Source organism: Dipodomys spectabilis, unplaced genomic scaffold, assembly GCF_019054845.1.
Source record: "Dipodomys spectabilis isolate Male_0828 unplaced genomic scaffold, ASM1905484v1 ptg000073l, whole genome shotgun sequence".
Taxonomy (NCBI): Eukaryota; Metazoa; Chordata; class Mammalia; order Rodentia; family Heteromyidae; genus Dipodomys; species Dipodomys spectabilis.
In genome coordinates this window covers 4,965,693-5,081,343 of record NW_024870750.1, presented here as the reverse complement: position 1 = coordinate 5,081,343, position 115,651 = coordinate 4,965,693, and the positions used below count along the sequence as shown (strand labels likewise).

Genomic DNA, 115,651 nt, shown 5'->3' with positions numbered 1-115,651 from the left:
TAGGACAAGCACACACACACGTACACGTACACACACACACACACACCACTAGAGCTCACTCATACTTCATTATTGCAACATGCATGATAGTATTATAATTTCAAAATTTATATTATTGATAGTTAAGTCTGTCCACGTGTTCTTCAAAACACAACAAATGGCAAAATTCTAATTTTACTAGTTATGTTAGAATCTTTTATGAAATCAAAGGTGAAAGACTAATTTTAATATATATTTTTTATTGTAAAGATACCGTACAAAGGGGTTACAGTTACATGAGTAAGGTAATGAGTACATTTCCTATGGGGCATTGTTACCCCCTCCTTTGTTTTTCCCCTACCATCCCTTTCCTCCCAACCTCCCCAACTTCTCCCTCTCCATCCCCAAAGCTGTAAATACAGTTCATTTTCAATATGGTGTCTTGTACATCTCATTGTTACAATGGTTGAAAGACTTATGTTTGAAAATTTTTCAGTAGTACTTTTTTTTTTGGTAAAATCTATTTTGAATAACACTCAAGATTTTGATTCCTGTCTTCAACAAGAAACATTGCATATTGTTATTTTTAGTATTGACACATTTATATATTCAGTTTAATTATATGTAGCTTGTTAATATCTTAAATTTTAATAAAATCATAAATATTTTTCAGTATCTGTATTTTAGTTGTACTGATTTATCAAGCAATAAAAATGACTTCATATTTTGATGTATAAGTACTTAAAAAAAAATCTCATTGTTTCTACTTATCCTTCTGCTCCTTATCTGGTCAAGAAAGCCTGGGTCCTCTTTTAGTTGAGTGCTTGCAGGAAATTCAAACCATGTGGGACAATCCTGACCCCTTAGCCAGTGTAAAAACCCAAATACAGACTAGGCTCCAGTGGCTCATGCCTGTAATCCTAGCTACTCAGGAGGATGAAAACTGCTTCAGAGCCAGCCTGGGCAGGAAAGTCTGTGAGACTCTTTATCTCCAATAAACCACCAAAAAACTGGAAGTGGCGCTGTGGCTCAAGTGATAGAGCACTATCCTTGAGCTGAAGAGCTAAGGAAAAAACGCCCAGGCCCAGAGTTAAAACCCCCGAATGACAAAAAAAAAAAAAATCCATTCACCATTTTCTTGATTTCTCAAGCTATTTTCATGCCAGTTTAGGAGACCTGCTTTCCTTTCCCCTAGAAAACCTTGCTACATGAATATGAAATTATTTGGTGTGTCTGTTTTGTGCATGTCCCTTATAAGTCTGAATATACAAACCAGTTTTGGATGAGAGTCTATGCTGCTTTTTCAGAGTATCTACAGTGTATTAGAATTGTATAACATTAATCTTTTTCCAAAGGCTTTAAGAAGATTGATCTAATTGACAGGATTTCAGACATATTTAGACTTTTAAAACATTTAATAACTGGGTAAAAATGACAATTCAAGTAAAAAAGCTTTCATAACAGGTATTTTATGACCCCATGACTAAATTAATTGGTAGTTTTGATGTATCAAAGATAAGAGACTCAAGCAGGAAGCTGGTGGCTCATGCCTGTAATCTTAACTACTAAGGAGGTTGAGATCTGAGGATCACTATTTGAATCCAGTCTGTGTGAAGCTAGTCTGGGCAGGAAAGTTCATGGACTCTTACCTCCAGTTAAGCACCAGAAGACCAGACGTGGTGTTGTGGCTTAAGTGCTAGAGTTCTAGCCTTGAGCTAAAGGAGCCCAGTGATATCACCCAGGCCAAGAGTTCAAGCCCAAGATCAGAAGAAAAAAAAAAAATGAGAAAGGAGTAAAAATTGTAATTTATTGGTTATTTAAGATTTGAAATTGGTTTCAGCTTTTAGTATCCCAATAATTACATGATTTTTGTACTTTAGGATTTAAACTTACCATATATCAATAAATGAAAATATTTAAGTATCCACAGTGGCTGAGCATGGTTGTTCAGCATCTGTATTTCTAGCTACTCAGGAAGCTGAGATCAGGAAGATCACAGTTGAGACCAGCCTTGGCAAGAAGTTCCCAAAACCACAACCCACCCAATAAAATACTAAGCATGGTGATATGTGTCTGTTATGTGCTATCTGGTCTATGCCAGTCCTAGCAAAAATAGGACCCAATTTGAAAAATAATAAAAGGATAAAGTACTGGAGGCATAGCTCAGGTGGTAGAGTGCTTGCCTAGCAAGTGTAAAAGGTCCTGAGCTCAAATCCCAGCACTGTCAAAAATGAAGGTTTATGTAGGTATCTTGACAACATATAAAGGGTCTCAATGTAGTATTATACTTAGGGAACTTAGAACTAGAATGAGGGGACAAAACTTAGGAAGCGAAAGCGAAATATCCATTACAATAAAATAGTTATAATTGTTTCTATGGGAATAACTTGATCTGAGATTGACAAGACACCAGTTGCTTCAACAAATAGAAAAAGAAAGGTCATTATAAACTGGAAAGGCTTAGAAGTCACTGAACAGGAAAATTTCTAATGAAGACATTTTAAAGGTGTGCAGACCGTAAAATTCTTGACGATAAGATGGATGTGTTTTTTTGCACTTTTTTTGGCCCTGAGGAATGAATGCAGGGCCTCAACTATACTTTACCATTGAGCTACACACCTAATCCTGAGTTGATGCCTTTTCAGCTTTACAATTTTTGTTGCCAAACTTTTTTTTTTTTTTTTTGTCGGTCGTGGGGCTTGAACTCTGGGCCTGGGCGCTGTCCCTCAGCTCTTCAGCTCAAGGCGAGTGCTCTACCGCTTGAGCTACAGCGCCACTTCCGGTTTTCTAGTGGTTTATTGGAGATAGGAGTTTCACGGTCTTTCCTGCCCGGGCTGGCTTTGAACCGCGATTCTCAGCTCTCAGCCTCCTGAGTAGCTAGGATTACAGGCGTGAGCCACCAGCGCCCGGCTGTTGCCAAACTCTTAATGGCTGATGTTCAATATAATTTTATTTTTATTTTTTTTTTAATTTTTTTTTGGGTCCAGTCATGGGGCCTGAACTCTGGGCCTGGGCACTGTCCCTCAGCTCTTCAGCTCAAGGCTAGTGCTCTACCACTTGAGCCACAATGCCATTTCCGGCTTTTTTCTTTTTGCTTATGTGGTGCTGAAGAATCGAACCCAAGGCCTCAGGTATGCAAGGCAAGCGCTCTACCACTGAGCCATCTTCCCAGCCCTCAATATAATTTTATAAAATACTTCTGAATAGGATTGAGTTGGTAAACAGAGTCTTCTAGATAAGCTTTTTGGATATGAAAAAAAGACTAAGATTAAATAGACAACACAATCAGGTAAAAGAAATTCAACCACAGCTTTTGTTTTAAGAGCCAGTATTTTAAAACAGTGAGGGAACCTTCAGGGAAATGGAACATGTAGTATGCATGTGTGCTTGCATCCAGTAACCAGTGAGATTGATGTTAAATAAGAGGCCGGGATTGTAACAGTAGCAAGATTGATATCTGTATAACAGACAGTGGGCAGGAAATTCAGCCAGTAGAAATTGATGAGGTCAGGATTGTAAAAGTAGTAAGATTGACATCTGTATAGCAAGACAGTGGGCTGGAAATTCAGCCAGTAGAAATTGATGTTGCACTCAATTGCAAAGTCCACAGCAGAGATAATCAGGCTGGCAACTCAGGGTTTTTATGTTGGACTCTTGGGAAGAATTTCCTCTTTGAGAAAACTTAGATTTTCCCCTGAAAGCCTTCAGCTGACTGGATCAGGCCCACCTACATTATGGAGGTTAATTTTCTTTATGCAAAGTGTACTGATCAAATATGTCAATCAAGAACAGCATTGCAGCACTCCTTCAGTCCCAGCCTGTTAAGTGACGGAAGCTAGAGGACCACTTAAATTTCTTGAGGATGTGTGTGTGTGTGTGTGTGTGTGTGTGTGTGTGTGTGCCTATGAATGGCTTAGCCTGTTAATAACAAGACATCATAAAAACTAGATAGCGTGTAAACAGTAGGTAATTGTTTCTCATCGTCTTGGAAGTTGGAAAGTCCAAGACTGACATATTGGCAAATTTGGTGTCTGGTGAACACCAAATATTGATATATTTTTCATTTTTCATATAAAGTAAATCTCAAATTTCTTTTGGGACTTCCTTAAAATCACTTAAAACTTGCTTGTTTAATTTTCACATGTTTTGGTAGGTTTTTCAAATGTCTTTCTGTTATTTCTGTTTTAATGTCATTATGGACCAAGAAATGTTCTGGGAAGGGCAGTACTGGGGTTTGAACTCAGGAACTTGTGTTTAGTAGGCAGGCCCTCTGCCACCTGAACCATGTATCCAGCTCTTCTTTCATTCTTTCTTTCTTTTGTTAGTCATAGGACTTGAACTCAGGGCCTGGGCACTGTCCTGCCTGGGCTGGCTTTGAACTGCAATCCTCAGATCTCAGCCTCCTGAATAGCTAGGATTACAGGTATGAGCCATTGGAACCCAGACTTCTATATTTTTGACATATTTTTACTGAGTCTAGAATGTTCCATATATAAGGTGTGTTGGTTTGCTTACTTCTCTAGAAAGTATCACTCTATAGAGCATGGTGGCCTATAATCCTAGCATTCTGGGAAAGTGAGACAAGAGGATTATGGGCCACATAGCAAGACCCTGTCTCAAAAAAAAGATTAATTAGTTTTAAAAAATCACTCTGCTTTTTTTTTTTTTTTCCAGTCCTAGCTTGAACTCAGGGCCTGGGTACTGTCCCTGAGATTTTGTGCTCATGGCTAGTGCTCTTGTACTTGAGCCACATCTCTACTTCAGCTTTTTGGTGATTATTTCAAGATCAGAGACTCACAAACTTTCCTGCTTGGCCTGGCTTTGAACTTCAATTCTCAGATCTCAGCCTCCTGAGTAGCTAGGATTACAGACATGAGCCACTGGCACCCAGCTGAAATTTGTTTCAATTTTTACCTTTTTTCTTTGTATGTCTTTTTCTCTCTGTAGCTGGAATATGATATAGTTAGAGATTAGTTCAGTTGAGGGTATTTATCCTGTTTGGCAATTTTCCTGAGACTTAGTGATTGCTTAGATTTGTTGTTTAGTATGTGTTATTACTTTTGGAAAATTCTCACAAATTTGTTTCTTCAGACATTTTTTTCTATCTTCTTTGTCTTCTTTCTGAGATTCCATGTCATGGATAAAACCACAGCTCTTAGATTCATGCTTTCTCTCAACTCTTTTGATTGGTGAAGTTTATATAGACTTATCAAATTCACCCGGTTGTTCTTCTGGTGTCTTGAGTCTGATGAACGTATCAAAGGCATTTTCAATTTTTGTTATTATGTTTGTTTGTTTAGCATTACCATTTGATTGTATTTTTCTTTTGCCAATGCCAGAATTTGAACTCAAAGTCTCACCCTTGCTCAGCTTGCTTGCTTGACTGGAGTTCTGCCACTTAAACCACACTTCTAGCCCAGCTTTTTGTTAGTTATTTTGGAGATGACATCTATTAGACTTTTCTGTCTATGCAGTTCTGCAGATCTAAGCGTCTCTGAGTGGGATTACAGGTATAAACCACTGTCCCTCAGCATCTTTTTAATTCTTTATTTGCCATCTCTCTATTGGAACTATCTTCTAATCTTCAAGTTGTCTATACTTTAAATTATAACCCTTCCCTTGCCACAAAAATCATTGTGGTTTTAAATGATCAGATATGGTTTACAGTATCTGTGTGAGAAAATACTGGATGCTTACTTTCTCCCCTAAGAATATATTATTACTTCTTACTGTTTATGCTTCGTGATTTTTATTCAAAATTAGGCACATTATAAGTTAAAAGGAGATTAAAAAGTACATTTTGGGACCTCAAAATGGAGCATCTTTCTTTTTCCTAAGTCTTTAGTATGATGCGTTGACGTTATATAAATATGAGTTTAGCTGGGTAGAAGATTTGTTGTTGAAGAAGTTAGTTTCAGTGCATCACATATTTTTCTAGTGGCACCTTGTGTTAAGGATATTAGCTCATTCTTATATATATAGGTACATATATGCCTATATATACCTACATAGGTATATATGTTGTATATACCTGTATATGTATGTTATATATGCATATATATACTATATAAATGACTCAATAATTTATTTTTCTCTTTGTAGCTTATTTCCTTTAGCATAATGTCCACCAAGTTCATCCATGAGGATTTCCTTTTATTTTATTTTTTAAAAATAAGGCTGAATAATATTGGAGTGTGTGCCTAACACATTTTTTTATGTGGATAGTTGTTCAAATTGATGTTTCTGCCAGGGGATGAACACTAGAAACCAGAAATATCTACCTTAAGCATTGAAATTAAGGTAGTATTTCGAAACAATTAGACTCATGTAAGCCTAATTAAATTGGATCAAGTGAGTTCTGAAACCATAGTATCACTACCTAGAAATTACTTGATTATTGAATGTTAAGGCAGTTTTGGTATTTAACTGGCTTTACTTTTTTTCTAGTGTTCTGGTAGATTTTAAACAGTATCATTTATATCAAACAAAGTTTGGGGAATTAACTAATTCTCTGTATAGTATTGCATTGTTGTACTTAAGTATAATCAGGAAATAAGTTGTAAATCTACTGATTAGAGCAGATGAGAATATGAGATTAATATTTATAAAATAGCACTAAGCTGCCTATTATCCTACTTATTTAGAGTTATAAGTCTTTTTTGGTTAGTGGACAATATAAAGATTAGTATTTGCTCGTGTTAACTAAGTAGGCATTAAAATTTCAGAGGCCTACACATGTAGATGGTGAGAACTTTTGTGGCCAGCTTTAAATGACCAGAACACTAATAATTTTGGAATACTGTTATTACAATTTTAAAAATAAAAATTTCCTTTTTTTTGAAACAAAGTCTCATTATATAGCTATGATTGGCCTTGAATTCCTGCTTCTGATGCCTTCCTATTGCTCAGATTACAGGCATGAGCCACAACTCCTAGCAAATTTTCTGACCTTTTGAAGGAATGAATGAAGAAGTGATGTATAATTTAAAGATAGTAAACCTGGCATGTTGCTGCTTTCTCTTTGAATTTCAATTGCTGCCATAAAACTTGCCTTAGAGGCTGAATGGCTCATTTAGAAACATCTCCATTGCCTTGCTTTACATTTTGCTCTGATTTCTCCAAAGTTGACACAAGTCACATGTAATCAAATCTATGTTCCTGGTGGACAGGCTTGTCCTAATATTCTCTGACTCACACCCATGTTGTTTGTAGCTCAGCAGTTCTGCTTCTAGACAATCATTTTTGTTTTTATGATATTTTTATGATCTTGTCATAGAATTTGTTATACTGTTAGTTGAAAAAATTAAAAGCTAGACCAGACATGATAACCTAAAAAAGATTTTAAAGCCAGAATATTATGTATAATTTATATTCAACTATGTCAAGATATAAATATATAAAAAGATTGCAACATGTTAACAAAAATTTTGCTTAATGTAATAATATTACTATTCTAACCTAATTTTCATTTATTTTTATGTATCTGTGGTGCTGGGAATTCAGCCCTGGACCTTGGGCCTGGTAAGAAGTGCTTTGTCACAGAGCTACATTCTCAATTCTTTATTATTTTTGTTGTTTTTTTTTTTTTTAAATTTTATTTTATTTTATTTGAGAACATACTGTACAGAGGGGTTACAATTACATGGGCAGGATAATGCATACATTTCTTACCAAGCATTGCAGCCTCCTCCTTTGTTTACCCTTCACCTCCCTTCCCAACCTCCCCCCTCCCTCCCACCCAATCATACCCCCCCTCCCCCCCCCCCACCGACATTGTAAAGCTGGTTTTGACATGACTTTTTGTACTTCTCATTGTTGCAACAGGTCCACCTGAATCCTTAAACGACTTGTTTGTCCCCATCTCCTCCACATGTTATACTGACATCAAATATAGTGAAAGCGGGGGTTACACTGTGGGGGAGGGACATACAATTATTTTTGTTTTTAATTTTTAAAATATAAATCATGTATCAGACAAATCAGTGTTGGATTTCTTAGGTGTGATAATGACATTATTATTATTATAGTGAAAAAATGTTCCTAGTGGATAATATGTATCTGTAATTTATTTACAATGGCTTTTTAAATTTTTATTTTATTTTAAAGGTGATGTACAGAGGTGATGTACATAAGTAAGGTAATGAGTACATTTCTTTTCAAACAGTGTTACCCCTCCCTCGTTTTCTCTTGCTTTCCCTCCCCCCATTCCCCTACCTTCCCTCTCTCCCAAGCTGTAAAGTTCATTTCCAACATAGCGTCTAGTGAATATCGATGTTGCATTGGTTCATCCTTTGTCCCACTGCTTCTGTGATTCCCCTTCCCCAAATCAGATAAACATATACAAGACAAAGGGTACAGACATCAGAAACAGTGATCACAGGGAATAAACCAGAGGAATAAAAAACAAAAGACAAAAGAAACAAGTGTCAAGAGTACATTAAAAAAGAAAGAAAGAAAGAAAAAAGAAAAGAAAAAGGGGGAAACACCTTCTTGTTTCCATATCATGGAGTTCATTTTGACTAGCATCATTTTATATGGTCATATGTACATAGCTATTGGGCTATTGTGAACCTCTGCCAGGACTATCCTACGTGTATACTAATCAGTATAAATGAGAGAAGCTATGGAACCTATGTTTCTTTGGGTCTGGCTTATTTTACTTATTATGATTTTTTTCTTTGCTAACTTTAGTTTTTCCTCTTTTTATTGTAAAAAAACTACACAAAATACACAAAAAATACATAAACAAAAACTACCATATTAAACATAGTAGTTCTTTTATCTATGGTGTTTTCCATGTTTTCAGTGACCTCAAGTAAACAATCATTGAAAATATTAAATGGAAAGTTCTAGAGATAGTTAATTCATAAATGAGCTTTCAATTACACTTCCCCATTTAGAGTATAATGAAACATACACTGTCTTGTTCAGAACATGAACCAGGCTATGTCCAGTGTAGCTGAACTACATGTTCAAACTATGTTAGTAATTAGGTAGTCATCTTAGATGGATCACATTCATGTGACTTTTATTACAATATGTTGTTTAATTGTTCTATTTTATCATCACTTACTGTTGTTAATCCTTTATTATGTCTAACTTATGGATTAAGCCTCATTATAGGTACTTATGTATAGGAAAAAGCAGCATGTAAGTTAGCACTGCCCACAGTTTCAGGCATACACTAGAAGGACTTAGAATATACTTCCCAGGGATGAGAGGTATACAGCTCAGTGCCATAAGCGAACTCATAATGTTGTTCAACCCTGTCCACTAACCTTCTCCACAAGTCTTCATTTCATGAAAGTGAAACTATATACAAATTTAACAATAACTCACCCCCCTCCTTGCCCCAAGCTTCTGGGTTCCCACTGGGTTCTAAGTCCCTGCTTCAAATGGAATTACACAGTTTCAGGGCTTTTTTTTTTTTTTTCTGACTAGCTTATTTCATTTAGCTTAATGTTCCTAAGGCTGATCCATGTAATATGTCTGACTTTCTTCCATGTTAGGGCTTATTGCTATTCATGTATGTGTGTGCCACATTTGACTGATCCACCCATCTGTTGATGTGTACCACTGCAGCAGCTATTGGTTGAGATGAGGTCTTGCAACCTTTTTTTTAATTTTTTTGCCTGGATTGGCCCCCAACTAGCAAGGATTGCAGGCATGAGACAACACCATCTGGCTTTCATTTTTATTCTTCTGTTCTGCCCTTTTGATGACACAACACTATTTCAATTGTGAGTAATCAGGATTTTAAAATAACTAATAATAGTCTGCCTCTGCTGAATTAGTGTGTCTCTCCTAGTGTGTTTATTCTTGATAAGTAGAAAAATTAAAGAGATAAAATGTTACTGTCCTAGTGATAACAAATTCAAGAAACTAAGGTCCACTACATGGAAAAGATAAGCAGAGTGTAAGGCTTGAATGCTCACAGTGTTCTAGGTAATAAGCATAATACAGGCAAAGATGCTAAATCAGAAACTTAAGATTTTGAAGATCTAAAATTAAGGTGTAGCTGGAGCATAATGAATAAGGGACAGGGAAGAGGGAGAAGCAGTAGTCTCTCTTACCTGAGCTAAGCAAAAATTTGTCCTCCACAGCAACAAGAATGCCTTTTAAGAACCTGAATTCACTTATGTAAAAGCCTAGTTTTCAAAAACTAGTTATGACACAAAAAAAGGTTTAGTCCTACATTTCAGCATAATACAAGAATAACTTGTGAGTTGTGTTTCCAACAGCTTAGACAGAAACATAATTAGCTTTTCATTCTTATGAAAGCAAACAATAAAACTGGCTATCCTTTTTCTGTGTGAGTAGAGAATTAGAGGAGAGAATGTTTCTTATGTGCTTTATTAAATAAAATACCACCCATGTGCTTTCTACTTATCCTTTTAAAAATGTATCTTAATGACACCTATGCAATGTCCTTTCTGATTTTACTAAGGACTAGCACTTCTTGTACGCACCAAAATTGGTTGGTTGATGCCTCTTGTTACAACCTTTAAAATATTCTCTTGTAATTCATCTAGTAAAAAAATTAGGCTTTGTGTTCTGTAAGGACAAGGATTAAGTTCTAAACATTTACTGTCTGTGTCAAGTACAGTAAGTAAGTTTTTATTTATATATATATATATATATATATATATATATATATGTCGGTCATGGGGCCTGAACTCTGGGCCTGGGCGCTGTCCCTCAGCTCTTCAGCTCAAGGCTAATGCACTTGAGCCACAGTACCACTTCCAGCTTTTTCTGCTTATGTGGTGCTGAGGAATTGAACCCAGGGCCTCATGTATGCAAGGCAAACACTCTACCACTGAGCCACCTTCCCAGCCTCCAAATTTTAATTGTTTTTATAATCTTGGACACTTCCACTTTTCCCTCCTGACTCGAATATGTTTACTGCTGCTTCTTCAGACACAGCCTAACTTAGTAACTCATCCATAATAGATGCCCAATAACTATTCTTGGGGAAATAAATGGTATGCACTAACTAGGCTAGTCCATCAGATAAAACACTAAATCTTACACTTTTATGTTTCAACGGTCTACATTACAGTTTTATAGAAAGTAGTTCTTCATAGAGCTTTTCCTGTAATGCTAGAAGGGAGCTCTTTGAGAACAGTACTTGGTCTTTGATCTGTAAATCTTTGTGGCCTGGTGCTGTAAAGGTACCAAATTACAATACAGTGTTTTGGATACTATTGGTAAATGAATATGCAGATGATCCTTGGAAAAGTATCTTCTTTGATATTATGTAAAGTTATTTGGTGGTAGTTAAAACTGAAACATTCTTATTTTAAGAGATACTTAGTTTGACCTCAAGTATAGTTTTTCTGATTTTTTTAGTATGAAAATGCCTAGCTCTGATATTAATCATGATTGAATGATTATTTTGGGGGGGGGGAGGAAGTAAGCTTGAAAAAATTACCTATGAAAAAGAAATAGTTTGAAATTTATGCCACCCAAATTTGAAATTTATGTCAACCCAAATAATAATGATTGTCTTTTTCCCTAAATACTTTAAACAAAAGTGACTCAACATTTTAGTTGATGTAAGTAACAGACTCCTAACTCAGACAAGTTTAGGCTAAGATTTGACTTTAGGTCTGGCAAGAACTATGGGTTTTGTTTCCATTGTCTCCACTCATCGGCTTCCTCAAAAGAGGTCTTCCCTGGGTACTGGTAGCTCACTCCTGTAATCTTTGCTACTTAGGAGACTGAGATCTGAGGATTGTGGTGCAAAGCCAGCCCAGGCAGGAAAACCCATGAGACTCTGATCTCCAATTAACCATGGAAAACTGGAATTGGAGCTGTGGTTCAAAGTGATAGAGTTCTTTGCATCCAGGCTATGAGTTCAAGCCCCAGGACTGGTGCAATATTATTTTTTTCTAATTTAATAATGAGCAAGCTACTCTATTTCAAATTTTAAAAATGTGATTCTGGAGCAAGCCTTTTCTTTATATTTCAAGAATTGCATTTTTTTAAATGGAGCACAGCGATCTGAACAGAATAAGTATTACAGTGGTACACTAGTGTCTTGATTCATGATGCTTCTTAAATTTTTTCACCTACCCATAAACTCAGGTGAGTAATTTTTTGGTTTAGTTAGCCACGAGGGATTTTTTAAAAAGCATATATAAAGAGCATTCATTACTTCATTTGCATAATTTAACAGTTGTCATGTCCTATTTCTTACTTTTAAAAATTAAGACTGGTCTAGAATAAATATTTGGAGTTTGATAGGATCTTCTGTATATTTTCCTTTAATTCTTCAAGGAAAAGACACTTCAGAATTAAAATCACCTGAGGCTAGATCAATTGTAAGTACTGACATAATGTAAAACAACTACTCTTATTTCTGTTTTTTGTCATTTATTGCTGCTTGTTAGTCACAATGATTCCTTTGACAAGAGAATGCTGAAGGCTTAGCAGTTTTTTCCAGGACTTCAGATGTAGTTACCTTTTATCTAGGCTGTCAATATATAAGAGATGACATTTGATGGCTAATGTTTTTACCATATCTTTGTAAGTTAAGAAATGAAATTGGATAGAAATATACCTACTTTTCTTATGCTAATAAGAACAGATTGATAAACTACTCATGAAAAGCCTATTTTGTATTAAAAAAGATTTTAATAGCATATATTAGTAATACAAGAGGATTGAATGTGACATTTCCCCACACACAAAAAAACCTTTAATATTGTGAGGCTTCCAAGTCCAATAATACAAACACATAAAGAAAAATAGCCCCAAACCTGTCCAGATTGTTTTATAAGCAAGTAGTTTAAATGTGTTACTGCTTTTTTCTATTTAGAGTCTGCTAAGAGAACTGTTTTACGAAACTGCTTTAGAAAACTGTGGATTGACTATAACCAATGAGTTAAAAGTTTATATATATATATATATATATATATATATATATAATATTTTATAGATTAGTCAGATGCTAATAGGTAATGCCTGTAATGTTAGGTACTCAGGAGACAGAGATTTGAGGATCATGGTTCAAAGCTAGCCTAGGCAGTAATCTCCAATTAACCACAAAAAAGCCAGAAGTAGAGCTGTGGCTCAAGTGTAGAGCACAAGCTTTGAGATATATATGTATGTATGTATATATATATGTATATATATTTGTGCCTAGGCCCTGAGTTCAAGCTCCAGGTCCAGCACAAATATATATATATATATATATATACATATATATATAATATATATATATATATTTTATGATGCTAGTAATATAGACTTATATATACTATATTATATTTCATATTATATTATGTATTATATATGTGCTATATATTGTGTATTATATTTCACTGTGAAATACAGTGAAAGAATTTTTTTGACTTTTTTTATTGTGAAAATACTGTACAAAGGGGTTATAATTATATGGTCAAGATAATGAGTACATTTCTTATCAAGCATTGTAGCCTCCTCCTTTGCTTCCCCTTCCCATCCGTTCCCATCCTCCCCCCACTCCCCCTACCCAATCCTCCCCCCCCCCCAAGTTGTAAAGTTCGTTTTCAACATAACGACTTGTACATCTCATTGTTGCAATGGGTTCACCTGTATCCCTATTTAAACGATTTGTTTTTCCCCTTCCCCTCCACAAATTATACAGACATCAAATATAGTATTTCCCTATTCCTGCTTAGCGGAGGGTTTTGTTGTTATTTTGGGCAGTACTGGAATTTGAACTCAAGGCTTCATGCTTGTGAAGCAGATGCATTACTACTTGAGCTACTCTCTAAGTTTTGTTTTGTTTTTGATGAATGGATATTATATTTTTCAAATGACTTTCCTGCTTTAATTGATAGAATCATGTGATTTTTCTTTTTAGCTTGTTGATATGGTAGATTAAAATCAATTTCTCAACATTTGAACCAATTTTTGAACCAGTTTTTAATATGTGGGGTAAATCACACTTGGTTATGAAATATGATTCATTTTATACATAAAATGATTCAAACTTGCTAATGTTTTGACTGAATTTTTATGCTTAAGATCATAAAAGATATGGGTCAGTAGATCTCTTTGGTTTGGTTTTGGTACTGTCTTTGTGTTTTTTAAATTTTAATATCAGGGCAACAGGCTTATAATATTAGATTGGGTATGTTCCCTTCTATTTTCTGGAAAAGATTACACTAAAATGGTGTCAGTGCTTCAAATGGCCAGAATGCATTCAGCCTATGATGTCCTTGTTTAAAGATTCTACAATGACAAATTCCATTTTCTTAAGGGTTTTAGTACTAGTCAGCATTTTCCTTGTTTTGGTTGAATTATGGTAGTTGGGGGCAGGGGGCAGGTAAGAATTAGTTCACTTCTAAATTTTTCTTTTTCCAGAATTGGGGTTTTAATGCTGAACCTCATCCAACTGAGTCATGCTTCCAGTTGTTTAGCTTTTAGTCTGTTTTTCAAATAATGCCTTGCACTTCTGCCCAAGAGAGACCTCTGACAATGATCCTTCTACCTCTACCTCTTTAATAGCTGGGATATATCCGGCTTGTTAACTTTTTGCATGTGCTGCCCTTAAACTTCAATCCATTGATCTCTGCCTCTAGAGTAGTTGGGATTATAGATATGTATCGCCAAGTCCAGATCTTTTAAGTTTTTTTTATCCATAAGCATAAAGTTATTCATGGATATAACAGCTAATGTTACAGGTCACTTTGGCTGGATCATATTTATCTTTAGTCCAACATTATTCTCCGTATTTCTGTATGGATTCCTTTTTTTTGTACCTGTGCTGAGGCTTGGTCCTCAGCATGAGGACCTCATGCTTTCTGCTTTTGCACTCTCAGCTGGTGTTCTACCACTTGAACCATGCTTCCACTTCCAGATTTTTGCTATTAACTAACGGATGATAATAGTCTCAAGGATTAGCTTTGAACCTCATTTTTCAGATCACAGCCTTCTGAGTAACTGGGATAATAGACAAGAACCACCACTGCCCGTTTTGGATGGATGTTTTTTGGATGGATTTTTAAAAATAAGATTAACATTTATATTGAAGACTTTGAGTAAAGCAGGTTGTCTTCTATAGTATTAGTATCAGTTGAAGGCCTGAGTTGAGCAAAAAGACTAGCCTTCTCTGAGCAAAGAACACTGCAGCAATGGATGGTCAAAAGGTTTGGAGGAAACAGGAAATGGTTAGTATTCAGAAGCCAAGGGCACACTTTCCAGAAAAGGATGCAGTTAGTGTCTTACTCCTAGACCATGAGAATTTAGGATGCCTTCTCTTTCCTTCTGCAATGTACAGAAACAATGAGTAGCCCCACTTCGCTCTGGCACTCTGGATGATGAAGGTGATTCCCCATATAGGCCTGTGGTCTCTCAAGCTTCTACTCAATCCCAAGCCCAGTTCTTCTCAACTCTGGGATCTGGATTTCCACAGTAGTAGTTAAAATGATACGATATACTAAATAATGTCAGATTGGGTCATGAAGTCCACCTCATGAAATTATGTAGTCCTGTTTGAAACATCATGTGCCTTAACTGCTAAAATATCCATTCTAGGAATCCAGAGTCTGATGCCCACTTCTATATAACAACCCACTCTAAACACAATTACTTATCAAAAGAACAACATGATGTGTTCACAAAGCTGCAGTTGGGCAGGACTCTCTCAGAGACAACTGTGTCTTCTCTTTTGTAGCAGCTAGGTCAGTCTGGTAACCGGCTTGCTGTCTATGGCATGAAGGCACCAACAGGTAAGGGCTGGAACGTCGAGCATTCCTGAGGCATCTTTCCCAGTAGATTCTTACATGGTGGCTATTTATTTGTTTATTTTGTGCTCATCCTGGAGCTTGAACTCAGCACCTGGATACTATCCCTGAGCTTTTGTGCTCAAAGCTAGTGCTCTACCACTTGAGCCACAGCTCTACTTGGGTTCACTGGAGATCAGAGTCACACAGACTTTCCTGCCTAGGCTACCTTAGAACCATGATCCTCAGATCTCAGCCTTCTAAGTAGCTAGGATTATAGGAGTGAGCCACCAGTGCCTAGCTTTGGCTATTTATTTATTTTTATTTATTTAATTTATTTACTTATGTCTGGGCTGAACTCTGGGCTTGGGCACTGCCCCTGTACTCTTTAGTGAGTACTCAAGGTGAGCTCTCTACCACTTGAGCCACAGCACCACTTCTGGTTTTCTAGTGGTTTATTGGAGATAAGAGTCTCAGGGACTTTTCTTACCTAGGCTGGGTTTGAACCATGATCCTCAGATCTCAGCCTCCTGAGTAGCTAGGATTACAGGTGTGAACTACTGGTGCCCTGCGGCGGCCGTGGCTATTTATTTTTTAAAGAAGACCAGGTAAAACATGATTGGTAGTATTCCACACATAAAAAACTTGTGAAAGAAGGAAGGAAAGAATGAAAATTATGTATACTACATAGGACCATGATTTTTCTACATTACAATAGATATATCATCTTTAGTACTCTTTGTCCAACATACTGAAGAAAAACAAAAAATTTAAGTCAATATTATTTAAATGAAGATAATGCCATTTGGCACACAAGATTTTCTAAGAATTAGAAGTAATTTTTGAAAAGTTACTTAAATGTCTTTGCTGTAAAATAGCAACACTCAAACACAGGGGAAATCATGCCATATGGTTCTAAGATAGTCATATTTGGCAAGGGCAATTGAGCTGTTGATTTGGTTAGCTATCACCATTATGTATTAAAGGTGGTAGGGCCAACAGGCATATCATTCTATTTGTGACAAAGCTTTGTGAAATCTCTCAATGCTGCAGATATTGCTTTGAATTGGAATCCCACTTGCCTAATATACCTTGCTGAAGGATAAATGGTTTTCAGATATTTTAAGAATAATCTTGATGTTTTTACCCGAATCCTAGTGACTGATGTTTATATCATGAGATGAATCAAATTATAAGATATGTGGGAGTTGGGGAGAGTGGGGAGGGGAGGAGGGAAAGTGGGAGAAAAACAAGGGAGGGAGTAACACTGTTCGACAAAAAATATACTCATTGCCTTACTTAAATAATGGTTACCTCTCTGTATATCACCTTTCCAATAAAATTTAATTTAATTTAAAAAGATATATTCTTGTTTAAACACAAGGCCATTATGAAACATCCTTCCTTTTTACCTGTTAGACATAGAATCCTAGTAAGAGTAATAACAGTTTGACACAAAACAGGCACAAAATATGGAGAAAATAGCAAAACGTAAAGTTTTGGTTTTTTTAGAAGACACATTTTAATGAAAATTGGTCAGTAAGATGTGGACTCCATTGGGTTAAATAGTTACATGGGACTGTGACTGAAACTTAAAACATATCAGATTCTGAAATGTTACATGTTATCATCATCTGATTCATCTTCTTCCTTCAAAGATTCCTTAGCATATTTCTCTGCTTCTTCCTTTATGTCTTTTGGAACAATTTCATGTCTTCCTTTGGTTAATTCACCAACCCAGCTGAGCTCTAATTCAAAAGCTTTATCCTTAACTTCATCATGTACTATGTAAATTATTTTTGCAACTTCTTTAACAACATCATGGCAGGTCATTTCTTTCATCTGAAGTTTTTCTATTTCTGTCTTTGCAACTTGCCTGGCTTTGCCAATGGCACAGCCCCAATAACCATAAGAAACACCTGATGGGTCAATCATGTACGGTTGTGCACCACCATTCATACTGTAAGACCCTAACATGAAACTGCAGCCAAAAGGTCTAACAGCACTGTACAGTGTATAAGCATGTACGTACATAGCCACTCTGTCTGCAAGATGTTTTAGTGGAATGTTATAGCCAAAGTTAGATCTAAAGTTGGAAGCTTCCTCTCTTGCTATGTCTGCTAAAGAACGAGCATCTGCCAACAAACCTGCCATTCCAACATGCCGATCAACATTAAAAAGCCGTTTGTTAGAACCTTCTTCATAAAGTTTAGAAAGGACTAACTTCTCCACCCCAAAGACAACGCCATCTTTACATCTGATCCCAATAGCCGTACTACTATTTTCCACAGCTTTCATAGCATATGCAACTTGAAAAAAACTCTTCCATCAGGAGAGAAGGTAGAGGCTGACAGGGCACGCCCGGTGCGGATGGAGCTCATTTTGCGGCAGACCCATCGGGATGCGTGGGGCTCCCACGACTAAGAGGCCTGTTCCACGGCGCTGTGCACGCCAGCAACGGGAAAACGTCAAGTTTTAACTACACAAATATCCATACATTTTTGAAAAACAATGTCTGAAAAGGATTCTTATAGAAAAATGATTAATAATTAGTGTGGTTAGGTTTTTAACAAATGTAAAAGAATATTAAAATAATCCTATTAGTGTATAGCTCTCATTATGCATACTCATGTAAATTAGAACTCACTAACTGAAAGGTGAGTTTTAGCAACAAATGAAAAATACACTCTGCTGCAAAAATCATAGATAATCGGCCACCAAATATCAAAGTTTATTAATGAGCTTTATTTGATGCTAATTTTCTCTAATTAAATTAGAATAACAAAACTAATTTAAATAATGGCTCCTGACACATAAATGTAACTATTTGTTTCATTCTTTGAAAATATGCATTAGGCTGAAAAGATATATATTAAATTTTGAGCTTTTATGGTTTTTGTTTTTTTGCCAGTCCTGAGACTTGAACTCTGGGCCTGGGTGTTATCCTTGCACTTGTTTTATTCAAGGCTAGTGTTCTACCACTTGAACCACAATACCACTTCTGGCCCAGAAGTAGTAGTTTAGTGGAGATAAGAGTCTCATGGATTTTCCTGGCTGGGCTGGCTTCAAACCACAATCCTCAGATCTCAGCCTCCTGAGTAGTTAGGATAATAGGTGTGAGCCACTGGCACCTAGCTCTTTTATGCTTTTATTTTTATTTTATTTTTTTGCCAGTCCTGGAGCTTGAACTCAGGGTCTGGGCACTGTCCCTGAGCTTCTTTTTGTCTCTACCTCTTGAGCCATAGCACCACTTCTGGCCTTTTCTGTTTATGTGGTACTGAGGAATCAAACCCAGGGCTTCATGCATGCTAGGCAAACACTCTATACCTAAGCCACATTTCCAGCCTCTTTTATAATTTTTTTTTTGGTTGTGGGGCTTGAACTCTGGGCTCTTTTACAAATTTTTTTAATTTATTTTTTTAAAATCTGAAAATACTGTACAGAGGGGTTACAATTCTATGGACAAGGTAATGAGTACATTTCTTGTCAAGCATTGTTGCCTCCTTTGTTTCCCCTTCCCATCCTTTCCATCTCCCCCACTACCCCCCTCTTTTACAAATTTTTAACTAAGGTGATCACCTAAATATTAGAGAATAAGAATATTTTTAATTTAATTAAAATATTTTTAAAATCCCCTTTGTCAGGGAAGGACAATAGGTATAGAGGCTTAAAAACTACCTGTTTTAATGTTACTCCATCCTAATATGGACACAGAAAGATGATCATTGCTGAACTCACTTTACTCCATGATTTTAAGCCAATGACCAGCCAAATCTCTGCGCAGATCACTGAAAGGCTGGGAACTTAGCACATAGGAGGAGAGGTAGAATAAAATTAGAATGTTGAAAGTCAAGTTTATAAGCAATCCTTCACATTTCCTTTCACATAAGAGTTCAATTAATTCTAAAAATTGGAAAAGGAATTTGAGGTATGGCTCAAGAGATAGAGTGCTTGCTTAGCAAGTGTGAGGCTCTCTCCCAGTACGACCAAGAAAATACCAGAAAAGTGTAAATCCTAATAGAGGATGCCAGCACATCCTTTTAACTACATTTAAGTAACTAAGTCCTTCGCTTATCAATTTATTCTTCACTAGTATGATATGAACACTTACAGCTATTGTGTCAAACTCTGGGACTGTAGTAGTAGGTAATCCTTGCCCTCATTGAACTTCAGCCTCATGAGATGCTTTATCTGAGCAACTAAAAAACACAGTAGGGCCCACACCTATAATCCCAGCTACTTAGGTGCCTGCAGTCTGAGAAACTCATTTTGAAGCCAGCTCTGAGAGAGAAAAATCTTAAAGACTCTTATCTCTAACCACCAAATAAATAGATAGATAGATAGATAGATAGATAGATAGATAGATAGATAGATAGATAGATAAATTTTTTAAAAGAAACATGGTATGGAGCCTTACAAACTGACTTAAGTTTTAAAGGTATTTGGGATAAACTCTTACACAAGTATCCTAATGTGTTACAATTCCATAAGTTCAATTAAGATAGTCATTTAGCCTTTCTCAAAAGCAAGAAGAGAAACAAGTTATTATTTTACCACTCCATACTTGAATTAGCAAGGAGAATCATCACAGAGGCAGCAGAGCACAGAAATGTGCTGTGTATGCTTCATTGTATTCCTGCCATAGACTCACAGAACTATTTGGGGCAGTAAAGACAAGTGAGTTTGCATTTTCTCACTTATAAAATGGGGTAAGTTATTACCTATGAAGACTTAAGGTAGGTAAGATCAGATAGGCATGTTTGTATACATCTGCAATCCCAGCTACTCAGGAGGTAGAGGGAGGAGAATTCCGAGTTTGAGTTCAGTCTAGGCAAAGGTAAGAAGACTGAGTCTCAAAAACAAAACAGAAAACAAAACAAATAATGACTGGGGCATTGCCCAAGAGCATTTGCCTAGCAAGAAGGAGGCCCTGGTTTGAATCTCTAGTACCACTAAAAGAGATAGAGAGAGACAGAGACAGAGACAGAGAGAGACAGAGAGACAGAGAAACCGAGAGACAGAGAGAGACAGAGCAAGCATATGTGGTACTTGGCTGAGCCTTCAAAACATTGTTGTATAGTCTGTCATTGATGGTCAATAGGAAAGATAAGGAAGCAATATCCTAACATAAATCTAACGGATTGTGTGTGTGTGTGTGTGTGTAGGTTCAGATGCTCTTCACAAGAAACTGGGGCATTTAGCTTACCCTCCAACTACCTGATCTAGAAGTGTTCTAGCTGCCCTGCTGTGTTTAGTGATGATAAGGACCGGGGACTGGACCTACTTCTCCAACATTGTGCTCCCTTCACCATCAGCACATAGGAACAGATTTGCAGGCAGCACATTTTATAGACATGTATTAAAGAGTCAAAGGCAAAGAGTTAACACCTGCACAAAGGATGCAAACCAGGCCGTCACATTAAAGAGTATAAATTGATCAAATGAAAATGTAGTAAATGACATCCTAATGGTTCCTATTCTGGCTTCCTAATTCCCAGTGCGTAAGATGCTTTTATGCACCACTGAAGTAGAGCCATCACAACCTCCAACTAGCCCCAGTTAGTTTAATTACACCCTAATGCTCTCCAAATATGTCTGGCATAAAAGCCCATATAACTGCCTATCCTTAATTTAGATGGGTTGGATGGAGCGCTTTGAAAAATCCAAACTTTAGTATAACCTTGCAGTACACACAAAACATGTTTTTGCCAAAAGTATACTAAGCTATCTTTGCAATGGTAATCAGAGAGAGAATCTGCAAAACTACAGGAATTAGAGGATTGAAATCATGTGATTAAACTGTTGGGAAAACCCTTAGTGAAAGGTATTATTTAAATCTCTGTGCTATTCTTAATTACTATGGTCATGCAGTTTTGTCTTAAGACATGGAAAAATTAGGTAATTGTTTTATTATATTATCAAAATAAAATAATAGCTGGTAGGATCCCCATGTTAACTCATTTAATCCTATATGAAGCATACAAACAAAATTGCATAGCTACTATTAGTTTACTATCTTTTTTTTTGCCAGTTGTGGGGGCTGAACTCTGGGCCTGGGTGCTGTCCCTCAGCTCTTCAGCTCAAGGCTAGTGCCCTACCACTTGAGCCACAGCACCACTTCTGGCTTTTTTCTGCTTATGTGGTGCTGAGGAATGGAACCCAGGGCCTCAGGCATGCAAGGCAAGCACTCCTACCACTGAGCCAACTTCCCAGCCCCTAGTTTACTATCTTAAGGTGAGGAGACCAAAGTATAGAGATTAAATACATTACCTTAGGTCAAACAACATGTAAGTGGTATGCCTGGGATTTGAACACAGGCAGTCAGTTGGTCTCTAGGTCCGATCTTTTAACTACTAGCCCACACTACCTACGTGACTACTGAAATGCAAGTCAAGACACTGCATCAGTAAGGGTTCTTAGATCATGTCCTAGCATACAGAATGTCCAGGAAGGTCAGAGAGACAGGTTTGGAGCCATTTAGCTAGCCACAGTGTTGAAAAGTATAGCGTAGACCTGATCCCTTAAAGCCACTTTAATTCTCTCTCTGAGAACATCACAGTTAAAGCACCCACATTAGTCAAGCTGAGTGCTGGATGCTGCTACTCTAATCAGTTTTGCAGTGTTCTTGCTTTCTGGCCTCCGTAAGTCTTGCATCCAAGTCTAACCTCCCATCCTGATGCTAATCACAGAGCGTTTATTCTGCAAAAAGATATTGAAGGTAATGTATCTGTTTTGGGGAAAACAATTATACACATCTCTGAGAAAGAAAGCAGTTTTAGTCCACGTGTGTCACCACTAAGAGGAATTTAAAGTCACCAAGAACGTTTCAATTAGGCACCACTGTTGAACTATAGAACTATAGAGATAATGGAAAGCAGACTTTCCTCAAGGATGAATTTTTCATTCAGATTAGCAGGAGTAGCTCTGAAAATACTCACAGGAAGTGAGGGAATAGCTGCTGGGTCTACTTCTTTCTTTGCACTGAAGACTGGTTCACCTCCTATGACGCTAATGGGGAAAAAATAGTTTGTTGTTTGAGTGTAAAGACTAAATAATGATAAATTGGTTGCCTGAAGTGCAGTAAGGAAGAAACAAATGGATGTGTGGCATTAACAGAGTTAATTATAGATGCAGATTAAAAGGCAAGATTAAGTAGTGGAAGAAAGGCAGCGAGTCACCTTCGGCCCAGACCCGCCAAGCAGCGGTGGTCAGTCACCTAGCAACAAGTTTCCTCTCCCTGCTGCGCTCTTTAATTCAGCAAATCTGCTCAGGATGGCAGGCTGTTCTCCTGACAAAACGCATTATGTAGGAGACGGAGGGATACGAAAATCCACTGTACACAGCACTCTGCTCCCTATTGACCACTGATCCTTTCTCTCAATCCACAAAAGAAGCTCACATAATGCCCTGAAAGGAGAAGAGTCTCCACAGAGAAAACATTTGCTTGTAATTGAGATTGACTACATAATGAAAATGATGTTCTTTTTAAAATTCTGCTTGTTGAGGCCACACTTTTTGTCTCCTGGCACTCAAAACACATCCCTGCTGGGAAAAGGGGCAAACATTGTAAAAACTCAGAATTGTAATTTTTTTTTCTTTGCATTGAAAACACCCATTCTGTAACAAAATGGCCAGGTCTCTCTCCTTAGAACTTAAACAAGTGAGGAGAAGGTAAACAGGAAAAGTTCTATTCAGGATTGCTGTGACAAACATTTGCTTTACGGACAGACAATGTATGCTCATTGATTTGTACAGCAACTGGATGAAAAATTGCAGAAAATTTGATTTCTTGAAGATGCCCTCTACGAAGAGACCATACACTGGCTTGGCAAAACTCAGGCACCATTTCAAATTTTTGGACTTAAACATCCTTTAACATGTTAACCTGGCTGAGTAGTGGTAGAGACAAGGCAAAGTCCAAATACCTCATATTCTTAGTCTTGAGGGCATAATTAAAGTGACCTGTGTAGGGCTTAAGTTGATTTCCTATAAAAAAGATTATGTCAGGGTCTTTGTGAAGATCAATCTAGCATGAACACAGTTCTTTAAAAACCAGATTGTTGGATTTATTAATTTGTTAAAATAGAACTGAAATTATTCTCAGATTAGCAAGCCCTAATAGAAATTTCTAGGCTTTTATACTTCGAGGGTTTTAACTTACAAATAGTACTTTCACAAAAATAGTTCCTCACACATGAACAAAATAATATTAGAAATGCATTTGACAAATATTCACAAGTCATCTACATGTGCCAAGTGCTGTTGTAGATTACAGGGATCCAAAGGTAAAAGAAATATATCATTTTAGTGCCAAAGAGAAACACAGGAACATTACACACTTTCCAGCATGGAGTAAGTGGTCATGGGCTAGAGTTTGGCACAAGGGACTAAAGGAACACTCAGTGATATGTGGCCCAGAAGGCAGGGAAACTGGTTGGTAAATGACAGTAAATGACACTGAAACTTAACCCTATCACACATCTTATCTAGGTGAAAGAGAAATTCTTGACTGAGAGAATACTATATGACCATGAAAAGAGAAAGACCATGGTGCTTTAAGTAACTGAGTTTAATAAGGGGTGTGTGCAAAAGTAAGATCATTGTAGTCTCCTGAGCCAGGTTAAGAGCTTTCTTTTTTTTAATTTAATATTTAAAATAATGTATATTTATAGTACAAAGGAGTTTCATTGTGATAATTCCATATATATACATACATACATATATATATATATATATACATATATATATATATATATATATATATATATTACTTTGAACAAGTTCATCCTCTCAATGGTATTCCTATGTCTTCCTTCTCTCTTTCCCATTTTATCACACAATATTTGGTGGGTTTCATTATGCTGTTTTCACACACACACACACACGCACACACACACACACACACATATACACACAAATTTAGTTAGATGAGAAAGTACAGATTTTACTGAAAACTCTGATGGAAAAAGAGGACTATTGGTTTTATGAGCAGTTCAAGAAGAAAAATAATACTTCCATTTTCTGGACACAGTGACTCTTTTCTATTATGGAGGCTGCATCAAAATGACAAGGAAGAAAATAATTCAGCCATATGGACATCGTTGTTAGGCTTATTAATAAAATTGTGACAGTGTCTCAACCTGAATAAGAAGGGAAAGTAGGTCATTTTCTGGCTTGAAAAATCTTACAAAATAAAAGTTGCTATGCATTTGTGATGAAAAACACTGATATATGATTGATTATATGCACCATAACTAATTGTTTTCTGGGCAGAAAAGTGTGAGATATAGAACACAGAACAGACCCTCAAAAAGTCAGTTTATCCACCTACACAGAGACATGATTGAAGACATGTCGTGAAAGTGGGCCTATGTACTGTCGGCAGTCATGAGCACCTGTGTTATCTTTATAACCCCATTCTGTCTTCCCACACCCTGAGGGTACAGCCTTGTCAAAGCAAGACACAAGAAGACTGGCATATCAGAACCAAGAATAAACCAGTTCTAAGTGAAAACTTCATATAGCTACTAAATCATTCATTCTTATATTTGCCACATTGCTCATGACACCCAATACATGATCTAGCACAAAGTTTTCTAGGTACAACACTACTTCTCAGATGTTTATCTGTTTTTTAAAATAAGAACTCAAGAGGAGAAACATCATGGAAAATATAATAAACTTGCAATACTCAGTTTTCTAAGAACAGGCGCTGTTTTAATAGCACAATGAGCCACTGAGTCCTTCTGAGCTTACTCCTGTCTTTGCTTAAGAGGATATGTGTGTGTGCATGTAGGAGTTCTCCATTCTATTCTATTCTGTTTTATCAAAATACAATTTATGTTCTACGCTTTGGTCTTGTTCTCTTCTGAGGTCCATTGGCTAAAAAAACAATATTTTGTTTGTGAGTAAAACTATCTGGCTTTAAATATCTACTCCCTAATTAAAACTGGGATTTCTTTTGCCCCAAGTAAGATGATACTAGGAAATGAAGGCTTTGGGTGGTAATTAGATTTCAATATAGTCATGAAGGTAGAGATCTTGTGATGGGATTCCTGCCCTTATAAGAAGAAAAAGACTACAGCTCACTTCTGTGCATGTAACCCTATGTGAGGCCCAAGAAGATGGCCCTCACTAAGAACCCAGTCATACCAACTCCCTCCAGAACTGTGAGGAAAAAACACTTTGTGTGATAGTTTTTTGTGATAGTTCTGTTATAGCAACCAGACTGACTAAGAAACTCCATTCTCCTTCAACCCCTTTACCTTTAGTCTCCCAAGGCCCTGCCAACCTCTCATGTGCTTTTGCCTCTATGCATTTGCCTATTCTGGATATTTTATATAAATGGAATGATTTTTTTTTAAGCAAACAACTGGGATTTGTTTCCTGAACTGTAAGCGGGTCAGCTTTCAACCCGCATTGCAATGGGTGGTTGCTAAATTGATGTGAACGGAATCAGCAAACTTCGGTGTTCCCTTGCTCTCTGTTCCCAAAGCACTTCTAAGCAAAAGCTTCATGGTGGGGATTCTTTAGGGCTCCTTTGCCATGGTTTTCTTCTTTAACAAGTAGAATCCATTTAGAAAACAAAGCCATCATAATATTGACCCACCAAAGATCAGCTTCCAGTAAAAAAAAGTAAATTCCAAGCTGAACACGGGTGGCTCACTCCTGTAATCCTAGCTGCTCAGGAAGCTGGGATCTGAGGATTGCTGTTTGGAACCAGACTGGGTAGGAAAGTCCATGAGACTCGTATCTCCAATTAACCATTAGAAAACCAGAAGTGGCACTGTGGCTCAAGTGGTAGATTGCCAGTCTTGGGCAAAAAGCTCAGAATTAGCACCCAGGGCCCTGAGTTCAAGCCCCTGGACTCAATAAATAAATAAACAAATAAAGTTAAATTACAACTTCCAAGTGAAACTGGGCCATGCCTCAAGTGCATGAGGAGTTAAGGGTTGTAGAAATGCAGGAGTCATGAGAGCACACTTGATAATATTACAAATACTATCTTCTCACATTTATGTCTAATCAGTTAAGCCACGTTATCCATCCTCTTAGTTTTCTCACAGAAGACGATCTGACATGTAGCATTTACCATTTTCTTCTGAGAAGGTTAATAGTTCACCAGCCAAAGTTCGAACTAAATAGAATTGATCATTCCTAAAACTCCTGGTTGAAATGTGAAGGCTTTGTATTGACAGCCTAAGGGTTGTAATGAGTCTCTAGTACATTCTTAAGGCTTGTCTCTTTTGCTCTGTGAATGGGGAGAATAAAATTATAGTCTCTAGGTGTTTTCCATGGTTCTTTCACATGCAGGCTTTCCGACACCAATTAAAGAGATTATGTCATCAAGTGAAAGGAAAGCTATAACTTGTATGTTAATGCTGTGATTACTTGAGACAGGGTCATGGGACCCAATAGCATAGCAGCTGACCTTCAAAAAATTAACTGTGAGCTCAATTCCTAATTAACCTTTTTCAATACAGGAAAGTGTAATTTCAGGCCATTGGTCCCCTCCCCCGCAACCCCAACTTTTTCTTATACAATGAATGTGTCACCAAAATCAATTAGCAATTGTCAAAAGATGTTTTGCCTTCATCATGCTATCTCTGAGGATCCTTTTTTGTTACTATTCAAAACATATTCTCTGTGCTTTATAGCAAATAAAAACTGCAGGAGACCTACTTAAACCTATAGAAGTTTTAGTGTTAAATCCATATTGATGAACCGAAATGTCACCTAACATAATCATCCTTCAATATCCATGGGGGAATTGATTCTAAAATTCCTTTCCTCATAAAATCCAGAATCCATGGATGTTCAAGTACCTTATATAAAATGACATAGTATTTGTACCATTGCCTACACACATCTTCCTATAGAGTTCAAATCATCTCTAGATTACACATAATACCTAATACAATGCAAATGCTATATAAATAGTTGTCATGCTGTATAGTTTAGGAAATAAAGACAAGGAAAATCTGAACATGTTGAGTACAATTGTCCTTTTTTTCTGAGATTGGTTTGCAGATGCAAACTCTCAGATACAGAGGGCTGTATTTTGCTGCCGTATCCCAACAATTCAGAACTTCCACAGAACATATGTGTGAATATACATAAATCTTTGAAGATTACAGTAGAATCCTAACATTTCACACCACAAGGCATGAAAATTTGCTATATGATGTCTTTTTTTTTGGAGGGGGGGTCCGGTTGTGGGGCTTGAACCTGGGCCTGGGCTCTGTCCCTCAGCTCTTCAGCTCAAGGCTAGTGCTCTACCACTTGAGCCACAGTGCCACTTCCGGCTTCTTTTCTTTTTGCTTATGTGGTGCTCAGGAATCGAACCCAGGGCCTCAGGCATGCAAGGCAAGCGCTCTACCACTGAGCCACCTTCCCAGGCCATGATGTCTTTTTTATTTCAGAAATTACTCTCTTTTAAAAGGAGCTCTAATTATATTAGCTCGTATTTAGTTAGGCCTGAAGTTAATAGCTGATGGACATCACATTTCTTATATTCTCTGGTCTTTCTCACTAAACAAAAGAGCAAGTTACTTTCAACCTTGTGCTGTACAATGCTGGGAACCTTTGCTCCTGACATTCATGGTTTGCCTGTAAAGATTGTAAAGACTCTTGAATAAGTGATTTTCTATCATTTTGTAATTTCTCACTTTATATGAAAGCAGCATTTATCAAGTTTTAAGTCCAAATTAGCATTTAATACTATATAGCCTGAGAAAATCCTTCAAATCCTTTAAATACTCTGAATTTTAGATTCTATGAACTTGCTCTTTCCTTGACCGCTTTGAATCCAGACTGTAGCTAACACAAGTGAAATCATAGCTTTCCTAAAGCCATTATTCAGAAACTACCCTGGAGACAACTCTATTGAAAGATTTCCCCAGTTCTGCTCTAACAGTGCCTTCTGTTCTGCAGATACTGGACTGTGCTACACCAAATCCTGTAATATTCAAAGGAAAGAACTCACATGCATCTCCTCGCTTGTTACATCATCACAACATCCAGTTCTGAAGTGGTTGCCTGGTAGAAATAGAACAATGGGCTTTTAAATCGGGCCCCACAGAATGTTCTGAAATATACTGGCACACAGGGATTTTTTTCACCTATTTTTTTTTTTTTTTGACATCGTGAACAATGTACAGAGAGATACACTGCTGTGTTGTTTATCGGTTGTATTTCTCTTGGAGCACGCACACATTACAGGATTGAAAAGAAGAGCAAAGACTAATAGTAAGACACAATTAATGCCTTGCATAGGTACCACTCAAATCAGAAAAATGACACCCAGTTCATGGTAGAGAATACAATAGAAAACAGTTAGAGCACAGCTGGAAAAGTTGCCTGATAGCTAAGTATGCAATTGGCATTGATCTTTGGGCTTTTAGGATGCAACAGGAAAAAAGAAATTTCTCATCTCCATCTAAACAATACAGAAACACACAATATTGGGCTGGGTTTGTGGCTCAAGTTGTAGAGTTTCTGCTTAGTCATCACAAGGCCCTGATTTCAAACCAGTACTACCAGAAAACAGAGAAGTAGAAGAAAGGAAAACAGAGACAAGCAGGTAATATTGAAAAACAGAAAGTGTACACTTTTAAAACAAATTCAATGTAGTTATAACATTGTTCCTTTCCCCTCATGCCCTCTTCCCAGTACCAACAATCCTGAAGTGGATGGTTCAGTATAAAAATGTGTAGTGTATGTGTGTGTGTGTGTGTGTGCTTTTCAAGGGACAAATGAGCACAAAAGAGTTTGGTTATAAAATAGAATTTGCAGTTTCAGGGAAAGGTAAAATGACTTCTAAATTTACCATTCTCATACTTGTATCATTCCTGGTGAATTCCCTTGTACTGTTTGGTTCTCTTGAGTTCATTTGAAAAGGAATAGTGTGATGATAAGATTTGGGATGTGCTAAACGAGCCCATTCTTCTATTGTGAATTAGAGAGAGAAATTACAAGTAAACAGCTAACTTCACACTTGACATTTCCCTTTATTTGATCAGCTGAAACAAGTATCAACTTGCAAAAGATGTCATGTAATTCTAAAAGCAACAGTTTCTAATACATCTTTATTAAACCTTAGCAAGTAAGTATGTACAATATTTGTAACTTGTAACTCAAGTGCTTCTGAAATCTTTTTTTTTTTTCAGAAAAAGCAACCATCTAAAATAGATATTCACATATATACTTTCAGTCCACTTTTTGAATAATCAATTGATTTTATTGATGCCTATGAACATATGGCAGATATTGCAAATAAAAAGAATTAAGTTGAAATAAAAACATCTTTGGTTTTTAAGTGATTAGTAGTAAGTAGGTGGTATACTTACTTCTAGTGGGTTTTTTTCCTTTTCTTTCTTGTCTTTTTTTAGTGTAGGTCCTGGGTCCTGAACTCAAGCCCTTGTGCGCTGTCCCTGAGCTGTTTTGTTTTTTTTTTTCACTCCAGGCTAGCACTCTGCCACTTGAACCTTGAGCCACAGATCTACTTCTGGGTTTTTTTTTTTGGGTGGGGGGGCATTGCTTATTTGTTTTTGTTTTTGGTGATGGTTGACTGAAGATAAGAGTCTCACAGACTTTTTGCCAGAGCTGGGTTTGAACTATGATCCACAGATCTCAGCTTCCAGAGGAGCTAGGATTAGAGGCGTGAGCCGCTGGAGCCGTTCATGAATCTTATCATCTAATTCCTTTCAGTTACAAGATACTTGAGGCAGTAAAACTCTAGTAGGGGACATTGTATCATCCAGTGAAATTCATTGTAATGACATTTTTTAATGTAGTGAAATTTAATCCATAGATAAATATATGTAAATTGATGGACCGATGGAATTGGATGCACTCACGTGTGTATGTGTAACATTCATATGCATGACGGTACTTTAGATACAAACTTTTGCAAATGTTAGGATAGAAACCGCTCAGAGTCACCGCTGGTGCTTGCCAGGAATGCATGGAAATTCATGAAAGCCATTGAAATTTTAGACAAAAGGGGTTGGGAAACTGGCACTGTAAGGCAAGCTGCTATGAAGAAGAGGAAGGTGCTGGCAAGATGGAGCTTTTTGGCTCCCCTTCAGAGCACCTTAGGAGCAGAATGCAGTTTGAGCAATTCCTGTAGGTCAGCTCCACAGAGCAACAAGACTAGTTGTTAGCAAACAGGGAACTTCATAATGAATACTCAATAAAGACATTCCCAGGTTTGGACAGTGCTTCACAGTTCTCAAACCTATGCCAACCCCATCTATTGATTGCAGTGACTTAACAAGAAATTCACTCATTGAGTAGGAAGCCAGCATTTCTTTCCAACTGAGTTGTACAGAGAGAACTGAAAATGAAATTGAAAAACAAAAATTGCAACTGCTTTAGATAATTTGTGAGCTGGAGGGAAGTCACTCATGTTCTAGTTCGAATTTAGTTTGACTTAAGTCTCTGTATTAAGTAACATTACCGATGCTTTAAGGAAATTTTGAATACGGAATCTCTCTAAACTGTAAAGTTTCAGCCTTCTACTTTCAAATGACAAACCCCTGGTTGGATTTGGGAACAAGGGTTGTGGTGCCACCTGCTGGCCATTTGGAAGTAATGCTGCTCTAAACATTCAACAGGGACTCTCAGTCCTGCGTTGTGAAAAGGCTGTGCTTTTATTTTGTCTCCCCAGCATCCAGTATCTCACAGAACTGGAAGGAGCATCTGTAAACCCGTGACTGAGAGGCTGGGGCCGAGGGGGGGGGGGCGGAGGGAGGGGGAGGGGGGGAGACCGGATCCCAGTGTTACCACTGCCTAATCATCAGTACTGTTCTTCCCTCTACCCACAATCTGTGGGCCTTGTCTCTAGAACACCTGTTAATAAGACACATTTAACCTCAGATGGAAAAAATGCTTCCAAAACTATCAGGCATTTAAGAAAAATACCTTGGGCAGGATAATGGGTGGAATTAACAGCATTAGTTTCTTGCAGTCTGTCACAAAGCTTTATTCAAGTCCACAGTCTAACTAGACCAATCTAAGGTGACTAGATTACAGTACCCTAGATTATCTTTAGAAAAATGGCCAAGTATAAGTGTACACACATTTGTTTAAATATTGACATGGTTTCCTAACTTGGCAAATTCTCTTGCCTATGCCAATCTTACATCTTCAAAAACCACTTATTCCATTTAAAAGTCTCAGAGATTTCTAAATCTGCACTTTGAATAGAGAGGGGAAGTACCAGTAATCATAAAAACAAGATTGCCTTCCTGATCTTTTCTAGTTATGCCAAATAGTGTTCAACAGTATCCTTAATAGAATTCAGGGAAACCAAACTGTGATACACAAAATGTAAAAGCCAAAGCTGAATCACATTTTCACAACGACTTAAAAAAAAAATAAAGAAAAAGCAATTTCTTGATTTTCCAGCTATGGACTAATCCATTTTTCTTAAACCCAATCAAATTTCTACAATTTCCCCTTTTGAGGGACCCTGTTATTGAGATTTAATATGACTTTGCAGGCATTCACAAGAGACAGGTCAGGGAAAAAATCACATCCTGCCCAATTGCTTTATTTATTCACGTAAATATCTCTGAAAATAGATTTTTTTTTGTGCTTTGGAGCCGCAATCACATTCACAAAACAAACAATTCTGAACTTAAGTCACCCACTGAGTTTGCTGGAAGGAGACAATGTCATTCTTGTCACTTGGTTTGTCCTTTGCTTTTTAGAAAACTTTTTCTTTTCTTTTCTTTCTTCTGTCTTGTTTTAGACCACCCCTGAACCTTTTTTATGTTTCCCATTTAATCTGAGAAGGAAAGAAAAGGAGACTTGTTGCCCTTAGCAGTTTGAGGACTTTTCTCCCCAGAGAGTAAGTTAATTATTTTAACCTACTGATGAGGGTGGCCAGGGCGGTGGGCATGGAGGGAGGGGGAAACAGGTGTTCCACACACCTGCACTCTAGCCTTAATTGCTGTGAAATCTCTCAGCTCTCAAGGGCAGACTCCTTTCTTCCCAGAAGCTCGGGAGAAGGGTTCATTTGTGAAGTTCTTAACTAATCGGAGCATAAATATGCAAGCGCTTTTGAGCGAACAAATTATTTTCTTTTAAAATGGACTCCAGGTAAATTTAATTAGAAAGAGGGTGATTGACGGGTATTACCCTGAGTGTCATGATTAAATCCTACTGGTGTTCAAAGAAAAAGACAAAAGCAGGACTCGGCCAGACACTTATTTGTTTTCTTCTCACTGCAGTGAGTTCAGGTAAAGCAAATGGAGATGTGGGGATTCCGGAATCCTTCACATTGTGTGAGGTAGTCACCACAATTAAGTACCGAAAGTTTGTTTTGTTTTCAGTAGGATGCACCTTAAAAAATACCAAAATGTTATTTAATGGGGTATTTGATGTGCAGTTTAAATGCTTTCTTAACCATCATTTGTAATCATTAGGATGCTTGCCACCCTCCAGACAGACATTCTTTTGCATGCCCTGCTTCATTTAATCCTAACTCCCACCCTGGAAGGCAATTCTCATTATTAGCCTCTTCTTGTGGGCTTGTGGAAGCTGAGGCAGAAGGAAGTTAATTAACTTATCCAAGACTACCTAGTAAGTTAAGATTCAAACATGGACAACATGCTCCAGAGCCTCATTCTCTTTCATGCCGGTCTCTAGAAGTCAGAAGCTACCAATTCTCCCAACACTTGTTCTCTGGGAAGTTTTCCACTTGATAGAGATGAAGAGATAGAAGGTGGACTTTAGAACATGAGTGCTGAGCCAAAGGCTAGAGTTCTGTTGCTCAGCTTGGAGTCAAGGGAGCAACACCAGGTCACACACAGTATTCATAAGTGGTAGAGGAGGAGTCTGGAAGAGCACAGAGCTGAACGGTGTACTAGACCACCAGTAAGGAACCTTTTCTTTTCAAATGTCATTAGGCTAGGGGCATGACTCAGTAATAGAGCATGGAGTTCAAACTGCAGTACCACCAAACAAATGTTTGGCTTGATGCTGGTAGCTCATGTCTATAACCCTAGCTACTCAAGAGTTAGAGTGTTGAGGATCAAGGTTCAAAAACTAACCCAGGCAGACAAATCTGTGGGATACCTATCTCCACTTAGCATATTTCCAGAAGCAGAGGTGTGACTCCAGGGGTAGCCTAGAGCAAAAAAAAAAAAAAAAAAAGAGCCTAAACACAAAGTTCTGAGTTCAAGCATTAATACCAGCACATACAAAACAAAATTGAATTAAAACAAAATTAAATTTTAAAAAACTAGAGCAAGCTGGGCGCTGGTGGCTCACGCCTGTAATCCTAGCTACTCAGGAGGCTGAGATCTGAGGATCGCGGTTCAAAGCCAGCCCGGGCAGGAGAGACCGTGAGACTCCTATCTCCAATAAACCACCAGAAAACCGGAAGTGGCGCTGTGGCTCAAGTGGTAGAGCTGAAAAGCTCAGGGACAGCTCCCAGGCCCCATGACCTACCAAAAAGCAAAACAAAACAAACAAACAAAACTGGAGCAAATCCTCTTGTTCAAGAAATAAGTGATTTGTAGTCCAGAGAAATTAAGGAAGATCTGAGCAAACATTCGCAACAGAAGCCGCGTCGGGTGTAAGATTGTAACACAGAGACACTGCTGTGCAGATGGCGATTGCCTGCTCATCCCAGGAACCACTTTTTCCCCCTCAAGTGAGGATAAATGACACCAAGCAATTAGACCAACATTGAAAAGGCCTTGCATGGGACTAACTTCTTGTGTGTTGGTGCAAAGCACAGCTGACATGGAATTATCACATGCTACTGATGGTGATGGGAGTATTTCTCATTGGGCAGCAACGAACACATGCTCGCTTGACACAGGAAACTGGGGTCAACCCGAGCCAAATCTGTGAGTAACTATTCCAGCCATAGACAATAGAACCTCAGTTCTTGGGCGTAGAGATGTGGAAATAGGAGGATTCCTCACTAAGAACTGCTTAGAACTTCCCTCTGCTTCCTGGTGGAGATCCCACACTTGCCTTTTTACTAGGTCTGGCCTGGCGCCAATTCCCTTCTACCTGCCTATTTCCAGCCTCCTTTATGATGTATACATAGATGTATACATATATATGTATAATATGTGTATATATAATACATATCACACATATAGATGTGTGCATACGTGTATATATGTATATATGTGTATATATGGAAAATAAAAGGTGTGCAATTGCAGCCTGTCTCGTGATCTAAAATTTCCCTAGAACACACGACCCATAAGAGGTGGCAATACAGGAAACATTTCCAAGAACTTTTCAGAAAAGGGAATTTACAGAATTGGCAATACCCTCTCTGAAAGCCCAGTTGGCACAACAGACAAAATCTGCGCACAGAGAGGACTCACTCTGATAGTTCCTGGTTTCACTGTGCAAAGTCTAACCCTGGTGTTTTCTCATTTCTTTGACCAAGAGCTCTATCCCAGCAAAGAGCCAATACTAATTGCCTTGGCGTCTCTTGTAATTGTAGTACTGAATATTTGATGGTAATTTTCTCTAACCTCAGCTTTGCATACAAGCCACCTGGGGACCTTGTTAAATAAAGATTCTGCTTTAGGAGGTTTCAGGTGGGCCTAAGAGTCTACTTCTGTTTATAACAAATTCTCATGTAACTTTGATACTGCTGGTTTGTAGAACACTTGGAGTTACAGAATAGGCGAGTAAGTTCCATGGGCTGAAGAAGACAATTCAGCTCTATTTTGTATGCAAGTAAATTTACAACTTTAAGAAAGGCATTTTTACAAATAATCGTTGCACTTTAGTGTGCCAATGAGTTCTGCTATTATTGTATGCTTCTTGATATATTTGACCTGTGTTTTTCAGATAGTTGAACTGGTTGAGACAATTTGAACTACAAAAATTGATGTCTGACTTACTAGATTTATATGTCCAACCAGTTTTCTTTTGTGTGTGTGTGTACATACATATATATACAAACATATGTATATATATATTCATACACATATGTATAGATATGTAGAGATATTCTATAGTTTAGGTGTTGGAAGTGTTCAAGAGAATCAGATATACTGTACTTAAAATTGTAGTTTGATGAATGTCTAAGGAATTTGAATAAGTAATTTGAATGTATAGGAAACAGTATAACAATTTAGGGAAATGTAATGCTTTAAATATTAATTGAATATTACAGAATAAGACAAAACAACACAAATAACAGATTAAACAAAAGATTCCAATAAAAATCATAAAATATTGAGTATGGCATAAAAAGGGAATTTACAGAATTGGCAATAGGATAAAGCTGGGCACCAGTCATTCTTGCCTCTTGCCTGTAATCCTATCTACTCAAGAAGCTGAGATCTGAGATCACAGTTCAAAGCCAACCCAGACAGGAAAGTCCATGGGATTCTTCTATCCAGTTAACCACAAAAAGCCAGAAGTAGTTCAAATGGTAGAGCATTAGCCTGAGCACAAAAGCTCAGGGCCAATGCTGAGGGCAAGTTCAAGCTCCAGGAATGGAAAAAAAAAAAAAAGTAAGATAAAGTTAAACCAAAAAGTATAAAAATTTATGATTTTTAATTCTTTTTTAATGTGATGTATGGAGGGGTTACAGTTACATAAGTCCTGTAAAGAGTACATTTCTTTTTGTACAATGTCACCCCTTCCCTAGTGTGCTCCTAGTTTTTCCGTCCTGCCCCTAACCACACGTTGTATAGTTCTTTTTCAACATAGTATCTAGTGAGTACCACTGCTGCATGATTTTTAACTTTTTTTTTTTTGGTTGTGGGGCTTGAACTCTGGGCCTGGGCGCTGTCCCTCAGCTCTTCAGCTCTACCACTTGAGCCACAGCTCCACTTCCAGTTTCCTGGTGGTTAATTGGAGATAAGAGTCTCACGGACTTTCCTTGCCCCGGGTTGGCTTTGAACCGGGATTCTCAGATCTCAGCCTCCTGAGTAGCTAGGATTACAGGTGTGAGCCACTGGCACCTGGCTGACTTTTAACTCTTATGTTAGAAAAGAGGAAAAGCTGAAGGAATCTAAAAAGTAATAGTGAATTTGAATGAAGTTGTTATATGCATATGTGGCACTATCACAATCAAACACTTCACAAAGTGTATTATATGAATATTAACAGTATCACAATAAAACTTTATATAATTATTTTAGGCTAATTTAAAGAATAAAGATTGGACATTAGAAGTTAGAAAAAGCAACAGGATAAGGGGAAAAAAGAAAATAATAAAAATAAGAACATAAATGAACGCCCACCATTGGCGGCTCACGCCTGTAATCCTAGCTACTCAGGAGGCTTAGACCCAAGGATCAGGATTCAAAGCCAGCCTGGGCAGGGAAGCTTGTGAGACTCTTATCTGCAATTAATCACCAGAAAACCAAAAGTGGAGCTGTGGCCCTACGTGGTAGAGCATTAGCCTTGAGTGGCAATGCTCAGGGACAGCCCCCAGGCTGCCCTGAGTTAAAGCCCCACAATTGACCAAAAAACAACAACAAAACATAAACTAGAGAAATAGCCAAAAAGTAGAAAATGAAGAGAATCAACAAAGCTAAAATCTGCATTTGAAAAAGCTTGTAAATAACGAGGGAGTGAAAATGAGCGGATGCATAAAAGGAATGAGAAAGAAACCTGCCCACAGATGTGGCCTGGATCAGTAAGCATGACAGTAATAGTATGATAAACACTTTACAAATACATTGAAACACAGGGGAAACAAAAAGATTCTAAGCAGAACCAAAATGTAAATTGTAAAACGGACTCAAAAAGTAGAAATAAAAAACCTGAATGGTTTCTAAAAATGTTAAAAAATAGAATAGTTTAAAAAAAAAAAGTCCCCAGAGGGACTGGGAAAGCAGCTCAGTGGTAGAGCGCTTGCCTTGCATGCATGAGGCCCTGGGTTCGATTCCTCAGCACTACATAAGCAAAAAAAAGCAGGAAGTGGTGCTGTGGCTCAAGCTGAAGAGCTGAGGGACAATGCCCAGGCCCAGAGTTGAGGCCCCATGACTGACTTCCCTCCCCCCCAAAAATCCCCAGAGATCAAACACCAAATTCTGTCACTTTTCTTTTTTCTTTTCTTTTCTTTTTTTTTGGTCAATGATGGGGCTTGAACTCTGGGCCTGGGCGCTGTCCCTCAGCTCTTCAGCTCAAGGCGAGCGCTCTACCACTTGAACTACAGCGCCACTTTTGGTTTTATAGTGGTTTGTTGGTGATAGGAATCTCATGGGCTTTTTTTTTTTTTTTTTTGGCTGGTTGTGGGACCTGAACTCTAGGCCTGGGCACTGCCCCTCAGTGCTTCAGCTCAAGGCTAGTGCTCTACCACTTCAGTTAGCCACAGCACCATTTCCAGCTTTTTCTGCTTATGTGGTGCTGAGGAATTGAACCCAGGGCCTCAGGCATGCAAGGCAAGCACTCTACCACTGAGCCACCTTCCTAGCCCCTCTCATGGACTTTCTTGCCTGGGGTTGGCTTTAAACCCCAATCCTCAGATCTCAGCCTCCTTAGTAGCTAGGATTACAAGTGTGAGCCAAGGTGTTGTACAGAGGGGTTGTAATTTCATGTCAGATAATGAAAAAAAATCACTATTTTTGGATAATGTCGCTCTTCTTTCAATTTTCCGATTGGCCTTGTCCCTGCCCAAAGGTTATATAGTTCATTTTCCACATACTGAATAGCATTATTGCATTTGTTCACCCTCCCTTCTGTGACCCTGTCATTTTTAACAATTTACCAAAAATGAAAGAAAGGATGAGACACAAAGAGAACTCTCCCAAACATGCATCTAAATGAAAATTCCAGAAGGATTAGAGACCAAAGGCAATCTATGACATTCTGGGAAGATGAGTATCTTTATCACTTGATGATGGGGAACTAGTTCTTAAGATAGCAACAGCACACACTATGGAACAAAAGACTGAAAAAAATTAAGTATTTATCATAATATGTAAGTTTGAGATATTTCATTCTTCTCTAATTGACAAAAACTTAAAAGTATGACCAAACCAAGGGTTTGCAAGAGTGTAAAGGGAAAAAAAGTCTCTTATATGGGTGATGGTGGCTCAAACTGTAACCCCAGCTACTCAGGAAACTGAGTCTTGAAGGATTTGGTTTGAAGCCAGCCTTTGCAGAAATTCAAGGAACTTCATCACCAAAATAACCATAAAAAATGCATTACTGGAGGCACGGCTCAGAGCATTGTAGAACAACTAGCTATGAGCAAAAAAGCCAGCAGCAAATTCAAGGCAGTACATTGAAGCCCTAATACCCCCTCCCACACACACACACACTTAGACACTACAGACATCTATGTAAATTGTTACAATCACTTGGGGGAAACACTCTAGCCTTATCAAAAAAGTTGGCGACAAAAATATCCTGTGACCTAGCCATTAGATATATATGTAAGGGAAGATACAGAATGTATCAGAAAACATACAAAACAATCATAGCAGCAAAATTTATAATAGTAAAAACGGTGAAACTAAATGTTTATTCATATTAGAATAAATAAATTGCAATATAGTCATACGATGGAGTGGTATACAGTATTAAAAGTACACATAACAATGTAGAAAAGTATCGGGAATGGAATGTCACAGAATAGCTAAAGCATCGGCAAGCATTAGGTCCACATTCCTCTGTCTGGCAATCACATCCTTCCATAATCCATAAAGCCCATTTAATCTATCCAATCTCCTATCCTTTCCCAAAGCACATTAAGCCAGTGTGTCTACTAGGCCTGGCTTTCTCCAAAGTTCCTCTGGCAGGCTGAGATCCTTCCTCTGGCAGCCTGGACTCCATTGACATTTTTCCTGTCCCTGCAAGACACACACTCGCTCTTCTTGGTCACCATATCCCTGGCCTTCAGAGCCTACCCAGCCCTCCACCTCCACAGGAAACCTGCTGTCATAGCTCAAGGCCTCTGAACTTCTACCAAGTTTATAGCCAAGACTACAAAGTGCTATGGCGAATTGTTTCTAGGCAAATTCAGTTTAACAGATACATACTGGACTCACACTGTCTGAAGAGCTTGTGTGACGTGCTGCAAAGGGGCATAAAGACTAACTTAAAATAGTTTTCCCCAGTTCTACAGCAGGACTTGTGGCAACTGCCTAGGAATGCAGGCAGAGCTCTGTAGCTGGTGGGGGAAGGGGGAGTTGATATAAAGCAGCAAATGGTCTGGTGGTGTGGACCCCACAGACCAGAGTTTACATCCTGACTTTACCTCAGGCATTAGCAGTGTGGCCTGGTAAGACTTTACTTTCCTGTTTTAGATTGCCCACCTGTACAAAGTGTGGTGGTGCTACCCATTTCCTAGTTGTGGTGGCAATCTCGCGAGGTGACACAAGCAACATGCAAGCGTGCTAATGTAACACCTGACACAGGAAGTAAAGAAATGCCAACTCCACAGTGAAGACAAGAAGCTCGGCAGGTGCAAAGTGGCAAGGTTTGCAGGTTTAAGACCAAGCAGAGCTGATAGTCAGGGAAAGTTCCTCTGGTGTGCTCAGAAACAGTTGAGATACAAGATCCAGGTTAGGGAAGTGGTTTGAAATAGGCTGTCGAGTGAAAGAGATCTGCAAAGGGTGCGTTTAATGCTGTGGGGTGAGTATTGAGTAGGTTGACAGACAGGAAATGCTAGTACAATAAGTTGCCTTATACAGGGATTTATGATATGTAGTTATGACCAAGTCTGATGGAAAACATGTTTTTGTAAAAACCGAAAGCAAATTTAAAAACAAATGTGTGTGTATGTGAGTGTGCACGTGTGCATGTTCATCGTGGGGCTTGCTTGACCTCAGGCCCTGGGCTCTGTCCTTGAACTTTTTTTACTCAAGGTAGTGCTCTACCACTTGAGCCACAGCACCCCTTCCAGTTTTCTCTGAGTAGTTTATTGAAGATAAACTACTTGCACTCTTCTGCCCAGGCTGACCTTCAACTGTAACTCTCAGATGTCAGCCTCCTGAGTAGCTAGGATTACAGATATGAGCCACCAAGGTCCAGCCTCAATTATCTTTAAGTAGTTGTACAAAGGGATTTCAATTCCAGAGAAGGGCTTAAAAAAAAAAAAAAAAACTAATTATGGTGTGTCTATTTGTTGCTGTAGTTTAAGAAGCATATACCAACTGGGCGCCAATGCTCACACCTGTAATCCTAGCTACTCAAGAGGCTGAGATCTGAAGATCATGGTTCAAAGCCAGCCTGGAAGGGAAAGTCCGTAAGGCTCTTATCTCCAAAGAACCATCAGAAAACCGGAAGTGGTGCTGTGGCTCAAGTGGTAGGGCACTAGCCTTGAGCTGAAGAGCTGAGGGACAGCACCCAAGCCCCACAACAGAAAGAAAGAAAGAAAGAAAGAAAGAAAGAAAGAAAGAAAGAAAGAAAGAAAGAAAGAAAGAAAGAAAGAAAGAAAGAAAGAAAGAAAGAAAGAAAGAAAGAAAGAAAGAAACGTACCCCGTTATGAGACTATAGAGACACTGCAATCTGCATGCCGTCACTTGTCTGTAACAGCAAACATTTGTCTTGGCATGTTGTGAGTACTTTATGTGTCAGAATATATGCCATTCAATCATAATGATGGGAAGGAGTCAGTACCACCCTCACCTGCGTTTTATAGCAGAGACACCTGAGGCTTACACAAGGGAGTTGTGCAAGGTCACAGGGAGTCGGAGGCTCAGTTAGGGCATCCAGGGCAGGCTTGTTTCTCTGAAACTCAGACTTTACCGTGTGCTTCCCGGCCCTTCAGGTCCGGCTCATCCCACCCTCTTTCTAGGGACAGTAGGGCAGGGAAGAAAGGCGAAGGGCTGGATCTGGGACTACAGCTCCTGCTTTGCCTCTCCCGGGGCGACATCTCGCTTCTCTCTGCCTTTCACAGAGTTGGTGATTTTTGTTGCAGCTACTCTAACAGCTTTACTCTTGAGAAACCTGGTAGAATGGGAGGTGATTCATTGGAGATTTAGAGTCTCACAGACTTTCTTCCCCAGGTTGGCTTCGAACATGATCCACATATCTCAGCCTCCTGAATAGCTAGGAACACGGGCGTGAGCCACCAGCACCTGGCTATGCTAAGTACTTTTAAATGTGTTCTCATTCAATCCCCTCCTGCACTAACAAACATCTTTTTAAAAGTATGTTGTTAATGTGTCAATTTTCAAATGCGGGCACAGGCACAGATAGCAGAAATTACACAAGGCTGTGTAGGGCTGGCTCTAAAACCCAGAGAGTCTGATTCTAAACCCTACATTAAGTAATAATCCTCAAGATGCCATTGTGTTGTATTGCCCCCTGCTGGGGAAAATAAATCACAGGCCCTAACCCAAACTGCCTCACCTAGGGAAGAGCCTACCAAGAAAATTGCTCTAAAAGGATGCTTTGTATTGTCAATATTTCATGAACCTCTTTGCTTTCCTTTTGAGGAACATGAGACTTTAAGCCAATCAGAAACATCACAGGGGTAGGAGCAGCAAGGAAACACACTGAGGGGAAGAAGAAAAGCTAGAAGGGAAAGAAGGCAGAAGAAAGCATGGTCCCTAGCATCCTTGAGCCAGTGGGTTTGGATGATATAAGTGACCAAGTCCTTAGGACATTACCTCTGTGGAACCTATAACGGTGATAAATTGTGTTCTGATTCTCCATAAGGCTTCCAGCATGATCCCTGAGACAACCTCCTATGTCCATACTCACCTCCAATCCAGCAAGTGAACTTTAACTAGCCCCCTCCCTCCCCTGCCACTTCTGGGATGCCCTGAAGTTCGGTTCTAGCTTTTCATAGGGAAGTCTCATGGTGCTCATGGGGGGTGGGTCTTTGGGCAAACCCCCATACCTGTCCTTTTTCTAGTCTTTTCAGTATTTGACGTGGTATACCCAGTGCTGATCCAGTGGAAGTCCTGCTGAAAAACACTGAGTGATTGAGTTGAAAACTATAAACAAACCACTTTAACTTTTGAAGTTTCGTTCAGTGTGATTCTTGGAAGTGAAAGATAAAGGAAAGCAATATAGAACTCATGATCTCGATGGAGCTTTTCATACAAGCTTTTCCATTTTGGTTAAATTTCTAAAGAAACATCTTTGCTGACTGGAGGGTTACTGGTATGTTTCTAATGCTTGTGAGCTCGGAAGGTTTAAAGCCATAATCACTTTAAACAGATGTCACCAGTATCTGGTGACTCATTCCTATCATCCTAGCAACTCAGGAGGCTGAGATCTGAGGTTTGCAGCTCAAAGCCAGCCCTGACAGTAAAGTCTGTGAGACTCTTTCTCTAACTAACCACCAAAAAGCCAGAAGGGGAACTGTGGCTCAAGGGACTGAGTACTAGCCTTGAGTTAAAAAAAAAAAAAAAAAAGCTCAGGGACAGCACCCAGCTGCACCGCCATTACCACCACCACCAAGAACAAAAACCACACTGATATCTCTTGAACCAGAAAGTGGCTTGTTGATCAAGTTGTGTGGCAAGGTTTTCCTGAGTTGTGGAAATATGTGTGGTTTTCTTAAGCCATGTATACTATACCTCGTTTTATTTGCCACCTAGTGAGAGCTAATGGAATGGTTCTGCTTGCTTTCTTGTTTTAGTGTTCATACTGGGACTTGAACTCAGGGCCTTGAGGGCAATTGAGGCTTTTTTTGCTCCCAGCTGGCATGCTACAATTTGAGCCATACCTCCAATCCAGGATGAAGCGTCAGTGCCTGGAAACTAATGAAATGTATGATAAACAGCGTACTTCAATAGTATGAAATGGAGCTTTTCCATAAGACCAGTTGCAGTTGTCTTTTCTGCTCCCCTATAAATGAATCTTCTACTGAACTTGAATTATTCTTTACCACTTAGTTTTGTTGTATCTGTGTACCATGTGTATTATAATTAACTTCATATTTTTCATCAACTCACTTTTTCAAAATGTTTACATTATAAGTAATTTCTGTGAAATTATAGTTTGATAAACCATATTTTAAAAACCCAGTTAAGGGCTGGGAAGGTAGCTCAGTGGTGGAGCGTTTGCCTCGCATGCATGAGGCCCTGGATTCCTCAGCACCACATAAACAGAAAAAGCTGGAAGTGGCGCTGTGGCTCAAGTGGTAGAGCGCTAGCCTTGAGCTGAAGACCTCAAGGACAGCATCCAGGCCCAGAGTTCAAGCCCCACGACTGACAAAAAAACAAACAACAACAAAAAAAAACAGTTAAAATATTTGTACAGCCAGGCAGCAGTGGTTTATGCCTGTAATCCTATCTATTCAAGAGCCCACAATCTGAGGAATGAGATTTGAAGCCAGTCTGAGCGGGAAAGTCTGTAAGACTTCTTTTTTTTTTTTTTTTTTTGCCAGTTGTGGGCCCTGATCCTGGGCGCTGTCCCTCAGCTCTTCAGCTCAAGGCTAGCACTCTACTACTAGAGCCACAGTGCCACTTCCAGATTTCTCAGTTTTCTGGTGGTTTATTGGAGATAAGAGTCTCACAGACTTTCCTGCCCAGGCTGGCTTTGAACTGCGATCCTCACATCTTAGCCTCCTGAGTAGCTAGGATTACAGATGTGAACCACCAGCATCCAGCTGTGAGAATACTATCCCCAATTACCACACAAAAAGCCAGAAGTAGAACTGTGGCTCAAGTGGTAGAGTGCTAGCATTAAGCACAAAGTTCAGGGACAGTGCTCAGTGCCCAGGCCCAGAGTTCAAGTCCAGGACTAGCACCAATATAAACAAACAAATATATGTGTGTATATATATATATATATATATATATATATAGTTTTAGTGAGTTTTATTATGCTCTAATTTACTTTAATCATGTTTGCCCCCACACGGTGTCCTTTTATATTAGTTTTGGACAGTATCACTATAGCCTATAACAATGATGCAAAAGATTTAAAAGTCCGGACATTATATAGTTAGCAGAAAAATTAAAAGATTATGCAAACTTATGCTTGTAAAATGGAGGGTTATACAAGTCTGTTTGGCTGCAGCATGAGTTGTATGTGAGTTTGTGTGAATGAGAGAGCTATCGATTATATCTCATGTTTATTGCAGCCTTTCCATGATATTCTGTTACTCATGTCCACATACTCCTTAATAAATAAGTGGCAGTGAACTTGGGCAGTACGTACAATGACTTCCTGTTGCTGTAGCCAAGGCAAAGACATACACCTAGGTGCCCGTCTTTCTCCAATGTATGGGTCTGTGGATAAAGTCAGAGTTGGACTGGGAGGCAGTGGGAACGTGGAATTCCCGTCTGCACTGCCCGGAGCCCAGAGATCAGATGAAAAGTCCAGACCTCGGGCGCAACCCCACAGGGAGCAGAGGCTGTGTGATCGCTAGCGATCTTGTGAACTCTCCTCTCCTTCCTCATGCTCTTTGGCTTCCTTTTCCAGACTCAATGCTGCCACCAATATTACGATTATTCCCTAGTCTCTACCATGGGACCTGAGGGTTGTATTCAGTGATTCCTGGAGTGCGGGAGAATCCTATCTCCTCCTTAGACTAGGCAGAAGGGGAGGAAGTCTTTGTTGTGTTCCCAGTTGGAACACGGAAACTTGGCACCAGGCTAAACATTGGTTGAATTAATGAATGAACCTCAGCCTTGTCCAGTGTGCAGGGAAAAAACAAACCCACTGTCAAACAATGGAGGAGAAAGAAGATCAGGGCCCCTCACCTTCCCTAGTGCAGAGATCAGGAAAACACTAAGGTGTGGGGGGAAGAGACTTTCCCCCCTTCATCTTCAATTAGTGGTACAAAGTGGCCATTTGAGACGTTTCCCCCCTGGGATTCTGCCCTGTGGCCGCCACTAACCGCCCCGCAGGGGTAGCTGGCTGGGCCTCGGTGTCCGCCCTTCCCTTCTCGGAGGCTTTGAGGCTTGAACGCCGTATGAAGGTGTTCCCCGGGCCTCGGGACTCTCCACACCCCCCACTTCACCCCACCCCAAGCCACAGCGGGCAGCCCCCGCAGCTCCCGACGGCTCCCACGCGTCCACCTTCATCGAAACAACAGACACATTTACACGCGTATCTCTGATCACGCCTCTCCCCCCCCCCCCCCCACTGGAACCCCAGTCATCCCAACCTAGGACGCAGCCACTGGACAGACGAGCCGGCCTGCATCCACAGCTTTCACCGCAGGCCAGCACCGAGCCCAGCACCGAGCCACCACCACCTTGGTGTTTGTACAAGCTGGGGTGAGCTGGCACGCGATGGGGCTTCCGGGGCGCACAGCCCCATGCAGGCTGGGCATCCATCCTGGCAGGGTGAATTACCATCTCCCCGGGGAGCTGACAGCGGGGGGGGGGGGGGGAGGTGACCGTGACCTTGGACGGGCCTCGCCCTTCCCCCTCCCCTGGCCGGCAGGGAGGCAGCGGTGGATCAGGCGCCCCTGCTCCGAGCCCAGGGCGTGGGCGAGCGAGGCGGGGAGTGGGGGTGGGGGTCCCCGGGGAGGCAGCCTGATCCCGGGGTCCTCCCGCAGGCGGAGCCCGGAGGGGCGGCGGCGCCCACGCCCCGCAGCTCCCCGGGGCCGAGTGGCTGTCCAGGGGGATTTGTCAGTGCGCCCTAGATAGGCGCAGACAGCTGCCATCTGCTCTGTTTAGTAACGCTGCCGCCCCCCCTCCCCGGGAAGGAAGCCTGCCGCGGCCCTTCAGCCCGGAACATCCGTTTTTAATGACTCTCTCGGGCAAACGGGCTTGGCCTCGGCCCGGCGGCGGCGGCTCACCCTGCGCACCCAAACGCCCTTTCTGTGTGCCTGCGGGGCGCTCCCGGGTGCGGGGACCCCCGCCGTCCACCGTGGGCCAGGCACCCCCCCTCCCCCGCCCCCAGCAGGCGCTGGATCACGGGAAAAGGCAGGAGCTTCTCCATCCCCTGCCCTCCACCGCCCCCCACCCCCACCCCGTGGGCTCAGTGAAGAGAAAAATCTGTGATGCGTGCACCATTTTAATGCATCACATTTCACTTCTGCAAATGCGAAGTGTAAATTGGGCTAGAAGACGATTGCGAATCAGACGTCATGATTAATTTATCACCATGCTCCAGATACATCAGCTAAAATAATCTGAATTTCAAGCAAGGGCTCCTCCTGCCTTTGTGCTCGCCGGCGAACTCTTAAGGAATAGATGGAGAGGGAGAGAAGCGAAAAGGAACCAAGATGCCGCTCGTTTCTTGGATTGGCACAGCGCGAACAGAATGATAATAAAACAGCCTCAGCCTGGCTTCCTTCACTTTAAGATTGTATACGCCCACAGATGGTGATGGAGATGATGATGATGATTAGTACTAGTATTAGTATTATAGTATTATCTTTTTCTTTTTCTGGTGCTAGGGATCCAACTCAATGCCTCCAGTTTCTACCACTGAACCACATCCCCAGCCTGGCAACATTGGCAATGCCCAAAGTTCTAGATTCCCACCAGACTATAAGAATCAGCCAGGCTGTATCACTGGGAGGGCAACCTCTGGAGTAGGAGTACAGACATCACTTTTTTCTTTTCCTTTTTTTTTTTTCTTTGTGCTGGCACCAGGGCTTGAACTCAGGGCCTTGCCTCTTCTTACTTTGCTTTATTTTCACTCAAGGCTAATGCTCTATTGCTTGAGCCACACCTCCAATCTAGCTTTGGCTGGTTTAATTGGAGATAAGAGTCTCTCCTGCTTGGGATGGCTTCAAACCTGAATTCTCAGATCTCAGCCTCATGGGCAGCTGGGATTACAGGTGTGAACCATCTGTGTCCAGCTAAAGCACCACTTCTGAGACCCCTGGCAATGCCAAACCTCAGGCTCCCCCAGGGCAGATGGAATGAGTGGAAGTCTAAGGTGGTCACAAGTCTCCTTCCTCACTTTAAGGCTTGAAAAGAACTGGTCTGGCTTCTAAAATCACAAGTACCTTTCCCTAGATATCTAGGTATGTTTTTAGTAAGCAGTCTGGATGATTCTTACACGGTAAGCAGTCAGGTTTGGAGGTCACTGGTCTGTCAGGTTCAAGGCTCAGATGACTTATGCTCATGATGTCAGCCAACTTGCTTGGATCAGTTGAACTGTCTCAGAGTGTGGGATAGGTTTATCTGTTTAGTCATGCATGAGTTACAAATGCAAAGAAAGCTTATTAATTACAGTGTTTGGTTGAATGACAACACATCTAGGACTCCAATTAGGGGGGGAAACAAACCCAAAACAACAGGGAAAGGTTTTCTCTCTTTGTAGCTGATTTGTTTGCTCTGAGATGCCAGGCAGGAGAGCCCCTGCTGGCCAAACACTGATTATTTATAACAGTACCTTTCTTTCCGAAGGATTTAAATGGCTTTAATACAGATGCTCAGCACTGTTGAGGATGTGTTGTCTAAGTCTACAGTTCTCAATGAAAGAGGGACTTGGGGCAGAGGTTCAGAAGAAAGCCATAAAGGTTATTTTTTTTTTTTGACTGGTCCTGGGATTTGAACTCAGGGCCTGGGCACTGTTCCTGAGCTTCTTTTTGCTCAAGAGTTGCACTCTCCACTTGAGCCACAACACCACTTATGTATTTTTCTGAGTCGTTTATTGGAGATAAAAATCTCACAGGGGCTGGGAAGGTGGCTCAGTGGTAGAGCGCTTGCCTTGCATGCCTGAGGTCCTGGGTTCGATTCCTCAGCAACACATAAGCAAAAAGAAAAAAGCCGGAAGTGGCGCTGTGGCTCAAACCTTGAGCTGAAGAGCTGAGGGATAGCGCCGAGGTCCAGAGTTCAGGCCCCATGACCGGACCCCCTTTCCCCCCCCAAAAAAAGAATCTCACAGAGTTTTCTGCCCGGGCTGGCCTCAAACCTCAATCTTCAGATCTCAACCTCCTGAGTAGCTAGGATTACAGGCTTGAGCCACCAGCGCCCAGCCATATAGATTATTCTTAAATTTCAAAAATGGGCTGGGCACTTGTGGCTCATGTCTGTAAACCTAGCTACTTAGGAGGCTGAGATCTGAGGGTCACAGTTGAATGTCAGCCTAGGCAGATTAAGTCCACAAGACTATTATCTTCAATAAACCACCAAAAAACCTGGAAGTGAACTGTGGTTCAAGTGGTAGAGCACTAGCCTTGAGTAAAAAGAGCTCAGGGACAGTGCCCAGGCCTTGAGTTTAAGCCCTAGACAAGCACACACACACACACACACACACACACACACACACACACACACACACACGGAACCTGAAACTGTAGAGAATACAAGAAAATGCTCATCTGCCATAATACAGGGTAAAATGAACCCTGAACAGCAGCAGCAGCTTCAGATATTTTTATTTATAGAGAGAAAAGGAATATTATAATGGTAAGTCGAAGAAGAGGAAAGAATGCCCCCAGCACACATTTAAAGTGCTCACCTTGGCTGCACAGTTCAGCACCTGAGATGTTAAAACTCTCAGCACCTTTGCTGGTGAGACACAGGCTTGGCAGGTGACTCCAAGGCACCTGTGTCTCCAATTTTAATATCACTGGTATCATCTAGGGGCTTGTTAACATGCAGATTCCAAGTCAGGAAGTCTGGGATGGGGCCACTCTTTCTGCAGTTCTAAGAAACACACAGATGGTAGAGAGCAAAACTGTGGTCCCTGAAGCAGGCTGCTAGAGGAGCTTGAAATGAGACTGAAAGCTCTTCCAGGAAGAGGCCGTGATCTTATGCTCAGGCCACCTCAAGTTCCTACAGCATTATGATGTCAACATGCCGTACCATCTCATACACCAGTGAAAAGAAATCCAGATCTGGGGTATAGCTCAGGGGTAGAGAGCTTGCCTAGCCTATGCAGAGGCCCTGGGTTCAATCCTCAGCACTACAAAAGAAGAAGGAGGAGGAGGCAGACCAATGTAAGAATGATATGACAGAAAACATTTAACCATCACGTGTATCCTTGGATTGCAAAGTTCTCACAGGAGAATTCAAAGGGTAGAAATCATTCTGGGCAACATTGCCATTCTCTATTGTCATATTAGGATTTCCTCAAGATGGCTCAGCAGTAACAGAGCTGTCATAATGTGTATGTGGAGCAGATGGTCAGATTCAGGAGCAGCTGGAGAGCTGCTAGTAACATCTGGTTGAGGGCTGAGCTGCCTCAGAACCTAGGGTTTTTGTTAGCCTCTAAGAGGGCCCGGCACCTTCAGAGGCAGATACGTGCATGAATACACCCACAGAGTTGCCCTGGCTTGAAACATTCAGAGAACCAGCCAAAGTCATCAAGCCACAGTGACCCATTCTAGGCACTTGGGCAAACCTGGCTGATTATATTAAGCTGAGCATGCCCAGTAGCATTTGTGTGTACCTTCTGAACCTTTTGAATGGGTACTGTGTAATCTTGAGAGTGCCTACAAATGTGTGGCCATCTTTCCTTCTGGAACTGTGTGACCTTAAACTGAGCAACCCAGAAATGCCTTAAACTGAATATGCTTAAGAGTCTCCTACCTCTAAAGTTCTTTATTATAAGAGTGTGTAGAAACTTCTGGGATAAGATGACCATGCTTCCTGTGTTCTGGAGGTCACTGCTTTGGAAATAACTGCATTACTTATTGCAGGTAATTGGCTTCCTCTGCTCTTTTGATCTGCTATTATTATTAATTAGGTTGTATTGGAGATTGAACGCAGGGTCTCAAGCTTTCTAGGTGGATGCTCTACCACTTAAGCCCCATCTCTAGCCTTTTTTTGCATTGGTTATTTTTGAAGTAAGGTCTCACTGAAGTAAGGAGGTCAGATCTGGCCTGCATCATATTGGCCACATGGTGAATGGTAGGGTCTGGCATCTTGTCTTCTTGCTGGGGGAAGGAGATGCCCCCACCTCCCAGGTGAGGGGTGTGCCCACATCCCTCAAGGTAGGGGCAAGCACTTGGCTGATAGGTTACTGAACCTGTCAGTCCAGTGCCTGGGACTGGGAATGTCCTATGGACCTGCCCCCTGCTCGGATCCTATATAGGCCCAGAGCAGACCAGGCAACATTATGCCATGCTACCTGAACATCTCCTGTGTCCTGTCTCCTGGGTCTCTGGTCATCAGAGCATCCCAATTCAACTCTCTATCGGAGCTGCGTTGGTTTGGTACTGTTTTTGTTCTTTCTTTCTTTTCCTAACTGTGTTAAGTATATTGTATATTTGGGGGTGGCAGGCCTTTGTAACAACTGGCTGCCTGCATCCTGCTAACTGTATAATAAAGACTCCAATATTGCAACTTTCCAAAATGTGGCTTCTAAACTAATTGCACCTTACAACAGCACTTCATGCTTTGGCCAGTCTGGGCTGCAGTCCTCATTTGTGCTTCCCTGTGTCACTGGGACTGGCAGCTGCTCGCCACCACACTTGGCCATTGGCTGAGATGGAGTCTCATGAACTTATTTTTTTGCCTTGGAGGAACTTGAGCCACTCTCTGCCTCCCCAGTAACTAGGATTACAGGTTTGAGCACCATATCTGACACTCTGATTTTTTCTCCTGGTTGTGCTTTTTGGCTTTGCACATCCCAATATACAAAACCTTTGCATTTAGCGACAGTTTCTCTGAGTTCTGGGCTTAAGAAAAACTAGCCACTTGTCAAGAGACCCCATCCAACCAACACCATGATACAGCAAGTAGGTAAGGGAAGCCTAAAATATTCACAAAGCAGGGTGCTGGCTACTCAGGAGACGGATATGTGAAGCTCATGGTTTGAAGCCAGCCCATGTAGGAAAGTCTCTGAGATTCTCACTGTTAGGATCCTTTCCTTCTGTCCCAGCAGACCATGTGGAGGCAGGCAGGCACAGGAGAAAGATTATTATAAGGTTTATTAGAAGGGCCATATTTCCCCCGGGAGGGAGCAATATGGCATCTGCCCCTCTCCAGGCGGGTAGCTCTGGGGTGCAGGTAGGTCTGGGTGAAGAGAGGGAATGGCCTACTATATGGTGGGAACTCTAGGGCAGAGAGGAGTTCAGGTCTGGGTGGAGCTGAGGATGGGTGGCGGGGATAATGCTAATACTCAGCACCAATTTCCCAGCAAAAAGCTGGAGGTGGAGCGTGGCTCAAGTGGTAGAGTACCAGCATTGAATGAAAAATGCTGAGTAAAAGTCCCAGTACTAGTACCACATGAAAAAATGTCCCCAGCTGGGTCTGGGGGTTAAGCAGCAGTAGAGGGCTTGCCTAGCATGTGCAAGGCCCGGGGTTCCACCCTCAGCATTGAAAACAAAACAAAACAAAACAATTACCCACAGTAGTATGTAGTTAGCCTAATGCCATGACTGTATTTCTGTCAATATTGTTATAATTTGTATTAAACCTATTTTATAAGTCAACAGAACCCAGGGAAGGCAAGACAACTAAGCAGCAGGGGGTCCCGGAATCTCTATACTCAGCTCAAACACGTGACAACAATTTTAGCTTGATCTTCCAAATTTTCCGTTTAGGTATTTCTGCTATCATAAGCAATCTGTGCATGTTTTCCTTAGGCTTTGCTCTAAGTATTCTTTTTCAAAAGCAGCCTTTTGGTTTTTAAATTGGCTTGGTTCCCCAAAGATAAACTCTTTAAAGGTCAGATGTTAACTTAATCTTCTTTGGGTTATCATTGACAAAGATCAGCGGAATTGACCTTGACCAAGCTGCCTCTTCTGTCTCAGTGGGTCGAGACAGGGCTGTTATGAGAAGGGGCATTTTCTATGCCTTTGATAGCAGGCAGAGTTGTTTTTCTTGACAAGACCTGGAGTAAAAAGACTTAATATCCATCTTCAATGTGAATTGAATCGTGCCCTCCTGACATTAGATCCTCAGCCCCAGGGAACACCAGGCTGGCCACTGAGGGGCTGCATTAGGCCGGCTCAGTGACCATGAAGGAAACAGAGCCTGACAGGAGCTGAATCACATCCCAGAAAGGGTGGGCTCTTCTCATGCTCCCAGGCCTGCCTGCACTGCAGAAGTATAGCAAAAAGAAGTATAGCAAAGGCCCAGGGCTCCCATCAGACTGGCAGAAAGATGGTCAGGACTTCCAACGTATCACCCCAACACACAGTGCTGAAGAAGCACACAACCTGTCAGCTGTGTGTCAACATATGCCACATAAAGACTTTGCTGTCCCAGGCTTGTGCCAGATAAAGACAGATAAAATGCGGATGCGAAGGACACCCAAAGTGACGTCTGTCCTTGCTGAGGTCCTAGGGTTGGAGTGAGAATAGCTGTGGCTACCCTACTCCCCCAGTCTGCCTCCCATTGGCTGGGTAGGTAGGCAATCTCAGCTGAACCAATCAGGATCCTTCCCTGAAATGTTTGACATGCAAATGAAAGAAGGAATCAGTCTCACTCTGGGCAGTGGTAGAGATGCTTGAGACTTAGGAGCTGTCAGCCCCCCTTTTCCTTCAAGGTCCTTCATCTAGAAGAGTAGGTGGAATTTGATCTTAGTCCCTTCCACTTCATTTCTATGACTTCATCTTTATAGGAGACGCTGTCTTCTCCCAGTTTATAATCTGCCCAATGATTGCTGTACCCCCAGAAGATATTCCTTGACTGTCATGGGGCTTTAAGAAAAAGCTAAGGGTTTTTAAACATTCCTTCTTTGGCTAGGTACTGGTGGCTCACACCTGTAATCCTAGCTATTCAGTAGGATCGCGGTTTGAAGCCAGCCCAGGCAGGAAAGTCCATGAGTCTTATTTCCAATTAACCATTAAAAAGCTAGAAGTGCATCTGTGTGCCTCTCCTGGCCTTGAGCAGCAAAGCTCAGGGATAGTGCCCAGGTCCTGAGTTCAAGCTCCAGGATTGGCACCAACACACACAAAATTCCTTTCTTTGGAAAAAAATCTAAACTTTTCCTCCTTGAGATTGTCAAACAAAAAGAAATGGTTTCAACTCAGTAAGTTTATGAGTGCAGGAACTGTGGGAGAGTTGAAGTTTCTGTAGGTCAAAAATGACTTCACAATGCTGAACCTGGAGGTGAAAGGTAGAAAGGGAAAGCCATGCTTAGAATGACATCTAGTGCCTGTTAATATGCCAGGCATATTTGACAAATACTTTTTTCATGAATCCTCTCTGTCAGCATGTCCCTCCATCTCAGGTCCTTGGCCCCTCCCACTTCACTTCCCAGAACACTTGAACTCCACCCTGCCTTTCCTGGGGGTTGAGATAGGTCATTCCCACACTCTCCACCCAGAGATCGGATGGGTCAGGGAGTACTTCCCACCTTTAGCCCCCAGTGTTAACAAGATAGGGACAGGTGCCATTTTGCTGCCTTTCCTGTGGGGGAGATGGCCTTGTCAGCCCCCTCTTACAAACCTCCTCCTGTAGGTGATGCTTTCGCTCTCAATTTGCTCATCTGTTTTATAAACATAGTTGAGAAACACTATTTTAACTACTTTCTTGTTCCTTAACATGTATCCTCTTTCCATTCAACATCCATGAAAACTTTCTAGTATGACTAGAAAAAAGAATGAAATTCTTGATGGCCATGTGTATAACTAGGACTCTTAAACGGTGTTTACGTTGGCTCCCAGCCCCTGAGTTCCTCTATTCAAACCTAATTTTCACTTCTGCATTCGGAAAATGGCCCAAGATAAGTGCTGTCTTCCTGCCACACACTCTCCTTTCTCTGCTTTCGGGAAGAATTCTGCTATCACTTTTTGCTCCATTCAGTGACTGGCCTGAATTCTCTGGCTGGAAGTAAGGACAGGTGTAGATAGTGTCTCTGTCAATAATCTTGATTTATGACTTTTTCTCCCTTTTGTTTAGTGACGATAAAAGTTCATGTAACAAAGCACTGATGGCTCATGCTTGTAATCCTAGCTACTTGGGAAGCTCAGGTCTGAGGATCACAGTTCAAAGCCAGCCTGATCAGGAAAGTCTGGGAGATCCTTATCTCTAATTAATCACCTAAAAAGTGGAAGATAGAACTGTGGCTCACAGTGGAAGGGCATTAGCCTTGAGCAAAAAAGCTTGGGGGTAGCACCCAGGACCGGAGTTCAAGCCTGAGAAAAAAACAAAAATAAAATAGTTCACATAAACTTTTCCATGGAGAAACACATCATTGGATAACTTGAATCTTCGACCCTTGGCCATGCTAACTCATATTTGGATATGAATAAACTAATTTTTATGACTGTCGCTCTTTCTGGTGCTGGGGGGGGCACCATCCTTTAGCTTTTTTGCTCAAGACTGATGCTCTACCACTTGAGTCATTGCTCCACTTTGGTTTTTTGGTGGTTAATGCAAGTTTTACAGACTTTTCTGACAGGGGCTGGCTTGGAACGGAGAGCCTCAAATTTCAGCCTCCTGAGTAACTAGGATTATAGGTATGAGCTACTGGTGCTGATTCTTCCCCACCTCCTGCCCCCCCCACCTTTGGTCATGGGGCCTCAACTCTGGGCCTGGGCACTGTCCTTCAGCAATTCAGCTCAAGGCTAGCGCTCTAACACTTGAGCCACGGCGCCACTTCTGGCCTTTTCTGCTTATGTGGTGCTGAGGAATCGAACCCAGGGCCTCGTGCATGCAATTCAGATTCAAGCAGTCTACTACTGAGCCACCTTCCCAGCCCTCTGATTCTTATTTTAAGTGAACTCACCAGGTCCCTTAAATTATGGTGAATAGCTACAGGGTTGGGGGGTGTGGCTTGGTGAAGTACAGCTAGCTGGGTATGCATGAGGCCCTGAGTTCCATCTTCCACAAACAAGGGGGCTACAGAGCAGGTCTGAGAGACTGGGTTACTTTCCAGGTTTGAAATGTTCTAATACCACTTCAAAAATTATAAGGGATCCATTGGCATCATGACCATTGGCATCATGATCCATGACACTGTCCCATCCCTCTCTCCACCATTATCTCCAGCATCCTCTCTGGAATGTTCTGGCAGGTTCTCAGACATAACACAGAGCCCAACACGGAAGCACAGCACATGCTTGCCACGAGGCTGTCATGAGTGCTTTGTGATCCTCACAGCCCTTCTGATTGGCTGGGAAGATGGACAGAGTCACCTGAGAAAAGGACAGGAGAAGCCGAAGGTGGAGGGGGAGGAGGAGGGGGAGGAGGAGGAGGAGGAGGGGGAGGAGGAGGAGGAGGAGGGGGAGGAGGAGGAGGAGGAGGGGGAGGAGGAGGAGGAGGGGGAGGACCACCAGCTGAGTCAGGTCTCACAGGCTCCCTCCCCCACCCTCCCCCCCCCCCCCCCCCCCCCGCCCGGCGCCCAGCGGTTGGGCCCGGACCCCCTTCTTTCCTCCCGCAAGCCGGTAATTACAGACAGCAGGTGCGGGGGCGGCCGGCGCCTTCATCCTTGCGGGGCTGGGATCGGCAGTTTGCTGCTCCGCGGCTGTGTGCGTCTGAACGCAGCAACGCTGGGTGTCCCGTTACATCCCTCCTAGCCCGAGACAATGGGAGAGGAAATGCAATTTACCCGGGGAACAAAAGAGGCAGCAGCTCCCCTTTCTTTAGCCCGGGATAACAGGTAGGGTGTGCCGCAGGCTTCAGGGGCTCAGGCGACGCTCACACCCACGAAGGGCCTCCCAAGGGGCGCTGGGGTGGGGTGGGGTGGGGGTCCCAGGTGCGGAGTGACCAGCCCGGGGCCAAGGACGCAGGGATGCTGTTCACCCGCTCGGCGGGTTGTTCGTGGGGACGGCGGCTCACAGGCTGGAGTGACAGCCAGACTTCTTGGTTCGAATCCTGCCCTAAGCACTTTCCCAGGGCCGCCGGGTGGGCAGCACACGCGCCCTCTGCAGCCCTGCTTCTCATCCGGTGAGGGTGATGGCGACACTCCAGGACACGGCTCCCTCCTGAGCATCACGGCCAGGCGCCTTCTACTCAGAGCTGGCCTGCTGAACTGAAAGCGGACCAGGAGGCAGCCGCTGGTGAATAGCATTGCCCTGGATGACACGTAACTCAGATACAGGGGACCCTAAGCTCTGGGGGTGGCGTATGTCTCCTCGTGGGCAGGAACGGACTGTTGAGATGGGGAGGCCCAGAAATCAGCTGGAACTGCCACAAATCTCAAGAGGCTACAGAAGGATGGAGAATTGAGCCACTTCTGGAGAACTGAGTCATTCTGCGGCTCTTTTCCATGATCCACCTGCGGTCTTCCTGCCTTTTGAGGAGTGGCTCTAAGGACCCCTGCCCCAGCCATGTTCTTTCTCTCTTACAGAACGGGCTCAACTCAAAAGATTCAAGCACAGCCAAGCACTGGTGCTCACGCCTATAATCCTAGCAATGCAGGAGGCAAAGATCTGAGGATTGCGGTTTAAAGCCAGCCTGGGCAGGAAAGTCTATGAAACTCTTTGTCTCCAATTAACTTTCAAAAAATGCTGCAAGGGAAGCTGTTGCTCAAGTGCTAGGGCACCAGCCTTGAGCAAAAAAAAAAAAGCTCAGGGACAGCGCCCAGGCTCTGAGTTCAAGCTCCAGGACCAGTGCACACACGCGCGCGCGTGAACACACACACACACACACACACACACAGAGAAAAAGAAGAAAAAAAGCAGCAAATGGAGTGGTGTGGCAAGGCCCTCTCAGGTAAAAATTGTGTGGCACAGCCCATGACATTTCACCTTAGCTCCTGCCCATCCTCTATTTAAAACAATCAATGCCCCAGCACCATGGCTCAAGCCTGTAATCCTAGCTACTTGGGATGCAGAGATTGGGGGATCCAAGCCAGGCTTAGGAGACCCTTCATCACAATCAAGGGCTGGGCATGGTGGCACACCGTCTGTCATTCCAGCTAAAGGGAAAGCACATTGGCATACACCTGTCATTTCCACGTATATAGGAAAGTATCAGTAGAAGGCTGGCAACCCAAGCTTCTCTGGCACAAGGTGAGGCCCTACTCAGAAATATCCAATGTACTTGAGGGAATAGGAGAGCTGGGGAAGAATGATGGGAGGGGTGATCAAGATGTATTATACTCATGAAATGCCATGTTGAATTGGAAGTCCTTTGTACAACAACTTAATTTGTAAACATTAAAAAAATGTAAAAGGAAGACTGGAGGTATGACTCAAGTTGTCTAGCAGGCTTTATGCCCTGAGTTCACTCTCTGGGACCACCAAGAAAACAAAACAATCACAGTTGAAAAATTCAAAATTAGGCCCAAATCAGTCATGGAGAAGTCAACTCTACTGACCAGTAGGGAATGACAAGAGGACTGGCACCTCAAACTGTGGACCTAAAAGGCTGACAGCTCGCTCAAATAATCTAAGGGTTTTTTGATTGTGGGACTTGAACTCTGGGCCTGCACACTGTCCCTGAGCAATTCAGTTCAAAGTTAGTGCTCTACCACTTGAGCCACAGCGCCACTTCTGGTTTTATGGTGGTTGATTGGAGATAAGAGTCTCATGGACTTTCCTCTCCAGGCTGGTTTTGAACTGTGATCCTCAGATCTCAGCCTCCCGAGTAGCTAGGATTCCAGGTGTGAGCCACCAGCACCTAGCCCAAGGTTATTTTTTTAAAGCCATGCTTTTATGGCTATCCAATGTTTTTGGTTAACTGGCTTGATTTGACCTGGAGACCCAGATGAACTTTAGAAACAGAACCTGTGGGAACTACTCCTTGCTCAGCACAAGCCCTGCCTGCCTCACTTCAGAAATGAGGTCGATCTGCCTGCATTCTGATGGGCAAGGTCCTACCTGGGCCTTCCTTCCACACATGGCAGGACCACAGGCTGACACTATAGGGCAAGGGACAGCCAAGGAAACAAAGTCAGTTGCTGCTGAGGAGGAACCTCTGATGAGCCAACCCCTGGGGTTCTGACTTCACAGAAGTTGAAAGGGCCACAGAGAATTCAGAAAACATTTTGCTTGAGTGGTTCCTAGGAAAGGAGAAAGCATTCAAAATGGCCTAAACTGCAGTAGTGAATCTTGCTATCTGGATCAGGACTCACGCAAGGAGAGAGAGGAGGTTTGTTGGATATCTGCAAGGTTTTAGAACAAGAGAGCATTTTTGACTAGTATTGCTTTCACTTTCTAGCAGAGGAACAGGCTGACCTAGTGCTCTTGAACTCACTCGCCTTACCATATTTCTTCTATCATCCAGAAGCATCTAGCTTTATCTAACAGTAGATGCCTACTGAAGACGAGTTCCAGAACTTTCTGGGAAAGAGCACCTTAAAAATAAGGGGTGCTATCTTCCAGGATTCTATGTTCTGAATCAGTAACTGAATATGGTGCACTTTTCCAAAGCCAGATATGAGTATTTAGAACTGTCCTGTCCTGTCAAAAGTGTAGCCATTATCCCAATGCAGCTATTTAACTAAAATGAAAAAGAAAAAAGGCCATCTCTCACATTAGCCACACATGGCTCATGATTACTACACTGGGTAGATGATATGGCAGCAGGTTCTACTGAACAGTGTTGGGTCAAAAACCAAAGTTGTAGGGCTGGGAAGGTGGCTCAGTGGTAGAGCGCTTGCCTTGCATGCATGAGGCCCTGGGTTCGATTCCTCAGCACCACATAAGCAAAAAGGAAAAAAAGAAAAAAAAACAGAAGTGGCGCTGAGGCTCAAGTGGTAGAGCGCTAGCCTTGAGCTGAAGAGCTGAGGGCCAGCGCCCAGGCCCAGAGTTCAGGCCCCACGACCGGACCAAAAAAAAAGGGCTGAGATCTGAGGATCACAACTTGAGAACAGACATATTGATGAGACTTATTGCCAACTAACTATAAAAAGCCAAAACTAGAGGCATGGCTTAGGTGGTAGAGCAGCAGTTGTGTGTGACAAGGCTGAATGAGAGCTCAAGGCCCAAGTTCAAGTCCCAGAATCTACACAAAAATTATGCATGTAAATATAACATAGTGCATTTAAAACCAGCTAAAATGTTACTTTTTTGGGGGGGGGAGGTCAGTCGTGGGGCCTGAACTCTGGGCCTGGCGCTGTCCCTCAGCTCTTCAGCTCAAGGCTAGCGCTCTACCACTGAGCCACCTTCTCAGCCCCTAAATGTTGTTACGTGTGTGTGTGTGTGTGTGTGTGTGTGTGTGTGTGTCTATTTTAGCCAATCCTGGGGTTTGAACTCAGGGTCTGGGTGCTGTCCCTGAATTTGTTTTTGCTTAATACTAGTGCTCTACCACTTGAGCCGCAGCCCTAATTCTAGCTTTTTTGGTGTTTAATTGGAAATAAGAGCCTCCCAAACTTTCCTACCCAGGCTGGCTTTGAACTGTGATCCTCAGATGCCAGCCTCCGGAGAAGCTAGAATGATAGGCGTGAACCACCAAGTAGCTAGAATTATATGGCTTTTTACCCATATTTTCCACAATAATAAGACGCTAAAAAAAAAGTCAGATTTTCCTTGAGAAGTTTACTTGGATAGATAATATTGACTACAGATATCTAGGAAATGATTTTTTTCTAGCTTTGAGAACTGTTTTTGGGGTACAGTTTCTATTGAATTATGGTAGGAGATAAATTTAGCATATTTTATTTTATTTATTTATTTATTTTTGGTCCGGTCGTGGGGCCTGAACTCTGGGCCTGGGCGCTGTCCCTCAGCTCTTCAGCTCAAGGCTAGCGCTCTACCACTTGAGCCACAGTGCCACTTCTGACTTTTTTCTTTTTGCTTATGTGGTGCTGAGGAATCGAACCCAGGGCCTCAGGCATGCAAGGCAAACGCTCTACCACTGAGCCACCTTCCCAGCCCCAAATTTAGCATATTTTAATATTAACATTCTTCAGCATATATAACAATCCACATGACTTGGGGACTCCTCCCAAACCCCCCCACCCCCAATGCATCACAAGAAATAGGATTGGAGAACAGTCACCATGCTTAGAGGTAGTATAATCTAATCTACAGGCTGTGCGGCAAACAGAATTGTCTTTGGCAATCCAAGAGGCAGGCATGTGCTGGTCCAGTGGGTCAGGTGGGTGTCAACTGAGAACTGCAGGTGTGGATGGCAGTGGCCTCCCACAGGAGCCCTGGCCCTGTGGCACATTTCAGTCAGTGACAGAGGTATTGCTTATTTGATATTGGTTAATAATTCTCCCTAGCAACTTGGGGTGGATCAGTTGCACCCAGTAAGTACCAAGTAAGGGAATAGAATATCTGCATGGTTGGACTTTGTTTGCTTAGAAATTTGCTTGCTCAGAAATTCTAGCCCACTCCTATTCACCAGGGCTACATCCTTGCTTTACTTATGTACTAGACATGCACAAAGTGATGGATGGACTTAATAACTTTAGAAGTAGGTCAAAAATATGCATCTGCCATATTCCAGTGACTCACTTTGAGCTGTGGCTCAAATGTAGAGTGCTAGCCTATTGCACAAAAGCTAAGGGACAGCTATAGATACATTGAGAATCAAAGTCCTAGTCCAGAGCCAGTGGCTCACAACTGGAATCCTAGCTACTCAGGAGGCTGAGATCTGAGGATTAAGGTTCAAAGCCAGCCTGAGCAGGAAAGCCCATGGGATTTAATTCCAATTAACCACCAAAAAAGCTGGAAGGAGAGTTGTGGCTCAAGTGGTAGAGCACTAGCCTTTAGTTTAAAAAAAAAATTCAAGAGACAGCAACCAGGTTCTGACGAGTTTAAGCCCCAGGACCAGCACCAAAAAAAAAAAAAAAAAAGCTAAGGGACAGTGCCTAGGCCAAATTTAAGTCCCAGGACCAGCATACATGCACACACAAAGTAAAATACCCATCCAAGACTTGTTTTAAAAGTCACATCAGAGGCTGGGAAGGTGGCTCAGTGGTAGCGCGCTTGCCTTGCAAGCCTGAGGCCCTGGGTTCAATTCCTCAGCACCAGGAAAAGCCAAAAGTTGGCACTGTGGCTCAAGTGGTAGAGCACTTGCCTTGAGCTGAAGAGCTGAGGGACAGTGCCCAGGCCCAAAGTTCAGGCCCCACGATGGACAAAAAAAAAAAAGTCACACCAGAAATGAATTGCTTCAATAGGAACAAGGGACAAATACAGGCAGAACACTCATACTCAATGTACACATATGATAAAGGAAGTGGAAAATGTGGAGTCAGGTGACAGCAGCTAGATAGGCTGGAGGGAAATGCTGGAAGGGGTGACCTATGAAGCAGCACTGGACACTTTGATGGGTGGACATTGTAAGCCTTCCATACAGCCTGTTGAACAAGTTTAGAAAATCAACAAAAGAAATTGCTAACAAACTGGAGGTGGAAAGCGACAGACGAGCACACTTCCATCTTCTGCACATTATGTTCCGTCGCTTTGGCTTGGACAGTGGACGCAGAGTTGCAGGCTGGCTGCACAGGCAATCAGGAAACTTCAGCAGCATTTCATGGTCTGTCAGGCTTTCTGCTCCCAACTGCCTGACTCAAAGTGCACAGTGCACGTTTGACCACAACTCTTGGCGCATGCTGGTTAGTGGCTAGCCAGCTGGACAAAGTTGTGCTTGCCTAGAATGAAGAATGTTCCACCGTGGACCATAGCTCTACAGAACACTCCACAGAGGTAGAAGATATAACAAGTGAGTGTTTCTGTTATGTTAATAAAGTTTGGGGCAGCACAGGTTGGTGGCATATGAAAGAATAGTTTCTCCTGTATCTACCACTGGATTTGTGAGTCGAGCTGAGACAAGCAATGTCTATTCATGGCTGGGGCATCTACAAACTTAACCAAAGTTCAAGCAACAAAGGCCCCCCGCAGTGGTTCACACCTATCATCCCAGCTATGCATGAGGCTATATATGGGAGGCTCATGGGTTGAGGCCAGGCTAGCAAAAAATGTTTTCAAGATCTTAACAAACAAGCTGGGCAGGGTAGTTCATACCCATAATGTCAACTACATGGAATACATATATTGGAGGATTGATGTCCAAGGCTGGCCTGGGCAAACGTTCAAGACGCTATCTGAAAAAATAGATAAAAGGGGCTAAGCTGTGGTTCAAGTAGTTAGAGCATTTCCTAGCAGGCACTAGACCCTGAGTTCAAACCCTAGCCTCTCCCCCCTTGCCAAAAAGGACACAAAAAGCTGGTGTTTTCCTAGGGATACACCTAAACCTGCCAGTTACCTTAGGTGGTCCCGTGTAGAATGGGTCTGGTAAGACAGGCCCTCCCCAGCCTCGCAGGCCGACCTCTGTTTTCCCCTTTGTAAAGCTGCTTATGCATGGAACTCTTCTTCCTTAGCTCTGCCTATGCAAATCCAGATTCACCACAGCACAGGGCGCCGCCCAGGGGCCTTCTCACAGGTGCGGAATACTGACTCCTCCTCTACACTCACGAGTGTTTGTGACGGGACACCGGGTATTTCACGTGGTCCCAACCTCCGCTCACAGAACTGCTCTGTAATGGCACAACTCAGGCAGGTCCCTTCCTCCGCTCAGCACCAATCTGTTGTTTTTGTTTTTGCAGATGCACAAACACAGCTTCATTCAGCCATCCAGTGCAGAATGAATCCGTTGGTGGTGATCAGGGCTTGTTCTTTCAAATCTCCCTGAACTTGCATTTCACTTGCTTTGGCTAAGGAAGCAATCCGGGTAGAGAGAGCAGCAAGAGCTGCTCCAGAAGACCTTAGGCACATCCGGGGAAGGGAGGTCACAAGATAAGAGGAGGTGGATTGCATTGAACCCAGCATTGAACCGGGCAGGGCCTCACTGGGGAGGCGGGAGAGAACAGTGCTTGCAGGATGGATCTTCCAACCTGATCTTCACTGCAGGATTGAAAGCTTCCCAGGCCATCTTGTGCCGTTGGCCGGTTAAGAACAACTGCTGGCAGGAGGGAAATCTGTAATCCTTTCTCTTAAATGGGCTCATTTCAACCACCTTCCTAATGAAATCCAGGAGTTGTCAACTGGGGTTTCATTATCACCCCATTCCCTAAGGCAGCCCCCTAGGAGGGCATCATAAAACCTTAATAGTGGGGGGAGGAAATAGAAACTTGACAAATATTCTAACTGATGATGCAATAGTGACTGTTAGCAAGGCAGGTGATTTATGGTGCCTAAATTAACTTTAATTCCAGAAAACCTGAACTGTCTTAACTTTTAACATGTTTGTCACTTTAAGACAGGCCTCTCTTCTAGCCTTTTGTGTTTCTTTGTCTTCCCCTCCTCCACATTTCCTTTGCTTCTTCCTTCCTTACCAAATAGCAAAATGTCAACTTCATTAAATGACTTCGAGTCTAAGAGAAGTCACAGATTCTAAGATTAAAAAGTGCAATCATTTCTTACATCTTTGCCCTTTTTTTTTTTTAACCTGCACAAATGATTTTGGGGGAAAAAAAAGTTTTACAACCAGCCCAAGAAATTAAAATATCAAGATAGTTCCAACAGATTTATACAGCCAATCATGTCATCTTCAGCAATTGCTCCTCCATGCTTTCTTAAACTATGGAGACGTGCCCTCCTGCAGTCGCCTTCCTGCAACCCTGATGCTCTTGGGATGAAGATTTTACCAATACTGTAGTCAGGTCAGATTCCAAATTCATCTGGTCATGAAGCAGGCAAAGTCTCAGAAGGACAAGGTGAACCAGTACCACTGTACCATTGTACCACGGTGCCACCGGTTCACTGTAGAGCTAATTCTGTAGAAGGTACATGTATATTTGCACACACTTACTTATATGTGTTTATATACGTCAACAGACTTAAAAAACATACTGTCATCCAATATTCCTGCCTACATGTTACTAACAGCAGCATAGAACACATGGCGAAGAAAACTTTATGAGACAGAACTTCAGACTCAAAGCAAAAGGTACTTATAGAAGTCCAAAACAGAATGTATTCTGGGAACCTGTATACTTAAGGCAAAACCAAAAGGGTTAAGGGCAAAGCAAGCATTTCAGGCATAAAAAATAAAAACCAACAGGGCTAGGAAGGTGGCTCAGTAGTAGAGTGCTTGCCTTGCATGCATGAGGCCCTGGGTTCGATTCCTCAGCACCACATAAGCAGAAAAAGCCAGAAGTTGGTGCTGTGGCTCAAGTGGTAGAGCGCTAGCCTTTAGCTGAAGAGCTGAGGGACAGTGCCCAGGCCCCAGAGTTCAGGCCCCATGACCGACAAAACAAGTGCCAGTAGGTCACATCTGTAATCTCAGCTACTCAGGAGACTGAGATCCGAGGACTGCAGTTCAAAAGCCAGCCCAGGCAGGAAAGTCCTTGTGAGACTCTTATCTTCAATTAATGACCAAAAAGTGGAGCAGTGGCTTCAGAGGTAGAACTAGCTTTCAGTACAAAAGCTCAGGGATAGTACACAGGCCCCAAGTTCAAGCCCTAGATTTGGCACAAGGTAACTAAATAACTACTAAATATCAAGGAAGAACATGAAACAGATTTCCTTTCTGCAAATTATGCTCAAACACAGCTTCACTACCTGCAAGTGCTGACTGCTTCTATTTTATGGAGGAGAGAGATACATCAGGATGCCAGTATGATGACACATAGCAAGAAGGGCAGATAAAAAACCTGATTTTACATCAATGATTACTTGCTTTGCCTGTCAAGATTAAAACGTTGCTTCCTAGTAGAGTGCCAGCCTTGAGCAAAAAGGCTAAGGAATAGTGCCCAGGCCTGAGTTCAAACTCAGTACTGGCACCAAAAATAATAACAAAAACTAGTTCCATCAATGTAACAAGTTAAAAATGTTCAGCAGCTAAAATAATTGAGAACAGTGTTCTTTTTCTGATAAGCTGAATCTTTACAAAAATATTTTATTAGATAGAATCAGAATACACTCAATATTTCTCTACTGAGAATTAGAAAATAAATCCCTGGAAAGGTTTCAGTACATTAATGTAAGGTACATGCATGACTTCTCTGCCAAGAGTCATCCATTGTCTAGCAGAAACTTGGAAAAAAGTTGGAAGCCCTCAGTCAACTTTAGCAAAGACTTCACTTCCATATCAATGCTTTTGCTGACCACAGAAGTGTACACCTGTAATCCCAGCTATAAGGAAGAGAAAAAAGGATCTTGATTTGGCTGGTCTGGGCTAAATTAGCATGAGCGCCTACGTGGAAAAACAAACTAAAAGGAAATGGCAAAGGACAGAGTTCAATCCCTGTAACTGCCAGAAAGACAAAACAAAGAAATGATTCTCATAGACTCCCTTGTCATAGGTTGTGTTGGCTAGGTATACACTTACATGCTATCAGAAAAGTATTTTCCATGACTAGACGTGACTTACATGCTAAAAGTACTTGTCTGGCAAGCTCATGACCCTGGTTCAAACCTAGCACCTCAAAAAACAAAACCACTACTTTCATCTTAATTGTGCAATCCAAAATAAGTTCTTAAAACGATTCCATTTTATCTTCATTCCTTATACCTGCTGCACACATTAAGTTTAGGCTATGTTCCTTTCCTGGTCCCTGCTGGAATAGTATTTCTCAAGTGACAAAGTAGCAGGTTGACCTAATTCTAGTGTTCACATAAATTTGCTATTGCATATTATTAAACCTCAGATTTGCAAATTTGTTCATCTGTCTATAGATAGGTTTTCTTTAGATCTAAAGAGACACACTGAAAAGCATGAGCAGCACCAAATACTTTCAATCTGATTAGTGAAGAACTCATTTCTGAAAATTTACAAAGAAAACTTTTTTTTCTTCCTTTTCTTTCATTCCTTTCTTTCCTTCTTCCTTTCTTTTGTGCCAGTCCTAGGGCTTAAAACTCAGGGTCTTCTGGGCACTGTCCTTGAGCTTTTTTGCTCAAGGCTGGTGCTCTACCACTTGAGCCAAAGCTCCCTTTCCACAAATAAATAAGTCTGTGAGATAAGTCTCACAGACTTTCCTGCCAGGGCTGGCTTCAAACCACAATCTTCAGAGCTCAGCCTCCTGAGGAGCTAGGTTATAGACAGGCGTGAACAACAAGTGCCCAGCTAAAGCTGCCAATTTTTTGTAGAGCAAATTAAAAAGTTCATGGTTCAAATTAATTTCTATAAAAACTTTTGGGTATCACTATAAAGCTGTAAAGCAGATGCTCTGGTCTGGAAGACACATGTCTGTGTCTAAATTACAACAGACAATGACACACTGGGACTATTCACTATTTAGGCAACAATACAAATATTAACATGAAACACTATTTTATGATTTGATGGGAAGTTCAATCTGAGCTATTAAGGGATAGTAAGGAAAAAGAGTAATACTAGTTTTTCAATGCCAAAACACATTAAAAAAGAGCTTCAATATTCAAAAAGAACTCTCCAAACCACCCAAACAAGCAAAAACCAAATTCCACGATACATTTTGACAAGTGATACGTTACACATGTCAAACGTATTTATTTGCTTCTACTTTTCTGAAAGATGTGCTCTCTTTGGCTATGATGCCTGATTATTACTTTCATATATATTTTTGCGGGGAAGGGAGCTGGCTGTGGGGCATGAACTCAGGGCTTGGGTGCTGTTCTTGAGCTCTTTTGCTCAAGGGCTAGCGCTCTACCACTTTGAGCCTCAGTGCCACCATCCAGTTTTTGTGAGGTTAATTGAAATCTCACGGGGAATTTTATGCCTGGACTGACTTTGAATTGTGATCCTCAGATCTGTCTCCTGAGTAGCTAGGATTACAGGTATCAGCCACGGTGGCCAGCTTTCATTATACTTTTTTGTCGATCATGGGGTTTGAACTCTAGGCCTGGGCACTGTCCCTCAGCAATTCAGCTCAAGGCTAGCCCTCTACCACTTGAGTCACAGCACCACTTCCAATTTTCTGAGTGCATTATTGGAGGTAAGGAGTCTCATGGCCAGGCTGGTTTTGAACTGCGATCCTCAAATCTCAGCCTCCTGAGTAGCTAAGATTACAGGCGTGAACTACCAGTGCCCAGCTCATTATACATTTTTATAATGAGTTCTTGAAGATTATAGAATATTACTTTTATCATCAGTTTAGTCTCTAACTATAGGAGCTAAGACTACTCAAACCTGGTAGTTACTTTCACACAAGGGTAAACACAGGACAGGTGTGACAAAACCAGTTATCAGAAGCAGCAGAAATAAACATTTCCCTCTGTATCATGTCACAATGTACTCAAGTATTATTGAAAGCAGGTATTATACCCTAGATACTAAATGAGAATTCCTTTCCCAATCTCAAGGACTAAGAGACAAGATATTTTACTAGAAGTCAGGCATGGTTGAGTATGTTTTGCCCAAGAGGAAAGTTTTCTGGTTTACTTCTGGAATGTTTTCATTACGATAACCCAATTTTCTGGTGATCTATAATCTTCCTAAAACTAATACAAGTCTAGTTCAAATTCTAAGTATCATTTACTTTGTCAACAGTTACCTACCTCAGCTAAGAGAATTCTCAGCTTGGATGCTGGTGACTCATGCCTGTCTGTAATCCTAGCTGCTAGGGGGCTGAGATCTGAGAATCAAGGCTGGAAGCCAGCCTAGGCAGGAAATTCCTCAGGACTCCATCTCCAATTAATTAGCAAAAACCAGGCTGGAAGCAAAGCTCAAGTGTTAAAGTGCTAGTTGTGAGCAAAAAAGCCTCTTGAGTATGTGGTTCAAGTCCCAGTACTGCCTTCCCCCAATGAATTTCACTAATTTCAAATTGTCCAGGTTTCTCAGTACAACAAAAATGCTTTTGGTAATAAATACACACACATTATGCAATTGCCTGTTTATTTAGTGGCACCAGTTTTGCAAACTAGAATTATTTCTACTTTTCATCTCATGTTACAATCTGCAGCCATTCACAGGCTGAATGCAACTTTCCAAAAGACTTGAAAACAAAAGTACATTCTTAAAATTAGAACTGAATTCACATATTTTCTTTGGACCAGGAAATGGTACATAATACAAAATATACATTTATGGGATTTTTAAAAAAGTTTGGATCACATAACTCCATAGTGGATGAGTTAACTGTGGAGGATTTTGTTACATGTCATTTAAGAAAAATATTTCTGCAGTTGTATTAGTCTTACATTTGTAGATCAAAAATGAATATATATATATAATGCAACTTGCTTTTTACATGTACATGTCTTCCCACTCTAAACCATTTATATAAATTAAGTGAAACAATTAAATTATGAAACCAATGAATATTGGGATATTATCATGGAAATAAGCTATTTTCCTGCAGACATGCTTTTGAATAATTTAAAGAAGAGACAGGTAAGACAATAGTTTCTATGTTTCAAGTTCCCAAAGTAGAAATTAAATAAATTCTAATTGAATGCCCAATTTGGGTAACAAATCTACCAAGTTCTTTCATTGCAATCATACTTCTGGAGATATACATTGGTGGCTGTCCATAAGATCCTATTTAACATTCTGTATTAAATACTCAAATCCATAATATCTGAAGTTAAACATTTAATGAACTCTAATATCATCAGGAAGCTCAAATCTTAAAAAACCTGAGTGAGATCTGACAGCTATTGGTTAACATATTGTATCTGAGGGTCTCAATTTCCACTTTACCACTTTTCTATTACATTCCAAGAGAGGTAAATCTTAGAAAAAGACATCATCTCACAAAACTGGGTCTAAATGCAATACTTTATCATCTGCATGAAACTTTTTCCCTCAGACTATCACTTTTCCTTAAAAAAAAAAGAAAAAGAAAAAAAGTATTTTAATACCAGGTTCTGGCCAGGCCGCAATCAACCTTTCTCTTTTAAAAGGAATACCTTAAGGTAGATTCATTGTATGCCCTGGGCTCTGCAGGAGAAAAGGATGAAATCTTCCATTGAAATGGTAGGTCTTAACTAGAAGGCCAATGAGCCCTGCAATACTGTAAACTTTATGGCATTCTGTACATTATATGTATTTTCCCAGGAGTCTCTAGGATTCATCATTCTCCAAGGGCCCCTGACCCCCGGATGATTAAGAACCTCTGCTCAATTTGTGCCAGCCACTGTACCAAATTAGGAAATCACTAATTTTGTACTGTAGCTACCCAATCTCTCACACAAATCTAGCCTACTTCAGATAGTACTACACAAATGTACATATCACTAATCTTTCATTAGCTAAGGGCTAGGTAAAAGGAAAGGATAAAGCATCAAATGCTTAAAACAGTTTAATTAGAATGTCATTAGTAGGAAACGAGTTTTGGAGCAAAGGGAAGAACTGAAGAGCTATGCTCTGTGCTGAATGAACAGAGCTGTTTTTCTCAGTTGCTTCTATGTTGAAGCATCAGTAACTTTTCTCATATTCCTTGAAAAACTAGGTTTAGTTGAGAGGCAAAGACTTATGAGCCACAACAGTTTTGTTTTGCTGTTTTTCAAAAGAACCCAGTAATCTTTTTGGCTCTTTTCACCACTCCATACCCAGTATTTTCACTTTTTCAGCCCAGTTTAACAAAATATTAATTGGCCTTGATGAGGTAATAATACATTATTTTCTTGCTTAAGAGAATGAAACTGGCCCATTTCAATTTGAAAGGAGAGAGAACATCAAGAGGAAATACAGGAAACGGGGATATTGCATGCAGGAAAGAAAAGTGTATCTCTCTCTTATCAATTTAATCCCTACCCCCATGTCATGAAAGCCTAAGTCAACTGCAAGGTCAACACAATCTAATTTTCCTAAGTGACACTCCTACCTGTGCAAATATAAATAGGAACTGTGAGAACAGAGGCCACTAGCTTAATCTATAAAACAGGTAAGAGGGAAACAATCTGTGCTAAGGTGAAATTAAGTGGGAAATGCTCATTTGACAACAAAGAGGAGCTAATGCCTCTATTTCTGCTGAGCATTCTGACCACCATTCATACACACACTTAATTCAGTATTTTGGCCAATAAAACAATTCAGTATTATATATTTAGAAAATGTGTTCTTCAATATTTCAAGCATATCCTTAAGTATATATAATTTAAAACAAATAAACAAAACATGTGGCACATTACTGAAGGATAAAAAGTAAAATGAAGCTCCTAAAATTTTAAACTATAAACTATAAAGAAAAATTAATGGAGTCAATTGTCACTTGATTTAAAAATGGTTATCTCACTTGCAAAATCTGTAAGTAAAAGTATATGCAATTTTTGCAGGTCCCTTCAAAGAAAAACCTCAAATGAGAAACATTTACAAAATAAAATATTTACAAACATTTTCTAATACCAAAATCTAATATAATACTGTAAAAGCAGTAAAGTTTGAATAGAAAGTATACCATGTATTCAAAAATTAAGATCAAGAAAAGTAGTACCTGATTTCATCAGTTTTTAGAAATTACATGCTGAGTTTTCATGTGAATTTGTTCAGTAAAGATGGGCAGTGAAATTTTTTAAAATATTCAAACACATTTTCACATTTGGCAAAACTGTTATTAACACCAGCACTGTATTATAATGAAAAGTTATAAATAAGATTAATATATATACACATATGTGTATATGTATGTATAGATACATATGTGTGTATACATATACACACATATGCATGCATGCATGTATAATATTCTAAACCCACCAGTATTACCAAAGGTAAGAGAATTACAAGAAATCCATCAGTTCTCTGATTTGCTGCTGTCAGCAGGAAAAATGAAGGCCATTTGTTAGACAATCAGAAATTCTGAACAGATGCCTCATCAGTCCAATTTTACTTTTAGACTAAGCAAAATTTTCTTTTGAATGAGATTTTGAACTCCGGGGAAGAAAAAAAAAAGAATTTTCAGATAAATAAGCAAAGTATCAATGTGCTCTTTAGGAAAGTCAGCTGGCTGTAGACATGGATTCAGTTATAATACTAAGATAAACTAGACTTTAAGTTTGATTCAAATGTAAACTCCCTGAGGTAAGGACCTATTTCATTTCTGTATAGTCCCATGGTAGCTAACCTAGACAGTGTTTCATAGACAATACTCAACATACTTTTTGGAAAGCTAATTAGCCAGACTAATGTGTGATCAAACATTAAAAAGCAACACAATAATTCAGGTTATTTGAATTATGTAACTGATGTAATTTGATCTTTTTGAGACAGGGTCTCACTATGTAGCTCAAGCCTGCCTCAGACTTGAGATACTCCTGCTTTCATTTCTCCAAAGTATGGGTCATGCAGGTCTCCATGCCCAGCCTTTTCCCCATAAACTGTTCTAAAAATTAAGTAGCCAAGCAGCTTTATAATTCTCTAGAGGCCAATTAGTGTGTTGTAACTAAAAACAAGTTTGAGGCTAGTTCGAAAGATGAGTACCACTTTTTGACTGCTTCTGTTAGCTGTAAAAGTATATTCCCCCCAAATTTAAAATTTGGAGACCATATCTTCTTAAAACAGAGATAAATATGAGATGTCTTGATGTTAAGGTAGTAAGAGCCTGCTATACAAAACTGAGCTTCCTATTAACACGAATCTATACTTTGAGTATCACCACACAGAACTTTTTCCCTCCAAAAAGATAAAAGAACACACACAAAAGATTTTGAGGCATTTGCCCTGAGATGTTAATAGCATAAAAAAAAAGAGTGAGAAGGTCAAGGATTTTGAACACACATACAAAATGAAGTGCACACAAAGGAGGTGCACAGGTGAAAGCGGCAGGTGACCACATGTGGCAGGTGACCACAGGGGGGCTGTCCACCCTGACTACCTCCCCAGCTGGGAACGCTGCACTCTGCTGGGCTAACAGTGCAGTTCCTAGGCAGCACTATGCCTAGTATGGCAGAGTGCTGGTTCATGTGAAGAGACTTCAGTCTTCTTGGCTCACACACCAGCAACTTTCTCTCACTTTCAGCTGAATTTTTCCAAAGGAACATTTAAATTTCTCCTTCATTGTTCAAAAACACTCAAATTAAAAAAGGTTCTAAATATGCTGTTATGGTTTGAAATACAACTTATCTCATGTTTTACTTATGATTTAACTTCTACATTTCAAAAACTAGAAATTCAAGGTTTTCAAACTAGAAACTAAAAACTTCAGGTTGTTGAAAAAAAACAAAAAAAGAACCAGCTTGTTCTAATAGGGATTTATCTTTCAGTACTAGTATGTCTAGTAATTAACCTTTACTGGAAGCACTGTTAGAAATTAAATGCACTTTTAGATGTTTGCAAAGCCATAACTTAGAACATTACCATACTTCGCACTCTACCACAGATTTAGACATTAAGCATTTATTATAAGTTAAAGTATGGAATTGGTTTTGTAATTCCAACTGTTATAAATTTCTAAATATAAATAGTATTTCTGTTTTTATTCATGCTGGATTAAAATATAAATAAAATACAATTAAGTTACATTTAATCACCTCACAAATAAGAGGGATAATGAAAGAATTTGCTGGTATGTAACTACTTAAATCTGAGACATTTAACATTACTTTTCCTACTATTCCCCTAACTTTACATTAGTTTTAAGGCTATATATACAAATATGTGTATTTCCAAATTAGGAAAAAAACAAATATAACAAAATGAACTATACTAGCTTTATACACAAAGTTTTGATTTGTATTTAATATTGTATTTTAATCTTACATTTTAATAGTTTTCTCGTGGGGGAATCTGCCTACTGATTCATTACATAGTGATAAATACAATAATCAACTAAAGAGACAAAAATACAGAAGGACACAGAACAGTAGTCTTTTCGATGTGACAGACTGTAAAACTTACTTTCACATGCTTAGAGGAATTTAAACCTAAATTAAATTAGGTATTTTTATATCTACAGTTTCTAAAACTTTGAAATTTATTTTAAAAGGCCAACAGCTAAATATTATCAACATGCTATATTTCAAATCACAAATACATCTTAACCACTTAAGAGTCTAAAGACATGGGCCAATTAAAAGTCACAGGCAAACACATACAAACACACACATACCTACCATAGAATGTTAGATTGTCAAACTTTGACAATTAGTTTAATTAAACAGTAGGTAAATTCAAGCTGATGCACGTCTTAATGAAAAGTAAGCAGTCTGAAATAAACCTACTTGAAAAAGATTGAAGAACAACAAAGACTTAAAACTTTCTAATGGAAAGGAACAGTTCCATCTTGGCCTAGAGTATCAGTATTGCCCAATTAAGAGACTAATACCTTTCCCTATGAGAAGCATCTCCTTTACAATAGCATTGTGTGGTGAAAGGCCGGGGTGAGAGAGGAATTACACATACATGATTAAATTCCTTGTTTGTTAAATCAAGCTTTATTGATAAAATGAATTCAGAATATCTTACCAGGAACAGCAGCAGGCCCGGCCAATCATGATAGCAAAAAAGATTAAAAAAAAAAAATGTGGCAGTCTCCTACTATACGTAGGAAGCTGCTGCTCTTCAATTAGGAATTAAATGTAAGGACTTGTAAAAGAGGTCCAAAAAAAAAATCAAAGGCATTTTAGCCCCAAGATTGATATTGTTATGAATATATTGTATTACCTGCAATACTCATGGCAACAAGGAGAGAATATCCTGAAAGACAGTTAAATGAAGGGAAGGGCTTCATCAACAATGCCAAGAACATTAAGACAGTTTCCATAACTCCTTGGATGTTCGGCTTTGTGAAGTTTTGAAGTTATTCTCCATAATCATGTACACATTTGAGTGTCTAGTGATATGGTTGCTGCTCTCCCTGTTCCAATCCCAAGTCCGAACACAACAAGACTCAAAAGGGCTATATATCTGTTGCATCACATAACAAGCCAAACATTTCTTGTATCATTGATAGTGATTTTTTAAAAGCAGTTCATAATTAAATATGAGCATTTTGTACAAGGACAATTACACTTTACAAAACAATCATACAACAAAAATTGCTGGAGTCTGATTTACAACATGAATTATGGTTTGAAATCACGTTTCTGTAAGTTTCAAATTTACAAAAAAAAAACCAAAACGAAACAAAACAAATCAGTTCTGGGCTAGCTGTTGTACTGCTGAAGGTCTCTGGTGTAATCACGCTCACCCAACGTCATGTCATATTTCCTTCCTTAATGTTGAGGATGGATGTTAAAAGGTTCAACCAAGTTGGGCTGTACTCTCCTTTGGAGGTGATGGTAAATTCCATGGCTAGATGAGCAGTTTTACCACATATCATCAGTTGATGTAGAGTCCTTTATAAAAGGAAAAAAAAAAAAACAAAGAACAAGAAACTAAAACTTAGAGGTGCTTAAATATACTATGGTTCAGATAAGGTTTTGTAAAAGGTGATTTTTTACAAACATTTTTTAAAGTATGAAATTACATATGCTAGCATATGAAATATCAGTACTTTTTGTTTGTAATTTTTGTGAATGTTGGAAAAACATAATCTTTTTAGAACATTTTTTATAAACTTTTAAGTGGATCATAAAAGATTAAGAGCTCAAACCATATGAGGTTTTAGCAAGTTTTATAATGCACTATGTAAGATGTTTCCGAGCTCTTCCTACATTATTTAAAATGATCACATTTCTATAAACATCATACTACAACAGAACTGTAGGAGAAAAGTTAATATGATATTATAACATTTATAGAAGAAGAATTCTCTTTTTTGGGGGGTGGGGGTGTGGTCCTGGGACTGGAACTCAGGGCCTGGGCACTATCCTTAAGCTTCTTTTGCTCAAAGGCTGGCACTCTACCACTTCAGCCACAGATCCACTTCTGGTTTTTCCTGTGATAAACTGGAAATAAGAACCTCACAGACTTTCCTGCCTGGACTGGCTTCAAACCACAATCCTCAGATCTCAGCCTCCTGAGTAGCTACGATTACAGGTGTGAGCCACCAGTGCCCATCTTACTTCAGGATTCTTGGCATAGATATTTCCAACCATAGAAACTATTTATAGATTGTGAAGTTCTGTTGTAGCTCCCTACAAAATTCAGAATAATTCAAGATTCGGAGTAGAGATCTTCTCAACTAAAAGAAATATATTTGGTGGGGCAGGCCCTCTGAAGCTGGCCCTAGCTTACAAGGACCCCACAAAAACGTCATCACTCACCATGACTGTGTTCAGTCACTTGGACTGTGGTGTAGACAGGGATCGGGGCAATCAGAGGTGTGTGGAAGAGAATGGGAAGAGTGAGCAGCTCTGCGGTAACAGAGAAAGGATATGCATACGAAAATAGAGGGAAGGGGAAAGCAGAGGGAACTAAAATGCTACTCACAGTGTCATCATTTTTGTAAGGATTCAATCTATTGTAAACGGCTTCAATTACATTCCGCCTAAATTTTAAAAAATGCAGAAAATTAATTTCTCAGAAAGCACAGCATTGCTTAATAACTAAAAATTTCAAAAATGGTCTCATAATTAAGCATCATTCAGTTCCTCTATTTCTGGCTGGCAATACGTGACTTTCATTCACTCTAAAGATACATATGCACTAATGTTAACTATATGTAAATGTTACACTTCATCACAAATCAGTAAAACTGAAAGTCATGGTTAAAAATAAAGCAAAACAATAGCCTATATACTTTTATTTGAATTAGCTTAAAAGACTGAGTCACCAATGGCCATAAAAATCTTAAGACATACTAGTTAAAAAAAAAAAGACATGTTAGTTAAATGCTGTGTCACAGTTTTAAAATAGAAAGTTCACATTTGTTGTAGTAATTCATATTTTTATTATTGTTTTCTTCCCTACTTCTGTCCTTGCCTGCTGGTATAGATGATTGAAATCAATATCTAAGCAATATCTCATTTTAGCCATACCCAATCCTATCCCTACTTTTCTTTATAAATCTCTATTGAAAACTGAAAATTTAAGTATTCCCATGACAAGGCTAGGAGTTAACTTTTTACTGTTTTATTCTTGCTGTTGGTTTTGGGGCTTGGACTCGAGGTGTGGGTACTGTTTCTTAGCTTTTTCACTCTAAGTTCATAGTCTACTATTTAAGCCATAGTTCTGCTTTGGGAACTGTTTTGATCAGACCGGCTTTGAACCTCAATCCTCAGAACTCAGTCTTGTAAGAAGTTAGGATTATAGGCATGAGCCACTGGTGTCAGGTGGAATTAACTAAATCTAGTTGGGTGGCACACTCCTGTAATCCTAACATTGGGCAGGTTAGGGTGAGATTGAAGATCAAGTGTCTGGGGCCAGCTTGTGTTACATAGTCAAACTCTGACTCACAAAATAAAAGGTCAGTACTTTCATCCTCCATGGTAGAGCTTTTGTCAAGCAAAAGCAGTACCCTTTGGGTTCAATCCTCTCAACATGGCTAGATAAGTCTATAGAACTTTCCCTACTTTCAACGTAGATTTAAACAAAGTGTAGACAATCATAGCATAGATGGTCATGTAGAAGTAGTTACCAAAGAAGCTTCAAATGGAACTTTAACAATGATTCTTACTGAAATGATTACAAAGAATATGACTACAATAGAGAATAAGGGAAATGAGTAAGCAATGCAATTTTCATTTTTTTGTGCAGGTGACCTGAGTGCTGTTCCTGTTTTACTGGTGCTCTACCACTTAAGCCACGATTCCACTTCCAGTGTTTTGGTGGTTAATGGGAGATAAGAGTCTCATGAGTCAAACTGGCTAGACGTTGAATCATGATCCTCAGATCTCAGCCTTTTGAGTGGCGAAGATTACAGGTGTGAGCCACCAGTGCCCAGCAGCAATGTATTTTGAAGGTCAATTATTTAGGTAGTTGGGGTAAGTATTGAATTAGAAAACTGCTCAAATACTCCAATTTATATTAAGTACAGATATAATATATGCCACAAATTGTTCCAGTTCTATGAACTTTAGTGAAAGGAAAAAAGATAAGAAATGTATCTTCCTACCTTTCCCTATACCCAAAGCCAACTAACCAGTAATCAACAACCAAAATCACTGGGAAGGTTAGACATGTAGAAACACAGCCCATAGAAGTTTTCAGGTATTAATTATTGAGAGATTATGCTACTATTATTAACATTTAGTACAATATGGTTAAAAAATTACTGATATCACAGACTAAATATTTTGAAAGCCCAGATTAATGCACCTTTTTAGAAACTTTATCATTGGACACGTAACATTTTCATTTACTATCATCAAATCCAAGAGTACAGAATAGAACTTACTTGCTTGCCAATTCACCCCCTGGAGGGAGGCTGGGGATGTTCTCACTTGCTAACGTGCGCATCACGTGGACTAAGTCGGGAACGCCTTCCCCCTGCTTCTTTATGATTTCTGGGAATCAGAAGTACTTTTTTTGTAAGTGTTATCCAAATTTAATTAAAAAAATGAAACAAAGATAACTTAAGTTTTTAAAGATGGCATTTACTACTAAAATGTTCTAAATTGGTATCATAAAAAATCAGATCAACCTTTGAAAATTTAAGGCAAAAAGGATGTAGAAAAAGATACAAAAGGTTAACTTCAAGGAATTAAAACAATCTAGAAAAAAATGTGGAAAGGGAAGAAATTCATACTAAATCTATAAGTTACATAATCAGGGAGACACACACACACACACACACACACACACACGCACACGCGCACACACACACACACACACACACACACACACACACACACACAAAATGAATATAGCCTCTCTTAAGATGTCTACTAGTTACTTTTAAGATCAACTCCTCTCTTTAGACTGGACACATTTCCTGAATTTTGTCCTGTAAAATACATTGCACAGATAAAAAAATTCAGGACTTAAGCCAATCTTTTAATGTAGAGGAATTAATTGTATACTAACCCAAATCATTTTTACATATATGTAATTTATATTTGCAAAATGATACTTAAGTAGTATGTACAAATTAGGTTACATACTTGAAATCACTCTATCTCAAATTCTCTATAATATCCTTAAGCAATATTTAGATACACAGTACCATTTCCTGAGCAAAGGCTTGAAGGGGAAAGGTGTAAATTTCAAGGCAAGAACTTTAAGCAAGATTTGATAAACCATACAAGTACATTTAAAATAGTTAATTTTAAAACATTCAGTTATTAAATATAGTGATATGATATGCTTACTATTGTTACTCGTACCATAGAACTTGAAAATATAAGTCTATACTTGGAATTTTAGCACACATAGTCTACATACAAATTGAAGTCAAAGTACTTGCAAATTATATAATCAAGTTTTGTTCAGTTTTTGTTTTTCAAGGTTTATACTAAGAAATGGTACTTTCCTCCTTCATTGGGCAAGAAGTTATCATTCTAATCCTCAATTTGTAAATACCTTTGAAAATAATAATGTGTATGAAGATCTTTCATTCTTTGGTCCAACCTTAACTATCAGTTCATCATTAAAGGCACAAATTAAAAGACAGACAATGCTTAACATAGAATTTCTTTAAATGGCTCTAGTTGTCCTTCCAGAATAAAGGCCAAATTTCACCTTTTTTATGTTTTGCCTTATTTATTTTTTAAAAAACAGTCTTAAATCTGAACAAAAAGCAAGGATCTCAGATTTGGTTTGCCAAGTTCCTTTATTGTGTAATCTTGAACATCTAGCATATTCTACATATGGTTCTAATGCTGGAAATCTGCTATACAAAAATAAAGGGATTTGATTTTTTACCTAAACTACACAATTTTACAATCTAAATCTGTAACACACTTAACATACAGTCTCTACTAAGCCAATACAATGATTTGATAAATAACTAGATACAATAGAAATGAACACTGATGAAGAATTCAACCAATGATGGTTTCAGGTCTAACATTACTTTGAATAATCTATATTTGATGTATATTACATCTTTGTTAAAATATAAGATATTTTAACTGTGAAGAAAGGTACAGGAACCCAAAAATCTTTAAAAAAATAAAGACTTTAAAAGTGTTTACTATATCCTATTCCTTGTGGGACAATCCATTTAAACTACCTGAACATTAATTAATACTATACTAGCCTTACTTCTGTTCTTAAAAAAGAAAAAAAAAAAAAAAAGAACCTTAAGAAATATTCCTTTAATTGCTCTTGCACATTTTAATTAGACCGTGAAAAGACTCAGTGGTTTTATAAAGAATATAATGTATAAAATCATCCACATTTCACATGCACATATACAAAAACACATTCTGCTTCTTCCCACTCTTGTCCATCATATTTGAAGGATACTACCAATTTTCTCCAAATTAGCAACTCTAAAGCTCAGGCAGTCAGTAGCAAAGATTTTAAAAACATACACACATAAGAATAATCTTAAATTGGCTTAGAAGTCCCACAAGCTTAATAGCAATCTGGTTAAATAATGAGCTTAGTCTTTTCACTCTCCAGTCAAGTATATAGAAGGGCACAGACAACATTAGAGAAGACAGCCTGAAAAGCTTTTTCCTTCTCTATGTGGTGAACAGAGAAGCCAAAAACATTGGAAGCAACTAAAATGATGTTTAGTAGGTCACAGCAATTTAGTCAAGGCATGTGCTTAAAGAGAGAAAAGGTATTTGGTGCCTGGTTTGGAAGCTGCCGTATTTCCTCATTTAAGACATACAACATCTTTCACAATGCAAACAATTACATTCTTTTTGTGTCTTTAAATAGCAGCAGTTTTAATTAATGTATTCTTTATTCTCTAGCTGCAGTCTCATTAAATCTAAGAATACCATCTTTAATTTTGACACAATCTCCAATTGAATGGTACAAGTATAACATTTCAACATATCAAAAATAGACTATTATGTAAACTCTGCCCAGGTAGCAATTTTTGCTTGAAAGTAATATAAAAAAATAGTATAACAAAATTATATAAAGTGAATATTTTATAATTCCACCAAAAATGTAAGAGTACACATTGAAAAGAAATGTAGCAATTCATTTCTAAGACTGAATCCCATTTCATAATAAAAATACTAATGTGTTTATTTCTTTCTTTAAAGCAACAGGAAAATGTGTGCCCAAGTTAAAGTGCCAAAACAATATCAGCTTACTCCTATACATATTATTCTTACAGTTCCTCAGTTTTCTACTAATCAGCAGTTTAAGTCAGTGGCTTTGTAGCAAAGTATTTTTAATTTTACTGCATTATTTATAAATGATATTGGAATGATTATTTTAAAATGTGAAATTCACAAGCCCCATGATAATAGTGAGGTACACATGAATGAAATACTGAATAATACAAATACACACTAAATGTATCACTGTCAAGTAGGGGAAGGTAACAGAAACAAAACAGTAGTTGTAGACAGTACTCAAAAAAATGATTCTAGTATCAAAGTCATTATGATTAATATCAAAAAGTAAAAAAGGAGGAAATAGAATTAAGGTACATATTTTAATAATGCAGGCACAATGGGATGCAATAGGGGTATAGGTCAATGCTTGCATGCTACTAGAAGTCTTTAATGCAAATTAATGACATTAGAAGTCCCAAATGCATTTTTTATATAACTAGTGTAAAGTTGGAACTGCAAAATTTATATGCTACTGTATATATGGTAAACTGAAATTCTCTGGATAGACAATATTTAAAACAAATAGTAGGTATATCAAAGATCATTTATAGGAATGAATAGTAGTTCAGTGGTAGAGCACTAGAATGGTAGAGTGTGAGGGTTTGAGTTCAATTCTCAGCACAGAAAGAAAAAAAACACTACCACCAAAAAAAATTTTTTTTAAAGTTGTTCAATTATTTGAAGGCATTACATTGGAGAGATACAAACACTTTTCTGTTTGTTCCAAACTAATCTGTCTAAGTACAGAAAATACACTTGGAGTTTCTAACTTATTTCTTGATCTAATTTAGAAGTTACATATCTGTAATACAGAGAATTATTATGGTTTCTACTCAGGTAGAAAGCTGAGGAAGAGTTAAAAACAAGTTTGTCTGTTTGTTTTTGTTGGTCGTGGGGGCTTGAACTCTGGGTCTGGACACTGTGCCTCGGCTCTTCAGCTCAAGGCTAGAGCTCTACCACTTGAGCCACAACGCCACTTCCGGTTTTCTGGTGGTTAATTGGAGATAAGAGTCTCACAGACTCTCCTGCCGGGGCTGGCTCTGAACTATGATCCTCAGGTCTCAGCCTCCTGAGTAGCTAGGATTACAGGTGTGAGCCACCAGCGCCCAGCTAAAACAAGTTTTAAAAGCCGTGGCACATCAATGTAAATAACTAAGTTGTGACCTTCAAGTTATCAAAAATCAATAAATAAACAAAAAACTCCAGAGACTTTAAGTTAATATATGCAGCTTTTCATAGAGATGATATAGTTAAACAAACCATAAATCAGATTTTCCTGGCAAAAAGTTACCCATGCCAGTGAGGTCATCATAATTACAGAGCCCACAGTTTAGCCTGATACAATGTGGTTGTCTCTAATGAGACTGCAGACACACATCTGAACAGCTACTTCATAACGCCGCTCCACTCCTCCATACTAATACTAGGAGTGAAAGGCATGCAGGGAGCTAAAAAATAAAGCTAAAATGCTAACATTTGTGTTGAAGGTTTTTCTTTAATAAAAGCTACTTATTTTTTGTTAAATGATCCACCTTCTACTCTGCATTCCAGGTATTTGTCCAACTCTGCCTCCTTCTTCACAGCTTCTGGCGATACTTTGGGTGCATTTGGAAAACAGATCAAAATCACACTCATGTTGTCTCGACTTCCCTGGGGGAAAAATTGAGAAAACATTTTGGTTGTTTTTTTTTAACGCTTCTGTAAGCTTTAAGCATCTTTGAAAGTTATGCCAATTATAGCTATATTTGTAGAAAAAAGTGTTACTTTTAATGATTAAAAAATGTACATATGGGACAAAAACAGACATTACAGGTTATATCCACAATAATAATCATTAAAAATTCCACAAGATAAACTTCTAAATATTTAATGATAGCCTACTTAAGTTTAAGCAATACCTAATATAAATATACACATATTCACTCCATATAACACAGCAAGTGCTACATAGTTGTATTCTTTACAATTAGGATCTGATATATAAAGCTTAAAACCACAATAAATGGTAGGGTTAATCCATTCTCTTAATAAGTAGAAATATGTGTTGATGTTACAAAAGCCTGATTTATAAGGACAAGATTTTAGTTAAGATTTTAAGTTGAGATGGCTGTGTGTAAATAGAACTACAAAAAATAGTGTTGACTTTTTTATTTCTGCTTCTTCAAAGAAAATCAATAATTGAGCATTACTGACAAAACAGGAGAATATAGTAGAAAGTACAATGAATCTAATCAATGCTGCTGCTAAAGTTGTATAATCCCGTAGACACCAATTGTAACTTCTCTAGGAAAAGCACATGTTGAGCATATTATAAACTAGTCCAGGTTTTTCTCCCCCTCTCTCAATATATATGTATATATATATACATATATATACATATCTGTACCTCTATATGTATATATCGTATACACCTATATATCTCTACATATGTATATATAGTATAAAGTTAAGACACATATACATAACACATTATTGTAAATCCTCAAGTCCTATAAACTAGATTATTATCTCCATTAATAATTGAGAAAGATTAGACAATTTAAGACTGAAGAGTACAAAAGTAAGAGATAAGCCTTGATCCCAGGTCTGTTTGACTCTTAAGTCCGCAGAACCTTCTCTGGCTTCAGCTTCCTCATCTGTAAAATAAAGGGGCTCAGCTAGCTTATCTATGTACATGATCCCTTTTCCTCCCAACAACCCAACAAGATAGGGCAAAAAAAAATTTAAACTAAATAAACGGATACTCCAGAGAGTTTAGGTAACTTACCTGGAAGTCTTACAAAGTTCTTCTGACTCCAAGTCTAAAGCTATTTCTATTACTTCTCACAAAATAATCGCTTTGCTGGTGCTACAATCAATGTGATAGGTACAAAACACTAAGACTTCAAAATGCTCTTCATCTACAAGTATTGAGCCAAATCTTCCCCACCCATTTTTCTAAAACATGCACTCAACTTCCTCCTCTTTTTGCCTTTGATAATCTTCCATATTAACAAGCTTAAGTAGTCATGGTTAAAGACTTCTATAACTCTTGTATCTTGTAACTAGATATTTCTAAAACGTGTTCCTATATTTTCACCATTCTGTAATTGTGGAAAAATTTATTTTTAAGAACTATAGTCTTTAAGATGATTAAATTAGTAATTAACTTAGTAATTAACATGGCATAATCATTATTTTTAAAGAAGTCTAGCTACCTTATACAAACAGGTGTCGACTACTTCATTGCAAACTTTCTCAAGATCATCAGTGACTTCAAGTCTGGATCTTACAAAATCACAGAGCTCTTCATTTCCCATAACATCCCAGATACCATCACATGCAAGAATAATGAACTGATCATCTTCTTCAGATCTTTCAATATCATGAACTTCAGGCTCTGGTGAGACAAGCTGCTCTGTAGGACCTTTTCCATGGACGCATTTGTAATCAAAATCCCCAAGGGCCCTTGATACAGCTAGAGAGCCATTGACACGTTGAATCATTACAGAGCCACCTGCATTCTGAATTCGTTCTTTTTCCAGCGGATTGCTTGGTTTGTGATCTTGTGTGAAGAAGTGAACTTTCCTGTTTCTACAAAGTAAACCTCTTGAGTCTCCACAGTTAATGAAATAAGTGTGTTGGGGAGAAATTAAGACACCCACAGCTGTTGACCCACTTCTATCTGCACCATGTTTCTTCTCTGACATAACTCTCATGTGTTCATCAATCTCCAGAAAACCTGTTCTGATTCCATTCTTTACATTTTCCACAGAAGGTGCTCCTGCAGACCCTTTAAAATCCTGGTTATTGGTGATGTGATCTAACAAATGCTCACAGCAGTATTTGGCAACCTGAGAACCAGCATGCCCATCATAAACAGCAAAGAATGACCATGTTTCAAGTCCACTTGGCAAACCGATTACAGCGGTATGTGCATCCTCCATTTCAACTCGCCAACCTTGCATGCTGCTTAGCCCATATCGCAACCCATTACCCTGCCCCTGGGCATTATGCTTTTCCATCTTTGGCTTGTCTAAAAATGCTCCCATTATGTCTTGATCCTCTAGGTCTGTAAAGGAAGAGAAACAAGAAAGTCAACAGCTATCTTTGCATCAAAATACACTTCCAACTTTTACAAGAATCAAGGAGATACAAGAAAACCTTTAAATACAAACTTATCTGGAAATTAACAAGAACTGGTGGGAGAGTCTTGGATCAAGCACATCTCAGAATGAACATTAGGCAGAGAGAACCAGAGCATCAGGGCGAAGGAAAGCTGATCTGCCACTCAAGGCAGATCTAGCAGTGGTCATCAATCTGCATAAGCCAAATTTTATTGCTTCATTGCGATTTTTCAGGTTTTGAGTAACCCAGTGACTAAATTACTATAAATTGTCTAGCCCTAAAACTTAAGTTTGTAAGCAATTATATGTACAAATCTCATATATAAAATATAACAAAATTAATTTACTGATATATTATGCTAATGACAATAACATCATTATTATTCTCTCTGACCACCAAGTATACACATAAAGACCAAGAGATATCATGGTGGCAACCCTGGAAACAAGTAATTTTACTCTTCCAATATTTAACAGTTGAGCCTTGGTTTAAAAGATGCCTAACACAGGGCAGGCACAGAGTTGGTCAGTTTAGGTTGGCCTTTACTTCTCCAATAGCTTAGGAATGCAGACACTTAGGGTCCACTTAATCAGATGAATGACAAGCTAAAAGCAATCTAAGAGGATAGAATTTTTTCTTTTTCTTTTGTTGGGTCCAGTCGTGGGGCCTGAACTCTGGGCCTGGGCGCTGTCCCTCAGCTCTTCAGCTCTAGGCTAGCATTCTACCACTTGAGCCACAGCACCACTTCCGGCTTTTCCCCCCTGCTTATGTGGTGCTGAGGAATCAAACCCAGGGCCTCAGGCATGCAAGGCAAGCCCTCTACCACTGAGCCACCTTCCCAGCCCCGAGGATAGAATTCTAAACAGAAAGTGGAGGTAGAGAAGATGTAGGAAATGTACCTAGGTCCATTAGTATGTAGTTCTGAGACTACAGGATTCATGATGCTGCTAATCCTAAACTCAGAGAAAAAAGTGAAGAAAAGCCCTTAGGAAGAAAATAAAAACATTAGTTTTTCCAGCAACCCTTTCCCCTTTCCTTTTTCTCCTAACCAAATTGATACACATGAAGACTGTGACTGTTGGAATGGATAAAACAATTCTGCCTACTCTTCTGCCCCCTATTAACATTCCATTAATGGAAGGTAAATAACAAAGAGTAGCTATCACTCACCCTTTGGTATTTATCAGATTACTTTCCTGACACCCAGTTTATAAATATTAGTGCAAAGGGGTAAGTTTTTGATTTGAGATAGAAACAATGTTAAGGATGACATCTTGTTAACAGAAAATGTTTTGTTCAGCAAGAATTTTAAATTACTTTGTTTTACATTTTTACCTCATTTAATTTAAACAACCCTCCGAGGTGAATGTTAATATCAACTACAATTCATAAAGAACTTTAATCTTCATAAAGAAGATTAAAGAATCTAACTAAGGTCATTCAATTAGGAAATTTATAGAAATCAGAACTCTAATTTCTGACTCACTCTAAATCATTGTTTACATGGGAGGCCTAAGAATAGCGGTCCGGAGCCATCCAAAAAAAAGGAGCCTGAGACCCTTGCTGAAAAATAAAGCAAAAGTTTGGGAGCATATCTCTGATGGTAGAGCAAGTATGAGGCACTGAGCTCAAACCTTCCAAAATTTTACCCTAGGTTATTAGGGCATTATTGTAGAGTAGAAATAAAGTTTAGAAAAAGAAAAAAACAAAGACTCCATTATTCAATGAAAAACAGTAACCATACCAAAAAAAAAAATCAGGTAATACTCAAACATATTTACTAGACAAACTGACAAGACAGCACACTACTTACAATAAGTATATGTTTTTAATTTCTCTCTCCACCTTACAAAGGTCTTATGAACATTAATACAATGTCTAACACATTACAAATATTCAATTTAATAGATATCATACACTATTTTGTTTTGGCCAGAGAGAGGAGCCAGTCATAGTGTCTTTCTGGACACTGACTTTGACTTTCCTCACATCAAAACCTTGTGCAGGATATGTTTTATTATGTTGTTGTTATTATTGTTATCATCAGGGCTGTGATGGAATCTAGGGCCTCATGTATGTTAGGCAAACATTCTACTACTGAGCTATACTCCTAGATGTCGCATGATATACTTGAAGATGCACGTAAGCAACAGCTCAGCAATTCCACTTCTGGTCATATAACTCTGAGCAACGTGTTACACGTGATGGACACCAAGGTGGTAAAATCTACTGAGTTGTGTATGATCTGGACAAATCTAATTATATCAACATATACTGAATAATACAGCAAAACAATTCTACCTACATATTTGGTTAAAAACAAAAATATGCACTAACTTCAGAATATTGGTTACAAACTCTATGAGAGTAGAGAATTTTGTTATTTTGTATGTGTCCCTAGCTCCTTCCATTGAGTCTAACACTGCAACAGTAGTTGTTAGCTTTCTGAAGATCAAAAGAAGAACATGGCTTCAGAAAAAGGTCCAAAAAAAGGACTTAGTTGTACCTGTAAATGGTTTCCTGGACCTGGAGGCAGTACAAGAGACTTTAGGACATAATCTCTGTGTTGCCTGTCTAAGGTTAACTGAGCTTCAAAAATTACTTCCACTAAGTCACGAGGTAACTTAAGGAACAAAAGGAAAAGAAACTGCTAGGTGGTGGCAGCTCAGTGCTTGTTATCCTAGCTACTCAGGAGGCTAGATCTAAAGATCAAGATTTGAAGCCAATCCAGGCAGACAAATTCAAGAGACTTATCTCCAATCAGCAAACAGCCAAGCAAAATAATGAGGCTCTGAGTTCAAGTCCCAGTTTTGGCAGGGGAAAAAAAAGGAAACTAAGAAAAATTTAAAATATTCATAGGATTCTCTTAAAATTCACCTTATAGCCTACAATTCTACATCTAAACCAGAGATAGTCAAGGGTGCTTATTGGCTTGGTATTAGCAACTAACATTTATGGAGGAATCTCTACCAGTCAAACACTGTTCTTCTCTAATCCACACCAATCCTAAAAGATACTATTATTATTCTTATTTTACCAATGAACAACTGGGACACAGTGAGGTCAAGTCATGTATTGAAGGGCAAGTACGTGTTGCTTCATGTTTTTCTTTTTGTGTGTGTGGGTCCAGGGCTTGGCACAGAGAGCCTGGCCTTTGAGCATTTTTGCTCAAGGCTAGTGCGTTACCATTTGGGCTATAGCTCCACTTTCGGCTTTCTGTGGTTAATTTGAGATAAGAGACTCATAGACTTGCTTGCCTTGGCTGGCTTCAAATCATGAGTCTCAGATCTCAGCCTCCTGAATAGCTAGGATGTGTGCATGGCATCACATGCTTTACAATTCCCTTAGATAAGGTGCATATGGGAGAGATGTTAAGCTTAAGACACTTGGTATTTACTAACCTAGCATCCCTTAATTTCTTCACAATGGACATATTAATAATACTTAGCACTGAATGCTGCTACAAAGTTTAAGAGAAGGCTACGAAATAGCTAAAACACAGCCTGGCAATGAGGTACTCCACAAATGAACATTATTACTATATTTCTATATAGACAGCCTTATCTAGATTGTGACCTCACCTTAATTAGGGACCGTAAGCTAAGCACTGGTGGCTTATGCCGGCAATCCTACTCAGCTGAGATAGGAGGAATGTGGTTGGAAGCCAGCCTGAGCAGGAAAGTCTGTGAGACTCTTATCTTCAATTAACTACCAGGAAACTGGAAGTGATGCTGTGGCTCAAGTGGTAGAGTGCTAGCCTTGAGCTGAAGAGCTCAGGGACAGTGCCCAGGCCCTGAGTTCAAACCCTACAACCAACCAAAAGAAAAAAAAGGGGGCAGGGGGAGACCTTACTCTTCTAAAAAAATACATTTTTTTGCTAGCGATGCATATAAATTAACAAGTAATTATTTGAGGATAAAATAGGTGATGTATACATCTTAACTCCTTCAGTTCTAAATAATATTAAGACTACTTGTTATGTACATATAGATACGGAAAGACCTTATTAGAAAAATATATTTACATAGTCCTCTTGAATAAGTGAATTAGTAAGGATTAGATTATCAAATTATTAAATTGAAAAAAATTATTAAATTGACATATAGTTTTTCTTTTTTGGTCAGTCATGGGGCTTGAACTCAGGGACTGCGTGCTGTCCCTGGGCTTTACCATGTGAGTCTATTGCTCTACTTCTTTGAGCCACAGCTCCACTCGTATAGCTCTTAGTAGTAAGCCTCAAAAGATTTAATTTGCCCATGAAAAGTTTAAGTTAGTTTCGGAGAGAAATTTTAGCTTTCCCCTAGTCTTCAATTTACTTGAATACGTGCTAGGTCTTATCACAGTATTATGAGTTAACCTGAAATTTCCAAAACCAAGGACTCATAAGACTGAATCAATCTAAGAATCAATACTAAGAAAATGTGGTGAATATTTTGTATCTGCCCTCAAAGGGTCAGCTGACTTCTGGAATATACATCTATTAAATGACAGAGTATTAGGCAATATATAGCACAGCTTAGGGTCAGTGAAGAAACACGTATAGCTTACAGTCCATCTGTAAAGGATAACAGGCCCATGCAAAGTACTTTTAACGCCAAAGCATATGACAAAGAAATTGGTAAGCTTACATTCTGAGGCAGCTATCACAAGGCTATTGATGGTAATCAGAAACCAATAAAATTAAAGCAAATTTGCAAGAATACACAGGGCTACTATTGGGATTTTTCTGTCATTTGGAATCTACAATTACTTATTGATCTTTGCACTAACTATGCACAGACAGGTGTGGTGGTTCATAGCATCCTGAACGCAGAGGATGGAGGATAGAGAGTTCAGGCTAGTCTGGGGTACACAGTAAGACCTTGTCTCAAAAAAAAGTTACACATATTTATATTTTCAAATTTTGTATAATTAGAGTCCAAATACAGAAACAATCTGTCCAAACCTATTTCATTAAATGACAAAGTGCAGAAAAACAGAATCATGGTTCCAAACCAGTTAACCAGTCTCAAAAAGGACCTAGGTTTCTGGATGTGCACTCAATTCTCTATATCCACTATATGTGCAAATGATAGAGTTCTTAAAATGAGCTTTTAAGCCAGGAGCTGATGGCTCACGTCTGTAATCCTAGCTACTCAGGAGGCTGAGATCTGAAGATGGTGGTTCAAAGCCAGCCTGGACAAGGAAGTCTGTGAGATTCTTATCTTCAATAAACCACCAGAAAACTGGAAGTGGCACTGTGGCTCAAGTGGCAGAGAACTTGCCTTGAGCTCAAGAGCTGAGGAACAGCGCCCAGGCACAGAGTTCAAGTCCCACCACTGGAAAATAAATAAATAAAAAAACAAACAATGAGCTTTTAATTTCTTCTCTAGCCTCTATAATTCTTCAGATGGGTTGGTGGTGGTGATGGTGGTGGATTTCCAAACATAAATGGCCTAAAAAAAAGAGGGCAGGGACCAAAAACAATAGTGAATACTTATAATCATTGGCAAAGCTGAAATGCAAATGAGACTAAATAAAAAATTAAAATGACCGGAGAAAAATAAAAGGATATTCACTATAATTCAAAAGTGAAAAACTCGACTGTAGAAACTACCCATCAATATGAGATGACACTGAATAATCTGGACGTGCATTCCTAGAAATGAAAAACAGTTGGGGAACTCAAGCAATGAAAACAATGAATAACAGATTAGGGAAAAAAATCATTGAGTATCACTTCAAGAGAATTTTTTAGAACTCATCCTATCCTCACATATTGCTGTTCTAATAGAACAGACAGAACAGAAATGTCTTATCAGTGTGACATCCTACTACCAGAGCTTTGGACCCTATGTTTCAAATAAAAAAGACAGATAACTTACCTATCGTTTCAGGAACCCTACACGATTATCCTCATTTTCTCTGTTATATCAACCTCTCATAATTGGTGTGACTTTTAAAGACACTCAAGTGTTACCGATGTCACCCACTAAAAATAAGTTTCCATGTGACTCATTCCACTGTAGCTACCCACCTTTTTCTCTTCCTCCCTTTACAGTTAAATTTTTTGAAAAGATGTTGGTAAGTCCAAATATTGTCTGGCCATTCCACCAAATTAAGTTCCTAGAATTCACTTACTCTAACATTTTAACAACTTTATAACAGATTGCTCATAACACCATTCAATACCATAGTCTCTGTCTTTTTTTTTTTTTTTTTTGACTGGTTGTGGAGTTTGAACTCTGTCTGGGCTTTGGTGCTGTCCCTGGACTCTTCAGCTCAAGGCAAGTGTTCTACAAGTGTTCTACCGCTTCAGCCTCTTCTGGTTTTCTAGTGATAAGAATCTCACAGACTTTCCTGCTGGGGCTGGCTTTGAACCTCGATCCTCAGATCTCAGCCTCCTGAGTAGGTAGGATTATAAGCGTGAGCCACTGGTGCCCAGCTACATAGTCCCTTTGTGAAAGACACTTGCCACTGGCTTGCCATTTCTGATTTTCTTCCCACTCAGTTTTTCCAATCTTTTCTCCTTTGTAGGCTAATCTTCATTGTATCATTCAAGGCTTGTAACTACACCTTTTTCTATATATTGTTTCCTATACTGACATTTAGTAGTGAATCACATCATTCCCCAAAGTGAATAGAAACCAAGGACAACGTGTGTGTGTGTGTGTGTGTGTGTGTGTGTGTGTGTGTGTGTGTGTGTGTGTGTGTGTGTGTGTGTGTGTGTGTGTGTGTGTGTGTGTGTGTGTGTGTGTGTGTGTGTGTGTGTGTGTGTGTACTGGTTCTGGGGCTTGAATCCAAGGCGTAGACCTGTCCTCGAACTTTTTTTGCTCAAAGCTAGCACTCTATCATTTGAGTAACAGCTCCACTTCTGCCTTTTAGGTAGTTAATTGGAGATAAGTCTTGGATTTTCCTGCCCAGGCTGGCTTCAAACCAAGATCCTCAGATCTCAGCCTAGAGAGTAGCTAGGATTACAAGTGTGAGCCATCATCATCTGGTTACCCAAGACCAGTTTTTTTTTTTTTTTTTGGGAGCTAGTCTGGGCTTGAACTCAGGGCCTATGTCCTGTCCCTGGACTTCTTTTTTGTTCAAAGCTAGTGCTCTATCACTTGAGCCACAGCTCTACTTCTGGCTTTTTGGGTAGGTCAGTGGATATAATAAGAGTCTCACAGACTTTCCTACCCAGGCTGGCTTTGAATTGCAATCCTCATATCAGTCTCCTGAGTAGCTAGAGGCTTGAGACACTGGTGCTCTGTCCAAGAACTTCAAATACCTGTCTTTATCTGGCCCCTTTATCAGTCTATTAAACTCCAAGGATTCTACATTCTAAATAGTCTCTAATTGGTCTCCCGCCCCCCCTTCCCCCCCCCCCCCCCCCCCCCCGTCACTATCTAGTCCCCAAATTACTATCATTCTTACTACAAAACATAAGCTTTCTACTGTGTTTCTTCTCATGCATACTGGCATTCTCCCTTCTCAGTAGCTTAAGTAAAGCTACTGAAATAGACGTTTTATCCTATCACTTCTGTACTAAAAGTTTTTAAATGTCTTTCCATTGTTTTAGAGAAAGAACCGCTTGACTCACACGAAGGTCCTGCATGGTAAGGTCCCTAGACCCTTTCTCTTGCCTCATCTCACTTTATACTGTCCCCCTCCCCCTCCATATTCTGTACTGGGAACATACAGGTTTTTCTTAAAATACCTTGTGCTTTGATGTTTTCTTTCTGTAAATACATAAACAAATGCTACCTCCTTATAAAAAGCTATTCCTGATTGACAGCTATTTAGGACAGTCTTCTTTGAATTTCCATATCAGTTCTCCTAGCACAGAGCATCCTACAGACAATCAATAAATACAGCGCACAGTGGTGTAAACTAGTTCAGATTTCAAATCTGAACTAGTCTGAGCTGCATGATGAGATTTCATGTCAAAAATGAAACAAAACCCAAAGCAAACAAGCAAGCAAGCAAACAAACAAAAAAGCCAAATAAACCAACTCCAAGAAAAATCAGATGTAACAAAGATTTAGTAATATAGAAAGAATAAACATACATGCAAAAATACTTGAAGAAAAGAAGCTATAATCAAAGCAACAGTTTCCCTCAGCTGAAGTGTTTTTAAACTCAAGTTCACTGTATTAATTGTTAAAGTTCTATTACTAGTTGCTTATAATTACAGAAATTCAAGGAAACAAACAAAAATGTAAACTGACAGAAAACATAAGCATTCAAAAGAAAGATTATCAAATCCAAAACCTAAATACAACAGAGAATCAACAGCTTGTTGTTACATTAGCTACAAAAAAGAATATAATATCCCATAGCTAAAGTCTTCCAGTTAAGAAAATCTGCCATACAGGGGCTGGGAAGGTGGCTCAGTGGTAGAGCGCTTGCCCTGGGTTCGATTCCTCAGCACCACATAAGCAAAAAGAAAAAAGCTGGAAGTGGTGCTGTGTCTCAAGTGGTAGAACGCTAGCCTTGAGCTGAAGAGCTGAAAGACAGCACCCAGGCCCAGAGTTCAGGCCCCACGACCAGACCTCCCCCCCACAAAAAAAAGAATATCTGCCATACAAGTAAAAGGAAATGTGTAATTCTATTAAGTTTCATGAGGGGGGGAAGGGGGAATTGAGACCAAGTTTCTTACTTGTACCAAGCTAACAAGATCAAGTCCTTACCATATGTCTGAAAAAACTGACTATTAAAAAAAATGTTTAAATGATAATCTATACAATTCAGCATGTCAGCTTAAATTCCAAGGGAAGATCCTTATAACAAATGACTATATAGCCCCATTATTTGGGGGTAAGCAGTACATTGACACCTTAAAAGAAAACAAAACTTAGGGAATTGAATCACAAGTTCTGAAGTAAAAAATAATAACCTTTTTAAAAAACTTGAGAACATGTCAATCTGTTTTACCCTAGGGGAAAGAAGAAAACCTAAAAAGCCATTTACATAGAAGAAAAAACTGAAAACTTGGTTTGTGAAACAAGACATGATAAATAAGAAACTAGAAAATGAAAGTACTACCAAAGCTAAGAAAATAAATTTGGGAGATTAAAAAAAAAAAAGCATCAGAGTGTTTTAGATGAGAAGCAATCAAGACTGAAGACGCTATAGTAACAATCAGCAAGGGATAAAAAGAGTAACAACGAAAATATTTAGTATGCATGAGACAAAAGTGAATACAGTGGAGCTAAGACTCAAAGAATGCAAATTCAACATCTTAATTAGCATATTTTAAAAAGAAAATCAAGTGATGGAAATTAAAATTCCCAAGAAAAAAGAAATTTAGTTGAAGAAAAATGTGAATTTGATGATTTAAAGGGCTCATTAAGCACAAAATAAATAGAGACTCACCAACACCAACACATTATTTAGTAAAAATAATCTCATGAATGTAACAATTCAGACAAACTAAATATGCCTCCCAAGAAAAGAGAAACCACTAAATCAGTCCGGCTTCATTCTTTTTTGTAACTATCACATGAAAGGCAGTAAGAAGATAATGCCTATAATTGTGGGAAAAGAGGTATGTTCCAAGAGTAATACACCTGGCAAAATTGTCATTTATATGAGAAAACAATACAAAACTATGCCAGCATTATTATCCAAGCTAGAAAATCTACTTTTAAGTTGCTTTAAAAGCATCCTCCTAAGCTACTTCTCATTGACTTGGTTTACTTTGGCAATCATAGACTATTTAGAAACATTAATGAGAAAAAACTTCCTATCCAAAAGAGAAAATAGGAAGTATGTGGACACGTATCAAGTGGCACAGTGCCAACCTTGAGAAAAAGCCAAGCAAAGGCAAGAGGCCTTGAGTTCAAGTCTCAGTACTAACTCAAACAAGTAGCCCAAATTAAAAATAAGAAACTAAATAAGCTTTCACTGATGAATTTATGTTTTCAATGAAAACTTCTATAAGGAACATAACTGGAAAAACTGACACAATCTGACTATGTCTGACTATATGTTGTATATCGGTAACAGGATTATCTAAATTTTTTCTAAATTTGATGACTGTACTATATAGTTAAAGAGAATGTCCTGCTTATTTATTCTAAAGGTGAAGAGGCATGATGTTGACATTGAGTCCCAAATGGTTCAATAAAACTTAAACTATTATGTCAAGAGAATATGCATGAACAGACATGCAACAGAGGAAAGAAAAGTAAAGTTTATAAAACAAATGTGGCAAGATGTTAATAACTAGTCATTTAGGCAATACGGCAGTTCTTTGTACTCTTTTTTGCACATTTTAAATTTGTTCTCAAAATAAAGCTCTTAAAAATTAAAGACATCAGGCGAGACAATTCCAAAGTCAGTATCTTTTCATCATTATTGGGGCTTTTGAATTTTTTTTTTTTTTTTTTTTTGTGCCAGTTCTGGGTCTTGAACTCAGGCATTGTCCTTGACCTTCTTTTTGCTAAAGGCTAACACTCTACCACTTGAGCCACAATATCACATTTTTTTAAAAAATGTGGTACTGAGGAATTGAACCCAGGGCCTCATGCATGCAAGCACTCTACCACTAAGCCATATTCCCAGCCCCAATTGGGCCTTTTGGGTTCCCATACCTTGATGAAATTATTTCAAAATACATGTAAAAGAAATTTTAAAAGAATATGAATAACCAAAACATTCTTAATAACCGAAAACCTGACATTAAAACCTCATTTAAAGATGGTGCTGAAGCTTGGCATAGTGGTATCCATTTGTCATTTTACATATATGATAGGCCTAAGTAGGAAGATTGCAGTCCAGACCATATTTGGAAAAATAAGTAAACAAAAAGAGCTGAGGATGTGGTTCAAGTGGTAGAATGCCTGGAGTTCAAACTCCAGTACCACTTATTCTGCCAATACAAATAATGAGACTCAACAAGTACAAGAGGTTTAACAAATGGTGCTAGGACAAATGATTTGTCCCATTCCTTCCTTTCTGTGGTGGATGGATGACTACCTTGTAATTTAAAATAGATCCCAGGAGATTTAAATTTAAAATACGGATAATAAAACCATACTAGTACACTTAGAAAAATATTTCTATCACTTTATTATACAGAAGGACTTTCTAATGGTGGCTGTGATAGTACAAAAAAAGAAAAAGACTTTGGTACAGAAGTATCAAAAAAAATAACCAGATGCACACAACTTTTACAGTTTAAATCAAAGATCATAACCTGAAAGGGAGCTAGCTAGCTGTGTGGTTGTACAACTGTGATCCCAAGTCATGGGAGGCTGAGGCAGGAAGATTTTGAGTTTGAAGCAGCCTGGGCTAGATATCAAGAGCTTGTCTTAGGAAAAGCAAAACACCAAAAGAAAGCATCTTTAAGTTTCTGCAATATATGAAATAATAAATAGATAATGACTCTTAAAAACACAATAAATCTGAATGTTTTAATAGATAAAGAACATATTTTTTTCACCTATTACATTCTCCAAGGTTATTTATAATGTGACAACTGACAAAGGAGTGAAAAATATACTTCATAAAGATAGAAGGATAAACTGGTAAAGTATATGCAGGATATATTAAGACAGTAATATAAACAATCCATAATGCCTCAGAGCCCAGAATCTATTATCTAATCTCAATGTCAACTTCATAGTAGTAGAGTTCTCTAATATCAACATCTATTGCATTGACAGAATCAGTAAACAGAGAAATAATACTCTAAAATACAGTAGAGCTTAATCTTGTTCTCCTGCTATCTCAGGCTTTCTAAATATACTCAATGTTTCCTAATCATACTTCCATAAAATACAAAGTGTCCATAAAAGCTATGAAGATTTATATAGAAGAAATCTTTTATAAAAAGATTCTTGCTATTAAAACAAATCATAGATACACTGTATAAAGTGTCCACTTCTAATAAACATTCATTTAAACCAGATAACAGATTTTACCTGCTAAATAATTACCTAAAGAAAATAGAACCAATTACTCTTCTCATCCCAAATTCCCATATAGGACCTTCACTAACTAGCTACATCATGTGTTTCTGACTCTTGGGGCACTCTCTGTCCCTAAAATTCCATTTACCAACTGTAATCTAAGTAAGCCTTTGATCGATCAAATAAAGCAATTTCTTAATTACTTCCATTTTTCAGCTAAGGATAGACTTCCAAGGCAGCACACTAAGTACAGATGACACCCAGAATAGGATTCTCTTAACTCAGAAACCCTTGGGAAATAGTAGCAATTTAATCCTTTAGGAGATTCCTTTACAGAAGAGACCCTGAGATTACATGCAGCGAGGTTATCCTTATTCTATAATAGGTCTAGGCTGAAGATCTTGGAAAAACTCAAAGAGAGAGTATATTATTTGGTTTTAAAATTCTTAAATAAGGGCTGGAAACATAGCTTCTGTACTACACTGTTTAGAGAATGCAAGGCCCAAAGTGTAAACCCTAGAAATATAAAGTACTAAATAAATTCTTATACATAGAAAACAGCTGAAGGGTACTACATCTTGTCAGAGAGGGAGTCATCTTTTGTGTTTCATTGATGTATGGCTACAATTCAAACTTAAGAAAGAAATTTAAACCATAGCATTGTATCTTCAAAACACTGTAACATCTTTGCCTTGCTTCTTGAGGTATTCTCTCTCAAACAACTTCCAAACTTTATTCTACTGCCCACAAATTCAACATCTTTGAAATCTGATATTTTTCTAATCCTGTTCTCCTGACTGCAACCCTTCCACAATATGAGCAATACTTTCTTCTATTTTTCCCTCTTGCTTTTAATTATCCTTTATCCTTGGATTCAACAGGAAGGTACAATCATAAAATCCAGAGCAAGTTAACTGCAAAGGTAAACATTTCAGTGAACTCATGCAAGTCTGAGTTTGAAAGATTGAAAAAAAAAAAGGCCACTAAAGCAACATTTCAGGAAAACTTATATGAAAGCATTAATGCCAGTAAGGACCAACAGTCATATTCTTCTGAGTAAAGCTATGAATTTGAATTCAGTCTTCCAATTACTGAATTTTTTGTTTCATAAGAAGCAAACATTTAAACTGTAAAAGAAAGTAATTTATTCAAAATAGGCTATTCCATGAGCATGATGTGTTTCAAGAATAAAGTTACTGATCAAAAAGTTATCTGTATTTCATATATGTGTAATATCCAAAGTAGGCAAGTCTGTAGGAAACAGATTAGTCTCCTCATGAGGACCAGGAAGAAAGATTGTTTTAACCCAAGAGTCTGGGACCAGTTAAACCACATACAAACAAAAGCCAATTGTGGTACTAGTTACATAATTCTGTGAACATTCAAAAACTACATATAAATGTAAATGAATGTTTTATGACATGTGAATTAAAAAGCTGTTTAAGTCTACCACTATGGTTTTATGTGGCTTTCCATATACTTTATTTTACAAAAAAAAAAAAAAGACTAAAAGGAAATGACTGGAACACACACACACACACACACACACAAAATATGGAAAATGCCTATAGCTTTTTAAAAGGTTAAAAGTTACTTGAAAATTTCCCAACTGCTGAATATTCTTTCAACTTCTAGCCTCAAGTTAATATGCTTTTTTAAACATAATTATTTGCTTATCCTCCTTCAAAATAAATTTCAAAGGAGTCTAATCCAAATGAACTGTTATTGAGTTAAATGTGCCAAAACAAAGGCTTAAAAAACAAAAATTCAAAAAAAAAAAAAATCAATAGAAGCAATCAAAATAAGGTACTCCCCTCCCCCTCACACTTTTGCCAGTCATGGAGCTTGAACTGAGGGCCTGGGTTCTGTCCCTGAGCCGTTTTGTGCTCAAGGCAAACACTCTACCACTTGAGCCATAGCACTACTTCCACCTTTTTCTGAGTAGTTTAATGGAGATAAGAGTCTCACAGACTTTTCTACCCAGGCTGGCTTCGAACCACAGTCCTCACATCTCAGCCTCTTGAGTAGCTAGGATTACAGGCGTGAGCCACTGGTGTTCCTCTTAAAGATTTTTTTTCCCCTACCCAAATCATTCAAAAAGTCTCCTACCAAGTTAGGTAAACGTTTACAAGTGTCATGGCCAGTTTTACAAATGCTAGTATCAGTTTCAGTTTCACAAAGCATACTGTCATAAGAGCCTAGCCACTTTGGATATTACCTTCAAGTTTTATAATTTTTAATGTATCCACAGCTCCTAGATGTGTTGTGATCTGAATTACATATAAGATAGTTATCTCAAATTTTTAACAAACTTTTCTCTTGTTCAGGTTTTAAAAGTAAAATTTATTAACTATATAGAATAATTCCTTGAGAAATATCTATGCTAAATTTAGTTTGAGGGCTCTAGGGATTATAAAAATTAGACAATGACCTATTTTCATTAACAGTTATGGTATAAGCATAATATTGAAGAAATGTCAGAGAGCTATTTCATCTTTTTAGGTTTCTAATATTCTAGAGTATTTACAATTTCAATTAGCCTCATCTGCTACCTTGTTCAAATTTGTCAGTTTGGGGCAATTTGTTTATAAATTCAGAAGTGGATTTAATTCATACTTTAATACTTTTTAATCAGTGAATCTATGAGGATTCAGATGGACCTAGAAAATAATAGCTGATTTCCCATACCAATCCACCCTTTTTTTGTGTATTTGCTGATAACCTTATATATTTAGGTTGAAAGGGGAAATATAACATTAAATATCTAAGATGAGAAACAGGTCATTTGCATGCAAAATACACTGTACTTGTAAACATTTTACACATATGACATGTCCTCACTGGAAAAAAATGATTACTGATAGACTTCTGTTCATAGAAACTGTCTCCAAAAAAAGAATTATTCATTAAATCCACAAATTGTGATACAATATGCTTTGTGTAGAGGGACATGGGTGCTGGGGAAGAAGGAAAATCACTGTGTGTGTATGAATGTACTGTGGCTTGAACTTGAATTCTCACATTCTCACTTGTTTCTTTCTTATCAAGGCTGGTGCTTCTGCCACTTGAGCCACATCACCAATTCCAACTTTTGGGTGAATACTTGGAAATCAGAGTCTCAATGGACTTTTCTGCTCAAGCTGGCTTCCAACAGCAATCCTCAGATCTCAGCTCCTGAGTAGCTAGGATTACAGGTGAGAGCCACCAGAGTCCAGCTGAAAAATCAATTTTTAAAAAGTAAAAGTTCCCTTTATTTAATAGACAAAAAAAAATCTTCCCAACTATCTCCTTATATTTGAAGCCTCATTCTCTAGGTAGGAAAGTTTCCTACCTTTTCTTTGTGTCAGGTAATAGATTGACCATTTCCTTTATCAAAGAACTTAGCCTATAAACTGAATTTTCTCTCACTTTAGACTTTAGATCAATGAGGGAAGAGATCATGCCTTTTTTTGTTCATGGTATTTAGCACATAATGACACTTTATAAAAGTGTGGGACAAATGAATGACAGCCATATTCCCCATTGTCATCCATGATGCTTTCTATGCAGGAAATTATATTCTCATATAAAAATTTCCTTCTCAACAAACTATCTTGTTCATTCAAGAATATATGTAGTTCTTTTTGTTTTAGTCTTACAGAAATACTTGTAACAGATTCCTAATATAAGACACTAGGCTAGCTGGGTGCTGGGAGCTCATGACTATAATTCTAGTTGAGCTCTGAGCATCATGGTTCAAAGCCCAGACAGGACAGTCGGTGAGACTCATCTCCAATTAACTACCAAAATCCAGAAGTGGAGCTGTGGCTCAAGTAGAAGAGTGTTAGCCCTGAGGATAAAAACCTCAGTGACAGTGCCCATGCCTTGAGTTCCAGCCCCAGGACTAGATTCATTCACATATATACACAAAAACTGGGCTGGGTATGATAGTGCAAACTTATAGCACCAGTAACTCAAGGGGCTGAGATCGAATGATGTTGAGTCCAGAAGTTTGAGACCAACCAGAGAAAAGTAGTGAAACTGTCTTTTCAGAAAGAAAAACTGTTCCCAAAAGCAAATCTGCAGCTGACTGTTCATCAATGACTTAATTATAACAATCAAATCCATTCCTTAGAATATACATTGGTAAAAAATAAAAAGGAAAATACTACATAAGTTATAATGAAGGGGAAAAGATGTAGTTATGATTGGATTAGTTATAGTTATAGTTATTATAGTTAGGTTAGGTAAGAACCTATACTATTTCTCTAAGTGATTAATTCATTTGCTCATTCACTAGACATTCATAAATGGGCTGGCTTTTTTTTGTTGTTGTTGTTGTTTTGGTTGGTTTGTTTTTAAAGTTACCTCCCCTCTCTCCTTTTTGTGCTAGTACTGAGGCTTGAACTCAGTGTCTGGGCCCTGTTCCTTAGCATTTTTTGCTCAAGGACAGCACTCCATTAGTTTAACCACACCTCCACTTCTAGCATTTTGGTGCTTATCTGGAGATAAGAGTGTTGGATTTTCCTGCCCAGGCTGGCTTCAAAGATCCATCCTCAGATCTCAGTCTCCTGAGTAGCTAGGATTACAGGCATGAGCCACCAATGTCTGGTCTAAAAGCCTTTTCTACATGAAAATGTAGGAGGCAATTTATAAGGAAGTTTTTTTTTTTTTTTTTTTGGTCGGTCATGGGGCTTGAACTCTGGGCCTTAGCGCTGTTCTTCTGTGCAAGGCTAGCTCTCTGCCACTTGAGCCACAGGCCACTTCCGGTTTTCTAGTGGTTTATTGGAGATAAGAGTCTCACAGACTTTCCTGCCCAGGCTGGCTTTGAACCTCGATCCTCAGATCTCAGCTTCCTGAGTAGGATTACAGGTGTGAGCCACTGGTGCCTGGCAGGAGGAATAATTTTTGAGAGCAGGGAAATCTACTTTAAATGTATTCAGACAAAAATACCTTAGTATTGAAGTTTTACTGTAAAAAACAATCTCACTTGTAATTAAGCAGCTCCTTATGCTACTGACTGTAGCAAACCACTACAAGGTTGTCAGTCTTATGACTAGTTGTAGAAGTACTTAAAATATCAGGCAGTATTTTCACAGTCAGAGAAAATGAAGACGACAGCTATAGAGTAACACATGGTAAGTTGTGGGTTAGCCACAAAACAGAAGCTACCACTTCTCAGATCAGCTCTTTATCAACCAAGACAACCTTACAGACTCTGAACAAGAATACTGCGTTACAAGTGAAAACAACTTATTAACATTCTGAAACACTGGCATTCTGCAAAGATGTTTCTAAAACCTGGTTAAGTTCTAAGATTTAGGAAAAAAAAAACAACAACAACCCAATACTTAACCATGCCTTTCTCATCTTTTTTCGTTAATTTCCATTTTTAAATTTTGGTAACAAAGGCAATTTGTATGTCCTACATGTGTTTGTGTTCTATACCAAACCTGATGAAATGTTGCTAAAGAAAGTTTGTAATGTTATTCTTTGAAACAGAACAACCACATTCCTGTCTGAGATAGTTATATGACAGATAAATATGAAGCATCAGCCTAAATTTAAACCAGATTATACATGACCAATGCTACCTCGTAGTCTGATTATTTCTGACTCACAATTTTCTGTCATATGTTCATTAGAAAAAGGAGCAGAGATTACAAACATTATTACCTAACATTCATATACTGAGAACCTATTTAAAGTGAGAAATTCATTGAAAATTCATTAAAAACGGGCCATTTAATGACATGTCCATTTACATTATAATCTGTAAGTTCTATTAGATAATTTGGATTTAAAACTATCTTCTTGGGGCTATACCCAGTGTACAGACAAGTGGTAGAATGTATGCTTGTGGGCTCAATCCCCAACTCCAGAAAAAGAAACAGCCTATCTTTCTTTTAGGGGTACTGAGATTTGAACTAAGAACCTCATGTTTACTAGGCAGGTGCTATACTGCTGAGCCACACCTCCTCTGAAAAGGTTATTTTGAGGTAGGGTCTCATTTCTTACCAGGGCACATGCCTAGACCCAGAGTTGCCTATTGCAGTCTTCCTGTCATAGATGGGGTGACATGTGTAAGCCCCCAACCTAGCTTCTTCTAGAGGGATGTAATCTCATAATTTTTTCCCCCAGACTGGCCTATAACTATGATCAATCCTCCTGATCTCAGCTTCCCATACAACTGGGATGACAGGTGAGCACCACTGTATTCAACTATTGGTTGAAAAGTAGGGGGTGGGGGGATTCAGTAAGGATGACCTTGAATCATAATATTCATCTCAGTCTCCCAAGTAGCTAGGATTATAGGTATGAGCCCCGGAGGCCAGACAAAATTATCTTCTTAAACTAAGAATTTCACTGGGAAAAAACCCCCAGTAATTTATGACTGAGCTGCAAAGTAACGAACATGGATAAACAACAAAACTGTATGTGGCTTGCAGAATTAAATGTATTGTGTTTACATCTTCAGATGCTTTTTTAGTATAGTTCTTGGTAAAAAAAAAAAGTTCTAAATATATGCTGGCATATATTTAGTGTGCAAAGTGTGCATACTGCCATCTCTGATCCCACCTCCATTACAAGACTCAGCCTAGACACAACAGACATCCACACACATTTTCTGATGCATCACAACTACCATTAGATGTGCAGCAATAAGCTATAAGAACTGCAATGACCCACATCTATAATCACTTCAAAAAGGTCAAGGACATGCATTTAGACTCTGTTACTAGGTGTAAAACTTTGGGCAAATAGCTACATTGTCTCAATTTTATCTATAAGATAAAACAATACTATCTCATAGTAATATTTATGAAGATTTGATGAGATACAACTGGAAGTTTAACAGTACTAGCACATAAATGCTCCATTACTAGTTACTATCAAGGCTAGAAAAAATATGAGACACGGGGCTGGGAAGGTGGCTCAGTGGTAGAGCGCTTGCCTTGCATGCATGAGGCCCTGGGTTCGATTCCTCAGCACCACATAAGCAAAAAAGAAAAAAGCGGGAAGTGGCGCTGTGGCTCAAGTGGTAGAGCACTAGTCTTGAGCTGAAGAGCTGAGGGACAGCGGCCAGGCCCAGAGTTCAGGCCCCATGACTGGACCAAAAAAAAAAAAAAAAAGAAAGAAAAAATATGAGGCACAAAAAAATCAAACTCAGGATATTCTGGTCTCATTAGTACCATACTGCAATAAGTGGATTTAAGCAGTCACCAACTGACCATATAGAATTATCCAGTTAAGCAGGGCACCAGCCACTCACACTTGTAATCCTAACTCCTCCGCAGGCTGAGATTTGAGGATCACAGTTCAAAGCTGGCCTGGTTTAAAGAAAGTCTTTAAAGAGACTTTTATGTCCAATTAACCACTAAAAGGCTGGAAGTGGAACAAGAACCAGAAGTGTGGCTGTGGCTCAAGTGATAGAGAGCCTTGAGCAAAAAAGCTCAGGGACAGTAACTCAGCTGAGTCCAAGCACCAGGACTGGCCCACACGTATACATGTATGTACACACACACACACACACACACACACACACACACACACACACAAACACACACACATACACACACACAGATTGTACCATATATATATTTACCATTTATTTACTATCATTATTTTACTATATATGTTCATCTTAGAAGTTTATATAAACACAGACAATTCATGTTAGCCATCTGCCTTCTTTAATATACTCAACTAATTCCTGTGATTTCACAATTCCTCACAAATCCCTATTTCATGTAAAATATTCTAGAAAGAGGCACATGATTATAAATGTCCTATTAACCCTGGAAGCCAAAATATGGGAAGCTAAAGTGAAATTTGTAGGTCCAGAACCAGTCAATCTAACCTTTTATACCTATGCATGAACTCTGCCATACTTCGGATTTATATAATCTACATGCTTAAATATCTAGGTTCATCGAAAACATATAGGAAAAAAAGTCTCAGAAATGTCCACTACCAGAAAGTTTATCATTGCTTCTATAGCCTCTTCCTAAAGCAGTAGTAATTCTCACTACCAGGAAGATTTTGCTTAATATCAAATATGTGAATGTGTACTATTCACAAAGCATTGAGATAGGTTGTGGATATAGTAATTTACTCTATTTTCCTCCAGATTAATAAGACACAAATATCTAGAAGTAAAATCTATGATTAAAACCATTCAAATATAGAGTTTGATAGAAGAACAGAGGAAAGAGCTGAAATGCTCTGATGGCTAAGGAAGACACTATAGATGAAGAAATTTTAGAAATAAACTGATTAAAAAAAAAAATCCCAGGAAGTGGCGCTGTGGCTCAAGTGGTAGAGCGCTAGCCTTGAGCTGAAGAGCTGAGGGACAGTGCCCAGGCTCAGAGTTCAGGCCCCACCACCGGACCAAAAAAAAAAAAAAATCCCAAAATCTGGAAAAGGAAAGACTTCAGACCATAACTTAAGCAGCCTTCCTGGTAAATATAGACCATGGAGATAAAATAGCATGTTCCAGAGATGACAAGTATACCAGTTTGGTTGAAATAGTCCTTTTCTGAGACCTAAATCATAGAAAGTGTCAAAAGCAAAACCAAAAAAGATGAAGGAAATCACAGAGACAGAAAAATAAAGTTGACAATTTTTGTAAAAATCTTATGATGGTTTATACAATAGGGCAGGTAGGGTATAGTACAGGATACTAGCAGGAAAGACCAGTTGGGAGTGATCTGGCTTGAGGTAATAAAATCTGAATTGTTTCAAGCAAATTTTCAGTCTTAAATAACTCAGAACCCACATATACAACTTTAATGCCTTTATGAAGACCTTTAACAACAAGCCCAGGTAAAACCAAGTTAGAGTAACATTTTTTAAAACTTTTATATTATGTCCCGTAGTAATGACATATCTTCTTGTTTATTATGAAATGGAACTCCTCTTCAAAATACCCATCCTTATTCTTCCTGATTACCTTCCATTCTAGTCAGAACATTCACCTTTGCTTTATTACTGTTACTCTTTATCTGCAATTTAACCATATACTCCTACCTAATCATTAACTCCAGACTCATGACTTCTTTTCAATTCAGACAGTCAATAAATCTACACAACTTTCTCTTTCTTCCTTGACCTCAGCTTCCAGTCTGCTCATACAAACTCTATATAGCCAGCTCTGTATATTCAATCTCTTCCAGTTTAGCTTCAAGTTTTACTGCTAAACTATATCCAAAGGCAACTTCTCACTCCAGTCAGCCTCTACTCCAAGAACCTCAAAATTGTGTGTACTCAATAACAGCAGCTACCATTTAATTGGCACATTTCTCTCAAAGGTAGAAAATGTCAAGTGTGCTACATAATTATTTCAGTCTTCAAGATAATCTTACAAGACATTTCCACTTGAGAGGTAAAGAAAACTGAGATTTTGAGAACACCCACCTGAAGCAGGAAGACAAGAAACTCACATTCTAATTCTGTCTTTAAATGGTCAGTCCTCCATCTCTTTAGGTTCTATATCCACAGTGTCAACCAAACTTACATTGGAAATAGCACAATTATTTACACATTATTTCAATTATCATTTTATTCGAAGGACTTCAGGATTACCATCTCTGTCTTTGAGTTTTAGAAAATTCTGATTCTTAGAAAATGTTACTCATATCCTTCATTAAGGACATCAGCCATTTGAGGTATTCAGATTAACTCCATTCCTCATTCTGAACACTGGTTGGTGAAATAAAAAGGTTTGGCTCTTTTAACTTCTGAAGCTTTGGAAGAGAGAAAATGAATTTAATATCTCACGCACTTTCTGAATGTCTTAGAAGGGATTCTTAAATTGGAAAAAATGTATTTACTCACAAGTGCTCATTTTAACTCTAGAATTCTAGGTATGAGAAATGTTCATGAGCCTTTATAATTCCCAGGAGCAAGAAGGCCCATATAAATGAAGAAAATCCACTTATGTATCTTTATTTCTACATCATGGCCTCTCCTAGCATGTCACTTAGGTTCTCTATAGCAAGACATGCAACCTTTGGTATTCACAAAGAATTGGTTCAAAGACTCCCCACAGGTACCAAAACTTATGGATCTTGAAGTCCCTCAAATAAAATGACAGTGGAAACACTACCTACATAAACAATTACTTCCAGTACAAACTTGGTTGACTCCACAGACGCAGAACCCACAGAGAAGACTGAGTGTATCTATCTGTACAATGAAGACCACATGTATTTTAGAAGGTTGTAGTAAAAAAAACACTTGGTGAAAATGTACAGTTTTTATTATTTACTTTCTTCTGTATCCAGAAGTTTTCCAGGCTCATATGATTTTCAGATATTTGCCACAATAACTAACGATACCAACTCAGATCCTAAATATGAATACTACATAAACCTGGGTCAATAATATAATAAGTACATTAAGGATTATGAAAACAAGCTCCCTCCCAAACATTTTTAAGGTATTTATCTCTATTACAAACATTGTATCAACAGACCAATTTATTGATATTTGTGTGTGTGCCAATATCAGGACCTGGGTGCTGCTGTCCCTTAGTTTTTCACTCAAGGATGGTACACCATCATTTCAGCCACAGCTCCATTTTTTTGGGATTTGGTTTGCTTTGTCTGGCTTTGAATCATGATTCCCAGACCTCAGCCTCCTGATTAGCTAGGATTACACATGTGAGCCAACAACGATCTGCTTTATTGATCCACATTAATTTGTACTTTTCAATTTCTTAAACCAAAAACTGTGAAGTATACTTTTGTTGTTATTGTTGTTTGCTGTGGGGCTTGAACCCAGGGCCTGGGTTCTGTCCTTGAACCTCTTTTGTGCACAAGGCTAGCATTCTACTATTTGAGCCACAGTACCACTTCTGATTTTTGAGTGGTTAATTGGGGCCTTTTCTGCCCAGGCTAGTCTTGACCTGAGATCCGCAGATCTCAGCTTCCTGAGTAGCTAGATTATAGACATTAGCCACCGGTGCCTGGCAAGTCTACTTTGGTTTAAAGAAAAGTTTATAGAACTCACCTCCCCCCCACAAATCCTTCACTTTCCCTAGCTTCTCCTACTACCTCAGCAAAAGAAAAACTAAGTAAAACAATTAGACAGTAAAACATGCAAATGACAAAATCATGCAAGGATATATCCTGAAGATTCATAATGATGTATAAAATTGTTTCTTTTATAGTATATTAGGTATTAGATAATATTAGGTATTAAAGTTGAGGGAGAAAGAAAACATAATCAGCCTATAAATTTTGATACAGGATAAAGCTTCTTTCATGCAAGTATGGCTAATAATCATAAATCAGAAATTTTATGTATAATGGCTAATAATAGCAAAATAATAAAACAAATGGACTTTAAAATATTTTTGTTATCTCAGAAGATAGGAAATACTGCAAAAGACAGCTTTCACTTAGCTGCTTCACATACAGCACTGTCTCCTTGCCTCTCCCAAGGTCCCTATACTTCAGTCAGACTTGTTTTGCCCTGCTTTATCTTCTTGCGTAACTCTTACAAAACCCTGCTTCAGCTGACTTTCTTATAAGGCTGTGTCCTTCTGATTTAATTAAAGATGGAAAGTATTTAAGAGTACCAATCAGTCATATGCCCAGGCAATAGATAATCATTTGAAACAAACATCAAAATATCACTGTACATTAATTATCTTTACATCAGCTCTTGCAAGTATTCAGTAGCTGCTCAACAGTATTTACCATCTGATGCTACTAAAAAATGAGGGGAAAAAAGTGAAGTATTAGGAAACATTTTTCAAACAAAAATTTAACAGGACAAAATCATCAAGACCCAGCTTGAATTGACAGAAAAAAACATCCTAATGTATACTTATAACACCCTTCACTTCTAACTACTACAGGTCATGTGCTTGTTCAAACCTGTAGTGTCAACCGACTTTGTCTCCTTTGGAATCTCTATCCTGCTTTCTCTAAGAAGTTTTTGCAGACTTGCCAGTCTGAACAGAAAAAAAGAGAAATCAATGAAGGCTTCTCTAAAGAACAAGTACCAATTTAATTTTTTATAAATGATGCCAGTGGCTCATGCTCACAATCCTAACTACTCAGGAGGCTGAGATCTAGGATCACGGTTTGAAGCCAGCCCCGGAAAGAAGTCCATAAAACTCATCTCCAACTAACCACCAAAATGTTGGAAGTGGAGCTGTGGCTCAAGTGGTAGAGCAATAGTCTTGAGCAAAAAAGCTCAGGCATGGCAAGCAAGCCTTGAATTCAAGCCCCAGGACTGCTGAGCATGTGTGTGTATGTACACGAACACACACACACACACACACACACACACACACAAACAAAAAGAAAATTCAGCTTTAGAATCTGAAACATCTAAGTGCTTGGCACATACCAGGCATTTATTTGTTAAATGTATGCGTATCCACACAAGCATGATTAAAAAAAACATTAATAATTGGATAGTGCATGTGATAACATAATCTACCCCTCAGGTTGTAGTGCTTTGGAAGCTGAGACTTAAAGGCTAAAGGATTTGTCCATGGACACATATTTTGGAGCACATTCATGACAAAACAATTCTTGTCTCCTAGTTCAGTGTTCATTTCAACAGGTTATATACTTCAGCCCTCTATACTAAAATGATCCAATCCCTGTTTGTTTTTTTTAAGAAAAAGATACAAACAAGGTACAAAGCAATTTCATGTCTCAAACATGTAACATCAAATGTTACATCTTAATAATACACCATTCCCTTATGTTATTACTGCACTAATGTAAAAATATTATCAAGTAAAAATGACTTATGCAACTTCCACATGCAGTTCATTGTAATTCCAATAGTGTGTTATTGCTGCAAACTCCAGACTAAAAGTAACCATGCTACATGATTTAATGTTAATTAGATATATACACACAGTACACAAAGGAACAGACCTTGAGCTTCAGGTGTAGCTCTGTGGTAGTTTGCCTAGCATGAGGCCCTGGATCCATTGCTGGATCCCCAACAATGGAAAACAAACAAAACCCTACATAACTATAGCATTGAAAAGAAAATGTTACTTTGTGCTTCAAATGTATTGGCAAAGGCAACATTAGGCCAATAAAGGTAACATTGAAGATAAGAAAATAGGGATGAGATGGTCATCGTTTTCAGTGCCGATTCATCTGTAAAATAAGGAATTCCAAAAATACAACCTTTGAAAAAGGTTCGATATGTAGGCAGATAAGAGTAAGAGTGGGGGGGGGGGTGTTCTAGTCGAGGGGAGTTTGGAGACTAAGCTCTACTGGAATCCTACAAGTTCTGACACTGCTAAGGCCCAGCGGCTTACCGTTTAAATCAAATCTATGACTCTACATCCAAAACGTGGCTGTGTTTAAAAACCCCAACACGCAAGTTTCCCCCAGGCACCAGAAAATTAATTTCTCGATTCAAAAACATAAAAATCACTTCTTTTTTTTCCCACCAACAATACCTGGCTCCTATTCTCTACTGAACATTTTTTTTAAAAAACAAAATTACATTTGGCTCATTAATCCAATTAGCAAGAAACTTGGGGTGGGGAGTGGCACCTCGGTTCCTGGGACCCAGGGCACGGTGCGCATTTGTAGAAACCACGCGGTGCTTCAGAAAATCCAAGGGTGGTGAAATAAATGTTCACCACGTTATCTAAACACTGCGGGGGGCGGGGGGTCCTCCAGTGTCAGTTGTCCCCGAAGAGAAAGCTCCCGGTTTACTTACACATACATCTCCAGGCACAACCCAACCACACCTCAACCAAACTCTCTCCTAAAGAACTTGAGCCCCGATTTACCAGGCGACCAGGAATGGGAAACCAGCACAATTTCCTTCAATGGATCGAAGCCTTAATAATGAATGAACCCGAGGCCACCCCCCTCCGCACCCCCCCAACGAGAGCCGAAGGCGCCTCACGCTCGGCCCTGCCCCCCTGGAAAAAGATCGGGAGCAGCAATTCTCCAAAATGGGGGTGTTTCCAGACTAAGTCCGCTTCAAAGGAAGCGTCCCCCCTTCTTTCTCCCAGCCTCCCTTCCCCGAGGCTGGAGCGGGCGGGGTGGGGTGGGGGGGGTCAGCCTGGGCGGCGCCGGCCGCCGCGACGCCCCCTCCTCGGTTGGGGGTGCGGGGGGGGGGGGGAGTTCCGCGGCGGCGGCCGGGCCCAGCCGGCCCCGAGGCCCGCGCCCGCGTCGCCGGCCACCGGCCCAGCGGGCCCCCCCACCCCCACCCCCGACCCTCCGGGCCGTCCGCGATCGCCGAGGGTCGCGCCCCCTCCCCGCGCCGCCGCCACTCGCACTCCGCCCCCGCCCCCGCCGAGCGTTAACCCCTCGCCGCCCGCCGCCCGGCTCCGGGGAGGAGGCCGGGCCAGGGGGTGGAGTTGTCGCGTCTCCTCCCGGGAGCGCCCGGGCAGACGCCCGGCTTGTTTACAGGCCCCAGGCCTGCCCGCCGCCGCCGCCGCCACCGCGCAGGCCCGCGCCGCCCGCCCGCCCGTCCCCGTCCGTCCGCGGCCCGAGCGCCGCGCTTACCCGGAGCAGCCGCGGGCGGGCAGGTCCCTGGTCGGCCGAGGCGGCGGCGGCGACAGCGGCCGGGGAGGGGGCGAAAAGGGGGTCACCGCGGTGACGGCGGGCCGGGGCTGGGGCGGCGGAGGGGTGGAGCCGGGTTGCGTCCGGGCCCCCGGCTCTCAGCGCCCTCGCGGCTCAGATCATCCGGGCGTTGGAGCGGGAGGCAGAGAGAGGGTCCCGGAGGAGGAGGAGGAAGAGCCGAGGCCTCATCGCTTTCGTGCCCCCACCTGCCTGGCGTCCCCCCCACCCCCCTCCCCGACTACCCGTTCGGGAGCTGCAGCCGCCGGAGCACCCCCAGCTGCGGACCCGGCGGGGCGCGGAGACCACGGCTCTCTCCAGCTCCTGCGCGCGCTCCCGTCCCTAGCTCCGCCGCCGCCGCCGCCGCCGCCGCCTCTAGCGCGCCCCCGCGCAGGCGCGCTCACGATGGCACCGCGCCGCCCCTCCCCCACCCCCGGCCCACCCCGCCCCGCCCCGCCCCGCCCCGCCCGCTCCGCCGCCGCTACAGCTGCGGCGCGGCGAAGCAGCTGGAGAGACCCGGATGTCGTAGGGCAGGAACTGCGGCGAGCACCGGCCGGCGGGGGAGGGGCGGCCGCCGATGACGTCACTGCCCTACCCAGTTTCTTTCTCCGCCGCCGCCGCCGCTTCCCGGCCAGCGCCCCAAGCTAAGCCCAAAGGGAGCGTCCGGATCCCCGGATCGGAGCCAGGACCGGAGCCGGACAGACTGTCGGACCCCCGTGGATTGAAAGCTTCTCCGAACCCGGCCGTTGACCGAGTCTGGGCTGGCCAACTACTCCTCGGGCGTCCGCGCCTGGGCGCCGGGGCTCTTCACCTGCCTGCAAGTGCACCCCTACTCCGGGCGGGGACGCCGCCCCGGCCGCCTGGAGGACCGGCTCGGCCACGGCCTGGCCGCTGCCCTGGGGTCGCGCGATCGGCCCCAGGGCCCCACACCTCGGGGCTGGCCTCCCCGCTCCGTGGCCCCAGCAGGCCCACGCGAGCTACACGGCCACCCACCGCGTCCCGACCCGCGGAGTGACACGCAGCCGGACACCCGCCCACACGCGAGCGCAGCTGATCCACGCACGGGGCACGAGCTCTGAGTTTCTGGCAGGTTTCCCCTCGGTAGCTTGTGGGATTCCACAGTTATTTGTTTGCACTTGTTAGACAGTCACGTGACCCGGGCACAGGGAACCTCCAACGACCTCCAAAGAGGTTAATAGAACCAAGGTTCGCCACCCCTCACCCCCAATCGAGAGGATAATCAGAAACGTAACAGCTGCCTCTATTCAGAGCGAGAGATGAGCTAAAGTTAAATGGAAACTGCACGTGCAGGCGGCCAAGATCCAGTTTAGCTAGCTAGACCACAGAAAACCCGACCCACGCTGCTTGCAGACGCCGGGGATAGAATGACAAACCCTAGGCAGCCAATGAATCAGAACTGGAAAGCAGTACATCACCAGCACGGGCTGCCATTGGCTGGGACGCCTTCACTCTTCTCAGTCCAGAGCCTTAACCCTTACACCACACATCACAGTTTCCCCACATACAGAGAAAACCCATATATTTTGTCGTTCACCAGTAATACGAAAGGACGACTAAAAATATTAGCTGAGTTCTGGCCAGTCAAGAGGTAAATTGGGTTGAGGCCTTTCCATGTTCTCTCGGGATTACTGTAACAATTTTCACCCTGTTAACATTGGATCTCCTAGAGCTACTTTATTGCGCCATAACTTAGATCAAAAGCCGTCTACTTTTTCTTTTTGTCATTCAGCAAACATTTAACTGCTTTTAAAGTTGTAAAAAAAAAAATCTCCATTTTTCCCCCCAAAATAACTTTCTAGGGAAGATTCTATTCTTTTTACTTTTGGATCCTACCAATAGGATTAAAGAAAACCACCAGTCATTAGAAAACCAATTCTTCAAGGAACCCCAAAGTCACTCTAGCAAAATGTCTTGTGGGTTAGAATTTCTTAAAGCAAGATGAAAACAGGAATACAAGATAAATGTGAGATTCACTATGCGGTGATACCAGTATCATTTGGGGACATAGTTCCCAATTTTCTACACAAAATTTGCCAAAAACAAATTTTTTAAAGGAAATTAGATGAAAGATCTTTGAATCTCCATCTTATAGGAATCCTTCATACTTCAGACATGATTAGCATCCTAGTGGACTCATTAACATTCTGCGATACAAAAACCAATGAGGCAATTAGCATTGAGGAGCTCCTAAACAGTTTTTTTCTTATTCAGAAGATAGATTCTGAGTCACCAGTGGCAGTATAATGGAATACAGAGACTTGTAAGGTTTTGTCAGTCTTTTAGCTTCCTCGAATCAGGATTTCCTATCTTCCATATCTGTCTTATTGTAGTTAGAACATGGCTTAATAGGAACAGATTAGATAGAAAATATGGACATAAAAGATTTTGAAGGAGTCTGAGCAGTTTGTACCACAGGCTTCCAATCCAGCAGCACCCTCAACTGCTATTTGTTATTTGCGCCTTGCAGAGCTAATTTGATACAAACCAGAAAATCTATGAGCTACAAAATTAACATTTAAAAATTTGGAGTAAAGGGCTGGGAAGGTGGCTCAGGGGTAGAGCGCTTGCCTGGCATGCATGAGGCCCTGGGTTCCATCCCTCAGCACCACATAAGCAAAAAGAAAAAAGCTGGAAGTGGCGCTGTGGCTCAAGTGGTAGAGCACTAGCCTTGAGCTGAAGAGCTGAGGGACAGCGCCCAGGCCCAGAGTTCAGGCCCCACGACTGAACCCCCCCCCCCAAATTTTGGAGTAAAGATATCTTAAATTTGAATAAATATGGTTATGATATTTTTCTTATTAAAACATACAACTAGAAGGGGACTAAATATTGTAGAAGAGGGGAAAAGAATATAGGGGAAAAGATTATTTTTTTCTTTTTTAAGTTATATGATTTTGCTTGAGTCTCCAGCTAATATTGGGGATGTTTCACAGTAAATTTTTATGAACCACTAGTAGGAATATTTTGGCCATGATTGCAGTATATGATTTCTATAGGTCTACAATAAGACTATCCTACCCTGCTTTGGAAATTTGCCAGTACTGCTGCTTGACTCAGGGCCACTTGAACCACAGATTTGGTTGTTTTTTGTTTTTTGTGGTACTTAATTGGAGATAAGATTCTCATGGACTTCTCTACCTGGGTTGGCTTTGAACCCTGATTCTCAGAACTCCGTCTCTTGAGTAGCTAGGATTACAGGTATGGAGCCACCAGCACCTAGTAAAATCTTTTTATATTTCAATTAAGACAGAGGAAGATATTAGTAACAGATTGACTTTTTTGTTGTTAGTTATGTGGTTTGAACTCTGGGCCTGGGCACTATTCCCTGAGCTTTTTTGCCCAAGGCTAGCCCTCTACCATTTTGAGCCACCATGCCACTTCTGGTTTTCTGGTGATTAATTGGAGATAAGAACTCATTGACTTTCCTGCCTGGGCTGGCTTTGAACTTCGATCCTCATATCTCAGCCTCCTGAGTAGCTAGTATTATAGGCGTGAGCCACCAGCCCCTGGCCAGATTGACTTTTTTTTTTTTTTTTTTTTTGGGTCCGGTTGTGGGGCCTGAACTCTGGGCCTGGGCGCTGTCCCTCAGCTCTTCAGCTCAAGGCTAGCACTCTACCACTTGAGCCACAGCGCCACTTCCGGCTTTTTTCTTTTTGCTTATATGGTGCTGAGGAATCGAACCCAGGGCCTCAGGCTTGCAAGGCAAGCGCTCTACCACTGAGCCATCTTCCCAGCCCCCAGATTGACTTTTAAGTCCCGTGTTTCTTGTGTATTAATGGCTTAAGAATTGAGAGACGTGTGTTGAGGACAGGTCCTGCAGTTTGGAGTCTAAGGTGTAGTTCACTTAGTCTCTCTCCCTCTCTCCCTTTTCTCCACAATTCTGGTTTCTCCTCCATTTTCCCAAATTACTATTGTGAATACACCCAGGAGAATTACCCCTAAGATGGCCTTACCTGGGCATCTAAAAATACATGTCAGGAATGTCAGTGACCTCTCTGTGGAATCCCAGGCAATCCTCCTCCCTGAGCCATCCCGCATTCTACACCCAGGTCAGTCACTACCTACCATTTACAAAGTTAAGCAGAACACGGGTCCAGTGCTTTCTTCCTCTGACTCCTCCTCTACCAGGATTATACTTTCTCTCCCTCAGCCACTTCATACTCCCACTTCTCTTTTTTCTTCTATTCTCTCTTCTCCCTCTCTTCTGCTTCCTTTTTATCTCTTTGGCTTTTCTTTTCTTCATTCTTCTCGTTCATATCCTCGTTAGCTTAGTCCAAACATGCTGTAGCTGCTACCCATTTTCTCTGAACATGAGAACAAATTAGTCTCCCTAAACTAATTCTGTCCAGGGGAGGGGATGTACCCCTTCCCTCCCCCTCACTGAATCATGTTATGAAAAATGTAGATGTTTTCACACTATTACAGAATGGAAAAGGAGTGCAGAATCCTGTCCTGTGTGACATCACAGAGGCTGCCTGGCTAGGATGGGCTGACCTCATGAAACCATGCTGTCTCTTTCTGGCCCCTGAGAGAAAAATGTAGGAGATACTGAGCAGCTTAGGCCAGTCCAGCCATAGTCTTTCAGATGGGCTTTAACTTCAATAGAACTGCACGTGACGATAGCCGTCTAACATTGTCAGCTAAATTCATCTGTTCAAATAGATTATTATGCCAGGCACAGTGCTGGATGCGAGCGCAAGTTCCCCAGGGACTGACCTTATCACAAGGACCAAAGAAGTGAACAGATAAATGGGAAATCACAGATTGTGATTAGCCCTTTGAAGGCAATAAATAGGAAAGAGAAGGAAAATGACAGAGGCATTCCGAGAAGACCTCTTTAAGAAGGTAGCATTTGAACTGAAGAAT

General features: G+C 39.9%; 1 protein-coding gene and 1 pseudogene across 1 annotated transcript; both read right to left on the bottom strand.

The window, feature by feature from the left end:
* Positions 1-17,228: 17,228 nt before the first annotated feature.
* LOC122110037 lies at positions 17,229-18,076 on the bottom strand (annotated as a pseudogene).
* A 55,449-nt stretch (positions 18,077-73,525) lies between these two features.
* On the bottom strand, positions 73,526-110,781 carry Ppm1a (protein phosphatase, Mg2+/Mn2+ dependent 1A). The gene is made up of 6 exons (XM_042682581.1): positions 110,714-110,781; positions 83,436-84,289; positions 81,771-81,888; positions 77,391-77,499; positions 75,485-75,542; positions 73,526-74,448 (listed from the first exon to the last, which is right to left on the bottom strand). Exons 2-6 carry the CDS (start codon positions 84,267-84,269, stop codon positions 74,419-74,421), a joined length of 1,149 nt encoding a protein of 382 aa, XP_042538515.1. The 5' UTR covers positions 84,270-84,289; positions 110,714-110,781; the 3' UTR covers positions 73,526-74,418.
* Positions 110,782-115,651: the final 4,870 nt, after the last annotated feature.

Excerpts from the sequence above, each read along its gene's own strand:
- Ppm1a (XM_042682581.1), bottom strand. The coding sequence starts at position 84,269 with ATGGGAGCATTTTTAGACAAGCCAAAGATGGAAAAGCATAATGCCCAG. Across the intron at positions 81,889-83,435 it reads TCGACACCTGTTTGTATAAG|GGAAGTCGAGACAACATGAG; the intron begins GTAGCTAGACTT and ends TTTTTCCCCCAG. Across the intron at positions 77,500-81,770 it reads CCTGGAATGCAGAGTAGAAG|AAATCATAAAGAAGCAGGGG; the intron begins GTGGATCATTTA and ends TCTGATTCCCAG.